At 27.4% G+C, this 131,096-nt stretch overlaps 3 protein-coding genes across 3 annotated transcripts; 1 reads left to right on the top strand and 2 right to left on the bottom strand.

Moving 5' to 3' along the window:
- Positions 1-11,272: 11,272 nt before the first annotated feature.
- Positions 11,273-113,915, bottom strand: LOC111036564 (B-cell receptor CD22-like). Its single transcript, XM_022318628.1, has 6 exons — positions 113,577-113,915; positions 27,664-27,872; positions 27,352-27,487; positions 26,582-26,715; positions 22,926-23,145; positions 11,273-11,797 (listed from the first exon to the last, which is right to left on the bottom strand). The coding sequence occupies exons 1-6, from the start codon at positions 113,665-113,667 to the stop codon at positions 11,736-11,738; spliced, it is 852 nt and encodes a 283-aa protein (XP_022174320.1). The 5' UTR covers positions 113,668-113,915; the 3' UTR covers positions 11,273-11,735.
- On the bottom strand, positions 95,547-99,172 carry LOC111036563 (protein ALP1-like). Its single transcript, XM_022318627.1, has 3 exons — positions 99,005-99,172; positions 98,621-98,921; positions 95,547-96,507 (listed from the first exon to the last, which is right to left on the bottom strand). Exons 2-3 carry the CDS (start codon positions 98,917-98,919, stop codon positions 95,628-95,630), a joined length of 1,179 nt encoding a protein of 392 aa, XP_022174319.1. The 5' UTR covers positions 98,920-98,921; positions 99,005-99,172; the 3' UTR covers positions 95,547-95,627.
- Positions 113,916-124,174: 10,259 nt separating the features above from the next.
- On the top strand, positions 124,175-125,873 carry LOC111036550. The gene is made up of 5 exons (XM_022318606.1): positions 124,175-124,336; positions 124,429-124,608; positions 124,754-124,888; positions 125,049-125,193; positions 125,264-125,873. Exons 2-5 carry the CDS (start codon positions 124,436-124,438, stop codon positions 125,591-125,593), a joined length of 783 nt encoding a protein of 260 aa, XP_022174298.1. The 5' UTR covers positions 124,175-124,336; positions 124,429-124,435; the 3' UTR covers positions 125,594-125,873.
- The last annotated feature ends 5,223 nt before the right edge of the window (positions 125,874-131,096 follow it).

Here is a 131,096-nt window from a genome sequence, read left to right as displayed (position 1 = left end):
ACATAAAACATACTAAACCTGTACAAAAAACTTTCTACCGTACCACCCCACAACCAATGGCCTATGTTGTCACGAGTTCCATCTAGTAAAAAAAAAAGTTATTCACGTGCTTTTAAGTCTTAACAGAACTTTATTTTGCATTTCAAAAATATACATCAGTAAACACGATTATATTTTGTAAACAAAAACTACGATAAAAACATTGGAAAACCGTTGCACAGGTAATAATGCCTATCGAACAATACAAATTATTGGCTGAGAAAAGTGCAATGTAGGTATTTCATTTTCCCAGACGTTTGCACAAGGAGGTGTACCGTTAATAAAGACTCCACTGAAGAATGCGAACAATATAAATAACTACCCAAACTACCATTACCAAGTTAATATTAAATATTTTTTCGCAGGTCTTTTCCGCAAAATGTGTGTTCATTATTATTTGTAGATACTGCATGTCTTAACGTTATTGAACGACCAAATAATTGTTATAATTTAATACGATAAATTCTACTAAACTATTCAAGTATAAATTCGTTTTAAAATCATAGATTTTTAGGGGTTATTGATTGAGTTCTATACAGAAAAAATAACATGAACAAACTTTGTTCGTAGAAAAGCCACTAAAGTCTGCTACAAGTATAGATCAAATAACGTAGAAAAAAATGCAGGGATTGGAGATTTATTCATGATTGTTATTTAATACAGAAATAAGTGAAGTAAATTAATTCAATTTAAAAAGTGTATTTATTTATATTGTTTATTGAATTTATTTAGGCAAATAGGGATTACATAAAAACATACAAACAAAATGATTCAATTAAAATTTTATATTTTATGGTATAATGCTTTATAATACTACAAGCTTAACAAATAATATATAATGTAATAATATTAATTAGGTATTATAGTAGTTCATACACTGATTAAATTTATTGGCATACAAAATATTAGGTATGCAATTTAAAACGCATACGATTTACTAAATTGTTGTTTAAGCTTTAAAGCAAGTACCTATTGCAAATCAGCACCATATTTTATATTATTGTAACACACATTTTTTAGAAGGAAAAATAATATATATGTATATCCTTTAAATGCAAAAAATTATGATGGTACTTGGTGACCAATTAATGTACTTATGAGTTACGAGTAGTAAGTATATTTATGATTATTAGGTTTAAAGTTATGGTAGGATTAAGCACTGTTAATTCCACGCACAACGTTAAAATGTTTTCAGCGAACAATTTCACATTCTTGTTAAAATTACACACTCAATAAAACGAATCCAACTTTATATATTGGCTGTGGAATAGAATATTATCATCGTCCATCAAAGCGGTCAATTGTGGCCCGTGTGTTCAAATATTGGATTATTAGTATATTAGAAAATGTCTTAATTTGATTTAATAATTAAATCTGTTTTCAAAACTCATAGACAAATTATTATTATTCATACGATCATAGTAAATCGATATAAATCAAACAGGGCGATATGTTTATCATAATCCACTATTCAAATATCTATATAAGATAGTTTAACAAATTTAAAATAAAATTTAAAAATATTTTTTTTTTATTAATTAAATGATACAGCTGATGGTGCTCTACCAACACAGTTTATTTAATAAAACATTAAGTTTAATTAAGTGCTAATTTTTTAATCATGAAAAATATATTCTAGAGCTCTATAATATTTTCTTTTTTTTCCTCAGTAATAAAAACATATTCATATTTTTTTTTTTAAACAACTATAACCCATAATTTGTGGTATATTATAAAAAGTGTATTAATTTATATAAGAGGTTTATTATATTTAATACTAGCTATATTGCCCAACGTTGCCCTGTGATAAATATAACAGAGATGAGCAATCTATTTGAGGCGAATAATAATGAATAACTATTTTTATTATTAATAGCACGAACGCCACCCTAAAATGACTTCCTCAATGTATATTATCTAAACCTTCGTTGAGTCGTCAAAATTCGTCGAGTTTCTTTTTTATTTTTTAAACTTTGCCTTTTATAACAATAGCTTTACCCGTGGCTCCCATTCTAATACGCCTACAAACCATACAATTTGGTACCAATTGGTCAAAAACTGTATTTTTGCAGATGCGTCATTTAGATATAACCCAACTAATAATATTTGTATTATTCGACCATCCACATAATATTATAATCTATATATTTATCGTTTCCGTTTTGCTTCAGTTGAAATGTTTTCAATTTTTTTTGTCTAAACTAGCCGAGTATTTTTTTAGTATATAAACCTCCACTTTACACTTCGTGTCCTTTTATTTTTTATTTTTTCTTTATTAGTTGAGCATCAACTTCAAAGGTTAATAGCTTTACAAGAGTATCTATTATATTTTTACATTATATTATAATATGTTATTGTACTGTTCAATATTTTTAGATATAAAATTATGTCTCGATAGTTTTAAAATGGATCAATTGCTTAGTACAGGTTCATTCATTTTTTTTTGTTATAAAATAGTTGTTACTCAATTTTACATTTATATAAATTATAGCTTTATTACAAAATATAATTCAACATAGAAAATTATATTCAATCATAAGAACATTAATAACTATTTTATTATCCGTAGATAACCATCAAGGTTAATCATGTATATAATCAAAAAAATATTCGATTTTCGTGAACTTAAATGAAATTTATGTGTGACTGTGTGAGCTACCTAACCGATATATGGGTTGAAAAACAAAGTTACGAGCCCTGCCAGAGTCTCCAGTATCTAATCTATTGACGTAACTCTTATTGAAAACGGCCCAGTAACTTGTTGGTCTATTAACTTCGGTTGGACCAACATCCATTTTTATTCACATAGATTAATACATAATATATAAATATTATATTCGGTATGTACATACTTATTTATGATTTGTGATAATTTTTTAACAATTATGCTTTTACCACATAAAAAACAAGTTTTGTTTATTGATATTTTACTCGGTGTACATTGGCTGGAGTATTTAAATATTATCATAATTATTATAAACGGTCAAAATCATAATTTTAAATTTGGATCCACAAAAATAATCGGATATAAAAGTGGGAAACAAATTAACAAAATTACAATACATTTGCGTTTATATTATGACATAATGCTGATTGGGAGTGTAAAAAACACGATCACGAACTACTCATTCGAAACTATTGGCAGGCTCGATTTATCTCAATTAACATCAATGACATTGTGATGAATTATTTATAATTCAAATACGTTTAAACAAATACATAAATATAGAATCGAAATTACAGTTTGTTTCCGTTAGAACCGTAATTTGCATTTCAAAAAATTAACATTTATCATCTTTAGTTGAACGGAATATTATGTATAACATCATGAAATCATCGATTTGATGAAATTGCAGTGGTACATTGCATGGTATATTATGATATAATGTAAGTGTATTCATTCCAAAAATAATCGAATATATTTTTACTATTATTCTTGTATTATTTTTTTTAATATGATGTATTATTGTTTTTTTAAATGTTTATTGTTCATGTCATTATAGTATCGTGCATAATACTTTTTGATTAAATAAAATCTACCGGAAAAATTATATCCAAAAAAGTAAAAACGGGTTGTATTAAAAAAAACCTTAAGTGTTGTAACGAAAATAGAAATAAATTTAATTGTGCATATGTCGGTTAGTCAACTAAAATGTATTTATTTCATATTATTAACGGACGATTAATTAATGAATCATTCCATATGGAAATAAAGATGTGAGTACTAATAACTAATGTAATAAAGAAAATTAAATTTCATCTTCAAGTATAAAAACAATGTCAAGTAGGCCTATTTTCAGATTCCAAACAAAGCAATGGATGTATTGATTTTACAATGATGTGCGTTTTTATGTGCCTGTTATCATCTTTTGGAGCAGTAAAATGAGTCGATTTTCTATTCTTTTAGTAAATTAACGAATTGAATGATTTTCATATTTTGTTGTAATTATTACACGAATGACTCCACTACCGTAGATAATTTAAATTGTCACCAAATATTTATATTTTATTATTTCCTATAGGTATTTACATGATCATATGTTCAAAATTTTTTGTCTCTTTTTAAGCTATTTATAGATATTTTTACTCGTAGTTAAAATTGTAATTTTTTTCATCTATAAATATCAATAAAATGGTTTTAAAATCGAATACAAGATTTTTCATAATTTTTTAATAATAGCAGTTGAAAATTATCAAAGATATATGAGCACGATTTTTTTTATAAGTATTTAAAGTTCAAATGTTGACAAAAATCATTAAAATCTCGAAAGTTTGAAAATTATTTTGCAAATAAATATTTATAGAAATTGCTGTTAAATTTGTATAGCTATGGTTTTAAAATTAAAAATAAGTTTTTTCATAAACACACTAACACTGTTTTGTTTTTTAGATATTTTAAGTTTAAATTTTGGCTGAATTAGATATTCAAATGAAGAATAATGATTTAAGTTATTTTGTTGTTATTTAAAATTATTATTCGTAAGTAGGTACTTGAAACTTTTATGGGATATTATTATATTGTATCCACACAACAACTTTTTCAAGTGCAATTTCTTTGATGACAATTAATTCTACTTAATGTATTAGTGTACGTAATAATAAAATAAATTACTTAAATAACAAAAATATCATCAAATATACCTACTTTGTAATACTATAGGCTGACTGGCCGTTTTCGCCTTAATTGAATTTAAATTTAACCCATCCATTACAGCGACTCCTTTAGACACCACCCGCTGTACAGCATATCGGTACCCATTTGCCCGATTTTGTTCTCAAATCCACCGGATGGTAAACAAATAATAATTGTCACTTCTCAATATCGTCTGCATGTACAGCAGTTTGTGGGTATCAACGTGTGGGTTCAAACAAAAATAAGTCGGATATAATTTCATCGTCCTAGTAGCAAATCGTATACGCTTCGATTCGTTGAAAAATTGAAACGAAAACGAAGCACTATAACAACAGACTACTAGGTACCATTGAACCTGCACGGGTATCGGATACGATTTTATTATGTAGATCGTATAGGTGTTGTCCGTTTTCAACAATTTCACGAATTATGCAGCGTATAAATATTATAATTCTCCCGCTCTCGTGCACGGACGTGGCAGCCCTCGTATAATGCTGGCCGCTACTTACACCCCCATCGCAACGCTCGCCCACACGCACACGCGCCCACCCACGCACACTCACTTGTCGAAAATAAGCGCAACCTCTTTCCGGTGTTAATGTAATATTTAGTCGCTCAGTGTTGTGTGTTGTACAGCAGTTGTAGTCGTGTGCATGTCGGCGGCCGTACGGTAATTAATTGAAGACGCGCCAGCCGCTGCCCGGGGGAGTGTAGTAGTAGTGTTTCGGGCTCTGTTGCTGAGGGGGAATTGATTAAGCTTGACGGAACGGACCAAACCCTTTTTATCATATTAATGGGTTTTCTTAAAAGCACCTCCCCCCCACGTATCCCCGCACACTTTCGGATGCCACTTATCGCTACTCACGTTTATCTGTTGACTGCGATGCCTGCATCTCGCGCGTATCCTCCGAACGGCTATAATATTATGTGACGACGGCACTGCTGTTACACTTTATGATATTAATTCAGAGTGTAACCAATTAGGTAATATCGTAGTATGTTTTGCCGAGTGAGTAGGTTTATCTTAGTCATGTTGCATCTATACGTTTGTAATTTTATCACACAACATTTCTACGACTTTCTAGTTTATTTTGATCGATATGTAGGTATATGTACTACTAAACTAGCACTACTAGCTATACCATGTAATGTTAATAGGTAGCTAAGTTAGAAATACAGAAGGTGCCTATAATGGCGAATATTTGTTTTTAACAGTTTAATTAAGTATGGTATATTATATATCTACTTAAAAACAAGTCGGGAAAGCTGACTATGCCAGCGTGCTATACTCCCGGTTTTCTAATTCACCTAAATGTATTTTAATTTTAAACAACACAATAAACTACAATGCCATACACGGTTGTTTAACAGTGTTTTTTATTTTATTACTATTTTTAATTATATTTTTCTATATTTTTAATACTAGCTACATGCATTTACTTAAAATAGAACCGTTTTTAACTATTATTCGTTCAACTGTTGTATTAAAATATTTCTACAAATTAATTTATAAGTGTATACTTCTAGTTCTTTGTTTTGATTTATGAATACTAATAGAAAAATGGAAAAATTAGTGTAGACAATCTAAACTAAATGTGCCTATTGCAGGTACCTAGTGTTAACTAACTAACGGGCGGACACGACGGGGGTTTAAGCGGTCTTCTAAACATATGTTTGGAAACCTAAAACCAAGTTTGATATATAATAATATGTTGTTTTAGAATCATTGGATTTCCGCAATGGTTTTATTTTTAAAATACGGTTAACAATTACATAAGTAGAACAACAAAAATCTTAAGATTCATATAGTACCTATGATCTCTATGAAATCTAGACTCTATTGACTACAGAATGTACCTAATCATATACCTACTTATCTATTAATAAGTGACCTCATTTTCGAATTTTTGAAATATAATGATAAATTGACGTATTCATATTTTTATCCACGGGAACTTAATGTATACTAGAGTAGGAAAGCTATAGTTCAACTTTTAAGTTCCAGAGATAATTAGGCGTATGATTACTCAATAAATGTGGAATCTAGACGAAGATTAAGACAATTAACACTTTTAAATAAAGTAATTAATTTATCTGTTCGAAAAAATAATTTAAAAAAAAATACCAATAAGTATTTTTCTTTTTTTGCCTTCTCAAAATAAAAATTGGTCAACGATTACGATTAACAGGCGAAAAATCACTTTCGAATTGAATAAATAGTTATACCTTGTTATAAATTGTATTATGATAAGATTTTCTTAAATATTTGTAGCCGGATATACCAATTCTGTGAATAATGCATAGAATATATTAAAAAGTAAAGTAAATAATGCTCATGAATATAATAATTATGACCTATGGGACTTAAACTTTTTGAAACTACGTATATTTTAGTATTTTACATATGTGCAATGTAAAATTTAAAAGTTAAATAGCAACTCTATTTTTAAAAAGAAAGTTAATTTAAATGTATGATTATTTAAATTGTATGCACCAATTATGTAACTCAAATTAAACTGAATTCGAAAAATAGTTATTATACAATTTAATCGCTGTACAATTATTGGTGTACAAATAATTAATTATTTAGAGTATATTTTTCTAAAGTAAGATTTTTCTTTTGATTGTCTACATGCTTGTTTTTATTAAAATAAATTTTAATCGATGATGCCTCTATTTCTTATAAGTTATAGTCTACTCAAATGTATATATATGTTTTAGTTTAAATAAATCATTTATATTTTTGTAAAATTAATGTTGATTTGGGAATTAAATTTGGTTTAATTTATAAAAATTGAATTCATAAACATGGTAAACACATTTAAAATGTAATCGAACTAATAATATGCAAAATATTGTAGGCATTATTTTTTAAAAACATTTTTGTTATTGCATACAATATTTATTGTGGTGTTGTATAACATTATAGAATATTATTTTTTTATTTTTTTGTATCATTAGGATAACATAGCGTGTTTATCGATGACTATTTTACTACCATAGATCAGATTATAAATGTCCCTATTATTGGTGTGAACTCTTAAATTTTTAACGGTTCTTAACTTAAATTACACTGATAATGTTCAAAATACCTTATGGCTTATGTGCTTAATTTATAAGTATTGATTTGATATTGGTTTAAAATTTTGCATTGTTTATGTGTTTTTATTTATCTGTTATATGCTAAACGTAAATTATTATCGTTGTTTTGTTTGAAGAATTTAGTGTAAAACGGTAATTTATGAATATTATATATGAAAATGTAAATAGAAATGGTCCAGTGGGATGTGTTAATTAACAATTAACTCAATTAAGTACATGAATTAAGTTAATATATAGGTACTTTTATAATTAGTTTTTATTATGATGTATATTTTAATATATTGTTCAAAGTATTTTAATTTTTTTTAATTGGATAAAATGACCTACAAAATGTTTGTACAATGAGGTAACATAATAATTAGGTTTAACATGTAAACTTGATTGGAGAAACCACTTACTGACAACATTCCTAGGTTGTGTTTTATGGTTATAGATCAACGAGTGTGTTTCTAGTGCTGTATTAATTTCCAGATCTAAGTATAGTGTTTGATTAGATAATAGATTTATAGAAATGAGTTTTCGTTATTAAACGAAATATTTTGTTTTGGTTTATTTGTATTTTGTTTAGGTTTGATTTTTTTGTGGAGTCCGAATTTGGATGCAGCACATCAACATTTTAGAAAAGTTTAGTGAAGATTTATTTTAGCGTGGAGTGTGAATTTTGATTTGGCGTTAAGGAAATATTTAAGGATATAAACACGAAGGTTAGGTTAGAGTCAGCATGAGTTTGAGGTTGTGGATATTTTGGATCAGGTCAATTTATTTTTCGATATTCTAAGTTTGATTTAATTTTCTAAGTTCGATTACCATTAATTTGGTGATTTTATCAAATGTTATTTGATATTTACAATACCTAATATAATAGATCCAAAAAATCATTAAATTCTAGAATATATTATGTATTATAACTGTTTAGATACTTACTCTTACTAACAATTTAAATAGTGACAATTACAGTTGATTGCAAAATAACCAATAGGAATGTCCAATTAAAATAATATACAATATTGGATTTAAACATTAGTGGTGAATGTAAGTTTGTTTTGGACCTTTCAAACATAAGATTGTACAATATATTTAATTAAACTCAAAGACTAATGGTTATTTATTATTTTATTTTTAATACCTAAATTACTAAATACTTCAATATTCTTGTGTACCAATTATTTTGTTCGAACTCTAAACTTTATACAGTTAAAATGCGTAGTTCATAAATTGATTGTATTTGTAAAATTTTCAAACTATTTATTGTTATTGTATTTATTGCATGTCAACATTTTTTTAAATCCATGCCATTTTGAATGTATTATGAAATTGATCAATTGTGGAAATTGAATATTGTTGGGCTAGCTAAGTAACTGAAATATTAAGGACTGTCATGATACGTAGGAAATTAAAAAAAAATTAATATTTACTAAATATCATAAAAAATGTATTATTATTATTATTCATGATATTTGATAAATATCGGATTAGTATATATCACTACACATGTATAAACAATTAAAAAATATTGTCATAATAACTAAAATATATTTAGGATATTATGTTATATGACTATCGACAGCCGTGCATAATACGTTACGTCAATTATATAGATTGATTTAATTGTTGCAATTATCAACAATTTAACATTTTGCTGTGGGTAAATTTTACTCACTTACCTGAATACAGACAAATGGTAATAGTATACTATGACATGATTATATTATAATAATTCCTACGTTAAAGTCGATCATGTCTTTCAACTTAAACAACTGTTGAAAAACCACGGAGAAATGTCATGAAGCGTTTATACTGAACTCCAATCTGAATAATTTATCGTATGCGCTGGTTTTCGTGACTTTTAAATTAATAACACATCACATCTATGCCTTACACCAGTCGATCAGCGAAGTGAGACAAGTTCCCAAGATTCTGTCCAGATTTTTTATGCTTGGTTTTATTTTCATAATATAACAATGTCATAAATGTTAAATTGTAAAATGTTTTATCGTTATCGAGGAACCGAAATTCTGAAAAAGTGTAAGTTAATATTTTAGACATTAAATCAACAACTTTTTAGTTTTTAGTTTTGACTTTTATTGAGTTTTTTTTTTTTTATTGAACAAAACGCTTCAACGGCAATGGTTATTAACGTACAGTTATTTAATTACATTTTTTTATTTTATTTTTTTGGTATTTTGCTACATTGAATTAAGTTATATAATTTTGACATTTTGAAAAATTCAAAACTTGAGTGTTTGCTTCTTTGCTGGGTCTCAGAATTTCGAATAGTTTTTTAGGTAAGTCATTTTCTTTTCTAATGACTTCGTATTTTAAACATTCTGTTAATATATGTTTAACTGTTAAATGTGTTCCACTTTATTGAGTTTATTATTAAATAAATAATGATTTTCTTTAAATAATTTTTTTTAAATGTATATTAAATATACATTCTGTATTTGCAGAATGCAGATACAATACGAGTTTGAGCTGAGTGAAATTGTACATCATTAAACAGCTTGAAGAAAGAATCTTTTTTATTTATTTATATATTTTCTTTTAGTTACTTTCAATTATACTAATTGATTTGTGAAGAGCTGTGTTGATATCTCATTTTTTTTTAGTCTTTAATAAAGTTACTTACTTATTTCTCAACTTATAATATTGAATAAAAATATGATATATCGTAGAGTAATTATATGAATATTTTGTTATGTAGATTTATCATAAATATGACTTTCAAAACCATTTTTATTATTTTGAGAATGTTTTATTTTCTTATAAAATAGGTATACTATCTTACTAAAAATATTTAATATTGATACATTATTTAAGTAAGTTTATGTTGTCATGAAGTGGCATTCTGTAGAACAAGAGTTTCCAAACTGGATGACGCACCGCCCTTGGGAGACTTGAACATTTTTTAAACCGAATGACTATGGACATTTTGTTACCTCACTGATTAATATAATAATAATATTGTAAGCTCTTAATGAGGAAGGAGGTTGACCTACATACACACAAAAGTTTAAAAGTGGGCATGGGCCTCAAAAGCTTGAAAACCAATAACGCTGTAAACAGAATAATAATTCAAAATTTTACTTACAACACAACTTTATTTTCTAAATATAAATGTTATAATTAACACTTTAGACATCATAGACATCTTAGACACATACAGAGACATCTTATACAAATTAAAAACTTGAATAACATTCAACATAAATTGTTAACACAATATAATATTAATAGTATTTTATAATATTATAATAACTTTAATGTAATAAAATGTCGGTATTCAATTATTTAATACTACCCTAAATATTATATACATTATACAGAAAGAGTAGAACTACGTAGGTAGGTATGTATTTTTTGGTTTAATGTTGTATTTGTCTTTAACAAAAATAATAACATGTAATGATATTTTTAGAAGATTAAATATTAACAGATATATAAGTTATAAAACATTTGATACATAAAAATTATGTACCTACCTACAGGTATCTGAAATTATGTAAAATACTTACAGTTTTTAAAAAATAGTTGTCAAAAACATGGCGTCGTTAATTACATAAATATTAGATTCTTATGAATGCACGAAGAGTTAAAACTATTGCTTTTACATTTTTATAATATTTTGTAACCAAACTAATAAATATAGTCAAAACTATTTCCAAGTTGAAATATTCATAATATGCACATTAAATATACATATAAATCTGTAGCTAAATCGGTAAGAGTTTAATAATGATGTATTTTTTTTTTATGTAGATAGTTATAAACATATTGTTCAGTTATTTATGGCAGAAATGTAGCTTCACTGTTTATCATATATTTTCGGCAAAATACCCATTTAAATATTAGAGGTTTATTTTGACCGACATTTTATACTTTATCAACGCATTATAATAATTTACACTATATTTTTACATGGTAACGGATGGAAACATTTTCCCATTTTAAGTTGGACTCGTTACCTTATAACCACACATGTGATCAATAAGATTATGTTGAACGAAGGAGATGACATCAATCCTAAAAAAAAAAATCAAAAATAAATTAGTTTATTTAATACAATAAATATTATTGTTGTATTCAACCTTGTAAAGGAGAAAGATAATCGAAAATGTTACTTAATAATAATATGTGTATTTGTGTCTTTTTCGATTAATAAAAAAAAAAAAAAAAATTCAGTTCAAAATGTTTGTGGTGACTATTATAACATTACTGGTCATTATTGATTATCCAATAATTTTTATTAAGTAATATAGTACAATTATTTCATTTTATGTATCAATTATTGTTTAATCAGTTCTGATTTACTATTTTCAAATGTATTACTAGTTTGTATTCTACCAATTTTTATAATGTAATATAATCAAAATTATTTTTTGTTATCATTTTCAATAGGTATTTGATGTTTATTAATCAACATTTAAAAAATAGTATTTTGCTTGAGGTTCTTACACTAAGAATATAGCAAATTTAATATCAAAAGTTCATTGTGGGTTCATCGACATTAACAAGGTTGAAAAAAAAATAAGAGCAATAAAACATTTTGGAATTGTATTAAATTTTTAAAAATGAAAATACTATCCATAAAAGTTAATACTTTCTGAAATAATGTGAGTTTGTTGTTAAAAGAATCATATTTTACACATTAAATAAAAATGTTTAGTATAAGTGAGTGTTTTGTTCATAATTTAGAGTGTCTCCATTTAAAAGAGGGTTTTATTAGATATCAACATGTTATTAATAGCTTTGACAACCTGATGATTGTCACGATTGTAATCGATATTTGTGAGGGTATCTAAGTATTTATAATGATGACCAAACACTGTATAGCATTTACAAAACCATCACTAACACAGGAATAATGATTATAAATTATAATATCACCACAATGTATATTAGTATAATTAATCAAAGTGTTCGATTTCAAAGAATTTATTCTTTGGGTATATAAAAGAATAACCATTCTAATTCCTCGTTTATATTTAATTTAGTATTCTGTTTGTTCTAATAAATACAATACCACTTTTAAATACAATTTACCATTACAAGAATTAATAAAAACAATTATTTTTATTATACCAAAAAATTTAGCTAAGTAGTTAATTTTTTCTCTAATAATATGTTATTTCTTTACAGGCTGCTTGACTATTTCATAACTGTGTAATTTCGAATTTGAATTTAAAAAGATAAATATATAAAAAGGAAAATTATAATCTGATGTATTTAAATTATAGATCTTAACTAAAAATAATTATTTATTATATAAACGACAACAACATCAGTACCTATTTAAATCAATTACAAACTTTCATATCTATAAGAAATGTATGGTCGAGTAGTAGCTTCGCTTTTAGATACACGTTTAAAAGATACAAATTATAATCATGTCTAAAAAATGTTACGACGAAAATGCTATATACTTATATTTTATTTTGTGGAAGGGTATGAGAATAATTTAAGTGAAAGCAGTACCTACCTACTTGTTTACATATCTATAGTTGACTGCGCACTGAAGCAGGGGTGTAAACAAGATGGGGAATAGACTTTTTTTTAAAGAAATTTTAAGAAATAATGTTTTTTATTTTAAAATATTATATTACCGAATGTTGTTTATATTCATAAAACTGAAAGTAGCTACAATTTTGAATATTTCACATACACGAATAGATACCTATATAACATATAGTAGGTATGCCACTACAACCATGATACTTTAAGATGTAGTTTTTTATAATACACATGAAACTTTGAAAAATAATCAATTAATAATATCTCATAAACTTAAAATAATCATAGAAAAAAAACTATCAATTATTAACACCTTCATATGATATTTATATGGACTATTTAGCATAACACTTAATTATACATATTATCATGTTGTTATTTATTTAGGGTTTAATATCAAATTATTATGATTTAAGAATTGAACTACTTAATATCATTGATACTTCATACATGGTAGGTAATCAATGAAACAAATTAGTTAAATTACATTTTAATATTATCTAAATATTGAAATACGTTTTTTTTGGTTATGTACCCATCACAATAAGGATAAAATAGGTATTATATAAAAACAAAGATAAGGTAATAACTATTGTTACTAAATTAAGTATATAAACTATTAATACACTGATATTTATTTATTCTTTATTTATTTTAAACTATGTTTTGAATAATTTTTGAAAACACGTGGATGGCTCAAGAATTACATTTTTTTTTCTATTTAAAAATAGGCTAGCTTAAATAAATGTTCATATCGGTACATTCAGGTTGGAAGGGAAAAAGGATTTCAAAGGACCCATGAGGTTTTATACGAAAAAGAGATCTATTAGACTTTACGACTAAGCAATGACCTGCAACCTAGTGCTATCATTCCCTAAGGGTAGATATGGTTTACTCAGCTTCTGCTTTATTTTTTTTTACAGTAAATACACATTTTGCCCTTTCTATCCTTTTTTGTGACCAATAATGCACTAATTATAACACCCGTCCACCTTAGTTTAGTATAAATTATATTTTATTATGTGCCTTTTATGTATGTTGAATTTTTATGTATTAATATAAATGTCACTGTTAGTATAATGCTATTTATTATGTATGTATATATATTTTTTAAATTAAAAACAAATTAGTGAGAAAAATAATTTTTCCCTTAAATTATATTACAATACATAATGTACACAGTCACTTAAATAAATAAGTTTCATATTTAATAAAAACGGAGAAAGACGGTATATGTTGTTAAGTAGTTTCGAGTGTATATTATCATTGAGTAGTTTACTCTGATTTATGTGTTGAATTAAATTTTAATCATAAACTATTACACATAATAAATTATTGACTAAAGATGTATTATAAGACTATATTTCCTTAGAAATTTTTTGATTTCTTCATATCACTAATAATTACTATAAATAATTTATTTTTAATTGCTAATTAGTAGGTAGTCGGTATGTTGAATTAATTTCAATCAAAATTAACGGATAGTATATTAAAGTTACCAGATTATACAGGTATACTTAAATATTGTGTACCAGAAAATCGTACAAAAAGGCCTGTGATATAAAGCTTAAAATTAGTCTAAATATTTTTAAACATTTATTGTGAGTATAGAAAATAATAATATACGAATTGACTTAAAAGTTTCATATTTCGATGATAAATAGTTTTTGAAATACAACATAACAACTAATTGCTATATGAAAATAATAATTAAGTTTAAATAAACAAACTGTGAACCATAACTAAAATTATTTGAGGGGGAGGGAGGGGGGGGCTTTTTTTGAAAAGATAAAAAGATAATGAAAGTAAATTATTAACTAAAATTAGAACTTCATTATAATTATTATTGTTGTTTTATAAAATTGAATGACAAAGTTTAATCTTCTTTGTTTTGTTTTTCCGAATCTAGAAATAATGTCATAAACATTTATAGCTATACCTATTATTGTGAATATTGAGTAAAGGAAGACCAGTAAGGCGTTCTTCTCCCATGTTTTTTATGGAGTTAAGTCTTAATGTTAAGTTATATTATATCCTTATACCTACATTATAATATTACGGGTTGAAATTAATCATATATTTCCGTCTAATACCGAAGAATTCTACCGATTTATTATAATATTTATATTTATTCGTCAAGACTATTAACGTCAATTAGTTTATACTAAATATTGAAATCAGTATGTTTCAATATTCTCAAAAGTAAGATTGGCATAATATAATTTTGTATAAAAAAACATATTTACCATTCATTTCAAACAACTTTTAAATATTAATTGTTTTAAACATTTTTAGTGCAAAATCTTAACGAAAAAATTATACTCAATTTATGCATACATTAGTTTTCAAATAAACATATTATTTATGTTACATAGACCCTTTATGTTTGTGCTTAACTATATTCAAAACGCATAGAAAGAATAAACTCCACAGAATAAAATCATTCCAAATATATATTCTAAATCATCAATTTGGATTCAAATTGTTTCACTAAACAATTATTAATTACAACGGATTTAAAAATAACAAATTTACAATTGTAGCTTTGCTCTGTAGTTCACAGTCCTTTAATGGGGTGGCATGAAAGACTTAAAAAAAAATTAAAAACCATACAATTCTCCCAAAATACCTCAACAACATGCACTTATAAATTTTTTTAATTTGACCTCTCAAAGCACTCCAAATAAAAGCGAGCTTTAACGATTTGTCCTAGATGGTCAACTCTGCTTAACATATACTGCCATAACATACTAACACCAAATTACTGCCAGATGGGAATATTTTCAAGTCTGAAGACATCACAATTATAACACAAATCAAATTCCTTGAATTGTTAATAAAATATCTACGAAACTCAATTGACAAATAATCGCTATGTACATATGGTACTCAAAATAGAAAATCTGCATCCAGAAAATCAGGCATTTTATAATTGACGTCTTTATTTTATATATGAATAATGGATATATTGTAAAATAATATTATTGGTAAATTTGGTTAATTTGTGTGGGATTTATTAAAATAGATTTTGAATTTAAATATAATTCTGATCAAAAAAAATATTGCACTAAAAATCAAATATTTCACTATAGGTTGTATTTTATAATGAGTTTTTAATTTATAAAACGTTTTAAGAAACTGGATTGTCTGTTAATGAAATATTTATGAAGAAAATAAATCCCTACCAAAATGTTGACAATTTTCTAAATGTAAATAAATGTTATGTTTCAGAATGTATTTATCGATTTTTGGAACATCGAGCCTATTTTTAGTTTTAAAGAGCGTTAAAAATTGGCAGCGATCAACTATTGGGCAAAATAAATTATCATTATTGTCGTTACGCTTGCAATTGAACATGAATTGCTCGAAGAAATCAATACTGAAAAAATCATTGATACATTGATCCAACAAAAATGTCGTTAAAAAGTTTTGTATTTATACAATAATATTGGCAGTAATATATGCTAAGCAATTGTCAATCATCTATGGTTTTATGTATACATTTAGATATTATTAAAGTATTATATTACATGAAGTTACCATATAATTTAATTTGTATATATTTGTAAGTAATTATCGCAATGTATATGAATATCCAATCTATACATTATATAAAAGCCAATTAATACCACCCCTTCACAACTAAAAAAAAACGTAGGGACATGAAATTTGGAATAGTGATTATTCTAATGATCAATAGAAAACGATTTTTCCGATTTTCAGGTTCTAATTTTCTGGTCAAACTGGGATCTTCAGATTCACGGTGGAAATTGAAAATTTGTTTTCCTTATAAATGGTTGCCATTGCTTACAAATAAGTAATTGTAGAAATTATTTTAAATTTAGAATCTAAGCTTAGCAATGTACTGTGTTTAGTTGGTACTTTTGCGGTCAAAATTAAGGTCAATAATTTTAGAAAGCGGCGGAGGAAAAAAATGTGAAAATAAATGAAAAAGTGGTAATTTTTACGTAAAACCAGTTAGTGAAAAAATTGATTAATTTTTTTGGTGTGTTTCAAAAACTAATTACTTTTCGCCGAATATTTACATAATAATTGTCCATATATGGTTACATTTTTCAATTTTTTTGCAATGGAAGTTCAAAATAAATTATTAAAGATATATTGGCACGACTATTCTTTAGGGGCTTTAAAAGTTCAAATTTTAACAAAATTGATCAAAATCTCGAAAATTTTCAAATTATTTTTCAGTTCGAAATTCATAAATGTTTTCTTTAAATAGATAATATTAGAAACACAGATAGAAGTTTCCCCACAAGTTTACTGGAATAGATATCATTTGTTTATGGGCATTTAAATTTAACAATATTGGATTTTCGCCGGTAAATTAACGATTTCCTTCAACAGATTTATTTTTGATATTTTTTTGTAATTCAAAAAAGGATAACTGCTGATACTCTATATTTCCACTCAATGTTAAAATGTCTATTTACCACACATGGTTTAAATATTTTGACTCTTTTTGGGCTACTCATAGGCATCAGTATTTTTTCAAATTTTGTAAATTATTTTTCAGCAAGAAATTATCCATGAAGTGTTTTCTTTTCATAACTAATATGCGATATTTTAACAGTAGATTTCCCACAAACTGTGTGTTGCCTTTAACAAAAAAAAAAAGTATAAGTTTCCCGGAAAGATACGCTGTTTATATCCATAAGATATTTTAGATTTTTGTTAATTTAATTCAAATGTTCAAATGTGATTGTTCAACAAGTATTCTAGGATGACACAAACGTCTCATAATAAAACCGTTTCTCGTGTGCAATGGTACATTATTGAGTTCAAATATAATACATTAATTACATTTACATACTCGAAAACTACTGTACATCACAGGTGTAGAAACTATATCTGAAAACCAAATGTATGTGTGTAATTAACTACTCAATTTAATTTGACAAAAATCTCAGAATTTGTTTTTAGAGTTATCAGAAAAGTTTTGGGAGTAATTAGTTTAAACCGCGGTGAAAATATACAATTCATAACTTTCGGTTGCTCATCTAAGTAGAATTATTTTAAAAAACTAGGTACACTAACGCCGATTTTTCTGAAACTGAGGTATGTACACTTGAACTTATACACTCTTTTTTAGTGTGTATACTACATAGGATTCGCCACAAAATAAAAATCTCACACTGGTGAAACGCGCAGGGATATTCAGCTAGTGAAGTGTACAGTGTGTCTGTGGAAATAGTGTATACACTTTATAACTCATTGCCTTGGAATTTATGATACGTCAGTCTAGTATAATGTCCCACAGACAGAATTGAAAAATATTGACAGGGTAATGAGTGATAAAGTGTACCCTGTTTGGACGATATATATTTTTTTATGAAAAAAATGTGCATTGGACCTACTATATTTTGTTAAGTGTTAGCCATTGCTTACTTATACAGCTCGTTAAACCACATTTAACCTTACGATGAAATGTCCTCTATTGATATTATGGCAATGCTAAGACTACTATTAACTTGCACATCTACAGTATGGACTGCGACTTAACAAACAATAATTAAAAACCATCAATTCTCCAAAACAAATTCCTGTGAATAGCACTCAAAGCCCATTAGGTTGTGTATAATAATGATACGATCTCAGTATTTCACAATGACACGGGATTGCTCTACCTATCAATACATGAATAATTAACTAAAACAAAAACGTCCACAATAACCTAAATGAAACCAGAGAAACTCAGCATTACAAAATCGGCTTAAAAATATCTAAAGCCTGCTAAAACCGTGTCTACCACAAGACGTCTTCCTATAGAAGGCCGACAAACCAGATATCTAATAAAAAACATAATACTTCCTTATGTTGATTTGTATTTATTGTAAATCTATTACATTGTAAATATTTAGTATGTCAAACCAGTCAATAATTGGATAAAAAGAAAAAAAGTTTATTACATTTTATTGAAATTTTATTTTCAGACGCTCATAAAAAAGATGTGGCTTTTCGCTACATTTTTTGTTGTAAGGAAAACCTATGATGAAGAATCTTGCATTTACACCTTAGGTCTTAAATTTCAAAGTTGTATACATTTCATACCACAAAAAATTTGCAAAATGTTCGTGGATTTGACGAAATTAAAAAAAAAAGTAGGGAGTATTGGTTTTGATATTTTTTTAAATGTTGCAAAAACAATTTAGAGAGAATTGTACTTAATTTGTTAAGCTTTTTTTTTTAACTAAAACCAAAAATGTTATTTATACAAACAGAAAAAAAGCTAAAAATAATTGAACATTTTTAATGCCTATAAATATCAAAATAAGTAACAATAGTAAGATATTGTATAGAAAATACTTTTGTGAATGTCAGGTTTATTATTTTTAAATAACAAAAAAAAATGTTCTCTTTAGTTTTGAAAATTACTTTTTTTTTTACTTTTGACCCAGTAGAGTACAAACTATATTATTTAATTTTGAAATCAACAAATTGTAAATATCAATGAAATTTGTTCTGCTATTATAAGTGTCTTTGGGTGTAAACATTTTTAAAATAAAAGCACACTTAATTAGTAAAGAAAAAAATATATAATAAAATACAAAAAGCAATCTAATTTTTGAGAACTACTGTTATTATTTTGTACAACGTTTTTGTAGGATTTAGAAGTTGTTTTTGTGTAGTTGTTAAGTGTACTGATATTTTGCTACATCTCATTTATTAAAAAAAACATCAATTTGACAGCTGTACCAAATATAACGCTTGCACGTAAAATATACTAAATTCGTAAGTGTAAATTATAATTTTAAATGCTGTAAATCGTAATATATTTAAAACAGATGAAACATTTGAATAGAGGTTGCGTGGAAGAAACTTTTATAGTATTATGGCACATTACTAATCTAATAATATTATAAAACTATTACCTATTTCATCATAATATATATTTATAATTAACACATGATATTATATTTATTATTACTATTGTTTTCACACGATAGCTTTCGTGTTTTGAGTTTTACATTTTTTGGGGTAGCAATACCTATTGGATATCCTTGATACCTGATAAACTTATATACATATATTTTTTTTTAATTTTTAAAATAAACTCACCCAATGGCTTTAATTTTAGTCGGAACTACGCATTCAAAAACCCTGGATAAGATAATAATGAAGAGTTTTCACTAACAAGTTTACTTTAATCATCCAACTTACATATATTAATGGCAAAGACAAATTATACGGGGAATAACTTGTTAACAAGTAAACTCCACGAGGGTTGGTTTGAAAAACTGCCATGTGCGTTGGTTATACAGACGCGTGCGCGCGCACACACACACACACACACACACACACACACACACACACACACATATTATTACGCGTACATGCATAATACTAAAGTAATAATAATAATAATCATCGTAATGTAAGTATAATAACGGTTCTCCCCCCATACATCTGTCATATCGTTAACTGCGGGGCCCATCTACCTATCGTAGGTACCTACACATATCATCCTGGTCATGTCGATGTTTGATTTCCCGAGGGATAGCAGTTATCCCACTCACGTCAGCGTTCCGAACAAGTTTCATTTCGCGCGGGTTTGTCTATTGAAGAGAGGTGTCACCAATGTCATTTCCTTTTTTCACCCCGTTGTTTTTTTTATTTATTTCAAAATTTTTTGTTCCAATCTTTCCGTAACAGTTAATGTCCGCCCCGGCCCACCGGTGCGCGGTCAGTTCCACCGGGGAACTTATTGTACCGAAATGTCCCCGTTAACGTAGCCCCAGATTAAACCACATTCTCCATTGTTGGCTGTCAAAACCAACAATGACTTTTGAAAACACGCAATTTACCCACATCGATTGTGCTCTTGTTAGCCCACGGTCCGGACCAGTCGACCTCCGTATTATAGGCCACTATTATTTTAATGTTCGCATATGATCGGAAATGTTTGAAAGTTGCCTCCCGTTCATCATGAACAAAGGGTACGGAAATATGTACACACGATATTTGGCTTCCATTTACAGTCCAGCTGTAGGTCAGAAAATTAATCATAATTCACTAATTCTGAAACGTTAACATTTTTTTCAAGGTTTTATTTTTCTTTACTTTTATTTTTGTTCATAAGGAAAATACAATAAATTTATAATAAATATTTATATAATGTATTATAGTGATTTACTTTTGAGTCAATATACCTCTATAATGTAAAACGGTGTGAATAGGACATAGGTTCGAGGTATAACCAGACAGTAGTAAACAGTTCATTTAAATGTTTTAAAAATATCATTGTGTGCACAAAATATAATAGCATACGTGAAAGTTCCATATGAACACAATTTTAACTGTAGCAAAACAGTTAAAATTATTATTATTCGTTTAAATATCTTTTTTATTCTAAATTTAAATTTCAAAATATTAAATTTTTAAGCTTAAGCTATAACAATTGTGCATATTATAAGTTTTCAACTGTAAAATAATTTGTTAATTTTAGTGACATTGACGAATTTTATTGAAATTTTATCTTCAAATGATAATAAAAATAATAGTTCCTATGTATCTATAATACTTGAAAAAAGTTTTAGTAAAAACTTATGCAAAACCTAGTATTACTTATTTTTAAAATTTTTGTCAGAGCGAAACATTTTTCATCGACATTTGTAGAACATTTTTTTAAACATTTTTATCTTCTTCTGATCCAAGTAGATGGCTAGATGCTGATCTATATCTATTTCTAAGGGTAGGTAATTTGTGTTGTTTAATTTTTTTTCTCAATTCAGTACCTAGGTATAACTAGTGTCTGCAAAAATATTTCATATGAATTATAAGTCAATATCAAATTATACCTGCAATTTGAATGGTGTATAATGTGAATAGATTTGTGATATAATAGCTTAAAATTAGCCTAATATTTTAAAAATTGTATGGTGTATAGAAAATATGTAATAATATACGTAATGGTGACAAGATTTAAAGTCTCTATGATTAATATGGTTAGAATTACAACAATGTAACTAAAATCGTTCGAGTTAAAATCATAATTTTTAGTTTAAATATCCAGTTTCGTAAAAATTGATATTGTAACTCAATACCTATCTGTAAATTCACCACTAGATTATATGTAGCTTATAATTTTCAAATGCTGCCATCTAACATGTGCTGCTACATATTATATTACATGTATATGTATGAATAGTATATAGTTAAAAGTCGTGATGGTTATTTCAGCTCAATTAATTGAAGTGGTATTGGTGCATTTATCTTTATTTTTAACATTAATAGATTTGAATTTATAACATTAATCATAAAAATAGTTACTAAAGTGTATTTCAAACTTCAGACTACAGTCTGGTTGAATTACAATCTATTTTATTATTATTTTTTATATTTTTTATTTATACGATGCCTTCGGTGACATGGGCCATTGGGTTTACAAACAATTTAAATTTATAACATATTATCATATGTACTCAATCTAAAAATTAATTTTTAATTTTGGTTTGAAGATTGTCGGCTTTGATGAAATGGATGATGTTGGCTGTTGGCTAATTTTGTTATTATGGCCGTGTTAGTATTAAATATTCGCTGGCAGTCATTTTCATCAAGTTGCGCACATGATTTTGTTATTCAATCGAAATAAATATCAACATAATATACTACAAGTATTTACCTGCCGAATGACCATGTGGTTGTAGAATAGACGCAAGTCTTGGTTTATCTTCGTCCAGCATCACTTCAGTTTCCGACCAAATGACGTGGTATATGTCACTTTGGCATTTCACCTTCAGCTTACCAGCAATTAAAACGTCGTATTCAATTGACGAGATAGTCTTAAATAATTCACCGGATGGCCTGACTGATGGTATTCTGATCATGTGACCATTTCCCAGCTAAAACAAAATTAGTGATTATGCTTTTTCGACTCGACCTTACATTTGATATAATTCAGATAAAATATAATGTATGAACTATTCATACATACAAATCTAAACCATATTTTTCAAATTAAATTCTACACAGATATTATTGCTTAGAGATATTATTAGGTACCTAAGTAGATGTAAAACTAACTGAATGATTTCGTACAATATTAAAATGTTTGATCACTATACCTCACCAAAATATGAATATCAACATTACAGTCATAGCCAAAAGTCATCATTCAAATAGCATATTTAAATAGTATCAGATAATTCTAAGGTAACTAAATGTGAATAATTATGTTTATCGACCCAATTGATAATTTAAAAGTGGTATAAATAGACGGCAGCCATATTTGTTTATATTCAACGATCCAATTAATATTTTGTTACACAACTTATTCCGTGAACTGAACGCTCGACGCTCTATGTCCTAAAATAATATAATTTGACGATATAACTAAATTAAATAAATTTACTTTGAAGTAGTCTAGAAAATTGCAATCATCTTTTATTGCTTATATCGCATCTGAAAATATTAAGCTCCTTAACATTATGTGACTAGTGAGTAGCGATTAGTATATTATATTATATTCTTTTGTCTAATACTCCAATGTTATAGATCCAAACATGGTTTTGTCCAAAAACTTTTGACCAAACATATTAAGACCAATATAACATGTTGTTCAAATAAATTGTGTCCAATTTATATTTTAAATTCACATTAAACTTGTATAGTACAAACAATTAAAAATTAATCAAAGAGGGAGAGATAGTTAGAAACTATGAGCACTATAAATAATATAATTAAATTAGAGTAATATGATAGCTTTACATAGAAGACCTTATAAATTAAAAATACACAGTAGCTTACACCAAATTAATAAAAAAATTAGAATAAAAATTGTATTATGTTGATAAATATTATGTTTTAGTTGTAGAGTGCAACTTCACACTTAAATATATAACATAAAAACTACCACACAAAATAAAAGATAAAAAACAATATCCTTAATTTAAAAATGTTGAAGATAATAACAGATATACATAACTACATAAACTCTAAAATTTTATTACAGCCAATATAAATGACGAGTCACTAAAACTATAAGTATTGCATTGGTATAAATGTAATAATGTAATAACATAATGCTAATTAAAAAATTCAACTTTTAAATTCGTTTCCAATTATTGTTGAGTTAAAATAATAAACAATTATAATTTCTGGTTTAATGTACACAATATTACGAGTCGATAATATCTATTCACTAATCGACCTAGCGTTTAAAAAAATTAATCTAATGATCAAGAGAAATTTCATTTAATATTTACTATTATACACAGTAAGATTTTATTACTTACTATGCTTAACAAGAACATTTTTTTACTAGAACAAGAAATTATGACTTTTTATAATTATTTTTTACCTTGTCTTAAAAATGATTTCTTTCAGAATTCTAAGTTTTGGTTGAAATTTATATCGAGATATAGCGAATCATATATAATATCACATCCATTATTTTGTAGTTCTACTTGGAGGAATATTGTTTCTTTTTCTATTAACTTGCAGTGAAAATAATGTCAAGATCATTAAAAAAATCATAAATATAGATGGCTTTGAATATACGAGAACAATAAACAAAAAAATCATGTTCTAGAAGAATCTTAGTATTTAAATATGCACATCTTGATTCAATACTGTTCGTGAAGGAATAAAGTCGATGAATCAACTTTGTACAACATGCAACCTGCATTCTTCTCTCAGGGGCTTACAGACATATAAATGATAATTACCATATAGGTATGTTATCCCATTCAATCTTTTCGACAGATGAATACTACGGTAACCTAACATAAAATTGTAATTTATTTCCTTAACAACTGATAAAATATATTATCAATCATCTAAGAGTCTGAGCAGAGCAATGAATGTACCTACCTGTGGCTACACAATTATGCACGTATATTTATTTATTTTTTTTACGAGTGTCATTAACTTTTGAATCGGTAAAATTGCTTTAATCATCAACTAAGCTGAAAAATAGTGGTGTTCTTTGAGGGTGAGTAATTCTAATCATTTTCAAAATAGTTAAGGAAAAATATTACTAAATAACGGGAGTATAAAAGCAACACCCATAAACTATTTTGTTTATTTTTTTTGTAAAGAAAATTAATTTTTGAATTAATTTAAAATTTTTTGGACACGATTTGATATGTTTCAAAGTATTACTTATGCTAAGAACAACTGGTGAGAAATCTTGAATCAAATTTTCAAGTGTTAAATACTTAAGTAAATGTATGTGGTTTGGAAAAAAATGTAAAAATTTGAACTTCAGACGTTTTTAAATAAATATTGTGGCTCTGTATTTTTGATATTTATTTATTTCTATAAGAGCTACTTAGGTACAATGAAAGTTTTATTACGTTTTTTAAAGAGCGACATTCACAGAAAAACATAGAATAATAAAAATTCTTAAAATATTGATATACGAATAAAAGTAAAAAAAGTAAAAATATCTCGTTAGCCTTAATAAGATAGTATTATAAGAAGTAAAAAACATAGTACTTATATTAAATGCGAAATGTTTTTCAATACCCACCCGAAAATGTATCATACAAAATACGCACATGAATATTAGTAAATATATTTCGTTAAGAAAGATTGTACTGAGGTAAAATTGTTACATGAAAAATACAATGGGGTTGATTATTAAATACAATTATTGATATATTGTTGTTGGATAATATTAGTATTTTCTTTTTTATTTATGACTCGTATCTTTTTTAACGATTTATATTTATGTTTTATTAGTATACCTTGTGTTATATATAATCGAAAAATAAATTAAATCGTTTAACCTTATATAAATATAGTATAGTTAAAACACAAATCACAACAGAATTAATAAAAAAGTTAAAATTTGTTTTATCTGATTATATTATCAAACAGATTTAAGACCATTGGGTATTGCCCGTGGGAAAGAATAGGTTAAAAAGTACCCAATTTACATAAAAATAATAGGTTTTAATTAAAATATTATTCTTTTGAATACGTTTTGGAAAAACAATTAACGTACTAAAAAACGTCTGTATAGTTTGTTTAATTATTTAACCATGCTGGGAGTTGTGCGATAAGATGACATTCCCTTATGTCGACCTAATCAAAGCTATATATTATATAGTAAGTGTTGTAGTCTTAAAAAAGTTATAAAATCGGACAATAGCAATGAAAAAAAAAACTTTGTATAAAACTATTTATTTTTATTTTAAATTTTGTGTTTTTATAAAAGATTAAGTTTACAAGATTTATAATATACTTTAGGGTATATTATAGTAACCTTTGACTTGGTATAAGTATTATTTTTGCAACATAATTTTCATTATCATAAAATGTTATTGTACGCACCCCTTTATCATTTATGAACCAAGTGATATTTGCAGGTGGATTTGAGGGCGGAGATGAACAATTTGCTCTCAACTTTTCACCAAGAGAATACTGTGGCTTTTCAAGATGTAACTCTGGTTTGCCGTCCATTGTCCCTAAAAGATAAATAATACAACCCTCGTGTTATTTTATTTTTATAATAACTGAAAATTGATATATATATCTATTTGCTTATAGTAGGACAACAAATGGTGTTTATACGTACAATATTTATGAATTAAAAAAAAAATTGAAAACTAATTAAATATTTTTAATTGTATTAAATTTTATTATATCAGTTAGTTAGCTTGATTTTATATGGAAATTCTTTTATATATTCATTCTTCTAGTTTTTTTTTTCTAGAATGTTTTGGAACAATTTTAGTTTTACACATTAATGTCATGAAAAAAAATCAACGTTACAATAATTAAAGGACATGTATTATTAAAAAATTTCAATAATTATTTTACATAATTTTGTTTGTAAATTTCATCTGTACAGTTAATTAAAACTGCTAGAATTTTAAAATTGAAAAACATAAGTTAATTTACCAACCATAATATAAGAAATAAATAAGTTATATGTAATTTGAATTTACAACTTCATACATTTTAACATTTTATAATATTCAAAATAATAATTTAAATAAATTAAACAATTTATTTGAAATATATAAAAAGGTTCAATATTTGTTTTAAGTTTGTTACGAGTTTTCCATGGTATAAATCTACGAGATTATAATAATACGTACGGACAACGTGCATCCAAGCAGCTACAATTTGTGTGTGAAATGTTGGCGCGTCTGCACTAACTTCACATCTGTACTTGCCATCCAATTCGGGCGTCACTTGTCTCAGCACCACTTGGTTTGGCCCTGATTCGCTGACCTTAAAAAAAAATCGAAATATTTTTTACATTTTTGCAGTTTAATTAATTCACCCGAAAAAAAGGGTAGGTGTGTGAAAACTTGTGATGGCAACGAGCCACGTGAAGTTTATCAGTTATTCCATTTGGCTGATTCTGGAAATGACTACAGTACACTAATTACATATGCTAAACTTACGTCTACGTTTATAGAGGGCAAAGGGAACACTCTTGTGTGCGGCAACTCTTTAGGCACATAACGGAAAAATTCACGACGGCCTTTATACCATTTGACTGTGTACAAGGCTTCTTGTTTTAAGTCATAGTCACATCGCAGGATGGCAGTATTACCTTCTCTTATCGCTATGGGGACTTCTATGAACACGTCCTTGAGACATGTCGCCATACCTGTAACAGATTTAGAATGTAGATAATTAGTTACTTTTTAATGTAAAATATTATGGGTTAGGTTAAATTCTTGTTGCATAATATTTTTAATAATAAGAGTTTGATATCAAATACAGTTCATGCTAAGGTTAGGTTAACACTAAGGGGTACCACTAAATATTTCATGTTCTCTGGCTGAAATAGTATTCGTAAAGTTAAAAAAAAATATCAAAGAACTTATTTTGAGAAAAATTAAAATTCTAAACACTTTCAATACGGGAATACACACTACAATATATTTTTTTTAATAATCAGCAACGTCAATTTATTTTTAACAAATTCGTATGGACATTTTGAATTTTAGTTTTTTTTCTATTACAGGATGGACAAAGTCAGAGCAAGATGAAATTTACAAATAATCTAATAATCTGTTATCAACACTGTTTATTTTGGTAATTTAATAATATTTTACTTATTCATTCTAATGAAGATTATTAATATAGAAATTATTTCATAATCACACAAGTGTTGTAAATAAATATATATTTACTATGATTTTCAGTTACGATATATTATATTCATTGTACAGGATTTTAGTATTTGTTTTTTTGATGTACAGTTATTGAAAATATTTCTTGTAAATATTTGCATTGAGTTTCAGACGTATCCACAAGTATGTAATAAATCGAAATAACCGCAATAATAGAAACCGACTTAAAACCTTTACCGACATTCGCAAAGGGTAAAGTTATATTAGCTGAAGGTTGCTAATACTATTGTCCCCCGAGAGTATTGTGAATGTGCAAATATGTAAAACCGACAACAGTTTTGGCGAGATGCCCTAGCGTGTAGCAGTTCGCCGATTGACTGGGTTGCCAATTTTAGAGGAGAACCGTATGCTGCTTTGGGACTAGCAGTATTTTTGTTTTTTTAAAGTCTGTTTTCAAAATTGTTGTTTATCACTTCGTATTTATTAGAATTGTTTTCGTTTACTGTCGTGAAGTTATTTGGTAATTTTTCAGCAAATCGGAAACAATGATCAACCGTGTTTTAATTTAAACATTTAACATTTTCAGCCAAGCCAGTTAAAATAACCTAACATTCTAAATTTGGTAAAATATATGTTTTTAATTAAACATTTTTGTATTACCTTCATTACAAAAAGATACTATCAATTTTAATGAACGTAAACTTTTTTTATTAAGTAAAACTCAATTTTAATTTCATGTGAAGGGTTATGATCATAAAATTATTATTTTTACTATACATTTTTGTAATTAGTAATTAACGGGGTTAAAAGGGTTCATATAAGAACTAAATAAGTTTATATAAGTACCTACTGACTACCATGGAAGAATTTTAAAACTTATTATAATATCTATAGTTGGAAAAACTAGAATTCCTTTTATACAAGAAGAAATGCTAAATAATCGTAATAACTAGGTACTTATAGTTCAATGTTATTTTTTTATAGTTGATTTTTTTATCGATCTGGAAATGAAACTTGGCAGCAAGAGTCATTAGTTATAGTTAAATAAAATTTCTCTAAACACACAAGATGATTATTCAGATTTATCTAGACTCTGATAATTTTTTTTCTAAACTCTACTTTGATTTGCTTTTCTATGCTACTCTCCATGGTATCTCGTAAATTTCCACCATACAATCTAGAATTCGTCAAGACTCAGTAACAACTCCTATACGATTCGATATAACGGTAGCAGATCAATACACTAATACTTACAATTTTCTGACTAAATACGCCGATGATTAGGTGATTCTTTCAATTCATGAAAATTAATTCATCGTATCCAACCAATAACAATCAATCGTACATCGTATTAAAATCGGAAAGTTAAAATTATCAAAAATAAGTCCATCCACTATTGCTCCCAGATTAAATTTACTAATATCTTAATTCCAACCTTAGTTTACACAAAATATCTCGGAATATATTTTGACAAAAAATTACCCTGGCCACAAAAGAACAAATTGAATCTTAATTCTCGTATTCGTACCCTTAAATATTTTCTTAACGTAAAATCAAAACTTTCAGCCACACTAAATTACCTAAAATCAAACCTAGACAAAATACAAAATCTTTCGATTAGGTAATAGCAAAAGCCCCAACTACAATCGAACCAAATACTATAATCAGATCTAAAAATGAACACAATTTTAAAACCGATATCGAATCCTACATATTTTATCACATTTAACTCCTCAATTACCAAAAATCTTGGTAAAAATGTAACCAAACCAATGACCTTCAACCCACCCATAAGACCGAAAAGAAATTAATATTGCCAGGAGTCACAACCTACTCATCTAACCTAACAATAAAACTACAGCCCAGTAAAGTCAGTTCACGAATTCTAATTTAATACTCCAAATAAGTAATATAAGTATTATTTGATCTTTAAATTAATCAATGTATCGTCAGGAAATCAGTCCCTGAAAAGGCGTGTAAAGTGTATCTACAATGATTTGGTGAAATAATTTTCATTATTTGTGTGTGTGTGTTTAGTATTACATTAAAAACCATAATATTTAATAATATTAGTTTTTATTATTGAAGAGTTGAAAATCCTTAATTTTTTTAATGTAAATCTCTTCAAAAGTAATATTTTTAATATGCTAGTTTATATGAAAAAATATATACATCATGTACATAATTTTTTTCAAACAGATATTTCTAACTGAATGTTTATTATTCATAATTATAAGCATTTCAAATTCAAATTATTTAACGACGTATTGGTTAGGTAAGGTTAAGTATAGTGGTGTACCTACCCTTGCTCGTTGCTGGAACTTGCGTCTTCAAATATCTCAGGTTAATGTTTTAATCGATACAATATTCCATTATTTTACTATACTAATTAAATTTATTAGTAGGTAGGTAATTGTAACTGTTTCATTCAAAGTATTAAAAATCATTGATATTAACAAATTGTTTCATTAGTTAGTAATTTCATTAATTTTTAGTATTTTTACTGTGTATAAATTACTATTTTAAATGATCTATTTTTATTTTAATAATAATTTTCTCAATAAAAATCTATAGATAAATATTTATATTTGAGAAATTATATAGGTAGGTATGTGTTTTAATAATTAAGTATGTTACGAGACAACGAAAGTATGGAAAGAATCGTCTTGTGTAGGGTAAATACTTTGACATAAAATAGGTCGCTTTTGAGAATTTTTCTCAAGTGTATTGTTTAAACAGTTGTTAAAAGATGTATATTTTAAAAAGGAAATGTATTATTATTAAAAAAACTGAGTGGGGCTCATTTACTGATGAATAAATCACTTTTCTTTGTTGTTAAAATCTTTTACAACATTTTGTTGACATAAATATTTATAACGAAAATAATAATTTACTTTAGTAATTGCAAGTATTAAAGTTGTAAAATACTTCTATTTTATAAGAAAAATGTCTTAATTAAGTTTGCAAGATGAGGCTAAAAATTATACCGAAAATTGATTTAAGGATTATATCCGAAAGTATGATGTTGGTAATTATTGGATTTAGGTGTAAGATAAGGGTTATCAGTTTCCGCCACTGTATCAGATCCTTATATATTATTATATTTTTATATTATTAATTATTAGTTACCTATGAATAAATAAATAAAATAAAATATGTTATAGAAATTATTTATATAACTGAAAATGTATTTCTTATAATAATTGATCCATAAAAAAGTTAAGTACACAAATATTATATAATCGAAAAACTTCCATTGTGACGTTTAGCTAACTAAAAAATGGTCATCATTTTATTATAAACAAACGTTGGTTTATTTTTATCGATTCTATTGTTTGGAATTTAACACGATATTATCTCAATTTACTGGAAAATTAAAAGGTATATTTTTGAAGTACAATATTCAAATCTTGAAAACTGTTGCGTGGAAATTTTTTAATTAAATTTTCATTTGTGTTGAAAAAAAACAAAACAAATTATTTTAAAATCGTAAGCTTCACTAAGATCCTTAAAATACGTATAACAAACAATCATATTTTTTCCATTTATATAATTTATTGGATTTTTATATAAATTAATTTTATTGTTAATATTAATAATTTGTCATAGTTAATATTTTTAATAATTATAATTTGTAGTTGTTGTTATTTGCATCATAGAATATAATCAAGTATAACCCTTTTTTATTTCAATTGATGAGTGTTCTTTAGACAAAACAATGAATAAAATAAATAAAAGCTTGTTAGCTCGTCGTGCACAATACTTAATGTTTCTGAAAGGACCAGAATCCAGATTACATTTTTAATTAGCATCGTAAAAACATATCTTCTTATAAGATAATAGCAATATTTTTTTTTTTTTTTTTATTTATTTGAAGAAATCTACAATCTATACATGGTTTTTGTACAATAAGTAGGTTTGGTGAATGACAAGTAAAAAAAAATATAATATGGGTAATTAGATTAGGGAAGATACCCAGTGGTAGCACCCTATGAAAATAGCAATATTAAAACAATTTTTTGGTCTGACTTCTTACTCCACAGCAATACTATTATATATAATGGCCGCATCCGAGTTGGGTCTAGAATTTCCTGAGACAATTATCTACCACACTAGTTGGGTCTCAGATTATTTTACGTATTACTCTAGTTGGGCGGATTAGTTTCAGTAATAAATATATAATTATAGGTGCCTACTATTACATATTTTTAAAAATTATTTTAACGGAGCAGCTGTTGACGTACTCAACGGTAATATTGATCGGACTAGTTATTTTATTTTGATGCCAAAAAAAAAATGTCGTATAGGTACGACATCTCGAAGCACGCAGATTTTTTTTTATTAGGCTGAAATGTAAATGCGTCAAATTTAAGTCAGTCAAAATAACCTACCTATGAGTGTTGCGTCGAACTGAAGACATTCATTAGTCTAGAGACCGAATTGCAGCGTTTAAATGACACGACACCGTGTAGTATTTACCGAAAAACATTTGGACCCAACTAGCATACTGCCTGTAATCATCCCTAGTCTCGAGGACCCGACTTGGATTCTCTGATATTAAAAAATACCCGACTATAAATGTACGCTGAAATCGTCTTTTAATTTACGGTTAGTTAACGATCTAACAATAAATTTAAATTAATTTCCCCTTCAGTTACTGATGTGCTTGTATACAGACGTAAATTAGTTAAACAAAACTGGCAACTAGTCATTTTATTTTAAATAACAATTGATCGAACAATTGTTATGGAAAAAAAGTGCTAGGTTAGAAAAAACTCACTGATTTACCCTGTTTAGTTATTTTAAAATTTTTTAAGAGGTTTGTGAACTTAATGATAACTTTATAACATTATTAAATACAAATTATAACATGGATAAATATAATAAATGTTATAATACCCAGTTTTTAAAATTAAATTTGAAGTTAAAAATTAAATGCAAATAGAACTGATGGTAAGTATCCAATAATTTTTAGTGGGATTGGCGTTCTCATATATTGTTTCACGTACCGAATCTGATAAGCTATTGTCAAAGATTAGATTGATTATGATATAATTTTTGTAGATTTATTTTTAGATTTTTTACTATCGTGAAACGGTTTGAAGACATTTTAGCCAACTAGTTCTGAACCAGCATAATTTAACAATTTTTATGACTAATGGCTTTGTCAACATGTAACTTGAAGTAGCGAATTTTTCGTCGTTAGCTATGAAAGAAACTATAACTATAGTTGTAGAGTTACTATAATAGCTAACAATGGGGGATACCGTTCGTGAGGCACACTCACGTTGATGAACCGAATTTGCCTATACGACGCGCCGTCCAACGAATATTAAATTACCAATAATATAATGTAATATAATATAATATAATATCATTATACTACATAAACACTACAATACTACATGGACAATACATATCATAAACACACCAAAACGACGTGACAATATTAAACTGTAAACACGGCGATGAGTATATGAAGTGAAAAAACTATTTATGTGATACGTAACATCATATATCTTATTATTCGTATTTGTAATTATATTATATTATAATAGCATTATTATACTTGTACTATGTAGATAGACTTAAAAAAAATAGTTAAAGGGTAAGTTTAAAAGTGTATTAATTAAGAATTGTAAACACTAAATTGTTTATAATACCCGTCTCACTAATGCCCAAACCGAACAAGTTATTGCAATAGCTGAATAATTGATTTTGAAATGCTATAATTTGAAATGTACATAATTAATAGATGAATTTCTAATGTAAGTTCATTATCCCATCCTTATCATTTTATTTTGCTTAAGCTTAACTGGGTTTGATGGCATCTATTATTCCTGAAATGTTGTAAAATATTTATTTATTAAATATACAATCTGTACCTTGATGCAAAAATAAGCATGTATTAACAAAAAACATACACAAACACAATTTTGAAATATTATTCATCCGACGAAGACGCTTGAATTATTATATAAATTATTTTATTGAATAACTGCATTTAAAAAAAAAATAAATTGAATGCACGTGTTAGATCTTAAGATCATTATTTCTGAATGAAATAAAAACGTATTTCTTGTACGGTGTTCAATTTACATAACATTTAATACATTTTAAAAACTTATAGATAATAATAATATTTGAACATTCACTAAGTACTATACATCCTACCGAATTTCTTGTAGAATAAAGTTAATATTTTCTTTTAATATTATAATACTGCATATTATCATATTATCGTAGTATTGATACGTAACAAAAATAATGTTTAGCACTTGTTGATTTTCATTTACGATATGATATCAAGCATACCATAACAATAAAATAATTTATGTAAATGCAGTATTTATATCATGTAGTAAATCTTTCAACAAGTAAGTTTTTATATCCTTACAAACTAGATTACTTAATATTGACAATTTTCCATTCATACATTTTTGATATTGTACCTATTTTATAATTTTTCTTTAATAAAGGTAATTTTTTTTAAGTTATAGGTAAGATAATCAAATTTGATTGTTTTTAAGTTTTTATTATAATTGTCTATATAGAGGAACTTTAAAATAATGTAATTAAAAATATAGACTCATAAATAAATATTTTACTAATGCTATCGTGTATGCTATTTATAAATTATCATGAAATATTGTCTGCATTTGTGTATGCATTATGTGATTATCTAGCTGTTCAAGCTAGTACTGGAAGCTATATTAAAAAAAAACAATAATAATAAATATTTGGTAAAAATTAAAGGTTTTATTAATTGTAAATTTCTATTTTAACTCCACAGTACAATTTATTTTAGGTATTTCTCATTAACCATGTCAACACTTATTATTATTTATGTTATTTGTTGGTTGATTAGGTTACATTTTCAAAGCAAAGATTTATAGAATATTTACTATACATAACGCCTCATGATGTTCATAAAAATAAACACATTTTTAAATCGCCAAAAACGAATACCCTGACCCATATTCATCACATTAAATGATGGTACGGTATTAAAAAGTTTGCCTGGTAAGAGTTCTTTTATGAAAAATGATAAAACCGAAGGCGGTGAACGCTGACACTAAAAAGTCTTCAAACGACAATTCGGCTGTTGATAAGTTGACAATTTCTTAATTAGCCTCTACAGATGATTTATGACATTGGTTTTCATATTTATACATATTAAGTATAGTTTTTTTTTAAACTCTAACAAAATGTTTAAAACGATTTTCAAACATGATTTTCATTTTTAAAACTAAAGAAAACTTAAAGCGATATTTCTATAAAGTAGTATATATTTTAGTATATTTTGGTGTACTATATATTAAATATTATAATACAAAATGATGTGAACACTAAGCGATTTGATCTATAAACAATGTTTATTACATTGTATAAACTTCTGTATTCAAAATGTCTTGTTAACTGTTGGTATGAATTGTGAGTTAGACATTTACTGAATTTGTATTTTATACCTGTCTTTGTTCTGATTACATACTCAAACAGTCAAATATATTGTATAAATCAAATAGTGTACTATATCGTTTGTTTTAGGACTATTGGCCAAGTTTCGTTTACATAATTCAGTTATCGTGCTCACTGAATTCGTATTTTGAAATAGTCAAGAAGGTATTTCTTAATTGGAATGGAAATCCTTGTGACAATTAACTATTAAACCATTTTAATAGATGACAAATTTAATTTATAAAATCTTGGCAGTATAATCAGTTATTGTTTAAAGATGATTTAAATTGTGTTTCTTCTTTCCGTAACCCCTATCTGAATAATTTCATAATAATATGATAGAATATTAAATTTTTAGCTGTTACTTGCAAACTTGCAAATATTTAATAATATCTTTGAAAATATGTATATGCATTGTGTATATCTTAATTTTACATAACGAATGTACTTTGTAATAATGTGAAAATTGTCTATTCTTTTATAGAAACGATGATGTATACGTATTTTGGTGAATTTTATTTAAATTTGAATCATGATTTTTCAGAGTTAAATTATACAATCCTATGTCTGCCAATCTTAATTTAGGTTTGATGTAAATTTATATATATGAAACACCTAGTTACACTCGTATTTTCAAGATTAATATTGTTCCAAACCTGTTTAATATTTATATTAGTAAATACTGATTGCTATATTCCTATACCTACAATACAAAGTGGTTACTTACGCGGAGTCATGATATTGGCTGTATCTGATATTCTCTTGCTATCTACATGAACGTTAACTTCAAAGGATGCTCTAAACATAGGAAACTCAAATTCGACACACAACCACAACAATACTTCAATTCAGATCTCAACCCAATCCGTCAACTTCTAATGTCAATGGCCAAATCTGAGTTCAATAAATATAAATCACTTAAATACATCTTTCTCACAAGCTACAAAAAAAAGAAAAACAATATTCCATGCATTACACGATCCTCTAGCGGCTAGCAACATCGACAACGACATTTCAAAAAAATGTGTTTCCTTCTTAGACGAGATAAAATCTCTTATAAATCTTTCTTTTAACCTTAGTTATCAACAAGTTAATCCTTAATAATACTAACAACATATCGTCCTTTTCCAACCATTTGACACAAACCTCTGGAATGCTACTCATTCTACACACTCCCTCAGTTTCCAATAATCGGTTATCCAAGCATTGGTTGGTGTTTTAATATCATGGCCCAACTTAATATATTGCATACATTTCACACGTTCGTTTAAACAACAATTTAAAGTATCAACATAAAATTAAGATGTAAGACGTCTTACAGCTTATGGAAATAATACATAATAAAGTTGAGCAGTAAATTCGTTTATAAAGCTCTACCCAATATAAATAACATTTCGTAAACATAAAAAAAAAAATAAGGCTTAATCAACAGCGAAACAAAAAAAACGCCACAAAAGCGTACGTATCACGTAGTAGTTGTACGTGTGCATTTATGTGTATACAATAATTTACTTGTATGAAAATCAACATAAAACTGTAGTAGAATATCCGAATATCCAAAATTTATACATGGACTATAATATAGGCACCTCGTACCAACTAACTTGGATTGTATATAGATTGCAAACAAAATTGCAGAGTTGTTAGGGTTCGTGTTTTTTTTTTGTTTTAAACTGTTTATTTTGTTTATTTCTTTTTAAAATGCAATGTTTTTATTCAATTGTTGTAAACGTGTTTAAAACGTTTTTATCAAATGAAAAATAGCAAACAAATGGTCTAGACTCTAGTTGTGGTCTTATAGACTCCATGAAAATTGTCACTTAATAGACATCACACGGGATTCGACTTTCAATACCTAATAAAACGTGAACCAGCAAGAACGTCAAAACACCGGATTGGACACGACCCTCGACAGCGCATTGGGACCCAATGCTGTGGAGAACAATAAGATGATCCTTTTTTTGAAGTCAACAGGTCTTTATAATTTAATTTAATGATTCACATTTGTTTTATTTCTTTCTTATATAAATACTTAGAAACCATACTGTTATAACTTATCTTTAATATTGTAATCCCCTACAAAAAAAAAAAAAAATGATGTAAAAATCTTAAACCATGTAAACATACCATAACTGTAACTAATGGCCATGCAGTTGCCGAGTTTTTTTATTTGATCAATAANAAAAAAAAAAAAAAAAAAAAAACGTGAACTCGTACTCAACATAAATCATTTCATTTATTTATAATAATATAAAAATAGTAGTAATTGGTTACATTTTAACATTCATGAGTCAACTTAATAATTTCAAACCCCTTTGGCGTTTCATTGCATTTTTTGTGGAATTTAATGACGCCACCCCCCTAATCATCTAATTGAATTAATTATTTTTATCTATAATTTACAATAAAAAATACTGTGTAAGCAGGCGTAGTACAGCATAGGTAACGTTCAAGTTACAACATGGGAAGTATTTTTTAATTGCTATCACCAAGTGTGTATTGTATAATCATAACTTTAATGAAGATTCAGTAATACTTATAGTATTCAAAGTATTTCGTGTAACTACGTCACATAGCTTGATGTGTACAAATTATATAATTTTAAGCTGGCATTCATAGTGTGCAACTATATAGAACAAAATCGACTGTGATTAGAAACTTTTTAATGAGTATAATGACTATATCGTAATATCTTTGATCAATAAGATTATTATATTATAACAATTAATATCGAATTATATTTACACAAATTACTAATATAGTTGTATTATCATATATAGATAAAACAAAATGTTATGCACAGTCGATGTTAATTACATTAATTTTTCAAACAATTATTTTGCTGAAAAAAAATTAATTTATGTGTTTCACAGTTTAGTTGTTGAAATTACAATAAATAACAGCATTTAAAAATTTTAATAAACCAAAATAATAGTTACCTATGGAGTTTGTTAAGTGTGTACGAGTGATGCTTAAAACTGATACTAACATTATGTTTATTAATATTGTATAATACTGTATTAATGTATACTTATCAATTGTTTGTTTATTAACAGATTATTCAAATATAAATAACGAAGAATACAAGAAAATCATTTTGAGAATATTGGTTAAGAAGATAATTGTAATAATCAAGCTAAAAAGGATTACAGCAGATGAATTAAAAATAAATTAGATATTAAATTATAACACTTGTAGCCTGTAGTTGATAGATGATAATATTTTGGTTTTACAAAAAGGACGTTGAGAGAATGGTTTTATCGTTTTTGAAATTATAGGGAGCTTAAAGCTTTATATCAGTGAATTTTTGTCGAGAAACCATTTTGTTGATAATAAATTTTCTATACGATAAAAACCCATTATTTTTGGTGTTTGCTATAAAACTTTAAAAGTCAATACAGTGTGGTTGAACTATATAGTTGTATAATATTCTAAAAAATTAAAAGTGTTTCGCATGCATAAGGCATATTTTAGGGAATTTCTTTCAATTTTAGACACAAGATAAAATATTATTTTGAAAATGACATAATATGTAACTTAAACATTATATTTGGTATTACAGAACTTAAAATTTACATAACACAAAATGTTACTTGATTACTGACTACTGAGTACCTTTGTTTCATTTCTTCTAACTTGTTTTGATCAGAATTTATTAATTTCGTTTCTATTACAGTAATGTATAATATACATATTAATGTAGTTTTGCTTTTTATTTAAACACTTCAGATTGAGAAGGTATAAATAATAATAACTTTAATGGTTTGACCCATGGATTTGTTAATTGTTACTCGTATTCGGTACAGTTACATATAATACAATTTTTCCACTTAAAAATCGATAAAAACGCTTACATCAATTGTAACAAAAAATAAAACAGAAAGTTACTATTTTATTATTTTATTTTAATTTTGGAAAACGTGGGAATATTATTCAGATTTACAGTGTATAATATTATATGACAGACGTGAGGGAATAGATGTTGTAATGGTACGAATCTAGTAAAATTTATTGATTTATTTCACTAAAAAAATACGGAAAATTCCACTTACAAATTTAAAAAATAACAATTTTTCATAATAAATAATATTAATTTATTGTTACTAACTCAGAAAAAATATAAGATGAATATTATTTCACAACTATTTTTATCCTCATCTTAATTAAATAATATTTAAATTCTACAACAACAAAATATTGTACATGTTGTTTTAACAATCTAAACATCAATGACTTAGACTATAAGTTTTTACATTTTCATACTTAAAAGTTTTTCGATTTGGAGCCAATAAGTAAAAATCAAAGTAAAATTACGTGAATAAAATTGAAAAATAGTCAAATAAATGAGTAAAATCAAAATTGATGCAATAGTTGCACTTAAAATGTTTAGATTTTAATTCTCACTTGCATGAAACGTATTCAAAATGTATTTATCAATAAATTATAACATTGGAAGATATTGCATTACTAATAATATAGATTATAGGCGGTGAAAGTTTCTTACATAAAAAAAATGAAAAATTGTTACTTATAAAAACTGATTATAAAATTAAAACTGATTATAAACAATTTTTAAAATAAAAGGCTTGTCTAATTGACGTGAAGTTACCTATACCTTTGTATGGTATTAGGAATTTTTCAATTTTCATTTTTAAAATAAAAGTCCAGTTGGTTTAAAATATGGTAAAAAGTTTAATGTATGATTTTAAAGTAAGTACCTTTACGATAACATACGACTTATTTTCTTTTATAACAAATTGTGTACCGATATACAAACAATAAATTCAATTTGACTTGCTTAAAAAAGTCGGGTAATAGCCGTGTTGACATGTATAAAACGTGATTTAAACTAATAAAAGAAAATAAATTCTTTATTGGTTTAAACGAGAAAAAAAAAATCATTCAGTTAAAACATTTTTGAAACTAAATAATAAAACTTATAAAAATTAAATTTACCGTCAAGGGAATTGATTTTTTTTTAAATAATTGGTGCGGTAGGTAAATGGTTAACCATTAAACATTATGTTATAATATATAAATAAATCTTCACCGTGCATTCAATCTAAATTAAAATTAAAAACACAGATCTTAATTTAAAAAAACTTAATTATTATAATATTCTTTTGGTAAGAAATAATAACAAAATAACAATTTAATATTTAGATTTTAAAATAAAAAAATTTAAAGATTTAAGTATTGCATTTACAAAAAACAGTCTCTTTAATTTTGTCTTAATAGACTATGTAACAATAAATACATTGAAAATGTTAAAACATCAACAATTGAAAATAAACATTAGTCCACCGGTAACACTTTTGAAATAACAAGTTTAATATTATATTTTATGTTTTAAGTATGACATTTAAAAACAGTCTTAGGTAATATATAGGTAACACTGTAATAAGTAAAAACATTAACATTTTAAAATTAAAATAATAAATGGCAATTATTATTTCGGGCTTAATGATTTAAAAACTGTAACTAGTTTTGAGGACATTTCCACACTTTGTTTATTTCTTAATGTGGTGTATACAATTCTAAATGAAGAAAAATTCTTTCAATTCCAGAAGATGAGGAAACTATTGAATATAATTTTTAGCTACCTATGGTTTGAATTTCCTTTGATACATTTTTTCTAGACTTGACTCCTAAGTATGTGGTGTTAATTTATGTTCTCTGATAACAAATTACCTTTAAATGGAAATACTTGGTTAGTATTTGCCTCTAAAACTATATTTGAATGATAATAGTTAATATAATTTATTGCAGTAAATCGGTTATTTAAAACGACGAGATTCAATTATTCTGATATTTCCATATCGTATACTTGAGTTTCAAAAACTCTTTAAGTGTTAACCAAATATCACATACCACACCAACGGTACAGTTATCTTCCAGAACTTGATCCAATGAAAAAGAAATTTTTTTAAAATTGTATTAAATACCTAGACACCAGAATTAAGTTTTTATATTGACATAATTTACTTTTGAAAATATGGTTTTATCTACTGCTGTTCGATTTTCATCATTAAGTTTAAATAGTACCTATAGTATGCCAAATTTCAAAGTAACACTGTGTTGTATCTTTATAAGTTTTCCACCTTACATCTTGATGAAGTACCAAAGCTTCCACTCCTTCCATTTTGTATCTTGCAGAAATTAAATGTCAATTACTGATGTATTTAATTGTTTGCATTGTATGGCTTTTCAATCCGGGTATTTCTATACCACGTGATAGTAGATTAAGTGTATGAGCATTCGTAGGTCACAATATCTTGACATCGGAGTAGGCACATGTTTGATGTTACTGTGATATAAAATATATTATTAGATGGTTCTGTACTTTCAAAGATTACAAAAATAATGTATTGGTTGATTAGATGTAAAAACAGTTTTAATTAATGATTAAATGACCAAAGATTAAGACAGTTTGAAACACAACACAAAATATTTAACAATGAATATGTTTGATTATAAAAACCGTTTTTTCTTTTATTAAAAAAAAACGATTTTTAAAAACTCTGGCCACCCGCACTTATAGAGGTAGTTACTTGGGATCATTGATTATCTATGATATTTATAGTAAATGATAATATTGATATTACGATAGAGTAATAATGATATCGTATTCATATTATATGTTTTTATGTACTACTATAGTAAATAATAAGAATATACAGTAGGTACCACTCAATTATCGACATCGTGACCGTAATTATATCAGACATATTTAAAATAAAATATACCTATATCATGGCAAATTATACCTAATATACTCACGGTGGCGCGGGGTTGCCATACGAAGTCGTGTGTGTTTACAGCGGCAGGCCGCATCTTACTAAATGGGTTGTAGGCACTATAATAATACTGTTATGGAATATCAACGTCAAACGGTTTGAGTAGGTACGTAATAGAGGAATATTAATATGGTTTATGCGAATATTGTTACTGTACTGTACTGTATTATTATTATTATATTATATTATGCACGGAGCTGTGACATGACTTATTATTGTATGCATTTAATATTTAATATTTTAGGTTTATTAATTATGACTTGTATTGATTGCAAGCGCATCGATCCACTTGCAGCGAATCCGCCAGAACAATACTATTCATTAGATTATATTTTTTCGTCCGGGCAAACACAGTTGTTTTTCTCAAACACATAACGAGTGTTCGGAGGTAGGTAAATCATATTATGGAACGCCACTTTACATGAAGAGGTTGTCCGAATATTTAAGAGCATACAATATTTTACCTTAATAATAATTATTACTGTTGAGTTGAGCAGGAAAAAAAAATTAAACGAATTAAAGTTAATTATTAAGTACATACGTTTTTGGAATATCGATCAAAAATTAATTAATTAAAACCAGAGGTACATCATTTTTTATAACTTACGAACGGTTTAAGTTTATTTTTTTTTAATTACACAAAAATTGCTACTCACTATATACGACAGGACCGTTGAAAATATTGTCTGGAGCGTTGACATCAGTTCAAAAAAAAAACAGGAAAAGCACTCTGGTATATATATATATATTAGGTATCGAGTGTACCTCAAAATTGAGTGGGTCTAAGTCTAATGGATGTGTTAAGGTTGAATTCAATGATAAATTATTGCATGCAATGAAAAATAAATCAACTTCAGCGGAGCACTCGGCTTATACCTTTATGGTTTTTGGTCTATAATATAGATATGTACGTAATCATAATATTCGATTTTGAAATTAGCCATGAATATTTTATATTTATTAATTTCTGTAAATATAAGCTTATGAGAAACCTTGAATACAATTTTTAAACTCGTTAATTCAAAAACATAAATGTTATCATACATACCTTAGTCAAATAAAAACTAAAGAAAGTATAACATTTAAAATATCATTAAATAGCTCAAAAAGAGCCAAAATGTTTTTGATATTTTGCCTTTTAAGTTTAAAAAATATCAATCTTAGTTTTTCAGGTGACAATTTTTTTTAAGCCCCCACGAATATTCATCTCACAAAATCTATTTTGCCGAAAACTGTGTCTTTTAAATATTATATTTCATTTTTTGGCAATATTATTTTATGTATCTCAATTATTTTGCAAAGTGCTGAATATTATCTACTTTTTACCGTTCAAAGTACAAACTAGATCCAATTTGCTAAAAGAAACCTTCATCCGAGTTGAAGATCAGAGCATTTTTTTAACTGTAAACAGTTTCTCCAGACAAAAAAAAATCATCATTGTAAAACAAATACTTTACTTGCTTTGCTCACATCTAGTTTATTATTTTATTATACTATTATACAATATACTTTACTGTACTAAAATATTATTGATGGTTTTTGTCTATAGACACTTCAAATATCGTTAAATCCTATTTGAAAAGAAAAATGAATTTTTTATTTATTTATTTGTAATCTTTTAGTAATTATTTTCTGAATAACATTAAAGGTTTAAACAAAATTGTATTTTTGTTCACAAAGTAAAATAAAACCTTGACAATTTGAGTAAATCGTGTTATATTATTTAAGTGATACAATCATACTAAAATCAATTCGACAATACTATTAAGTAAGTCAATTAAATCAAATAAACTAAAAATTAAATAATTTGTGACTTAATATGCTATGTCTTAGAATAGAAATTAGAGCATTGTGAGAAAATTCATTATTATTATCTATTTAATTTTTTCCCCGCCATCAAATTTCCCTCTCATTTTTGTTAAATATTATGCTGTTTATATTTCATAAACATGTGTTGTTCGATTGGAGACTATTTTTTTTTTATGTTTCGCTGACTTTAAGTCACTTCTGCAATTGACAATTCTACTAGCTACTCAAGTATTATACCTAGGTACCCGTATAATATGGATTCCCATTTAACATACTCGTATGAAGTTACCCACCAACAACTGTCAATAATCTCTGTCGTAATATATGTCAGTCAAAAAGCGGTAACACATTCAAATATCCCTCAGAAGAGTAAAAACTATACCAATCATGATGGTTTTGGGTTTGTACTTTGTACCAAAAAAAAAAATTATAAAAAACTATAAATTGTTAATCATTTTAAAGCTTTTTAGCTTTATATTTAAAATGTATACTATAATAATATAAAAAAGTGTTCATAACTACTGAAATGGTTATAGATTGGTCATTTGTATAGAATTTTATATTATTATTATATTTCATAAAAAAATACTCAAATATTATTTTTATATTATTATGTCTTTGAACGTGAGGTGAGAATGTTAAATTCATGCTTCGTAAATAAGAAAAAAAAAATAAGATAGTATCTCGAAGTACCTATCAATTAATATTTACTACCATTTTAAAGCTTTTCAAAGAGATAAAACACATATAGATAATCGTAAAAGCGAATGACCTGTGAAATTAACTGTAAGATACGTTGACGTGATAGGATCTTCGATTTTGGACGGAGCATAAGAATCTACTGGTGTTGCTATCAATATATTTTTATATATTGGATTTTTCGTTTCTTTTTTTTATTGAATTGTTAAATTCCAATACATCTGACCGTTTGTTTTGTATTAAATATACACCGCAGTATAATGGTTTCAAATATTAAGCTCAGATTACATTTTATCTGTGAAACAATTTGAGTTGTAACTTATGAGCCATAATTATAACCTCTTAAAGTAGATTTTATTGACGGTTTAGAATATATAATATAATATATTATAATAGTTCGTCAAGACTCTCAAGAAACATTTTATTAAATATATTAAAATGTTATTAAAAAATAATGTTTAATTTTAAAACAAAATAAACAGTTCACATAAGCTCAATACCGTGAATAAAATATAAATGAATTTTAGTCACAAAAATACATTGATTTTAAGAAAAATTATATGATATTTAACAAATATAAATTATTAAGTGTAGAATACTTTTTCAATAACTAAAACATTCACTTGACTCTTTAACGATTAATCATCAAAACACACTACAAACTATTTATTTATACAATTTATTGAATATCATTTTTAAAAAAATTCTGTAATAACAAAAATAAATAAGGTATAGAAGTGCATCAAACTAAAACAGTTGTTGTTTACACTGATACATTATAAATAATCGATTATTGCATAGTATATAGATATTTTTTCAGTATACTCATTTAAAATATCCAATGATGCCAGAAGAGCTAAAGATAAATGTCCATGTTTTGGATTTTTTTGCAAATTCAATTGTGTTAAGCCTTGTGATCATTTTTTCATATTTTTCTAAAAACTTGCTTTATTTATAGTGGCTATCGTTCTACACAGTAGTTCAACGAGTAGTGCCTACTTGTTCGTACACAGTTTTATATCTTTTATTATTTATTATTTTTTATAGAATATAGTGTACCTACCTACTTATATTAACTTATTTCATTATTCCTTTATTAGAAAGTACCAATTTTTTAGTATTAAAAAAGATATTTATGTAATTAACATTTATTTATGTATTGCAAAATGATTGTAAAATATTTTAAGTTCATTCACTAAAGAAATACAGGTAAATGTATTTTGTTATTTGGTCAAACACAATATTTATATACTATTTCGATCCAGTTTTTAAATGATACTTTTTTTTATGTACTAGGGACTCAAAATAGCAAAATATATTTCGCCTAAAGATATTCGAGCTTTCTCTTAGATGGATAAAATATGAATTTTACAACCTTTGATCAATGTTGGGTTTTTACGTATTTGTCCTTTCACTTGTAAATTTGACTATAACACTTCCACTCCAGTGGCACGATGACATAGAGCCTACACCCATATCAGAGATTATTAGTCCCCCAGACAAGTACCTATCTACTTTTTACATGTTTGCACTTTACCTAAACATTTTATCTCAATAACTTTCATATAAGTGACAGTAGCAATTTTATTTCAAATAAATTATGCTCATCATTTAATTTAAACAATTATGTTATTTTATAAATGCAAACATTACTTTTTATATGGTTTTTAATCTGAATACTAATATTTGACAGCCTCATCAAATGTTTGGATCATGAAGACACTAAGACAGGTGGCAGTATCTCAAGGAGGGTGGGATCTGGAAAAAAGTTAAAATATACAATATTTTTATAATTAGCTTTATGAGTTTTTTTTAAAATAGTTATCACAAAAGAACATTTATTAGATACATTGTAATTTAAATTATAGATGCTAAATATTTTTCATGGCTATATTTTAATGCGATACGCGAGTAAAGGAACATATTAAATTGAATAAGGAATTAAAACAAAAAATTGGAAGTGGCAGAATCGAGAAACAATATATTAGTAGTATGGCTGAATTAAATAAATATAATATACAATGTCTAATTATTGTTTTAAAATGTATCTATAAGCATTGAATTCTAAAATTTTGTTATTTGTTTCGAAAACGATGACAAAATAATATAGGTGATAGTTATTTTACAATTATTTAGTGCAAACATTGGTCCTTTTGCTATGTATAAAAATTGTATTCAAAAGATTTTTTGGAATTATTAATACTTAAAATATAATATAAATTTTGGTTTTAAACTTAATGCGCAAGTTTAATCACCCAAAAATGTTTATTTCATAATTTATAGTAAATTGTAGTGCACATTATTGTAAATGAATGTTTAATCTACATAGCATAATATGTGGTTTTTAAAAACTACAGTTATTATAATAACATTTTGGACAGCACTTTAAAAGGTTGCGAAAAGGGTACGAAACAGCTAAATCGTTGCCAAAACGGTCCCTTATTAAGGAGAAAGAAAAAAATTAGCGGCCCCCCGGGGAAAGCAATAAAAATGGAGAAAACCACCAGGTATACATTAGTAACGAAAATAAAACATATTTATCGGTTCGTTACTTCCATACGGTTGAGTTGAACATTTTTGAATATTTAATGTGTATTTATGACGGAATAAAAATATATTACATACCTAGTCATTTATTAATCTGCATTCCGCGATCAAAATTATATTATATTCACGTGAATATTTTTTTAATAATAAATTCCTAATAAAAATGTGTAAAATCTTTTCTTTTTTTTTTTTTAAATGATTTATCACTATAAGGATAAATTTTGTATCCGTAATATGATTTGTGTGTACATAATATATGAATGGTACTTTTGTACCACTAGTTGCATTAAGTTAATACCATAGAAGCTTTAATTTATTTTTTTAGGGTTAAGTATATAAAATACCCCTATTCAGAAACAAGTAATTACAATTATTAAAAATATTAATGAAACATTATTTTAACTATAACGACCAAAATAGACTATAGAATGTCATGTATATTTATGTTTAGTTATTTATTCAGAAGATTATTCTAATACGAACAGCAATACACTAACGTAAGTCAATAACAGTATGTAAACTTAAAAATAAAAGTAAAATAAAATGTTACTTAACTTAATTGAATAATATCAATAGTAATTAAACTAAATGTAACACGAAAAAGGTTTTAAGAAGAAAATTAACAAACATCAATTTTTAAGATGTAAGATTGATACTTTTCATCTCCAACCAAACACTTTGCCATTGATTTGAATTCAGTATTTTTCATCTTAATAGTCAATATTATTTAGTTTATATTATAAATAATTAAAGTTTACTACATGATACTTGGTTAGTGATGGACCGAAACGATAAATAAAAACTGAGTCAAAAGCTATCAGAACATGCCAAAAACTCGGTCAAGTGAAATCGTGTCAATTTATATGCATTGGGCCGAGAAGTCTTTGATAAGTTTTTCAAAATAACGATTTCAAAAACATTGTACATCGATCTATCACAGAAGTCGTCAAGTTTATCTGGCAACCAAAAATTTAATGTAATATATTATTGTCGAAATCGGTTTCAGATGTTTCTCGCACTCGTCAAATTTGGTGATTTTGTTTGGTGCCCATATAATATAAGTATATTTATTCCTGTTTATCTTTCACTCGAAGTGTATCAAAGTATAACACATTGGAGGTGGGTATACGGGTTATAAATCAAAATATATATTAACCCTTAGAAGCTATATAGTCGTACCTATATATCGGTGTAAAGCTCAAAATCAGATTAATTCTGAGAGAATCGAGTAAAAATTAAATAGTGGAATCCTGCAGGCCTGCAGCAAAACGTATTATATATATTATATAATTGAATCTTTTTTCGTTTTGTGTACCGTAGAAAATCTAATCGAACAGATTAACAGACATTCGGAAACTAATCAAGGGCTTTGGAGGCTAAGTGAGCCAATATACACATTAAATGCAACCGCCGCCGCAGCCGAAGATTTATGTAGTTCGAGTAACATACACGTTTGTCCGTGTTCGTTTGCCGAGAGATACTGACTGATGAACCTTTCCGACTGTCGGCCCGAAGAGCACATAATACATAGTATATATACTGGCTTGGTGCCTATACTGTATATATATATATAATTGTGCTGATGACAATTGTCAAAGAAAATATAAATCCGTCAAGGCGGAAGGTTAATTTGAAATTGAACACACGCTTCGCCAATCCGATTTGCACCTAAAACGCGATCGATGGCGATTTGTGCGTCACCCAAATAATAGTATTATGCTCGTGTATAAACAGGGTGATCCAACAGGTATGCTCAACCCCCCTTTTTTCTTTAATAATGAAGTTTTTCAAAATATGATTTTTGAAATCCTTAAATATACTCAAAGATCATGTATTCATATTCTTGAGATTTTTTTGTGTCACTTAAGGAGTGTCCTGTGGCGATACGAACCTTTGTTTTTCAAATGAGAACCCCACTTTTTTTCTTTAAATTATTTAGCGGGTAATTTTTTTGAGAATTTTGATGTATCGAAATAAAAATTCGAACGAGTGGTTTCCTAGTTATTGGACAATTTGTACTAAGGACAAAAGAGGGGACAAAAGTCCATAATAGGGATATGCTTAAACAGTTCTATACATGGAATAAGAAAAATAACGAAATAAATCAAGAAGGATCTTACTTGCTATTTATCCCGAAGTGTTTGACTAAATAAATATAAAATTACGTATTATTTTATACTATGTGTATAGACTATTATAGATAACAACGTATACTGTAAAGCATATAATTCTTCCCTATTATATACTATATTATCCTTAGCACAAAATGTGTAATAACTAGAAAACTAAAAGTTCGAATTTTTATTTCGATACATCAAAATTCTCAAAAAAATTCTCAGCTAAATAATTTAAAGAAAAAAAGTGGGGTTCCCATTCGAAAAACAAAAGTTTGTACCGTCACAGGACACTCCTTAAGTGGTACAAAAAATCTCAAGACTACGAAAATATGGTCTTTGAATATATTTAAGGATTTCAAAAATGAGATTTTGAAAAACTTCATTATTAAAGAAAAAAAAGGGTATTGAGCATACTTGTTGGATCACCCTGTATACAAGGTGTTACAGATAGACCTGACAAAAAAAATTATATTGCTTTAACGTAGGACAAATTTTTTTAACATTATATGAACAATAAATAATTTAAGAAATATAATACTCATGTCAGCAAATGTCCTAAAATTATATTATGGAAAAAGTTAATACGTTCCAAATGAATTTGATCAAAAATATATTAATAAAAAAAATTTAAAAAATTCTAAAAAATAAACCACTTAACTTAGATGAATTTTTTTACCATAAAAATTGATCTTATAATCAGATTCACAAATTGGCTGTTTTTAACTTGTTAAAAATAAAATAATTTTTTTTTATTTTACATGTAGCGCAAGTGACTATAAATAAATTATGTATAAAAAAAAAAATTCAAAATATTATTTATAATAAATTAAGTTATTGCATTAGTCAGTTCTTTCTGTAACACCCTGTATACATACATGAGATATTTTAATATGTGTACAAACTATGATTGTTTTGATCGCTATTCAACAACAGTACAACGTGAATTGGTCGACGGCCGGCCATATACGGTTTCTATTTATAGAGATGACTTTAAACAAAAAAAAAATATTTATATGATATTATTGTGGTCTGGACCCCGAAGACCGTGTTATTATATATATATAGCATAATATTATAAAAGCGTAATAGGGTATTCGTAAATAATTAATAATGACGTACGTTGCGAACGTGCCGTGTATGACTTACGTGTGGCTGTTGCTGTCAGTAAACACAAATGTCCGCGGCGGCGTTGGCCGACCACATTGTTTAATTTTTAATTGTATTATTGTTTTCCACCTGTCTTTTACACTGCTGCGGGACACTTGAAACACAGGACGTTTTCATTCGTACCGAAATCACCATACATTTTTCCCACGAAATCAATATATTAATATATTTTGTCATTAAACATCCGTGGTGTCCGGCGGCCGACAGTGTTTGATTAACAATAATATTTAAAAATAAAAACGCACATGCACCAAATAAAAATAACATGATTAATTGATAAGATAATTTTTAACTATTGAATTGCACTATCTAAATTAAATAATGTAAATATTACTGCAGTTTTTTTAACACATACAGCACATTTATAGTCGAAATATACGTAAAATGTATATTATATTTAAATTATAAATTTACCTTAAAAAAAGATTTTGACCGTACTAATGTTATCGTCATCATTTTATTAAAGTAACTTAAATCTATAATTGTATATAGATTGCATACCCTCAAAAGTAAAAATATTCGTTTACAAGTTTTTGGTACTGGCTAGTGACTACCAATGATTTTTACTCGTTCATAAAATATCTGATAGATTTTAATTGATTAATATTATTTATTTTGAACCCAATTTTATATTAGAGTATTTCCCGTTACACTATTTTAAAAAGTAACATCACGATTGGCCAGATATTATATTATGTTCACAATAAAACACATTTTAAATTTACAAACCGTATTGGAATAATGATTGATTATTTTCATGTTCACTATCAAATGAAATATATTTTGTCCAGTCTTAATTTACACGTGTAAATATTTATGAACTTCAATCATATCAATCAATATTTTTTAATATCAACTATAGGTACATAATGTACAATTAATATATATACTAGTTTCTCTATAATATGTGATTTTTGTACACGTTTACATTATTATTTTAATGATTCTTTTTTTTTTTTTAAATCAACATACAAATGCGATTTTTCTCTTAGAAATATACCTCTAATAGTACATATTATTGTTCGTGTAATGGTATTACAACGGTAACGATAAGTATATTCATATAAAGTTACCCTATTAGGTTATCAATCGTCTGTACACGGTTTGTAATTAAATAAAAAGTAGTTATAACCCTCCTGTTTACGCTCTGGGTTTATTTAGTATAGTGTGTTTGTATATGCATAACGTGTGCTTGGTACATTTTTTTACTCGATATTCAATGATGCAAAAAATAAACATTCTACAAAGCTATTGGTTCAAAAAGGTATTATAATGATGGGAATCCCGAGGGATCGAGCCATGAAATGTATTATGAAACAAAAGTGGATTTTTAACCTAGACTGCGAAACCATTAAAACCTATTTTATATGGCGAGCCGTATTATTCAAGAGCCACAGCGATAGTAATAGACGCGCTAATGTCAATGTTGTTCTTTATCATCTCTGATGCTCCAAAACATGGTTATTATTTTCACCATACATTCACCATACGAATAGATCAATGGGAATCAATGTGCGGTTTTATCCACGATGACGGGACCTTTACATATCAATTACCCATCATAATCACATTATTCAGACGGTTTAATCAAAATATGAATCGTTAGAAACTAGTAACTACAATATTAATACGAATATTACGGTTGTTTAGTTAACCAGAATAATAAATTGGCACCAAATTATTCATTTTCATTGATAGAATTATAAAAATAAGTACCTAACTAGACCACTTTCCGCGTAGGTACCATTAAAACTGTTCTAGAATACGAATCCCATTCGACGGTGTAATGCCATCTTACAAATTAAATCATCGTTTCCGGTGAATATCAAACTTCATTGACGCAACTTTGTGTGCTTTCGATTCACGTCAGAGTGATTGACTAAGTAACTAAACCATTGTTGTAGTTACTTGTACACTCATGAGTACCTAATATAATTATTAAGACGTGGAGAGTAAATAGAACTGTGTTAAAGATAAGATGTATACTTTACACTCCGAATAAATTTGGTAGAGATACAAAAGATAAATACTGAGGAGAGCTATAGGTAACATATTATATTTATATGAGTATATATTTGAGTTTATTAAAGATTCCAAAAATCTGATTTTGAAAAACTTCATTATTAAAGAAAAAAAGGGGGTGATAAACTTGTTAGATCCCCCTGTATACAATAAGTATATTAACCTGTTGAACTGTCAAAATTATGTTTAACATTTTATATAAATTCAATTTATAATAACATATTATAATTATTAGAAGTCATTCTATTTGTATTACCACAAACATTTATCAATAATAATACATAAACTATATGTATTAAATCCTAATTGATTCCAAAAATCTCTAATACCTAAAAAAATCCTAAAATATAGTATTTGTTCATTTGGGTTTTCGTATTTTTTTTTATCCTCTCTAAAACAAATGATATAACCCACCTAATTTTTCAATGCAAATTATTATTGAAAATACCAAGTAATAGATTGACCAAAAAAAAAAAACAACAACAACTCAAAATCAAGATTTCAATTTCAATTTCTTGCAACTAGAACATAAATAAGTTCATATTTAAATTTCAATATCAATTTAGGGAAACACTTAAATCATTTTTTAAATAAATGTAAATTGCATAATATTTTCAAACATTCTCTTTGGAATTCCACTTATAAAATAATGACAATCTTAGAACTTAATTATACTCAAAGTTAAATTTAAGAGTAATTTCCGATGAGTTACATAGGTATACTTGGTAAGGCTTTGAACAAAAAATATTGTTTGTACCTACAATAACAAAGATAAATAACTGACACAAAAAACCAAAACTAAATTCAAAACTTTAAACAGGTATACCTAACAGGGCTATAATAATTTTCAAGATAAAAATGTCGATATTTTACTGATTTACCAATAACTTTATATTTGTGCGTTTTGAAAACAAATAAATGATTTTTTTTTCTCTACATTTTACTTAATCTTATAAAAATAGATTTTTTTAATCTTTTTATAATATTGTTTCTAGAGACAATGTCGTATCCATTGCCTATTGGAATAATAATATAATTAAATTTACATTAAATAAATGTTCTACATGCAAAATTAGACGAAATAAAAATAATACATCTTAAACTCGCAGACACATCATCATGTTATTCAGACGGAAATTATATCTGACAATATAATTTTATGACTATACATTTTTTTCTTATCATCATCATCATTTCTAAATTAGATTTTCGTATACGTCTGAGCCGAAGTACTGAAGGTGGGTGGCTGAATCTGTATAATTGCGTACTGATGTCTGATCCTGATAGCATATAATTTATAAGTGGTTGAACAAATTCTTTGTTAATTTCTTTGATGTACTCAGTAATTGTGGATAACCGGAAGTCTTTATGAAGTGCTTTAGTCGAAATAAACCATGAAACATTTGATATTGCCCTTGGAATTTTAGTCTTATAAACGTTTCTTTACCAGATCAGAAATCCACCAACATCCATTGATAAACGGCTTACATATCCATAATTCGCTTCCTGGAAGTCCTCGTCTTTGAATTAAAAGAAAACGATGTAGTGATTTTCTAATTCGATTCTCTAGCTTTTCAATCCCAAGCTAAGTGTCACTAATGGGGTGCTTCTTAATCACCCAAGCCCAATAATGTTTTATTCTTACCTCACATAAACTCATTGCGCCGGTTGTGTAGACCGTATAATTCTTGTTAAAATAAAAAAAACAATTTTATTCAAAAAACTTGGATTTTGTTTATGTGAGTTATAGCACAATTATCGTCCCGTATTATATTAACTGCAATAATAATTATTATTATAATGAGTGTGGGATTTATTTATATAGCATGAGCAAACGTCTCCGGCTTAATGATGTTTGCCGGTTCATTAAATTGATATAATGTTTTCAGCCTTTCGTAGTCTTGTTGTAATTTGGTGGTGATATTATCACAGATTACACGTGAAATATATTAAACATATTTTCATATTATAGTGTGTGATGGTGTGTGTGTGAATTCCAAGTTAGTTTTCTATCCTACGTTGTGACAACGATATATTTGATGTCGGGTACAATAGTGTTGTAGCTACTAATTACTATGATCTTTTAATAAAATAACTACATAAATCCATTAACATTTTGTTAAGTAGATACATGTTTTCTATGAGCAGCCAGGAGAGGTTCGAGTCGTAATTTGAAAATTAAAAAAAAAATCAACAGCAAAATAATTATATTTTTAACGTACAATGTAGTTTATTACATAAAATGTATAGTTTTCTGATATTTGTAGTAGAATTGCACTTGTAAATAAACAATAGTGGCATCGGAAAAGTGGAAAGTAATAGGAAACTAGTTCCACGCTCCCCTCCCCGGAGTCATCAGTTCAAAAAAGGTACTTGTTATCTATATTTTAATGCAATGTAAAACAATACTATTGTCATTTTAGCTACCCCAGTGGAAATTCTTTCCACTGATGATTTTTTTTTACGAAACCTCAGTATCAAATGTTTGAGTTCAGTTAAAAGGCTATTGTTCTTCGAATACATTCATTTATAAGTTTATTTGACTCAATTTAATTGAATAAAAGCTGTAGGTGTTAATCATTGTGTGTTTGTGTACACCCACATGGTTTCCTCTCGAAAAAAAACAATGGTTGTGCTACTACAATTATTTGTTTACTGAAATTAGATTTTCGATTTAAAAATATTTTTATAGAGCTAGGAATTACAACGAAGAAGCTTAGAACATGTAAACAATTAACATTTAAATAGTATTTGTCTTACCTAATACTTTTAATCAATGCGCCTATTATGTTTAAAACATTCACATTTTTTAAGCTATTACATTAACTTATAGGTAGGTATAATTAATGTATAATTTAAGTGTGCAACAAAATTGTATAAAATAAGTTATTACAAGGTCTTTATAATTTATTTATGACTTTGATTTTTATTAGTCTACGATTATTATTTTTTTTTTTATCTTAGAGTTTGAAAAATTAATTTGTTTGATGAATAGGTTAGTTTGTATATTTTGATTCTGTGAGTATTTTTGATTTATGTGTTATGTGGTTATGTTTTTATGTTATCTTATATATATATTATTTTATCTGAGAAAAGGAATCTTGTTTATTAGGAATGGGCGAATGAAATGCTAATATCTGATTGGATATTTTTACTTGAAAATTGTCATTGCCAAGCTTCCTGTCACCTGTTGGCAAATTTGCATTTTTTTTTATGCAATTTAACCCTTTTCTTTAAATTTTCGAGGTAGAAAATATCCTAACAATTTTAACATAAATATTGTATTTATTTTTTGATTGATGAAAGCTTTAACGTCACTGGCCACTGGCCAATGTGTTGATCATTGTTAGATACGGGATTTTAGTTCTGGTCATAAGGTTTGCTGTCTTATGACTTATTGCCCGTTTTGTTATCGGTCTTACCTACATGTAATGGCATATTGATGAGTTGAATTAATTTATTTCAGTTCGGATATTTTGAGCAACTTCATTAGCCCAGAAATTATTTTGAAGTTCCTACAAAGCACTGAGTGAGTCACTTAGAATGTATGTGTTAATAATTAACACATCAATTGAGATAATCGCGTTGCCAATATGATTGCTTCATAGATGGGGAGTTTGAGTTGTTTCCTTGTGAAAATATAATGGTTTCTGTAGGAAGTTAGGGTTGGATAATGGATATAGTGATTTCGTCGTGATTTCATCGTGAATTACTGAATTTAGCCTAATCCTATTGTATGGAATTTGAAACAAGAGTTTTGGTGAAATCAGAAATTTTTCTTATAATAATTTTTATAAAAGTGAAAAGTGATATTTTTTAAATCTGTTTCATGTTTGTTAACTGTCATGCATTTAATAATAGTGTGGTTTATAAGCATATCGAATGTTGTTTTTTCTTTGTAATCAGATGGGTTGATTAAAATGAATTGGCCAGGAAAACGAAACAAGTTTTCCCTTTTGTTGGTTCATTTTCCCAATTTGAATGCAAGTATGCAACTTGCTCAGTTTATTTTGTAAAGTAAATAATATGATGTTTGTTGCAATAATAAATTGATGCCTGAATTGAAAGCATTTTGGCAAGAAACCCAACTTAAAGCTGCTAATTAATATGACGTTTTGAGCATTGGGAATATTTGAAAAACATTTTACTAATAAAGGTTTTTATCAAATACTACAAGAGTTAGTTGAGATGTATTATACTATTATGTGATACCGAATTTGCTCTTATATCTTAAAATGCAAACATTTGTTTTCAAGTTTGCGTTGAGTCGTTGTTTACACACATAATGAATTATAAAATGGATTTGTATAATCTAAATATCCTTAAAAAATTATCATAGTTCATAAATATTTTGCCTTCACATACATCATCTTTGTATTACATGTTGTCTATAATATTAGAATAGGTTATAAGTAACATAGCGTATCTACACGTTGGTAGAAATACGTACTGTATACTGATCCATGTAACCTACTATATTATATACATGTAATATTAGTTATTCCGTTATAGTTGATATGCCAACGGCATTTAACTATCCATGACCAGCGCCCAGTGTTGTTATTTATTAGGCAAAAAATACTTAAACGACTATTTTTTTGTAAACTAGTTTGTTGTTCAAACTAATGAAACAATTTTTGAATGGACTTATCGATGTATGCTTCAGAATATAAGCTATATTGTCGTACCACATGGGATGTAGCCTCAGTAATATGCGGGTTTGTTTCTTTGTAGAAAAGCATGTTCATACTTCATGCAGAGCATTAACTTACCCAAAACTGTTGATATCAATACAATTCATTTTTATGTGTGTATTGTATGAATGATTACAGCAGTTGTTAAAAAAATGATTGTATATTTTCTCTTTCTAATAGTTGTTCGTGATTATACATAATTTAAGCACATCTAAATAATTAGCGTTTTAAAATTAAGTACAAAACAAAATTGCCCCTTTAATGTTTTACACTCAATATTTACCGTGCAATAGCGCATTAATCGTTTTAAACGGAATAACGTCTTTATATTAATGACAAAATATGTGCTAACTCTGTTTAGTATTTAGGTTCACTTGGCAATTGTATGGGTTACTTACATTCCATCACTTTATTTGATACTGATGGTTATTTCATTATCAATATCAAAATTACTTTTACAATTTTAAATCATTTGCTGTTCGTGTGAGCAATAAATTTCAGTTGGTTCAAATAAAACAGAATAACATTTTTCAAATTAAACATTATTTATTATAATTGCACAAACACACGCTATTATAAAAATACATAACGATTTAGGAATGTATATAGTATAATTAAAGTTTTACACAATACACTGTATAGTGTATATTATAAGACAAACGTTTAGATAATTCATTTCATTTTGATGGCTTAACATTTGTATAGTATATATGTAAAAAGTAAATTATGTGGATTATAACTATGCATTTAATAAGTTAAAATCATAACTATTTATTTGTAATTTTATTTTTTATTTTGTTTCAATATTTATTCAACAATGAAATATGCAATAAATATTTGATCAAGCATCTGAATGTTTCATAAAATTGTTAGAATTATTAAGATAATTCGTTAGAAAAATAAAATTATTGGTATGTGAGTTTTAAATAAAAATTGTAAGAGAATATTGTAACAATGTCATACAAATTATAAAGAAAAAAATAATTGTATTACAATAGAAGGTAATTATTGTTTCAATAATACAAATAATTTTATCATAAGTTAAGAAATAATGTTTTTTATAAATATCAATAAATAGGTATTTATTTTAAAATAATTGAAGTTTTTTTCTATTAAAAAAAAAAGGTGGAGAAGTGGGTACAGTACAGTAGTTAGTTGTCGAGCATGTCAATATAATGAATATGTTACATTAGTATTCAATGATAAATCATTTCATACAAAAAAAAACGATTCTGCCCTAAGATGCTGTGTCATAATAGCATAATTGTATAGATAATCAAATTTAATAATTAAAAAAAAAAATAATAATAATAATAGAATATCTCATGGATATAAATAGCGTAACTTTCCAATGAACTTTTCACTGAAGACTTTTTGGGAATCTTCTATTAAAATATCTATGTTAGCTAAAAAAATAAAAACTTTAATGAATTTCTAATTGAAAACTATTCTGCAAACTGTCGGGATTTTGATGATTTTTGTTGAAATTGAAAACTAATTAGAAATAATAGTCGTGACTATGTGTACCTAACTTAAATATTTTTGAACTGCCATTAAAGCTTCTTAAAGAGTATCCTTGCATTCAATTTCCAAGCTATTTTACTAAGTGAAAAGTGAAAAAATTTACATTCAAAAAATTTCTGAAGGCCATAAATAGTCTCCAAAACAGTCGAAATATTTTTAGAATGTAACCATAGACGGAATATAATTATATATATATTTGGAGAAAATTTCAAGTGTCTGCAGTTATTCGCTTTTGAATTACAATAAAAATAAAATTCATTTTGATAAAAATTAGCGTTTGTTTTTCCAAAGGATTTCAAAAACTAGTGTGAATTTTTAATTTTAAAACTAACTAGATTCCTAATCATATTATTAATAAAATGATTCAGTAAGAGCTGTTAATGGTATAATGTTATATTAAAACAGAACATGATAATAATTTTTAAGGCCAATACCTAATTGAATATATTGTAAAATTAATAACTTCCAACTTGTCTCATAATTTACTAAACAGAAATGATCTCTGATTTTTACTTGTGGTAGCCTTTGTATAGTGTATATTATATTCAAGTATTAATTGATAAAAACAATTTTTATAATTAATTATTTCAAGGTAAATGATAAATAGGTGTAGTAGTTCAACTAGTATTTTTGTTTTTCATGAATTTTTGCTTTTGGGTAACATAATATGTACCTACAATATGTGCGTTTTTATGTATTAAGTTGTGCAATTAAAACCTATTGTACCTACCTATGTTCGATACATTTAAAGACATGTTTTGTTTACTAAAAAGTTAATTCATATGTTATAAGTGATATAAACACTTTGTAAAAAAATGTAAGAGATATTCTAAAATATTTTAAAATATTCACTTTGTTTTTTAGTTTATAGTAGTATAATATAGATATTTTGAAGTAGAACACAAGTAATTTATTTTTCCAACCAGATTATTGCAGCTTATTGTGGTAAAGTTATAATTAATGTAAAAAAAAACATATCGTGGAAAAAACAAGTCAAAATTAAATACTTTTATGTTTATGTGGTTATAATATGCTGTTTAATTATATTTATATACTTCTCATTTTGTGATATAACTCTGAAAAGAAAATTAAAATATTATGTTTTATACTAATTGTTGTTTTTCATTTGTTATTTGAAATAAAATAACATTATATAATTCAATTTTATTGTATATATTAATTTTGGCATTAGTGTATTTTTATATCAATTTTTATCTGAACAACTCAATGAGCGACTGTAAAAACTCAATAAAAATGTAAAACAGTAAAATATCAATCTATTTATGAAAATAAATATAAATGTTTATGTTCACCTACCTACAGTTATAATTTCATATCGAATAAAACCATTCAAAAAACAAAAACCAATAAAATGTATTTAATATTATTGTTGACTTCCATTAAATTATTGAGTGACTCGTTACTTCCGTTTTTCGGTAACATACATTTATGATAATTATTATCGACTACCAAAATAATATTTGAATTTTGTACAACATACCTATTTTTTCGTAAAATGCCTGTATTAGATTTAAATGATAATCATGATTGAATGTCCGAACGATATTGTTTGTGTTATCGAATCGCTTTAAAATATGTCATGCAGAACTAATTTCGTATTAATAATTTTCACATATTACGTGTATTTTGTCGTTGAAGAATATAAGAAATTTACTTTGACATTTAACTGAATATATGCCGAGGAGAAATTGAATAAACATTTAAAACAGTGTATGAACATGATTAATTTGGGATTTTCTTTAGAATCCAATTTTCAATTCAGTTAATGGACTGCAAAAACGTAGCCAATGTTTATGGCTTTTTCGTGTTTTCTAGTGAATTCAAATCAAAGGCAGACATGCAATTTTAAACTGATCAAGCGCCCATCATGTTTATAGATATCTAATAGGAGTGGAATGTTTTATAATTTATATAAAAGCTAAACGCCTTATTAACTTGGATGAGAATGATTAAGCAAATTAATCTCAAACGTAATTCAAAATGCCATCAATATACAAAATACAATCTGCCTAATAAGAAATCACTAATAAACATTACAGATAGATACTTAAATAATAAATTACATTTAAGTTACATTTTTAAGGATCCTTTATTATACTTTAAATTAATTTAGTCAATTGACAAAGGTTTGTCAAATAATTAGTAAAAGAAAAAATTTCCCAACCTACACCATTCTTGCCAAAATATATTAAATTTTAAATGAATAACATAATTGTATGTTGGTTACAAATAGAAACATTTTTTATAAAATATATACTTACATTTTACAGTTTATTTTTATTTTGCCACTCACCATAAACATATTGTACAATGGAAACTCATAAATAATGAAATGTGAAAAACCCAACGAGTTATATTATATATTGCTCAATAGTACAATATTATTGTTTAGTTTTCTATTGTAAATATAATTACCTAGGCATACCAACATTTTGAGCTGAGCGATGAACGTATTGATTTTACATTATGTTTTTTGTATTTGTACACACGGTATAATATAAGTAGTAGAAAAAAATTCTTCGATTTTCAACTTTGAAGGTGACAGAATATTCGATCTAGTATATAGATATTTAAGATGTCCAAATACAAAATCCTCAGTATTATTATAAAAAACTGAAAGTTCAGCTTAAATATAGTTTTCGACATACCTACTCTATTTTGTTTTTTTTTTTGTGTAACTTAAAAACGTGAAGATACCTCTATATAGATACATGAAGTTTTCACTAAGTATTTGTAATTCAAATTTTATATATTATAAGATACAATTTTCAACAAATGTTGTGTTATTTATATTTATATTTTATCATTTTGAGTTACCTCCAGAATGACGATTTTAATAATTTTGCTTGTAATTCATAAATATCATTCTGGGAATTTGAAACTTTTATGTAGGTATATAATATGTTATACATAAAATTACATTTTAAAAACGTTTTGATTAGTTCTATGGTATTGCCTATTAAATACGTATAGTTTATGCCGTATTACTATAAATAGTAAAATAAATTAATCACTAACAGCAATATATTTATATGAATATAATATGATGATATGCTAACACACAGTCCACTCTCATAATATGTTTTTGTTTGCAATGGTTTATCATTGAATTCAAATTTAACATATTCATTACAGTGACCCATTCAATGACCAGGTACGATCTACTATACATCAGAGTGGTTACTTACTTTCAGCTTTTTAGTTTTAATCTCTACATTATTTAAATTGAAATATCCAATTCATTTAATTCATTTATTTATACTTATTAGAATAGTCTAGTATGCAATTACTGGTTAATAAATAAAAGATTTCATTTAAACGATACATTGCATAAACGCAAGTGTAGGATACAAGAAATATTGTTTTTAATAATTAAATAATTTAGTTACTTGTTTGAAAAATCTTTAATTACAATCTTACATAGTAATATATCACCTGTTTATTTTACTCTAGAATCAAGACCAAAATGCAACACCAATAAGCCAACCCGTCTCATCTCCCAACTTCATAACAAAACTCTATCGGACAATCCAAGTCCGTGCTTAAGTAGCACATGACCTGAAATATACTCAGAGCTAAAAAATCTATTCTAATTCCAACATAGTATGTAAATATAATTCACAATAATTCATGTTCAGAAAACATTTTTTCGGGCTCTCTTTTTTAGTAATATCTAGTCTTATATAAATTGTATTAATTTTATGAAATGCACTTTATTTAAATATTTAGGTAATATCTATAGATTGGAAAAAAAATATTAAACGAACAAAAATGTATATTTATAAAAGATAAGAAGCTGATAAAAAGGTTAAATCAAATAATAACTCAAATTTGTGTTATAAGGAAGAATTAATTAAATATAAAGGTGGTTGAAATATAATTTTTAAAGAAAGATTAGAATTTTTAATAATTAAGTTTTCCCGCTATGAGAATGGAAAAATCACACTATTTTAAAAGCATTCAAATCAAACAAAAGTTGCAACTCAAATCCAAGTCCATCAGAATATCCAATCATATTCTTTTGTATTCATTTTTTTTAAATTTAATTATTTTTCATTAATTATCTATGAGTATAGTATGATATATAAATTTTAAAATTTTAAACAGGTGTAATTTTTGCTGAAAAAGGTTTACATTTGGAATGTTTAATGGTTGTAAACTTGAGAATAATTGATCCAACACACATTTTAAACACAATTCATAAACGCATTATCAATGTGGAAGTGAAAAATATTTAGATTGGCAAGTAGGTAGCCCGAGTTCTTTTAAAAATTATAGTTATTTCATTGGGGGTTTTCAGTTTGAACGTAGATACCATTTTACCAGAAAATGACCATAGGTTATTTGAGCTTGATTTGTATAGTCGATCTTAGCGGTCGCCATCTGGTGGCCCGCGAGATAATTTAGGTGGTCCGTAGAAAAATAGCAAGAAATCAGCTAGAAATAAGTAAAAGCTCTACGACTTGCAGTGACTAAATTGGAGCAAAAATTGTACGAAATTCTTCAAAACAAACAGGAACAAATATCACATTAAAATTTAAAACTTAAATCTTTCGTCATAAATACAAATAAAACCTTTTTATTATTTTACGTATGTATTTTTATATATTAATTTGGTGTAAAATGTATCAGTAGTGGAACGGTATTTATGGAAAAAGCTATTATAAGCTATACGTGGTCGGTAGAATTTAGAGTATAGTTTTAGTGGTCCGCAAGGTCCAAAAGTTTGGCGACCGCTGGTCCATTAAACTATTTAACTGTAAGACGAGTATTGTTTTATAGAGGAAAAATGAAAAAGTCAATAATTTTCTTCACTGATTTTCTACGCCTACCTATTTATTTTACGGATAATATTTTTTTTTTAGTACATTTTTTCAATCTACTTAGGAATTCTATATTATTGATACTTGAACCCATCATCAATTACACATTTTTGCTCGTTGATACTAACTATTACTATTTCCTTCAAAAACTTAATAAATACTTATGAATAAAATACGATTTAACCACAGTTAAAATGCTTAAGTTGAACGAATTAGGTAAGTATGCATCTACAGTGTAGATTCTACACACTATGTCACTGTACAATATAAATAATATGTAAACCGATAAAGTATTATAAATAAAAGGCTAAACAAATAATCGAATTCTGACATTTTACAATTGCACTCATTCGATCTGTAGAACTTATATCTACCTGAATAAAAACAACTACCCGACATAGCGAGCTCATATTGGTCATCGAAATCGAAATCACATGACCCACAATTTCACCGAAACACGCTCAAACGTCCCACTCTCATTTATAATCCTCAGATGTCATCTATAATAATATGCTATAAGCCGGTATTTATATTTATATTCACTAATCATAATACATAAAACATAATGTGGTAGAATAAAAATACAGCGAAAGAAATGGAGGAGTTAAAAATTATAGGGAGTAGTATGTGAAATGAGGAATGAAATTATGACTATTTGTACATTGAGAGAAGGAAACGACCGCAATTCAATATGTTTTTTTTTATATGACTTAATGACAATGGACCAGTCTTTGGATGTAGTACTTATGAAGATAGTAGCACAACCGAGTATTTTCCTTACTTCTTCGCATATTTATCGGTCACTATTCCGAATCGTTATTGTTATACTGCGAGTGCATTATACGACTATATTTATATTGTTTATATACTATATATACATACAAATTTGTTTATACCTATATGAGTTCAATATTATGTATATTGTATGTATACTTAAAACTTACGAATGTGATGTCCGCTCTCTACTGCTCGTTCGAAGACCTCGTGAGTTTGTTGGTGTACATATATGTTAGTGTGGAGAATTCGATTCTCAATATAATATTGCTATGCGTATTGGTATACTGTATTTATTTCTTCCTTAATGATAAAAAAAAACGTGTAACGTATACGTTTTATATTTATATGAATTATAAATTCCACACACGTATTTTATTGCATCCTATACTGTGTTTCCATAATTTGGCAGCCCTCAGCCATATTAAAGTACCGTCGTGTTTGAATCTATAACTCGGAGTCTCTGTGACCTGTGTTGAAATAAATTAAAACACCTTATTCTTAAACAGACAATATTATAATATTATAATAACCTATATAAGGACGAGATGAGAGTTGTATTTAAATAGTTTAGAATAGGTATAGCGACTTTTAATTGAAATAAATACAGAACAGCTACAAAAATGGCTTACTATATACAACTTTACTTTGAGTAATTCAAATCACTAAAACAGAACCATAAGAGAATATAAAAGAAACTGTATAAGATGCAGGTATTTTTGTTAATTAGTTCATTAGATTAGGATATGTCAAGAACGCACTGATAGAGATAGTCTTTAATCTTTTAGTAGTTCGTCCGGCCTATGATATATACGCTTATGGGGCCCTAAAGTTATCCTTAATCGTAAAGTTGGGTTATTTACTTATTTAGACAATGTTTGGGATGTAACATGTGAATCTAGCGATCGTGAGTACGTATGGTAGGTTTATACCTATGTGATTTTATATTTTTAATTTTTTAATATTAGGTATTTTTTTTATATGGTGTCGACTGTCATTGTTTCAATTGGTGTTATTATACATATATATTATTACATAGTGTCTCATAATTGGTTGTTGGAATGTGTCTAAGTCGCTAACTGTGTAACTACTAAGGGTGTATAATTTTTATATTATTATTCGGTCGTATTGGTTTTTGGTTACTCTGTGACTTTTATTATTTCGTAACATATCAAAATACAAAATTAAATAAAATAGTACGCTTATATACTCGACTCGGAATAGCGTAGTATCTAGGTACCTATGATATTGTGGAATTAAATTTTAAAGCTTTGCAACATCATCTCTTACAATTTAAAAAAACCAATTACAATTAGAACTTAGTTAAATCATGACGCCTCTCTTCATTTCTGAATTATTTTTTGACTACCTAGTAACGTCATTTGTTGAGTGAGTTTTTATTATCTATTGAGAAAATTTAAACGCGACCAATTCAAAGGCTCCGTGAAGTTGGCCGTTAAATGTGAATAATTTCATTACACATTTTATCGAACATTTTCAAGTTATTTGTATGATTATGTCAGCACAAATTGGGACTTTGTAAGTTCAGCCGTTTTAAATTATCATCAAAAGCTTAAATTACATATAACTTCTGAAAAATTTGGGCGTTCTACCATTTCAAAATTATCGAACCAGTCAAAAAGCAAGAATTTAAAATTTGTGAGTCATCCCTAATTTAACTATCCCTAAAAAGAAGTTGGCCATGCTTCATCGAGCTTCCTCAACAAATGTATTCTTGCTTACAAATACTTACAAATTGCACAGAATATTTTGGCATAGTCTAAATTGAAAATGCTATTCCTATACATAAATATTTAACTCTAAATACTATTTATATATCTTATTCCATACGATATTTTATTCTATAATATTGTTCTCTTATTTATATTTTTAAGGACTGATCTCCCAGACGAGTTTTGCTTACCTAGTTTTGCTACACATAAAAAAAATTTCTATGTTAAAAATTGTTGCTGCTCTAATGCTCCATTGACCATTATACTAATTATTATAAAAATCGCAGCTGGCGTAATAGGTACTCTGCAGTTTTATGACGAACTATACCTATGACAACCACAGTGAAAAATAACAATTTAATGTAAAATTAACATTTTTCTTGATTAAAAATTAATCCTTAAATAGACGATCTTAGGTAGACATCATTGGTTGGCCGCGGGATCTCATAGATAGGCCATAGCATCTCCTTGTCAGACACAGCACCTCTTCGTCGGCCACAGCATCTCATAGATTTGCCGTAGCGTCTCCTTGTCAGCTGCGGTACCATTGATCGGCCGCGGCATCTCCTCTTCGGTAGGACCTATAACGCCACAGCTGACAAGGAGATGCCACGGCCGACAAGTAGATGCCGTGGCTGACCTGAGACGTCGTGGCCAACCAATGATGCAGCGGCTGACAAGGAGACGCCACGGCTGACGAGGAGATGCTGTGGCCAATAAGGAAAGTCACGGCTCACGAATAGATACCCCAGCCGACCTCAGACGCCGTGGCTGACGAGGAATCTGCCACGATCGATCTGAGATGCCGTGGCCAACTAATGATGCCACAGCTGACAAGGAGATGCCGTGACAAATCTATGAGATACCACGGCCGACCTAAGATGCCGTGGCCAACCAATGATGCCGTGGTCAACCAATGATGCTGCGGGCAGATAAGGAGCCGCCGTGGCAAACTTATAAGATGCCGTGGCCAACGAGAAGATGCCGCGGCTAATACGGAATGTCACGGCTGAAAAGGAGACGCCGTGGTAAATCTATGAGATGCTGCGGCTGACGAGGAATGTCACGGCTGACGAGGAGTTGCTGTGGCTGACAAGGAGACCCCATGGCCTATCTATGAGATGCCGCAGGGAATAAGGAAGGTCACGGCCGACCAACGATGCTGTGGCTGACGAGGAGATGACACGGCCAACGAGGAGATGCCGCGGCTAATACGGAATGTCACGGCTCACGAATAGATACCCCAGCCGACCTCAGACGCCGTGGCTGACGAGGAGATGCCACGGCCTACCTATGAGATGCCGTGGCCATCGAGGAGATGACACGGCCAACGAGGAGATGCCGCGGCCGATGAGGAATGTCACGGCTTAAAAGGAAACCCCGGGCCAAACCTATGAGATGCTGTGGCTGACGAGGAATGTCACGGCCGACCAGGAGATACCGCTGTTGTCAAGGAGACGCCTCGTCAAATGTATGAGATTCCGTGGCCGACGAGAATGTGCCGCGGCCGACAAGGAGACGCCAGACGCCTCAGCAAACCTATGAGATGCCGCGGCTGATAAGGAATGTCAGGGCCGACTAGGAGATGCCGTGGCCAACCCATGATGCTGCTGTGGACGATAAGGAAGTTAAAATAATGAATACTAGAAAATGCCGAAACTTAATTTAAGTGCTTAATAATATTACGTCTATAATAATATCGAATCGAATGTAGATGTTGCGTTTTAAATGGTAGTTTTATTTTTAAATAAACCTAATTTAATATTTACAAAAATATTTAATGGTTAATATTCATAAGTTAAAGAAAATACCTATAGGCTATAATACAATGTAAATTAAAATTTTACAACTACAAATATATGATTCTCGTTATTGAAATTTTCTAAAATATAGTACTTTGAGCTTTACTGCACATATTAATATATATTTTGGCATATGAGTATATACGTCCTTGATTTCATATATACCTGGAAACTTTTTTTTGCTACAATCCAAGAATTGACATATAATATATATGTAGCTTATCACTTATTATTTACTAACTCATTATTATTTTTGTAGCCATATTTTTATGGGATTATAATAACTATAATTTATAATAATTACTGAGCATTTTTATCATACATTTTATTTATATTTATACATTTATTATAATTTATTTTAACAAAATAAATTAGTACTTTTTGTTAGACTTAAATTTTCACTTGAAAAAAACTCAAAGTGATGAATCGTTCGGTAGCCACCTAAACATCTTACATTTATTTTTTGTTTTTATTTAATAGTTAAAGACAAAAAAACATCATTAAAAAATCCAAACATTCTAAGATGCATGAGTCGAATTCACAAAATGCATCTTATTAAAATACATTTTGAACAGTTTCCATATACCTAAACATAATAATGTTCTTATATCTCATTAAAAAATACAAAATTCAACTTTCTATAGTTTTTATGTTTATTGAATAAAGGCATAAAACGGGATTTTATTGAAATTAGTAAAATCCTGCAGTAAAAACGAAGTCAACATGCATCAAATAGTCTGCCATACTTACAACAAATTGTGTCATCTAAATATCATTATAAAATGAACACACAATGGTTGTTAATGTAGTTTTCCACTTAGGGTAATCGCCCTTGTAATGTTAACGCTGTGTTGACTACTGGGAAGGTAATAAGCCCAGTGTCAGTATTCCAGAAGAGGTACACAGTATTCTGCTTTATAGTAGATACAATATTAGTGTTTGGGTTTGTACGTAATAATAATTATAAAATATAAATATATACATCTGTGCAAAATACTACAAATTGTCACAAAGCGTTTATCGTAGTTAATAAACCAGAATATAATTTACAAGTCTTGTGATCTTTACCTATGTAAAACGTATGCATTTATGAAAAATGCAACATTATTACATTTAATATTTACGAACTGTAGGTATACTTTAATAAAATGATAATGCCTATGACAATAATACGAAGAATTTTTTTCAATCGTCTGAAAATATGTTTGTAAAAAAGTTCAAAAAATAAACATAATTGTGACACAAAAACATGAATTTATTGAACACAAATATGGTTCAATTTTTGTTGTACGTACCCATTGTATTGCAGTGCCGGCGAGCCAATAAAAATACGATTACTATTTATGCGATGAAGTGAACAGATATTTACTATAAATCAAAGGCCGAATGGAATACAGCGAGTAAAGCAAAAAAATCAACACCATTAAAATATCAATGAGAACGGCGGTCGGATCGGAACGTGTTGGTCGTAAATCATCGGCGCCACATAAAATATTCTTCGACTAGTACCGGTGATCGTCTGCGCCGTGCAAACGAGTGAAAGAAATTTGGTTTACGTGAATGTGTGCGAAACCCGCGTCGAGTCTGGACACATTATTCATAATACTCTAAAATGTTATTTATTAGTTTGAAAGGGTAGAGCATTTTGCTTTTGCATTAACATTTGCGTACGCCATTTATGTAAATTCGCCTCGTGGTTTATATTTTACGGCGTTTCGATTATATAAATATATAAACATAAAAAAACCCATTATTATTATATATTTCGAATGTAAATACGATTGCTTTACCTATTTTTTTTTTTTTTTTTGCAATTGAAATATATAATATTGTGATTTACAATTATTGGCATTATAAAATTGATATTTACATTTATTGCGATAATATTTCGTATTCTACGAGGCTAAAACAATTGATGGTTTATGTGTATAGAGTTAATTGCTAAACGATACCACTCAATAGGCGTTTCCAATTAAAATAATCCAACGAAATTCATAATCGCGATGAAAGAAATATTTTAAAACAAAACTATTCTGTGTATGTACCCGATGTACATTATTTATTTTAACAAAATAAAGACGTGTAATGGAGTTAAACGAGAAACAATAATATTATTCTGAAAAAAAAGACTTTTAATGCATATCTGTAATAGTTAAACTATATATTTCATTAATGAAATTCCAAATACTTTTTTTCATGTTATTAACTGTACCGGTGTTTATTTTTTCTGCTCTAGAATCAGTAGAATCAAGCATAGTATTAAATGAAAAATTAACAAACACAAGAACCCATTAGTAAATTTAAATTCTAAGTAATTTAAGAACCACAGATTTCCCAGAAACGCAGATTTGTATTAGTGTCAAAAGTTTACGCTATTACAATATGCTAATTTAATCAATAACCATACTCGAGGAATTATTATAGCCTAACAAGTGATATTTATAGTACGCGCTTGTTTCCTTTTATTTTATCATCAACACAAAAAGATAATTTTAGACTAATTACCTTTTGTTTATTTACACTAGTTTATATGTTGAAAATATAAAAACTAAGTAGATGAGAAGTCAATTTTTTTTATTATTGGTCTAAAACCCGGCAACTATAGATATTAGCTGTTTATTTTGGGAAACGGTTGTTTTGAAACACTATTGTATGTGTTGCAAAGATTTTGTTACTAAAAATCCCGGATGGGTGACCACCCGGGAGGTAACAACGCCAGTCGTTGTGTACACTCAGAGTGCGTTGATACTCAACTGAGTGTAGAAACCACGCCACACTGCGCCACGAAATTAGTTTTGCAATATAATATCGGGTTACAAATTATAATTAACAATAATCATCTCGAAAGTTTAAATATTTGAATCTCAAAATATGTTAAATGCTAATCAAGTTGTAAAAAATATGTAGCTATAGCTGGTATAAAAATCAAATTTGACATTGATTTCTATGATTTAGTTAATTGTATTTGTCTATTGAACTGAAATACTTATGTCTTTTTAAGAGCTGAATTTGTGATAAGATTTAATTTTTGTTTTGTTTTTTCAATTTAGTTAAGTTGTTTGCTTGAGTATAAAATTTCTGGCTCATTCTTCTAGGATTGGAAATATTTTATATCTGTAATATTATAAGTTCTGACAATATGTACATGATTGTTTAAGTTTGAATATTATGTTAGGTAGTATAAAAATTGTTAAAAAAAGATTCTTTCCAACAAATATAAATAACACATATTGTGAGAGGCTTTGCGATTTTATAACATTCAAAATGGTTGGCATTTGGTCGAATCACCAACCACGAGTTGAAACTTCGTAGAGTCGAATCATTGTCGATTTACTTGAATATTGTAATTTTTTTCTGATTTGAAGGTTTTGAGATATTAGAAAAGAAAAAAATATTTGTAGGCATTGATTTGGGTAAAACTAGAGAGGGTTTTTCTTAATTGAAATTAGTGCCAAGCAATTCGAACGGCATAGAACTTGGTGTAAAATGTACCAGGTGATAAAGAATATAAAGATATTAATAAAAACAATAAAGGAAATGGTAGCTTGTTGTGGACAATTTTCATCCAGAAATTGAGTAGGTAAGGATGATTTACCAAATATACTCACCCCTTTTTTCATCAATAATGCAGTTGTTTGAAATCTGATTACTGGAATTAGTAAATCTAGTATCTACTTAAAGACCATACTTTCAAATTCTTGAGATTTTTTGTACTACTTAATAACATTACATTAAGTGAATATAGACACCTCAAACACTTTCTAGAGACACCGTAGCACATTAGAAATCATTTACAGTTTATTGAAATTATGGTTTAATTTTTCAAATGCGAGTCAACATTTTCGGCTTACTCAGCAACTAATACCAAATACCGCAACCACCTCAACGCAGAAACTGACTACAACTCCGCAGTTGTCAAAATTTAAACCTGACATTATAAACTTTTCAAACATAATCAGCCAAAAATAGCCACAATTGTCACATACATCTCATTAGTTACAATGTTACAATATTGAATATTCAAGTTAATAATACATTTTCTCTTTTTAATATTTTTTTTAATTTGTTACAAGTTATAAGTAGGGCAGAGGACTTTTAACTATATGAAGTCGCTAAATATTCATTTGAATAACCAAAATAAAAAGTAATTGTTGAGGTATTTAATTGTATGTACTAATGATAATGGCCAATAAAAGTCTATCATAATAAGTTTGAAAGATATGGTGGCTAAGAAGAATTAAACATTATTGTAATATTAATGTAAATCTATCAGCATTTATATTTTGTAAAAATGATCTAATTATAATTAAAGTATAAATATTAGATCCAATATTACGTATGTTTTATACCATTGTACAACCATTTGTATGGACTATAATTATCCTTAGTATAAACAATAAACATTTTAATAACTGAGAAACTTCTCATTTGAATTTTGAATTAGGTAGGTAGAAAATGGAGGAAAATGATTAATCCCTAGATAGGCACATGAACGTTTTCGAAAAAGATTATCCACCAAATATAGTATAGGTATATATATATTATACAATGAATTAATAATATTATTCATATGGGACTATGGGAATAACAATTATGTACTTATATAAGCATTTCCATTGGATATCAAAATTTTTCGAATTATGTTTAATATTAAGCATGTTGATACTTTAATACTGGTACATTGTTTGTCCACACGAACATACATATTACATCTTGAAATTGTTTCAATTTTTTAAGATCTCACACTGGTGCAACGAATGCAGGTTAATTGTATATTATTAATTCAAATTTTCTCGAAACTATCATCGAGTATGAATAACGATTTTGATTACCTAAGTAAACTAAGACATACAAAAAAAAAAAATTAACATACTCGATTTGTTTGCATTTTATTGAAAATATTAATTTCTACAATAAATTCTATATTCAATAAATATTCTATTGAGATTTTGCACGAAACTTTTTGAGTTTTTAATTTTTCCCCCCTATAAATTGTAAACCGAAAAACGGAACACACAAATTAGATTTACGAGAAATCTAAAAAAAAGCGGTTTATTTTGATACTTTGCAGCTAATTAAATTTCTTCATTTAAATTTATGCAATCAGTAGTTTTAGTTATGGGTAAACATGGAATTATAATGGCTAGTTTGACTCTAGGAAAATTGTATATTGGTAAATATATTACGTGTTTATTAATATACAATATACCTACATTATACATATGTATAACATCACTACCTTATGTACATGATATAAATAACAGACGTCGTTTCCTATTTTCAACCACAAACTACGAGAAGTAAAAGTGGCTAATTAAATGAAACTATTTTATTATTTTATTTTTTGAATTCTAACCGAGATAATCATTATTATTTTATGTTAACTCAAGTTTTCAGTTGATAATACCAACCTAAATTTATAAAATTAGTTATCCACCTATGAATAATATAATAATTATTGTCAAGAATCGCTAAAAAAATGTATAAAAATATATAATTTTATACAATATCGAGTTAGTTTACAATTATAAATATAAGCTATTCGTTTTATAATCAAAGTTATAAATTCAAATGGGGCCTTTTTTAATTTTTTATATTAATACATATCTAGATTTGTTGCTATGTTCAATGTTAAATAATCTCTTAGTACCACAAATGATACATCATACTATCTATATTCTTTTATTTATGATAATAGTAAAGAATATATTAAGATACATCCTTTTTTACATATATATATGATATGAATAATTTTTGGTTGTTGTTAATTTAGACATGTAGTCTTGAGAAAAATGTCAATAGTTAGCGACATTTTAATTAATGCCATTTTCATATACGTTTAAATGTAGGTGCTTAATTTATGTGAACTATATCAATTCGAATTTAGAAATAATAAATAGGTATACAAGATTTGAAAAAAAATAATACATTACACATATTGTTACACCATTTATTATTATTATTTTGTGTGTGTGTGTNGGGGGTTGCAAAATATAAATGGGTATTAAATATTAAGATCGCATTAACTATATATATATTACTTTTATTTAAATAAAAATAAATAGAAAAGACTATACCCACAAGGATTTATGTTATTTCAAAAATTAACCTTACATTTTACAGATTTTGATGATATTAATATTTAATTTTATAAAAATTGGTTTTTGTGCTTTTAATCTTATTTGTGATTGACTTTCAAGTGATATAATAGCTCAAAATTCTTTAAATATTAACAAACATTTTAAATAAATGACATTTGCAAAATACGGTTTAATTAATTTTGCATTCAAAATATCAAATACAAGTCAAAGTTTTTAAAATGTATATCAACAACATTAAAATACTTAGAAATAGGTATTAACAAAAGTCCACAAAATATGATATTAATGTAGTTCTTCATTTTAAGATTTCCAATATAATTTATAATACATATTTTTATACTTACTTAATGTTTTACAATTTAAAAATATTTTTTTATTGCAAAACTAAATGAACTAGGAAACTAAAATGATAGTAATAATAGTGAAATATTAAAGTTAAAGTATATGATTAAAGTTGACACTATACTTCAGAGCTCGGGACGTAGGGACGGAACGCTCAATAAAGTAAACACCTAAGACAATATGACTTGAATTTTATTACATTAATATCTAAATGGTTGAATGTGACTCTGAACGATGTAGTCAGCTAGGAAGGATAAACTTTTAATAATATTTACTTCACACTCCGCTGAGAAATTGTTTCAACCTACAATAATCGTGACAGCTAGGTCGGTTGACAACGCGATCATCAACGTCCTTGCCCACGTCGCCATTGGTCCTACACCGTGTGAGTCGTAAAAAAAAAAATCACATTCGATATTCGAATATTCACTAACATACCGACCACGAAAAGACCATACTTATAATATTTTAACACAACACCTCAAGTTTAATAATTTATTTCTGTATGAAACATAAAATTATTTTAAATAGAAACCCTAAATTGACGATTTTAAATTTAAAAAATAATATTTAATTATGATATTCAATTACAGTAATTAAAGATGATAAATAATCATTTTTAATTTTGTAATTACATAAAATAAGCTTGCATCCTACCTACCATTTACATCTTCACATGTATTTTAGTTAAGACGCTTCACAGCTACGTCGTGTGCTGTGTCGTGTAGATCAAATCGCATTGTGATTGTCACTTGTTCGGTAACATGAAATAACCACGTTGAAACTGTGTATACCAAAAATTTACTACCTACGAGGAAATTCTATAGCAGAAAACGTTTTGCAAAACAAATGCCAACGTTTCAAACGTTTGTGAGGTTGAAATTCGTAAGCACTTGGTACGGCATGTAAATTAACCATAAATATTCATACCATTGGTACTCTGTGATAGATCAACAAATAAGAATAAGCAAACTCAACCACGGTAATGGTTATTGGAACTGAACAGACAAAACGCTGGATCATGGCGTTTACAATGTTTGTAAACGTTTACATCACTGTTCAGCAAACAGAAAGTCTAATTTTACTGTTATCAAACGTTTCAACGATAACTGCCACAGAATTTCCTCTACATCCCAACTTTTAAACTAATATGGTTAATGGTTGTTACCGTAGTTAACACGCCTTCACACGGCACGTCACCACACGAAGTAGCTGAGAATTCGCCATTCGGCTTTATATTAATTTATTGTAATCGTAGTTGGTTTTTAATATAGAGAATGTTAAATACCTGCACATGGGTAATATTAACATGCACCTACTTACTTCATTACAAAGCTACGTACTTTGCTTTGTCACATTATCCATTTAAGTCAATAAACATCGAATCCTCAGATTCGCAACAAAATATTTACAACAAAACATATTGAATAATACACGTGGGTTGGAGGCTTTTGCTAGATACATAATAATTATCTTCAAGCAGCTTAAACAAAGCCAATTATTTTGAGAGTTGAATCATGACGTTTACAAGTTGTATTTTTGACTATTGTCTAGCATGTTAAATTTTATTAGAGTAAGTGTTAAATTCAAATATTATTTTAATTATAAAAGAAAATATGATAATAATATATTGTGTACATTTTTTTTTTTTGTACAAAATGAATCACATTGAGGTCATTCGATTAATTATTAATTATTATTAATTATTAATCTATATTTTATGTAAAAGCATTAAAGAATGATCTGGATTTTCATCTAATAACTCTTTAGAAGAACTTTTTTATTTACATTCAACTTCTGGAAGTTTAAAGTGTACCTTTTAAATTTGTAATTCATGACTTCAATGAAGCATATTGATTGTATTGGCACATAATCCAGTGAGCTTAAAAAAATGCTTAATTTTATAATCTTCTCAAGAACTAATTTATTTTTTATTATTTTTAAATTCCTGCAAATTGACTTTTAAAAGTATTTATTTGGTCACCTAATTGTATACAAACTTAATAAAATCATGTATTTAATATTTAATTATAAGCATCATTGTAAGACAATAGTGTTAAAAATTAAATAAATTCATATTTAAATAATAAAACAATTATCAGTGCCACATTTAGGAATTTTGGGCACGGGTGTAAAAAAAATTTGACAATCTCTTTGGGGGTTACCCACAAGGAGTATGAGAGATAAATCCTCATGAACTTTTTGGTTTTAAGAAAAGAAAGGAATCTATTGGTTTTTTGAATCAGGTGTGCTTTTTAAAAATATTGCTTAATAATTTATTTATTTCGTGAACCCTCTCCTCCCATCCTAAAGATATTATAATTGAGTGCATGTCAATGTATGCCTGCTTATAATTCACCATAAAAGTTGTTTTTGTTTAAACATATTTAGGTACTTACTATGGATCATATTAATATATTGTTATGAACAAAATAAAAATAAATTTAATACAACTATATAAACTATGCAAATTAATATTACATTTTTTTCAAACACATAACTGTTTTCAAACGCATAACTGTTTTCAAACAATTTTAATAAAATCAATTATTATTTAGAATCTTAATAGTTACATTGCTCATAAAGTTATGTATTTAGGTTATTTTTATTTTATTTATTATTAAAAATGTTATATATTATTTTATCAAGTCTTGATAGGTGCAGAGTCAAATGGTTTAACATATTTTAGACTGTAAATGCATATTTTGTCATTTTGAGCTGTGTCTATTGAATCATAACAAATTTTGGAAAATTCACTATTATTAAACATTAGGTTATATTAATAATCGCTGGTAGCTATAAATACATCAATTTCAAACAACATAATATTATATTATTTATGACCTAGTCAGGAACACTTTAGAATTAATAAAAAAAACAAAAAATATTATTATTTATATAAGTTATTAAAATAAATTTCAATTTTAAAAGTTGTAATAATTCACAAGTGAACAATTTTTTGACCACAAAATGTTGGTGCATCCGCGGGTATCGTCAAAATTGTCCCATCTAAATGCAGACTTGAAAATAGATTATAGTATTGGTTAATGTAATCGACTTTGAATAAATTTAAGTTTTCACTAAGTTGGCTATAAAACGTAAATTTGAATGATGACCGAAATAGAATATGGCTGTGATGAGCTCTTCCAATATAAACTTAAGACCATATGTCCATACCTATATTAAGTGAACGACTAATGTATTAAGTAAATTAAACATAATAATAAATGACTTCATCAGGTAAGTACCTAATACATTTCTATCATTAGATTAACAATTAAAATAGGAATACAATTTCAAATTATATATTTTATTGAGAAAAATAATAGAGTGATAGGTAACCTAATAGGTATATACTCAATATTGTAACATTATAATATCTCCAACGACTATTTAATACATCCTTATAAAAATGTTTGGATATTTTGTTACAATTATCATAACCCGTAAATTGACAAATCCTCATACAAAGATTTCTTATTTTGTTGTAATTTAAAAACTTATAATCTTATGTACTTGAAATTTTCATCAAACTCTTATTTTATCATTTTCTAATTTTCTATACATGGTAAAATGTCCAAAATATTTTGACTCGTTTTGAGTTATTTATAAACATTTGATATTTTCAGTTTTTTTTAGTTTTTTTTTCTATGCATGTCAATAAAATTATTTCTTTTGGGTAGAAATAATTGAAAATTTAGAATCGTTGTTCGTATATGTACAAAGGTATATATCATTGAATATAAATTTAACATACCCATTACATCGATTCTTTAGAAAATTAATATACAGCAGAGCTTTACCCACTTACCCGCTTTTTTAATTTTTAATTGTTAATTGTTAATCTAATGTTTATTTAAAATCATAATCATTTAAAAGTGTTAATAGAAAAAATGATATATTTTATAATTTATAACATCAAATATGATAATTTCCATCTTATATTTTTGACAATTGTTCGTTTGCTAAACATTTTTAGCATTAATTTACACTTTTAAACATTAAAATAATATTTATTTAACATTCAAATAATATCAGTTACATTTTTAAAATAATGTATACAATTATACAACGGTTTGTTACATATTAACACAATTTTTTATATTAAAACAAAAATTATGTATAGGTACTTTTTTCTTGGATATGTTTCTTGTATATGTAATATAATTTATTGTATGATCTAAAATTATATTTTATAAGAGTAATATTATTTTTTAAATAAAATAAAGAAATTGTGTTGGTATTGTTGAGAATCGGAGAATTGCCCTGGACGTACAATTGAGTTAAAATTGTAGTAAGCAACCTACCTATACATACAACTCTTGGAATTATTATTTTGATGTATTGTCGTTCAACTTAAACTAAATTTAAAATAAATACAATTTTATCGTCTAATAAATACCGTAAATACTGATGTCTTTTGTACAACTTCATTAAATTCCAATCGAACGAATCTGGCATACAAGATACATAAAAGTTATGACTTATATTTTTTTTATATTATAAGCTATCTAGTTAAATATAATATTAATATTTGAAAAAACTGTATCCTTTTATTTTGTATACACGTTCAAATTGTATGAAAACACCGTATTAAAAAATCGCATGTAAAATGATGTTACCTATGTAGGTCCTTATGTAGTTTATATTCTAATATTACAATCGAAACATATTTTCTGGATGGATATATTTTATCCTAGCTGACCCCGTACACTTCGTTGTCCGTAAAAAATGACAACTCATATATAACTCAAACTATTCGTATGATATTATGATATTAAACATTTTTTTTTTTAAATAGAAATAATAAAAGATTATTTAGATCATTTTAAATTGTTGGATAGTAATAATAATACCAATATTATAACCGATATTGTTAGCAGACATAAAAAAATATACGGTTGTAATTTTAATCAATGAGAGTAAAAATGTAGTATCCAAATATTAAATACAGATAAAATTAATGATGTCCTGTAATTATTAGAATAACAATTTTATTTTATGTAACCAGCGGCATTCATTTATGGACGATTTCCATCGTGAATCTAAAATTGTTTGTGTGAACACATCTTCAAAATGTGAATTTTGAAAAATACTTTCTTAATGCACCACTATATTATGGTGGTAGGAAGGTACTGTCAAAGTGTCAAGTCCTCAACTAACATAGTTTAGGCTATGATCAGTCAGTCAGTTAGTTTGGGCACATTCGATTGCATATATAAATAGGGTACCTACTTTTTTGTGTATTGTATTGCAAATGTTCATTCATTATGGCAATTTCAATTATGTACCTACCAAAAAATACTTATTTTTACCTATAGGTACCTAACCTAATCTTGCGTGTGTGGTATTGTTTTTCGATAAAGCAGATATTCGCATACCAGAAACTATTGACGAATCTCGAGTAAACTGGATAAAAAAAAAACCACCTTACTAAACGCATCGAAATGTCATATTATTATTATAATATTATAATAATACTGTATGCGGTAAGTATAACATTACAATATTATAATATATAATAATATGTAGATTGTAGGTGTATAATGACATGGGACATTGCAGTACGTACGTATATAATATGCATGTATGTACGCACTCGGCGGGACAGAAAGTGTCAAAGTCAGACACGATTGTAAATATTATAATTTCGGCCGACGAACCATCTCGGCTGGGTACCATACAATACGAATACCACGTGTACACCACACAAATATATTCGTATATACTGTGGGACGTATATAACGATATTAATGCGAACGATGATGGCGCCAACACGTATATACTCACGAACACACTACACACACACACACACAAATACACAAGTACGTGAGATATAAATATGTGTATGTGTGTGTGTGCGTATATGTGTGTATATGATAATATAATATATATAATATTATGTATAGCACATATCATTATTATTTTCCGAACGCCATTATATTGTTTAAGAGTTTCGCACATGCACGGCGCGCCGTCGTTAATGGTTTTAACGATTTGGATGCAAATTAGTGAAAGAAAACCGCCGAAGGGGTTGGGCGCAGCGGTATTATAATTTCGTCCCTCGCACGAGACGGCGGCGGCGGCGGTGGCGGACGGCCGGTCGGCTCTCCGGATTTATGCGAATTTCGACGATATTTTCCGTTTTCCCGAACAATTATTATTGTCTTAGACCGCGCGGACAAATCCGATGCCGGAAAGTTACGACAGGCTAACGCGGCCTGTGCGTATTATAATATTGTTTATATTCGAGCGAAACCGAGGTTGGCGAGGGCAGTATCGCCGTATAATTGAGTTACGGTACAGTGCCGCTGAATATGTTAATCAAATTACCTACGACGAGTTTGGTGTACGGTGCTCGGTTTATATACTTTGCTTGCAGACGTGTATTTATGTTTATTATTATGCGCACAGTGAGCTGCGAGATAACTTTTTGTGTCGACACAACTTTGGCTTTTATCGCCGGACAGAAGAGGCGTAGGCGGAGGCGTCTTTGACGTACGATTGCATCCCGTCGCCGTACTTGTATCGGAGATAAGGACTCCGAAACACCTTTCGTAGTGCGTGGCACGGTGTCTTATCATAACACAATGTCACATGCGATTATTATGTATTTATTTTATTTTCAAACGCGTTTATTATTTACTGGAGATAAGCTCATATGGATCAAAATGAAAAATTTAATACATTTCAGTTATTGAAGTTAACCACTACTATTCAATATGCATTTAATAAATACATAAACAAATAAACATTTAGCACATCAGCTACCACTATTTTTTTGGATACTTCATACTAAAAGTACTAACCAGGAAAAATATTAAATTTAATTAAATTGGGCAATCATTTAAAAAAAAATTTTAAAGACGATTTTACTCAAGAGTAGAGTACTTTCAACTATTTGTTGATATAATCACCAAACAAGTTACTATATTTTTTATATTTCTGCAAAAGAAGTCTGGAAACGCCGTTTTCAGTTGAAATTGAAGTGCGATACTCATCGGTGACATCAGTGCGGCTATTCTTGAACACATCGCACATTCGCACCGCTCATTGACCGCCTGCCTAGAAGTTACTTTTTCACCATACACTTCCCACACTTCGCTTTGAATTTGCACTGGCTTGCAGTTTTTAACCCTACAAATCTGATAACATTTCAATTTTGAGCCACATAACTGCAGCGGTAGCCATGATTTTCTAGGTTCAACTTTATTATCAATACTTTAAGAGAACTAATCAAACAGTATTGCAATAAAATGTCATCGAAAAATATTCACTCAGAAAAAATGTATAGCCCAATGCAACTTATTTTTGATTATCCTTCGCACTATCAGTAATTTATTTTTCCGTCCGTTACACCTGTTGTATTTTGAACTAATTGTTGACAAAAAAAACATCTAATATAATACGATAGTATATTTTAACCTAACCTATCTATATAAAAATGATTGTGAGTTTGTTAGTAGGTACTCGGTAATCTTAAAAATCATAAAAGCTTTCTATGACATATCCTCAACATTCAGTTTGTACTCTCGTTGGTTTTTACTTTGGTCAGATCCCCCCAAAAAAAGAAGAATACTTTATACAATGTTTGTCAGGACAGATAGTTATATTATTATGGTACAAGAACATATTATTATATTATTGTTATTAATTAATGAGTCTGTAGCTCTATACGTACCTCAGAATGGGATCGTGTAGCATAAATATTTTGAAAATGATAATGTGTATAGTACATAACAAATATTACAGAATGGTGAAAACTGAAAATTTAAGTTCAATATACTACCAGAGGATCAGAGACCACACACAATTGGTAATTGAAGCATTTTTACCGCTCCAAAAGGCAATAACAGGCCCAAAAATTAATCTTAAAGAAAACATACACATTATTGTTAAGCTAATACGTTCACTGTTCAGCTCAAAATCTCAAACTAATGAGACTATTCAAAAAAATAATAGGACTTACGATTTTTTTGCTTGATCACTATTAATTGTACATTACTGTAAACTAATTTCATATTTTCATCATGCATGAGTGCAGTATACCAAAGTGATAACTCGGTGTTGCAATAAATTAGCTATTGCCAACAGCGTGATATTTACATTGGGGCTAACATCGTATTATGGAATAAACTCTGTTAGGTTATTTTGATCTGGTCTTTATTATGCGATGGGCATAACTTAAAAATCCATATCCATTGTATTAGTCTCATTAAAATTATTCATATATTCAAGTTCAAAAATGTTAAATGGAAACAGATATGCTATTACCCTGAAACTGTTTATCCTGAAATTCTGAAATGCCTACACTGTGTAAACATTATTTATATTCAAATGTTTTTCTCGTTATTTTTATTTTAGCTGTCATTACAAACACTTTAGATTCTCGACGTTTGTGTTTATTTGTAAAAGCATATTTCTTTAATCCTAATGTCAATCAATCGTCATTCTCTTAGACCTTATTAGGTAGGACAGATAAGCATCAAATCTATGAATAATCATATTTTTCTTCAACGTATGAAACATAATTATAAATGTATTATCATAACATAATGTGTATGTTTACTGTCGCAAACAATATTTATACTATGACTTATCATGTGTTTGAAAAATTGATTATTCAGGGTAAATATGTAGTCTTATTTAATAAAATGTTTAAACAGTTACAAACTTACAAATTTAAAATATAAACACAATAATTAAAAGTAAATTGAAGCTATTAATGAAAATGACAAATATTATACACACAATTAATATACAAGCCATTAATCAGAAATAATTTTGATTTGGTCTAGTTGACATTTAATACAATTTTAGGGTAATGCAATTTGTAAACTTTTATAAACTATGTAATATTGTTTTAATGATTTTTTAATGATTTTTTGTAATGGAACAATGCGGTGTAGTTACTTGTTTATTCAATTGCATGTGATGTATTCAATATTGTCTGATTCTCAACTTTACTTTCCATTAATACTCAATTAGTAAACAAGTTTTGAACAAAATTAACTTAAAAAATATACCAGGAAAATAATATTTCTTATTAAAACAATTAACATACTTTTTTACGACTTGTTTCAAATTATAGTTATTTGTGTTTTAGTAAAACTTTGTGACCTTAACATAAACCAATGAAAAACAACGTAATGTGTATTATTTACGAAAATATTACATTAAAATACGATTATGTACCTTCAGGTTCCAATAGTTAGTTCGTAACGCATCTTATAAACTATACGCCATACTTGTGAGAAGTTAAGGGATAATGGAAATAGCAATTTAAATATATATACTGTCACTATTTAGTTAAACTTATCATTTTGGTGAAACTACTGTGAACCGAAATATTATGTAGTATTTTTCGTGAAATCTAAAATTTAATAATTCATCATCAATTGAATTGAATTTTTTTTAATGATTACATGCATATTATATTAACATGAATTATAATATTCCAAACATAGTCTTAGCTTTAGCAACAACCAGATAAATATTTGTATTAAAATTAACATAGGTTAATATTTCTAAATATATGTTTTTTAAGATAGAAAGTGAAAATGTGGTATCTGTCAATATTGTATTAATATTTGTTGCTATTTGTCTTATACATTTGTCAATATAATTTATAATCCCAAGTTTGTATAAAAACAATTGTCTATTATCGTAATGATGCTAAACATATAAATGTTTCACATTTTTGTAATACAGTTTGGATAATATTATTTTAATTGGATGAATTGGATGACAGTAAATCAATGAGTTCTTTTTATTCTGTTTATTTAAGCTCTGTATAACAATTAGTCCAAACAATTAAAATATTAAATTTTCATAATTAATTATACATAATATTTACAAGGTTTTTTTTTTATTTTATTTTTTCAGTGGATTTGGCCAAAGCCAAATTATTTACAAAGTTAAAACATCAATTTAAAAATATAAATTCTATACAAAACAAAGATACATAACAAAAAAGAAAAACATTTAGCGTGACGTGTTGATGAAAAATTATCAATTAGGGAATAATCATAATATTTTTATTGCTAGCACAATATATATAATATTGAAAGCTATTAGTTGACTTGACTTGTATTCTTAAGGCATGTTATTCTTATTCTGTATTCACTCTGTGTTTTGTATAAACATCAAATTAAAATTATTTATTTGTATTTTAATATTTATTTAACCACAAATATTTTCATAAGTGATGTTTCACTGCTTGAGTTTACCGGAACATTGTACTTTACAACTAAACTCACCCTGCCACTTTAGTAGTACGTGGACGTGAACCCAAATCAGTGGAAGCGGGATTTTAAATAAATATTTATAATTTACAGTAGTGACTTAAACTGAGATTTAGCTTAATACTTTGTTAACATAAATTTGAATTTTGTATTAGAGTAATTATTAATTATTACATTTACAATTTACTTATTATATAAATGATAGTTGAAGGAAATTACTTATATTTAATAAAGATAATAATATTACCTATAAATCATGCTAGTTTTCACAAAAGTTTTTAATTATAATCACTTAAAATTATGAATACGTTAAAGAGGTAAGAACAAATTTAAAAAAATTGTGATCAAAACTTTGGGATTGAACATTTTCTAGTTCGTCAGAAAAATCGTCAGTAGTATCAGGCATCAGCTTTAGTTTTATCAGAACTTATGTTCAAGCCGAAGTAATCTTGAAAGCACATTGCAAGTTGTTATCCATCTTGACTGTTAAAGTCTCCACTCAGTGTCAATGGTAATAGATTAAAATCTTTTTTCAAAACAGCTGAAGCTCACTGACAATATTTCGGTAGAAGTGCATAATAAGCTAAAATCAACAATTTTTTGAATGAGCAAGGTCGGCGAAATGTAATATATAACCTCTGAAAAAAATATTTTCGGCCCATTTTAAAATATACAAGAAACCGAGCAGATATCCCCAAATCTTGTATTGCAATGCCCAAACTGTTTATTTGACGGTAGTTTATGATCATGTATAATAACATGTGAGCCGTTTTTATAGATAACTACTCCAACAGCGCACACATTTTCGGCCTCTCAAAATGAACGACACGGTCAGTATTTAATATAGAACTCCCATATTGCCTTACTCAAATGCGTAATTGTCAATTAGATAAAATTTACAGTGTAGTATAGTTTTAATCTAGTACCTTCCAAATTATTATGGTGTCTAATTATTTTGCTGTATCTTATTTCATCTTACCAAACTTTTCTAGTGAAAACTCTTAACGTCCCACGGGAATGTACCAATTCATTAAACAACGAATCCGTGTTAAATTAAACGTACGTGCCAATTTCGATGTATCAAAATGTAAGAAAATCTAGATTTATAAAGGTATAAATTCTATATTTAAGACGAAAAACCAATAACAGAGTAAAAATGAGTACCTATAGCTAATAATTATAAATTAAAAAATCAATAATGAAACTTTTAGTAGTATTTTATTTTGTGTATTCTGAAATGTGATGATTGTAGTTGTATCCAAAATGACACAAATAATTTACGATGATTTGTCATTAGTTAAATACATCCTAAGATATATAAACCTAAGACTTACTTAGCTTGTTGTAGTACATTTATATTAAAACATTAAAAAAAATAATAATAAGTAATTGAAATTTCGTTAATTCTATAAAACAAAATATATAAAAACCACATAATTATTACCAACTTACTAAATATTATTTCAGTTACGATGTCTGTAAAAAACATACGCCACATAAATTATACCTTACCAAGTAGTAGTTAATACTTTTACATGTAATATGTATGCTCTGCCCTAAAACAATTAACATACAATTAGTAGCTGATATTTTTGTAATTGATGCATTTTAATATTGGTTTAAGCTATTCCTTTTTGTAGATTTAAATCCACTATCTAGAGTATACTGATTTATGTTGTAATTACTAATTGTGTGGTATTATGTAAAATAATATTGAACTAATATCATATTGTATATTGTATTTACTCGTATATTTGCAATTTTTGTGTATACTTTTCCTTTTTGTATTAATAGAATCTTAATCGCTCTCGTATATAAAAAAAAAATGTTGTACATTTAAATCTTACATATATTATGAACAATTTATAATTACAATAATTATTACATAATAATAATACAAATTATAATAATTATAATACCTGAAAATTACATTAAATAAAAAAGAAAGAAAAGAAAAATGAAAAATAAGAGAAAAAGAAGCATTCATTACAGATGGCAAAGCTTAAATGAAAAAAAAATAGAGCTGCTTGATTTCATTAAGTCACTTAGTTTTGAAGGGTTACTAAACCAATAATCTAAAAAAAATAAAAATTGCAACAAAAAACATAATTCAAAACCTAATTTTAAAAATTGTGACTGAATGAACTTGAAAAAAATATATTAATGCAAAAGACTCTGTTGAACTTCTCTCTGTATCTCCTGGGTAACGCCAATAAGCTGATAGGAAGAAGTGGACAAGTGGTAATTATAACGTGACTGCATTTCGTACGTCCTTCTTATAATTAATAAGGGCTGCAATTCATATGTCCCGCATTATATACCTACATACGTGGGTCGCAATTTGTAGGCACCTCAATTTAGGAATTGGACGAAAACTCGCCAAAAAAGCACTCAGATATCTATTAAATTAACTATTATATTTCAGCATATTTATTCTTTAACATTTTAGATTTAAAGTTTTTTTTTAGCGCACCTCGGTGAGTTCAGAAATTCTTACTTTTTTCATTCTTAAGACCTATTATAGGCTATAAATGTTCTGAATAAGTCACTATTCCGAGTTTACTCTTCTAATTTAATCTAACCTTTTCATCAGATTTGAAAAAAAAACATAATAGATGTCTAGTACAGTAAAGTGTCATATAATAATGTATATTCTTTCGAGTTGTGAAACTTATCTATAATAGAATTGTTGTATTATCACAATTAAAAAGTCTAATGATATGGTCGTGTCAAAAAAAATATTAAGTTTTAAATACTTTTTTCTATTTTATTTTAGTAATTAAAACTTAATAAAACCATTTCAGTAGATACATTTGATTATAAAAATTTATAGGGAATTTCAGTAATGAATTTAAAAAAAAGTAAGTACAGTAAAATCTCATTAAAATGGACTCTGTAAAATCGAAAATTTGTGTCAACCGAACTTTTTTTATGTTCGCTTAAACAAGATATTTATTAGAATTTTAAATTATAGATACTAAATGCATAATAATATAAATTAAAAAAATTGTTAAACGATGTAAGGTTGAAGGTGGAGCAGTATTCGCAGACTATTTAGCTCTTGCTAAAACCGAAATATTTTAATTTTACTGCATAAAAAATATTGAATACTTACTGAAACTTTTCCTTATAATTATTATTATTTATGTAGTTGAAAAAAATGTTTTCACTACAATTTTGATGCTTTTATCAACACTGGATCTTCAACAACATTGATTTCAAACTGATAACCCTTGTCGGCCTCATATGCCATGAACATGATAACAACAATTTGGGTTAAAATAGTTACACTGCCGTTGGTCTCGAAAAAGGTATTTATATTATAACGTAAGTCAGTCAACATTCAGTTTGAACAAATACTCATAAATATAATGAATTGCATGGGAGTATTCTAAAACGTATGAAGTGGTCTATAATTCATAAGACGTCTACAAATTGCAAATTAACTCGCATTTTAACTACTGAAGGGAAAATAATCTTTTTTAACTGGTAATAAATACGTTTAATACATTCTTTTACTTTTTACCAAAAATTTAACTGAAAAAATGAATGAAGTATTTAAATATTTTTTGGAAAATTAAAAAATGTTGTATGAATATTTTAGATTCTTACCATTGAAAAGTATCGTATTATAATGTTTTTGAACGTCTTGAAAAAGGCTGACATTCAGAACAAAATAAAAATTCTTATCTATATACCTACCTAATACAAATTCTTTAGAGACCAATTCCCACTATATATTTTATTTAAATTGTTCTACTTTAAATAATTGTATATTATAGAACGTGTCAAAATACAAAATACATTAGTGTTAGTTTAAATAATTAACGCCTTAAATTACAGTCGGGTCAATAAACTTGCCGATAATTTTTTTGAATTCGTGTTATATTTGTATACCAATATTATATTCATAATGAGGCATCATTAATTTAAAATGTCAAGTGTATAGTTTTTAATTACTGCCATCGTATTATTTGTGTACCACGCCACTATGGTATTGTATGTAATTTTCTCGGAAAATGCCGTTGCATTGTCTTCTCTATATTCCATTAACAGAATCCGTTTTGTATCAGTAATCCGAGTTATAGACTGTGCTCGCCCGTTGTTTAGCCCCCTCGTAATAGTAGCTAGTTCAAAGTACTTAAACTTCACAGTTTACTTATATAAGTGACCAGATTAAAAGTCATGCGTGTTATTGATTCAGAAATTTTCAACGGGGTCCGTTTGTGCTCATACATTTTGTAGATAAAATATCGAATAAAATTTAAGTAAGTATTATTAAGTATATGGTGTGCAAAATATTAAACATGAGAAACTACACAATTCCAAATTTCCAATCTCGGAACAAAACAATTACCAAAAAGTAAAATGGAACACTGAGGGCGACTCAGTGGAATACTTATGAGTAGGTAAACCTATATAGGCTATAATAGACAAAAAATAAAAAATATGAATATTATTCATAGAGACATGATTACTTCAAACTTTCTGACATTACTTATATTTTCAACGTTTAAAACTTTAAACATAATGATATTTTCATAATATTTAAACTAATATTATACCCAATTTATAGACCAATTGAAATTATCATATTTATTGAGTTTTTTTCTGATTATGTTCGATGATATTTCACTTTAAGTGCTAAGGCTTAAACAGATCATAACAAGATTCCGTTCCTACATTTTTATTTGTACAATAATTAAAAATATTTCATATACGTTTGTGCAATATTTTTTGATCAGTAATTAAAGTAAAAATGTGTCGTCTCTTTTATTCAAAATCGTTTTCAAAATTGTTCTGTTTATGTATTCAAATGTATAATAAAATTACTTAACCACTCAATATTCAATGACTCTGTTCATACCTACTTTAAAAATAAGATGTATTTCTAACTGTTAACCGTCTGTGGTTTGTTACGTTAAGAGATACTTGTACACTATAATATTGGTTTTATTTAATGCAGATACCTTGGTAAATATTATTTTACGCAATAAATAATGTTCTTATCTAACCAAAAGTTAATTTTTTATTTAAGTACGGAGGCGGTGACTTGAGCGGTATTATTTGCCAATGTTTTAATGATTTTCACGAGTCAATGGTCTTACTTGTGCAAACGGAAAGTTTACGAACAGAAAATCGTTTTCACATTGGTTTTCATTTCACTAAACACGAGTACAATTCAATTACCCAAATAAACTTATTTCACACACACACGAGGTTTTTCGTTTCTGCATACAAGCATGCAGCTGGCGGCGGATGTTCGTTCGATTTGAACGCAATCCGGAAACGTTTTGGGCTCTAGGTATTATATACACCCCTCTCTTCGCCGAATACGTCCCGAAATCCGATCTCAAAACGATAGCGCGTGTAGGAGGGAGACGGTGAGTGGGCACCACCCAAAACAAGTTTTCCCGTCTCGAAAACTTTGACCCGTTTAAATTTTCAGACCTTGGCCATTTAAGATTTTCCGCAACAAAACTCAACACAAAACAATGAAACTTTCACTGTTCATTATATTTTAGAAAAATATAAAGCTTCATGTTGTTCGACGAGAATGGTGTTCACATTAAGTGATAAAAATGAAAAACTACCCACGAAATTTTCAATTATGCATTTCATGGTTAAAAGTGGTATGTATATTTTTGAGTGTGCACTGAATGATTCATTCGCGAATGGTGGAGTAATTACATTACTTTCCTTAATAGAACTTTATCTTTCTATCTTTCTATAGAACGGAAAAAAAATTTAATTTTAGTCTAAATAAAATGAAAAGATTAAAATAATAAGCTACAAACAGAACGAACAAATCAATGTATACATTGTAAAAAAACAAATATTATTCTATTAAATTATTATTTCTAAATTATAAGGTATATAACTACGGACATGAGTTTTAGTGATTACGTATTTGTAAGCTAAACCTTTATATAACGAGTCTAGTAATAGAGTTTAGTAATAAACTTAGGTGATTTTTAATTTATACAAAATGTAATTAATTTAGAACAAAACACATTAAAGTGAATGGAATAAAGCTTAATATCTCTAACTGAATTAAGAAGAAATTCTGCAGATTCTAAATTACTATTTTAAAACTTGACAATCATTTTTTAACAACTTTTTACGCAAGTTCGGTTATTTAAAAATGTTATACTTAGACCAACGTAGTGACAAAACTTTAAGGATTATACATGATATTATGTTAACATTTAAAATGTTTACTTGAAACACAATATTACCACGTGTATACATGATCCATAAACATTTGAAGCCTGACATTATTTTCATTAAAAAAAAAAATTAATCTACACCTATCTATATCATTTATGACTTTATGAGTAGACATTTTGGTGTTACATAATTTTTTTTAAGACTTTAAATCCAATGAAATATGTACTACATAATCGTATTATAATACATATTTTAAAAAGTATTATTTTTTATTGTGTATACTTTTTTCTGCAGTTCTCAAAGGAAAGAGTATATTATATCATTAAATTGTTTAGTTTACATTCAAAAAAAAAACTGAAGCTATTATAATTATTAAAGCCAAGTGTTTAAATTTTGGTCGGTTAAAATACAACCGCAAAAAAATTTTTTGTACGATTAATTTTACGTATTAGTTTTATTTACAATTGATAAAAGAAAATAAAACTATTTTCTGTTGATCATACATTTCGTTGTTAAAATAAAAATAAAATATATTGCATTTGTATTATGTTATACTCTAAGGTTTTAAATCTAGAGACTCAGTGTCTACAAACTTGTTCACGAAAATGTATGCAAACAACAATTAAAAATGAATACCAAAGGTTGTAACTAAAAAGAAATAATTATCTAGATTACCTACCCATATTATCTGAAAATTATTATATTTTAAAACACAATACAAACAAAATGTTGGCACCTATTATTGCTTTTATTCTCTTTCGTATGGATGTTTTGTGATTTACAGTTATACTTATTATAGTAATAACTAATATTATAAATTTAGAAAGAGTAATAGTAAAAAAGGATTTTTACAAAAACATTATTTTAAATGAAATACTTGAGCGTTCTCAATTGAAATCAATAATACAATTATTAAATAGTTACTAGACTACACCTGTTACAATATATTTTAAAATCTAAACTTTTATCAAAAATAAACTCTTTATTTTTATTTAAAGGTTACCGATAAGGGCAAGTTAGGCTATGTTGGCCAACTATATGGGGTTGTGCCAAACTATCCAAATTAGAAATAATAGAGGATTTCCAACCACTATCAATATGTAAATTATAACTGTCAATAGAAGTACCTACATTTTTAGACAGTCCACTTTTAAAGAAAAACCTTCTACAAACAAAGTAATTACACATAAGCATATTATGAGTTATTTAGTTGTAGTTATAAGTTTATAACATATTATCACCACCGCTTGAATCCACTAATTTCATATTAATACCCTCGACTCTCTTTCAATTCCTGAAGACCCCCCCCTCCTCTCATCACCCACCACAACACACAAGCACACACACAGCCAATAAAGACGTTGGCGTCGTGGTCTTATTGATTCTGCATCTTGAAAAAAAAAATCAAGTATCTATTTAGTATCCACACTAATTAGGTCAATTAGAATATAACCTACCTATTATTATAACTGAAAATCGATCATTGTCGTTATTTGTGTCGTTAGTTATGTTTGTCAAAAAATTTGCTTATTTATTAGTTATACAATATTTATATTTGTTGCATAATATACAAATTATAAATGTTATACCTGTTAAACCTAACCTATTTTATATTAGATTCTCGGAGAGATGAATGTATTGACTTCACAATGAAATGTGTTTTTTTTTCTTTTTATTTGTGTCTTTGTCTAAGAAGTCGAAATAATACTTCAATTTTCAACTGAAGTATCTTTTCCGGTGGTAAAGTGAAACTAATTTATGCATTCGGGAGGTCAACATTTAAAATTCCCAGTAGTTTCAAAAGCACCGTGTAAAACAAACAAAACATTAAGGAAAAATCGGAATTTTTACACGAAATTGGTTTTTGACAAAATCGATTTTGATTTTTGGTGTAACTTTAAAAAAATAATCTTAGATGAATGAAAATCTCACTGAATGTCTATATTGGCATTCCCTATATACCATACATTTTTTTAAATATTTTTTACACACGATGACTTCTCAAATGTAATTTTTTTGGCGAAGAATATTTTAACCTACTGACTGTAGTATTAATAGTAAAATAAATATTACATTAATCACAATAATATCATAAAATATACTAAAATACTACGTAATATTATAGACTGACAGACCGTCTTCGCTCAGAATCGTTTTTTGTATATAATGATTTTATATCATTGAATTAAAATTTAACACCATCTATTACAGAGACTCACTTGCAACCTACTGTACAGCAGAGTGACATCCACTTACCTACCAGCTTTTTAATAATGAAAATAACATGACAAGAGAGTACTGAAAAACTTTTAGGACTCTTCTTCCCCTTTGGAAAATTTAATCTTTTACATTTTTTTTAGATTAGTAGGCATAGTATAAATTATTATTATCTATATATTCTTAACTCTGTGGAATATATAAGCAAATACATTTATATAATGTAAACATCAATTTTTATATTTACGAGTATGACACTGTCTTACGTAAATATTTCAGTGAATTGCAATAAAACCTATTTTTCAAAAAAAAACTGTCAAACAATTTCATGCAATTTTAATCTCTAGTCCTCTGGACATTTGAATGTATTTGCTTAGCTACATAATAATATACAAATCTAATTTTACGAGAAAAATATTAATATTTTTAAATTTTTCACTGCATTACAATATAATCATCTTTGATTAACGCAAATGATTATAACACTGTCCATAATCGTAAGACGTACAAATTTCACAACCGCCTCGTTCACTCAAAATTTAAAAGTGGCCCAGATGACTAAATACATGTTTTTTCCACAATAATGTCAAGATTAAACAAATATTCCTATTCATCAAATACGTCAAAATTATAGTTTACTATACCATCATTTTTTCTATATGACTTCGAAGTAGGTACTTTATTTTTTAATGTGTTCAATGTGGATTTAACGATACATTGAAAATGCAATAATAAAGCGAACTCCCTTAATCAATACCTATTACACTTTTTACGAATCTTCGTTGTGTTCATGTCTTTTATTTTGGTAACCGGTATAATTATCAATTAAAAAAAATGTATGATATTTTAAATAACACAAATATCACCCCCATCACATTTCAATTTGTAAGTACTTACTTAAATAATTAAATAAAAAAAGTTCATGTTCTAAAACACCTACACAATGCTTCTACAATATATATGTATTTTATGAAAATATTATGTTATCAATCCATCATGTAAAAGACAGGTGTGGCAACGTTATTGTAAAATTTAGAAATCACATAAATTCAGTGAGTTTTGATGCTGTTGTAAGGTTTATGTGGCATACAAACCATGGAATAATACGTTAGATCGATGTGATTAATGGTCAACGGGAGGTCCACTAGCATATATTATATTGTATTGAAAATTGGGTTCACTACATTAAGTTATCATAAAGAATGAAATATACAATATCGAATATCATATCAATAATAATAGTGACTTTACATAGAATCTGAAAATGTTATTGACGTTGTTTGACAACGAATGTCAATAATCAATATAGAATTATAATATGACAGCTTCGGAGACTACGAATGCCTATATTATTTAATATTTATTGTTCAATCTAAATCAAAAGATAATATATATTCAAATATAAATTTTTGATTGAGTGCCGGATCAGACTAGCGGTTTTTCGGCTGCCGATAATACGCAACCGATCGGTAAACGACCGAGACACCTATAATTAACATATAAACCGCGTTGTTGTGTCTAGACTAGACCGTTTCTCCGAACCGTCCGAAATCGGTCTGGAATAATCCGCGCGCTGTTGCGGTTTGGTTGTGACGATGCGTTTCCGCCGTACTCAAAATTACATTCATTCATTACAGGGCCGTCTACACTGAGCGTTTTTCGGTTACCGTTATTTTTTGAATAGTGCACTTTGCAGTTTTTTTTAAATATTTAAATATTTAAATATTTTTTTATTTTAACAATAAACATGTATTCAACCGAAAAACTAATAACCGAGGTTCAAAACTATCCGTGTATTTGGGATATGAGCTCAAATGAGTATATGAATAGGGACCTAAAAAGCTCATCTTGGTTGAAAGTAGCCGAAGCAGTATACAATTTGGAATGGGATAATTTGGAAGCTGCTGAAAAAGAAGAAAGAGGTAAGAAAATTAATCATATGATTATAATAATAGGTATAAATAAATAAATAAAACAATACTATTGAACAAAATAGTAAAGGTAAGTATTACTATACTATACCTACTTATGTTATAATGTATTATGTACTGTATAATATGACATTTTATTAAACAAAATAATAACATTATTTAATGCATATAATTTATACAATTAAATTCAAATACATGGTGATATCATAGGTACAAAAAAAAAAAAAAATTTTAAATAATATAATTTATAATATAAAATAAAATATACCTATCATTCATAACCTATCATTCTTCTAAAGCATTCCGTATTGGAAAGGTACCGATCCATCAGCCATAAAATAATCAGCAAAATTATCTCTTACGTCTATTCCACTTCTATTAATATTTCTTCCACGAGATGTCAAATTATCCAAATTATGCACATCAGTTTCTTCATCGTAATTATACCCATCTCTCTTTCGGATAAAATTATGGAGAACACAACATGCTTTAACAATATCATCGCAAAAATCTGGTTCCACTAAAATGGTCGTGTGCAAAACTCGCCATTTATTGGCCAAAACTCCGAAAGCACATTCCACGGTACGTCTTGCTCTCGATAACCTGTAGTTAAATACCCGACGAGTGTTATTAAGTCCACGGCCTGGAAATGGCCTCAATAAAATTGCGTGAAGACCAAACGCTTCATCAGCGACAAAAACATATGGCTGAATATTGTTTTCGGTTAAAGGCAATGCAACTGGGTCCGGAATTTGAAGTTGTTGCGAGTATAACATTTTTCCAAACGCACTTTGTCGGAAAACGCTAGAATCGGCTTCGTGACCATATGCGCCTACGTCGATATATATGAAATTTAAATTAGCATCGACCACTGCCATTAATACTATTGAAAAGTATTTTTTATAGTTGAAGAACAGAGAACCCGAGTTTTCTGGATTTTTGCATCTGATGTGCTTACCATCAATTGCTCCAAGACAGTTCGGAAAATTTGTTTTCGAATAAAACGTTTTTGAAATATCTATCCACTTTTCTTTATTTGGTTTTGGTATTTCTGTGGGTTGTAGGACTGACCATAGAACCTGACATGTTTCTCTTACAATTCCGTTTATCGTACTTTTTCCAATACGAAAGTCAAAATGCAACGCAGCGAAATGTGTCCCAGTTGCCAGGTATCTGTTAACGTTTAACAAAAACCTATTTTTAATAAATAAGGTAATTATTTGATGTGCATTATACAATAATTATTGTAATGGTTGTATTAAGATTTTAAGGTATTTTTTATTTCATTTTAATTATATAAAATAAATTGTTAATTAATAAGTCATTTTACCTAAGTGCGTTTGAATTTTAATTTTTTTTCGAAATAGCGTAACGATAACGATTTATCCTCAAACGGTTTTAAATATTTGTTATTATTCAAAAAGTATAAGTCGTAGATACTTGAAAATTTCACCAGTTATTTAGATTGATATTTTCGTTAAAACATTTTTTTAAATTTTTTTAATTTTGGTATTAAAATCAGAATCTAAAAATTACATTATAAGTATAACTCATGATAGCGTTAATACGTAATATAAAATTTAAATCACAATAATTACTGAATATAATTTTTAATTTAGTAAAAGAGTTAAAGAATAAAAAATGGAAACATGTTCGTGATGCATATTTAAAATATATGTCTGAAGAAAAAAGTATAAGAAGCGGATCAGAAGCAACACAAAAAAAACCGTACGCATACGCACAAATCATGTCATTTTTAAATACAACTACTAAAAAAAGGAAGTAAGTGAATTAATTACTTTTATTTTTTTATTATAATTGCTTACTTATAATAATTAGAAATTAAATAGAGTATAGGTGCTAATAATCGTATATTATATAATAATGATATTTTAAAAATATTTTTTAAATTTTTTGGCAATGTTTATGTCTCTATCTTAATTCTTTATCTGAAAATCAAACAATATTAATTTAATAAATAATTTTAAACATAAATTTATATTTAATTTTTAGAACGACCGATAATTTTGACAGTTTAGAAGACGATACAGGACGTCACTGTTTAAGCGATCTAGATGATGATTCCTCCGAGACACCAGCAAACGTTTCATCTAACCTTATTAACTATAATAAAACACAAAAAAAAACCAAAAAAAATCAAATTACTCCATTTCAAAGTAATTTACTTGATCAACTAAAAAAAAATCAAGAAATGACATCAAGTCCAGACATGAGTATTGTAATGTCGTTTCTTCCTTACTTAAAATTATTAAATGACGAGCAAAAATTAGAATTTCACCTAAACAGCCTTCAATATTTAAAAAATATTTTAAAATATCCATATCCACCCGTACAGCAAAATATACTCCATGAACAACAACGTCAGTATCCCGTTCCAACTGCTCCTATACATCTTAATAATTATAATACAATGAACCAAAACCCATCGTCTAATATACATTATAATTCCAGTTCTTATTCAAATGCTCAGATTTACCCATATTCATATCCAGCATATACCCAACTTAACTATACTCATTCATCATCCTCTAATTCAGACCACCACATTCCAACCACACTTACACCCACGTCATAACCATTACCATCAAATCAGAAACGATAAAATTTATTTTGATTGACTGTTTATAATAAATAATAATTATAAGGTATAAAACACAACCAGGTAGGTTATAATATATACATGATTTTATTTTTTCTTATTGTTAATTTTTTGCATATTGAAAGTCATGCTTTATGCAATAATGTTTTCCTTTATTATTTTTTGTTTTATGTTTTTGTTATTATTTTATAAATTTAATGATATTGTGATTTGAAGAAAAGGAGATATTCTAAACTTTGTAATGATATTTAAAATAAATGATAAACTTTTATTTCAAATAATTGTTTTAATATATTAAGTACCTACTTTATAGTAATAACTAATAAGTATCGCTATCCATTATTATATTATGACATCGTTTTGGGTGTATATCGTCACCGAGCGAAGCAAAGATGTATTAATTTTACAACTGAGTGTTTTTAAAAAAAACATTTGTTTCTGAAAAACTTATTTTTTTTATAAAAAAAATGCTACGAACATACATGTAGAGAGATGTTTTTTGTAGCAAAAGAAAAAATTTTCCATTTATTTATTGTACCAGGCACCAACTAATATTAAATAAGCAATAATGTGATGTGTTTTAGTCATCACATATTATACGTTTTATATAGATAACGTAGATAAAAAAATAAAACTAAATTTAAAATTTTTTTTTAAAAATGTTACCTCAAAGTCACTGTCAACCGTTCTTCCGGACTTATAGGATTTCGGAGGTGCGTAATTTGTTTTGTTATATTTAGTCGAACCTTTTCGAGTAGTTCTTCAAACGATTGAATGGACATACGATAGTAGTCGAAAAACTTGTCAGGATATTTTTTTAAATTGTCATAAAATATTTGAAATTTCATGTCGTATTCTTTACTTCTGTGTAATGGATGGACCCAATACCTTCTATGCTTCTGTGCTGGTTCTTGAAGTTCACCAGCAGCTTCGGCCGCACAAATAATTTCCAAAAGTGAGCTCATTTCTATGTATATAGTTATAATTGTAATTACTATATATTGTACTTGTAAATCAAAACAATTATATTTTCAATTTATAAACACTTACCTGATTTAAAATGCCTTTCTCAAATAATGGAAATTATAAAAAAACTATTTTATTTTTAAGATTTAATTTGTATGTATAAGATACAGTACAAGTGAATACGTTTGTTGCACAGACAGACTGAACAGACTGAACCGTCGAACAACATGTTGGCAAGTTTGATTTTCATGAATTCATGATAATTATAAATAATATTATAACCATTTCATTATAATTATTTTAGAGATATTATGAGCGAATGAAGGTTTTTTCTTGGAAAATATACCTAGGTACGTATAAGGCCAATTTTTAATATGAGAAGCCATTTGACCATGGAAAAGATAAGGCTTAACTATGCGTAGTATATGGCTTAAGTTACCCTCACAAGGCACGTTTCTAAATATAATCAGTGCTAAGAATAAAATGATATATGATCTTAAGTATAATGTTATATTATAAATATTATTATTATTATTATTATTATTGATTAGAAAAAATATTAAATTCATATAATACTCTCATTAAAGTTACATCGGAATTCATTGACTCCGTCTTACAAATGCGAAATATTTGAAATTATTAATTAATAATCAACGCAGTTCATATATACAATTTTTCGTTATTTTTAGTATAAGATATAATTAAAAAAAAATCTATCAGAAAAAAAAAACCTTGTCAACAAAGTACAAACCATCTGTCACCTTCAGGTTCGATAATTGGACAATTAATATTATATTGAAATTAAACGTGAATATTTTCGATCGAAAATTTGCCAAATTAGGTACGTACTCACTAGCAATAAGTGAGAGACTACAAATACGTATTTGGATTCTGGAATGGTCTTCTTGAATGTGTAAATATGATAGGTAAATTTATTCTTCTTAAACTCTTACCAGATTTGTAAATGTATTACATTCAAATTGTCTATTGAGAAAATTATTACCGAAAAGTCGAAAAACAATACAGTTAACAGAAAAATAATGTCGAAAATAAATCGATTTAAGTTAGGTACATGCTTCTTAAACAGTAAAATACTTAAAAACTTATTACATTTTAAAATATATTTAATTTAAATATTAATTGATTGTTACTTATAACTTATAAGTGTTCTCATTTCATAATTTAATAGTTTAATGATAGGAAATATATTTACGAAAAACGTGACTTTCCATTATTAGGAAGAACTCTTAAGAATTTTGAAATTTTGAAATTTTGAAATTTTTTTTTTTATTTTTAATTATTTTTATGACCAAGGATAATGGAATTTTTTCTATATTTGGTAAAAAACTTCTACAAAAAAAGTGTTTAGCCTACAGTAACTTATTTACAAAAAAAATATATTGACACATTTTATTATATAACTCACTTAACAGTAGAGAGATATTTACAGTTTTTGGTTTAGATTAATTGTGAGGAAAAATGAACAGTTAGTTGGCATGTCAATAATAAGGTGAATCATGCAAAAGTCTTCGAGTGTTAAAATGCTTAAATGTATGAGTACCAATTGTTTTTGTGTTATTAATTACATAACTAGGTACTTAGGTTTGATTTTTATATTAATTAAAAAATGCGATTGCCACAGAGACAAACACACAGTTTTAATATCAGTGAATCACGTCGTTTAAATAATAACTAGAAAATATTAGTTTGGCGTGCTACGCATACTTATTTATATCAAAAAATAAATCCATACGTGTATTTGAAGGAAACTTATTAAAAAAATGAAAAAAGTAAAACAAACAACTAGGAGAATAATAACGAGTTTTTGTTAAAATAAAACAAATGATTTTCCAGTATCTTATAAAAACTATTTTTGATTCAAGTGGTTACCATTTACCAATTTGATTGCTCCAAATGTTATATACTCATGTGGTCTGTTAGTTTATTTCTACTATTTTTCAGATATCATAGTATGCAGTTCTGTTTTTACGGTTATACTAAAAATAATTCAATCATAGTTTGTTAAATAATTTAGATATAATGTAGGTACTTTTTTAAAAGTACCTAATGGAAACCATAGTAATTATATTATTAGAATTTAGAATACTGGAATTAGTTTTAAATGATTATAATATTATTTTAAGTACAAAAATAAACGGGTTAATTGTATTTCAAACGAAATTCTATGGGATAAGAATATTAGATGCATTAGAATATCTTGTATTCATTGATGAATTAATTTTAAAAGAAGTTATTGTCCTAGAATCCAAGGAGCAGTTTATAGGCAACTTCATATGCATTCGTCCGTGGGCCATATTATTTCAGTGACCATTTGTACGCACTCACTTATTACAACACATGTCAAATATCTTTTTCGTGAGTACGAAAAAAAAATGTCTTGATTTCACTCAAACGACGGTTTCCATTTTAATACACGATGCTCGATTAAATTTCATACTGAATAAAATGTTCGAACTCCCAATATTATTTACAAGGGATTGACCTTAAAGCACATTTCTAAAACTATTTCTAGTTGATTAAATATTTAAGTGTGATTTTTTTTAACTACGTTTATTACAACTCAAATTAAGATACTTAAAATGTAGTTTGGTCAATCTCTCGTACACATGATAATATGAGGTTTTCATTTTTTTCCAGGTTTGACATAGGCATCGGCATTGCGACGTTCTGTTGGAATTAGAATGAATAGTTTTTGATTAAAAATATGACAGTCCCGAGGCTCCTTAATCACGACACTTGTGCAAAGTAATTAATAATTGTTTGAATTTTTAATTTCAATGTAATTACATAATAATTCCAAAATAATTATGTGAACTCTTCTTTCACTTGAATTACAAAAAAATTCTACATTTTTTAATTATATTAAAAGCATATTTCTTATATTTATCTGAATGATACATAGATATTATAGGGATTATTGGAAATGAAACACTTTAAAATATTATATTGAGATATTTATACAAATTCTGATTAATTATTATTATTTTATATTCGACATACAAATTAATAAATTAAATACAAATCGTAATAATTTACTCTTTCTAACATCAATATGATCATATTCTTTCATTAAAGTGTAATTCAAATGTTCATAAAATGTTAAATATGGAAGAGTGGATTAAAAAATTGGGGTAATTTAACAGTCTACAACAGAAAACTTTTTCAAATAAAATCATTTTAAATAACAAAAAATAAATATATTAAATTTAATATTAGAATTATATATAATATAAAAATTATCTAAAAACGTTCATAGGTACAGTATATTAATTAAATTACATTTTATAATTCCATCTATAAATCAAAACTACAAAACAATTTATATTTATCTAATTTAAAATGTCTGTCAAATCACTTATCATTTCCTATCACTAATTTAATCACTTTTATATTTTAAATTAAATCCCTGAAATGAAATGCTTTGGACATACTATATATATATATACATTTTTTTCATCTTCTTTTTGACAAATATTTAAAAAAAATTGTCAAATCTACTCTAAAATGAATTACATACAAATTAAATTTAAAATAAATAAACTAATATAAAACATAGAAGTACACAGAGTTAAACGTGTGACCTACCGAAAGTACGAGTGGTGTGTATAGAAATTATTTTCTGTAAGGCTCGACGGATTAAAATTATGACAAAACCTGAAATTTCAACATTGGCTCCTCTCCTATACGCCACTGGATACAACTAAATAACCATTATGTCAATAATTAAGATCAATAAGCTAAGATATGTCAGATTGAAGTTATTCCTCGTTAATGGTCAATATAGATGGGTATATAGGTAATTTTTAAATGGACGTCCCAGCATAGAGATTGAAAGTTAATATTGTAAGTAAATATACCTACAAATCTTCAGCTTTTTTTTCTAGGAAATAGGTATGCAGCCATACCCAAAATCATATAGGAAATCAGTTTTAGAATTTTTCTGGTAAAAAAGTCAAAAACAATATTATTATATTAACCAATGCATCACCGTAACTAAAAAGACAGTAACATTAAGTAGTACATTAAGTTTCCATATAATGTTTCTATTTTCGATAGGGTAAATGTATAATCGAAAACTTTGAAGATCTTTGCTAAATAACTAACTGAATTGTTTTCTTTTAATACATTATAAACGACTGAACCATATAGTGACTGAGCCATCCAACTAGAATCTTTAATTGCAGTATTATTACAATAACAGTAATCAAAATACAATCACACACTTCGTATAGCAGAAATAGCATTTGTATTAAAATTGTTAAACAAAAATTAATTTATACGGATAATATATGATGTGTGCTATCTACTAATACGTTGAATTTGTTTACTGGAGCACAAATAAAAAATATGACAAAATAATGGAATATACATAGATAGAAAAACACTATGGTGTATGTTGATAAAAATGGGATATGGTGGGATTAAGTAAAAATATTGTACGAAGTAACGTAAAGAAAATGTAAAAAATAATTTCAGTTTAGTACAATCATGAATAGAAGCGTGCACAGAATGATTGATTGATTATTATTTCAATATCAAGTCGATAGAAAAAAAATCATGAAGATTGATGTAAAATGATGGTTAGGTTAGGTAAGGTAAGGCGTATTTTTTTTTTTTTTGAATGAAAATGTGTAAATATATTCAACATTTTCGAGTTAAAGAAAAGTGCAATGAGATTCACAAAAAGTATTATGAAATATAATACTTCGAAAATTATGTCAATTATAAAGAGGAAATTAATACATTATTTGACATTTTAAACAAATATGTCTAATACATTCTTTATTCATCGAATATACGTTGCACACATATTTAAATTAACTTCCATACCTTGAATTTTTGTTTTTAATATTAAGAATTATTTACACTTTTTAGTGATTAATAAATTATTATAACGATGTAAAATAATATAAACGCAAACTAGTTAAATAGGAAAAGAAAACTAATTGAAAATTTGCATCTTGTACAATTTTGGATAGCCATGTCAATGTGCTTGGATACGGGATAATTCGGATTTCTATATATTAATACAACTCGCTGTATATATTAGTAATAGTAAAATAAATTACTTTAATATCAATAATATCACAAAATATACTTAAGAATATAGGTTGACCGTATTTACTTTGAAGTGTTTTTCGTAAACAATGATTTTATATTATTGAATTCAAACCTCACACTCCAATTACAGTATTACACTGTAATGATTACAGTGACCCACACAACATGAAATGTACAGCAGAGCGGCCAACTTTTTTATATGTGTACTCCTTAGAATATGATCAATAGAATAAAACAAAATAAAAACTTATTCCATTTAACTCAAATGATTTAATTTTCAGGAAATGATAGGAGTGAACCATTTTTTGTCAAGCCATACTTTTGCATCAAAGTAAAATGTTTTGAAAAATCATAAAACGTGACTAACTCTGATCAAAATATTGGTTATTTCAGTTATATTTGAGACAGTCACTCGGATGATCATAAAATTGAAAATAATTCTGATAGCGCGTCAAGCTGAATACTTAAATGGTCCATCGTAATAAAAAAATCAATTCAGATATAATTCGTGCATTTACAGTATTATATTATATTAAGATTTCAAAGTGCCGAAAGTTATGGCCTAAAGAATAATAATTATTACAAATGGTTAGCTGAAAAGAAACTCGTCTGAAATGTGTCAAGTCTTGCAGTGTTTCTGATGTTTCTATAGGCTTCTGCATATTTGACTGTCTAGACTCTAGACAAATAAGTAATATAATCCTCCTTTGAAACAACTGATTCTTTGATCTACTTTGAAACAACTTATATTAATAGTTTTATATATGAATATTAGGACTACTGAAACTAATATAATTATTCAAAAAACTTTTTTTTCCTAGACAAGCCACATCATTACATAATTATGTAAATCGTTTATGTTAATATGACTTACCCCATGATTTATAACAATATCGAAGTATAAGTACATTCTTCAAAGTAAATACTAATTACTTTCTAATTAGTACTAATCTTAAAACCACAATATAATATATTTAAATATAAGGTTCTCCAAAAGTTGTTATTATATAGTTATTTAACATTATTAAAGAAACAAAGTCAGAATTTTTTTGTAAGCATTTGAAATTGACAACATTTGTCAAAATAACAATCATTTAAAATCATTTTGCAGCTGGCATAAAATGTATACAATTTTCTATTTTTATAGCTTCAACTTGATATTTTAATCAATGTCCCTCATAATAAATTTAGTTCTAAATCAAAACATTTCAAAAATATTTAACCCCGATTTTTTTTTAAATTTTTATAGTCGTTTCAAGTTCAAATTTGGACAAAATTAGATATTTAGACGAACCTTTTAAATAACTTTGTCGTAATTCAAAAATATTATTTATGGGGACTTGAAACTTTTAAGTATATTATTATATTTTATATACACATTGGAATTTTTAAAACTTTTACACTTTTTAATTTTTATACAATTACCTATATTATATTGTATTATTTTGTACCATGAACCTATTCACACCGTTCTACGGTAAGTCAGTATTGACGCAAAAGATAATAACAGCAATATATTATATGGCCATATGAGTAACTAATTAATACTATAATAATTCAATATTAATAAATAATAATATAATAAATACAATGTTTTCATAGAAAATTAATTCAACTTCCGTATTACTAATAGTATAATAAATTACCATTATAGCAATATAAATATCTCATAAAATATACTTAGTAATATAGGCTGACAGACCGTCTTCGCTCAGAATCGTTTATCGTGTGCAATGATTTATCATTGAGTTCAAATTTAACACATACATTACAGTGACTTATTCAATGACGAGGTATCCTTGACACCTACTGTAGAGAAGTAAGTTTATGTATTTTCCTTTCTTTTTTTTTGTGTATCATGTATCTTGTATATTTTTATAATTTAGGATAACAAATACAGATGAAGTTACATTTTTCTTTCGATTTTTTTTATTTTACCATTGTTAATTCCATTGTTGAATGTTGATTCATAGAATTAATGTAAAATTATTAATTTAACGAGTTAAAAGATATCCTGTATACCTAAAAGGCAGTAATAATTAATTTTTTACTTGTAATCAAAAAAAAATTTCAAAATTATTATTGAACGCAGATAATGACGTATGCGTGGGGCACTTTGAGATTGTTTTCATTATCTCAATCTTTTGGCAAAATTATATTATGCTTATGTTGAAGTTATAAGTATACGTACATACAAATATACAATACATCTACACTGAGTTAAATTAATATTGATTTTATTTACATGAAAAAACAAACGAATAATCTAGTAGGCATCTAGTATCTTTTCAAAATTGTTGAACATATCTTTTTGTCGATTTATCTTTATGCTCATCCCAAACTTGTATTTTTGTATTACTAATTGTAGGTACTGACATGTAATTGTAGTAACTAATCGAATCTTCACACTCAAAAAATATCAGATTTGACAATATGAATGATGGAATATGTGTTTACAAAAAATTTTTAATTCATATATGTATAAGAAGGTACCCAATATTATTTTAACTCTAGATTAAAATTTACACCATTTAAATCATGCACAATACGAGTATATGAGGAAAATTGATTTATAATTATTTTCTCACAGTAAATTGATAGAAAATAAATCAAAAAAATTGTAACAAGAGATTTTGTACCTATCTTGGGTTTATAAAATATTATAAGTTTTTTGATTACATTTAGGCAACTAAATAAAATATGTACGTAATTGTATATACTTTCAGAACTATAACTCGTGTAGCCGGCCTTTAGGTAATACCAAAAGCTTAGTTTCTTGGCGGATAAAATCGACGAAGACCCATAAATTGTTATTCTCAAAATGTAATAGCTGTCATCTTCAGCACCTTAGTGTTAGCGACAAAATAACGTTTCTCTTAATATTATTTTCAAACTCGGTATCGTACAGTTGGTAACCCAAAACGGTTACATTCTGCGTTCGTAATATATATTATGTGTAATGTGTGTGTGTATATATTTATACTGCCAACACGATCGGTTTAATCGTCAATCGTCGAAATAGCTTTACCATTGTGTATTTTATCTTGTTTTATAAATTTACAAATCATCACTACTACTCGGGATGTAGATGTTTTTCATATAAAATAACCAAAAGTGTAGAGAAACTTTATAATATATCATATATGTGCACACCTGTAGTCTTCCGGGTTTATATGCAAATTGTCGTCCTATGTCTAAATTATTAGATTTTATAACAAACTAAGTATCTATCTGAATTATAGTGCAATACAAATGACGAAATAACTCAGCCAGAACGAGGGAAGCAATAACGTCCTATGAATGGTTTAGAGACAATTTTTTAATTTCAATTAAACTAAAACTATTTGTTGGATTTCAATAAAATACAAACTGCGTTTTTAAGTTGCGCTGTTTATTGCATGTTTAAATAACCAATAGGACGTATATCCCTAAAGGTACTTACTAAATAAAAATAGATTTTATTGTTTATAATGTATGTATATGTAATATATATAGACTTTTGTATCAGTGTCAACAGCACTTTTTACCAACCACTTTTATAAATTTATAATAATCGTATGTGCACTATAAGACAGTGTAAATACCTACATATTTTCCAAAAATAAAAATTATCACGTATTTTCAGATAAAAAGAAAAAATATATATTGTTAGTACACATTATATTTAATTAGATGACAACACGCCAGTTTATATTATTTTGTGTAAGTTATCATAAATATAAAAAAATGTTTTTAACCTAAATGCATTTGAACCTATTCCAGAAACTGTGAAACAAGACGATCTGAAGAAAATTATAGGCATTGGGAGGGCGTATCGCGTGCACTGTTATTGTCTAAACTGTATTAGGGGATTGTAGTCAAGAACGAGCTATAATTACATAGGTAATCATGATATACACAAATCAACAACGCAAATGTTAAACTCATAAATGTTTACTTTTCATCTTTTCACCTTTCTTAGATAAATACCTAAATTCTCTAATAATAAATAGTAAATGTGGAATAGAATGATTTTTAAATTGATTTGACATAATAATGTATGATATGGTATTTTAGTCCTGTCCAGAGTAAAGACATTACTCTGATTTCTTTTCAAACCTCCATTTTACATCGATAAAAATGAACAATATAGTAGTCATTAGGTATAAAGTATTTTTAAGTCTTTTTTCCGTAAAATATTGTTGCGAAGGTTGTAACGAAACGAATGATAGTTGATTAGGTAACAAAAATTGTATTTTATATAATTTTTATTGCATGTCGCGTAATATAGTTGTTCCTTGTTACTTCATAATATTGGATTTCTGTGACACTGAATTTAAAATATATTTTAATATTGACTCATGGAGTGTTTGTATATAAAATATAAAATGATGTTTAAAAACAACGAGGTAAGTATTAAAAACAAAAGGTGTATCTTTATATTTACATAAACTACAAATAATATTATTGTTTGGTGTTAACTTTTTATAAAAAAAAATCCCTAGGTCAATAAATAAAATAATATTAATATTATTAGAATATTAATTTATGTAAAAATATGAGTACAGTATACTGTTGGTACCTATTTGTGAGCGATTGCAGATTGTTCTTATATTTTTGATTATGATTAAATATTTAAATGTAGAACCCTAAATAATACATACATTTTTCTTCATTAGGTTGGTACTAAATATGTTATTAAAGCTTCATAATTTAGATGTTGAAAAAGGTATAGAAATATTTTACGGACGTTACACGGTTAGGTCACTCTTTTGGGCGGGTCTCAGGTAATTATATTATATTTACAAAAAGCTATTATTTATTTTGAAAGATGAATCCGAGCAACCTTCGATATAAACTATTGTAATTAAGTATATTAGAATTTTCAAACTATTAAATTACTAAAAATGTTTTTTTATATTCTTTATTAAAAATATATTTGTAATAAAATAAAGTTGTCCAACTTTGAAACTACATTTATATTATTTTAATATTAAGAAATACCAACCTACACGTTTATTTTAGTTATAGTTTAGTTCAAACATTTATATTTATGTTAAAAAAATATAAGTAAAAAGTAATTTTGGACAGAAGGTAGAAGAATATTTTGGGAAACTATTGAAGACAATAATTTATATAATTATGAGAAAAAAATCAATAATAGAAAACATGTTGTTCAGAGTAACCTATTTTCTTTGGAATCTGCCAAGTGGTTAGGCATCATTTATGAAACTTACACAAATACTGAATTAAAATTGTTGGGCATTTATTATTATGTTTAGAAGTATATTATTAAAACTTACATTATATTTATATTATCTATTTATATCTAAGACACAACGAAAAACGTTCAGAAATTTGATGCTTGAATATGTCGATGAATACAGAACAAAACTATGGATATGACGAAAATCGCAAATGATAAAGTACTTTAACGATTGCGAAAATATGTGGAAGTCGTTAGTAGTATGAATAAGCAGAAGATAAGTTATCTAGGCCACACTTTAAAGAAAAAATAAAATAAGAATATCTATAGCATATTTTATCGAAAAGTAAAAAGGAAACGATCCCTTAGCTTACTTATCAACAAAAGAATTTTTATAATTCATAAAATGTTAAAAACTATATTATGTTAATATCAACTCATCGACGGATATGCAGTTTATTTTACCAACTATTATTTCTTACATAAATTAACAAATCATACCATACAATATTCAGGAAAAATCACACAAAAACATATCTAGACGCAAATTATACCATTATAAATTTCCAATACAATACCTATAAACAATTATAATTTACTAATAAAAACACAGACCTAACCTTTATGACACTATTTGTTCTAGTTTTCCAAGTTGTATACCTAAAATTGTGCACACAATTAAAACAAAGTGAAAACAAAATGTTTGTTTTTGTGTACGAAAACCAAGATAAATAAAAATACATATATTTTGTATACCTATTTGAAAGTGTAAATAATTTTTGAATAAACTCAAAATAACGGACTGATATATTATAATTTATGTCCAGTTTGAAAGGTTTTTCATTTATGCAATTTCTAAAGAAATGTAAATATTAAATCCAAAAATATTCTTAAATATTAAACCTATTCAAATGACTATACAGTAAGTGTATTATATAAAAGTTCGCATTTTATAAAGAATGTTTGAACATATATTCATATATTTGAACTTACGTTGGTTCTAAGTTATGAGATTTGATGCGAAAGTTATCATAACACCATGATACGACGACTCTATAATAAAAAATATATTAGTGGTATAATCATTCCACTCAATAGAATAGAAGAATTCAAATTATGAGAAAAACTTAAATATACATTTACGTGACCATACCGTGTACTCAACAGCAGCTATATAGTCACTTTAAACTTATTCTTCAAAAAAGTTGGTACACATAACATTTATATAAATATTTAACACAAATGTAAATTTCATAAATGTTTGATAAACAAAATGTATTTTCACTGCAAGTATAATAGGTGCATGACGCATTCTGAACAACATGTTTGTGGTATGAAAACTCAATGGTAAGTAAGTACATTGGTACCTAATTGAAACAATTAAATTTATATTTATATACAGCCTATTCCACGAATTTTCACTTATTCGAAATACTAGAATTATTGTTATTTATATCCCTCCATAGTGCATACCACTTAGTATCTGTAAATATACATGAACAATTCTAGGTAGGTATACTTTACCTTCAATAGCTAATAATATAATTTGCAATAAAATCGGACTTAAAATTCAAACAGCATTGATATAATATTTGTTAACCCATTGGCAATTTTTAATGTGAAATAATTATCATATTATTTTCATCTACGAGCTTGTATTTTATAATAATTGATGTATCAATTCAACTCAAATCAATTCAAAACATTTTTTTCTGAAAACAATACCTTTTGTTTAATATACACATACAATTAATAATCTTGTTTGATAATATACGCAGACATATTTATAATATAATAACTCGATTTAATTAAACAATCAAAATTAGCGATCGTAAACAAAATTTTTTTAAAATTATTTATAATCAACATAATTTTCAATCATATTACACTGCTAAAATATTATGATAACGTCGAAAACATTTTTGTCAATTTCACTAAGTATCTATTTAAAATAATATGCAATATTGCAATAATACTTCATAATGAATAATATTTGAAATTTTGAACTTCGTATTATATAACTATAGCCTATAAAGGTATCTGTTATTTATAATATTGTTTATCATTTATGTTTGCTAAGTGCTAATCAAGGTTAGGTCAAATTATATATAATTATACTATTATACATAAATTATATTATATGTAGAATTATTAACTATTAATGATGGAGCTAATTTCAAATTTTCTCAAATAAAATGAAGTAGATATTATTGGTTTAATATTTAAAGCAAGAACTAAAAAGTATTTTAAAAGTATTTGGAATATTTTTGAAGTATTTTGATACATAGTACGGATACTATTTTTCATAATTATTCCAGTATTTATTTCAAATACTTTTTAAATGTATTTTACCCTAGTTGCCTTTTCTAGTATAAAATGAGTCCTTATAGTAACTGCATTTCTATATAAGCGAATATCGTTCACCGATTAAATAAATATATTGTATGTAAATGCTGAGAATTAAAATTTAAAACGATTAGTAGTTAATTATATGACACGAGTTAAATTATTAAGCATTAGACAATGCAAATGAAAGTTGACGTTAAAAATGACTTATTAGTATGTACCGACATGCCATTAAGTTACTTAGTTGAATATTTAGACCTTTTATTTTTTTTTTTGTTCTCCGAATTTTATAATTTTTAATTTAATCACTGACATGTCCAGTAATAATAATAATTAGACATAATTGCTGTAAATTGTACCAATGACTAAACAAGAGTTTTGTTTAATCAATAATCAAATCTAGACAAAAATTTAAAAATTTAAAAATATTTGAATACAATGAGTTTTTTTCATTTCATAGATCTTAATACATTTTCTTTTTTTTTGTAAGCTCAATATAATTATAAATAAAATCTCGGTAATCTATTGTTGTATTAACACCAAATGTATAATTTTCTCATTAAACCGTTAATTTTTTTTTTTTAAACTTTGTTTAACAAATAGTTTTGAGAATATTACAAAACTTATGCCTATTTACTTTAAACAAAAATTAATTATAATATTGTAACCATAACATTAAATTAAATTGTTGGTTTGTACACACTTTGTATATAATTGTGTTCAGATTTAAATATATTTTCTTTGATTATCGAGATTTAAATAGTTTACAATGCTACCTATTTATGTTGTTTACCATTCGTTAAGCATGTATTTTTCAATTATGCAATGAATTATAAATAGTTAAAAAATGAAAACAATTTAAATTATTTTACATATTATAACTTACATACCTTGAACTTATTATTTTACTGAATATTCATAATAAATTAAAGAAATTAATATAATATATTACCTGACTTTAAAAATATAATCTTAAGCAATTTTAATTCAATTTCACTTGGTACATTAGTACTAATGATTAAGAAGCTAACATGAAAATAGTAAATACATCAAATCGTGGCTACGATTAAACCCCCATGGAAAGAAAAATCTATTAAATAATTGCTTAGATTTTGACGTACGTAAATAAGTTGCATGTCTCTATAGTAAGCAAATAAATTGTGAGAGTAAATGGAAAACCTACCTAAATAAGTTGCATTTTATCCAGTAAGCAAACAAATTTTGATATTATTTCTAAAATTTCGATTAAAACATTGAATGATGTATTCATCTTATTTTATTTAGTTTAAATTGATTAATATCGAACTTGGTCTGTATTTTGTTTTTTTCATTTGTATAGTAAATTACTCTTTAATTTACTCATACAAACACAAAATGAACATGGTAGAAAGTTATAAAGATTTTTTTAATGTTCAAAAATATTTATAACTTCTACATACTAAGAGTTTACTACTATCTTGTACTCTACAAATATTAAAAAGCAAATAACCATAATGTAATTAATTAGTTTATAAGTATGAAAATCGAATTCAAAAATCCTACTTTAATTAGGTACAAATAATATTTTTAACAAAAAAAAAAAAGAGTAATTTCATACAGAGTAAGTGTTATGTTAGTATATTCAGATGTGCCTTATAATATATGGTTATGTCTTGGTATATAAGTAGGTTATTATGTATATAAACTAATTTGTAAAATATACTAAAAAGTAAAAGTATACTAATGTAAACTATACTTTCAATACTTTAAGTAACTTTTTAAAATATGGAGCATACTAATTATGACTAACAAATATTATGTGCTGGTATGATAATAAATAATTACAAAACCGACGATATATTATGTCATATACTCGGTGACATTTGAATTATGAGCTTTCGCGGACAGACAAGCCGTGACGAAACGTTAACACCGTGTGACCGGGTCGAATATAACTATAGTACCTATATACACTACTTATAATATAGTACCTAGGTATACTTGAAGATCTCTACACAATACGGTATCGATGAGAAGTGATCATATTATACTTGAGCTACTTACCGATGACGAACGGCACCAGAGCGGCTGTGCACCACCAACACCACCACGTCGTGATCGCCAGTCCACCGTGGCACGCGGTCGTCTTCGTCATCGTCGTCCGGCGAGCATCGGGAGATGGCGAGAAATAATGATTACGCGTTCAAAAATATCTGGGCAGGCGGCGGCCGGCGGGTCGGCAAAACGGGTTCAAACTTTGGCGGCGGACGGTCGGCCGGTCGGATGTGCGTAAGTCACGACCATGTGTGCCCGGCCGATTTGGTTCGCGAGACGTGGGTCAGGTGTGGGCTCTTCCACGACACTGCCGACCGACAGCTGCTACTACTGCTGCCGCTGCTGTCGACGACGACGACGACGACGGCGGCGGCCACGACGGCGACGACGGCGAAACTACGGGTGCGAATTGCCTACACCCTCACAACCCCGACATGCTGCCCCCGACACACAACCCCCGTGGGGATACCCGTACACATACAGGGAGATTTTCGCCGTTTACTTAGCGCCCGGCTCCAATTACTATACATATATGAGATAATACCCGTAAAGTATAAATGTAGATTAATAATATATCTAAGGTTTTAAAACTTAATACAAGATTAATATTATAAGTTTGTCTGCCTTTATCAAAAAAAAAAAATTCTACTGGAAAGTCGAATTAAATTTTTATAAGCATTTAAAATTGAAATTTTGACAACATTGGATATTCAATCCATTTCTCATATAGTGATTTTGGGTGTTTATCAGTTGCCCCCCAAGGCTATTATCGCGATTTTAAAAATATACCAGTTGCCCCCAATCAAATGTACCAGTTGCCCCCAATTGAATGTACCAGTTGCCCTCACATGTTAATATATACACAAATACATTATATATCTCTTAAAATATGGGAGGTAAATATACAAATCATAAATAAAATATAAAATTCAAAATTATAATAATTTGTTAATATAAAATAGTACAAAATCAAAATATNTGAATCCCTCTACGTACAATTTGAAGCCCAAAATACCGGTACCGACTTATTTCGCATTTATAACACGTTTGTTTATTGTATGTACATATTTTATTTATTTATCTAATTTTCAAATGACCCTATTAACCGGTGTGTGAGTCGAATAGACGAACTTTTTGCTGTGTGTTGGTATATGCACAAATCGGGACCAGCCGTTTTGAGTCTAATAGGCGAATGAGTCAATTAACCGTGAGTCCAATAAGCGGCGACCACTGTATATATACGATAATAATAATATACTGGAATAACAAGAAATACATCGCGTAGTTTGGTAGCAATCATTAATAAATAAATTCAGTATTCACCCGACTCGACTAATTTTATTTGTATACACTTCACAGCACACGTCGGATTTATATTCGTTCGGTCGGTCGCTCGAGCGAGATGAAAGTTTCGTCGGCGTAAAAAAAGTTTATGTTTTACACTCGCTATAGTCGCTGTGTACTCGTTTCCTCTCAAGTCCCCGCGACGTATTGTAATATAATATACATTTTATTGTTATTATATGGTAAAAACCCAACTATATTATTCGTTACTTTTATTATGTCGATTTAATAATATAATAATAATAATAATTTTACAATATTATCATACACTTTACCTAACTGCGCCGAAACGGGGTGATCCATTTAACAAAGACGGTATTATTATTGCTTCAAAAACTACAAAGGTTTTTGAGAATATTTATTTTACATAATTTTAAGTCGTTACTAAACCACATTTTTTCTTTTTTGTATTATGATTTTTTACTATCACTATGTAGTTTAATTTAATTCATTTACATTGTGACTCTCTACACCACCACAAGCTTTGCTTAAAAGTGTTGGTAATTTGTTTATTTTCTTAATTATTTTGTATCATTTCGTGTCAATCAAATAATACATTTTCTTCAAAATTAAAAAAAAAAGAATATTATTCGGAGTATTTTGATCGATAAAAATGAAATTTCGATCGAGTACCTAGTTAAAAGCATTTAATGTTACCTATCTCATAAACTATATGAATACCACCTCTGCTATATTAATATTAAAAAAAAATATTTTTTTGAAAATTTTGTTTTTAATGACTTGAAATTGTGTGGAAAAACATTTTTATGAACGTTAATAGTTTTTGAAATAATGAATGTCGTAAGTTAAATTCACGGAACTCCAGTAAATATAAGCAGTTAGCTCATATATATATGTGCATTATACACCTATATGGAACCGAATCCTGCAAGTCCTAAAATATTATTCCATCGTTGTTATACTCGTAATACGTGTCACGCATTCACGTGAATATATTAAAAATATTATTTCGAAGGAAATAAAATTTAAAAAAAAAAAATGGATATTGACGTACAGCGAATAAGAGTGGCTTGGAAAATTAAATGTATAAACGATGTTGTCGTTGGTTTCGACTTGCGAGCTGCAGGTAAGTATAGGTAACACACAAAGTGGGTCAACTTTTTGGACGCGTCTAGACATGTAATTATGGTTGACTACACACATAAGCATATATTATTATACTACAATATACTTATATACACATATAATACAGAGTAACTATTATATACCCTCAGTATCATAATACACATGACGCGTTTTTATGATTTTCACGGGAAATATAATATTTTATATAATATCAAGTATGCAATCATTTTTACTTGACCTCACTTGACAACGGTCGGTTGGTAGGTACATATAATATAAATAGGTATACAAATAATCAGTAGCAGATACTATTATGTTATATACTATAGTATTATATTTACATATTTTAATACATTCCAGAAAAAAAATTCAAGGGGTTGCTAGATTTCAACCCTGCGGGGCGCATAAAACAATATACCGTGAACTTGCACCTAGATTTTGAATATTTTGGATCGATTCGCCTTGGTACATTATAGGTCTGGAGTATAAATAATCGTGAATGGCGTACTCAGGTTAATCTTAAAATGTCTGGAATATAATTTTAGCCGATGTCTCAGCCATCTTATATAATGAACTAATGGGTGTGCTAAGTACTTATAATGTTCATGGTCAGGAAGTGGGTCCCTGTGGTGGTTCCGATTGTCATGTTTTGCACTGCCTCGATGCTTTTCCAATTTAAATCGCTAATGATTAGGCCTCATGCCGTAGCGGCGTATAGAAGGATGGATTTAAATAATGGTTTAATATACATTTTGAAGATGCAGAGTTTAGTTGTCATCGAAATGGGTTATTTACTATTCAGGATTGGGGTATAGTGCTGCTCTGCTTTTTGGACACAAATCTTTATGTGTTCGTTGATAGGTAATTCTAGTTTTCCAAACGATTACTGTATTCGGACTTGATGACGCTTTACGGTTTGTTCCAAAGAGTACATATAACATTGTGCGTTTAGCTTTAAGAGCTATGTTGAAATCCACCAAGTTGTAGTGGTTACATGTCGATGAATACTAATTATTGCTATGTTCTTTGATGTGTTGCTGGAATAGAACATAGTGTTGTCAGCGAATAACGACGAGGTAGATACATGATGACTGATGAGTCGTTAAAAGATCATTGATATAGGTAGTGAATGTATAGAATGGAAGTGGGATATGAGCCCTGTGGGACACTTGCTCCTATAGTTCTTAACGTTGATAGGCGGTCGGAAATTTGGATTCTATATACTAGTAGATTCTGTTTGATAAGAAGGATTGAATGATTTTTATTGGGCATGTACCAGTTGCCCACAAAAGTACCTTTTTTATACCAAATCCTCAAACTACCTAGAGGAAAAAGTACCAGTTGCCCTCACATGTTAATATATACATAAATACAATATATAGCTCGTAAAATAAGGGAGGTAAATATACAAATCATAAATAAAATATAAAATTCAAAATTATAATAATTTTTTAATATAAAATAGTACAAAATAAAAATATAATAATTTGTCAACATATAAATAGTGTAAAATTCAAAAGTATTATGTTTTGTTATAATAATTACTAACCGATTTTACAAAATCTAATCTGCTAATATTTTTGTTTTTATATTTATTTTATCGGATACAATAATTGACGGATTAAATTCAAGTTCAAAGCCAGAGCATTTTTCTTTTAACATACTAAATAACAATTCATACGTTTTCGATGATTATATCCACTCAGACGCATCTAAAATTACATGTTATGTTGACAAATTATTATAATTTTGAATTTTATATTTTATTTATGATTTGTATATTTACCTCCCCTTCACCCTCCCCTAAAACATTCGATTTAGAGAGAAAACTTTCACAAACGGTTTCGGTTTATATTTTATAAGCTTACGAAGAAGAACGTTTAGCCAATACTTCTGGCGGAAACATTATACAATTATCTGTGTTTATACTTTATAGGTAGGTACAACTCATAAACGATAAAATAACTTCGGGTCCACAGTTAATATGTTTAAATCAAAAGTCGAAAATTGTGTCTACAACTTAAATGAAAAAAATAATGGTTTGTAAAATGTTATCGCAACAAATACATTATATTGCTAAATGTCCAAATAAACACACTCAGCTTAAGAACTTTGGTAGCGTAGAATACTAAGTCATATCCATATTTCTTGTTTAGTATGTATTGTAATCGTTGAAAATTACTGAATAATAAATACCAATACAAGTTTGCACATAAAAACTACTTGGCTAAGAATATGATATAAGCTATTCTTGATGTACACATTTGCTAATAAAACAATACGTAAGACGACCGTTTTTTAAGCTATTATAGTTCTTTTAAATTTGAAAAAAAATTAGGATGAGACTGCAGTATAGAGTTGGAAAAGAAATAAAAAATACCAGCAGGGATAAAATTATTTCCAAGCAGATTTTTGTCCCCAATACCTTATTTATAGGTCCCTACTTATACATTTTAAAAAAGATTATAACTTGGAAGTGTTTTTTTTTTTTGTTATTACTTATTAGCCATAATTAAATCAGACTTAAATTTAAAACGAAAAAGAAAAAAATTGACGTTACAAATTTTACAATTTTAAAGTCCCACGTTTCTATAAACCGTATAAGTACCTTCCTTGGCCTAACATTTTTCTCATGTTTCGAGTGATTTGAAAAATAGCGACCAATGAAAAATAAATATTACAACGCCTTGTACCAAAAATGCGCCATGTCTTTTCAAAAGTTCGAATGTAACATTCCGTGTGTACTGTACAGTGTTCAGTTTGTACATGGTATGAACCTACAGTGGTATATTCCATAGGGATGCACACATTTCGCCACAAACAATTTCTCGTGGTGTCGAGCCACAGACACAGTAAGTACGCTTCTACGAAAACACCTGTCAGATTGGAGAAACCAAATTACGGTTTCTTGTCTTATCACACGTCATGGTTTTGGTCCTTTTAGTTGTGTTTAACTACATACTAAATACCAATCTCAACGTTATAATAATATGTTGATGGCTTTGCAAAACATGTGGCCCAAAGTGTTTAAAGTACGAAAATTACCATGAATCGTGATTGTTTAATGGTTACTGTACCTCCCTACAGTAATATATAGTATAGGAATGTATATTTATTTTGCACATAATACACCTATAGTGTAAAGTATGACACTGCGGCCATGACTTCAATGTCAACTTGATTATCTGCGGTGTCCAGATGTTCTAGAACAATTCATTTCAAGAAAATAATTGGATACATGATACACGTATGTAGCAGATACTTTTATTTTGAAATTTTAGTTTTTTTCAGTAATTTCGTTCATTTTTTAGTACATATTTATTTATAACTTTTTGAGTTGTAAGTAATTCAAAATATTATTTCAAAGAATTATATTATGTTCAATGCAATACTCACAATTTAACAGGTATACAAAAATTGAAAGTATAATTTAACATAATCTCAGTTTATATAGTCTTGTATACCTATATTAAAAATGAATAGCGTAAACCTAAGATCTGTAATGATGTTGCTCGCCGATAAAAATCATCTCCAATTAGTCATTCTCATTTAAGTTTTTAATCTTAAAATTATTAAACTTTCTTAAATATCAAAATATATATTAAATTGATTTTTTAAATAAAACTAAAATTTTAAAATGGTTATTGTGAGGTTACAAGTAAATGTTAGAAAATATTTTGAGCCCTTTTAGGCCCCTAATTTTTCAATAAATTTGATTAGTTCTGCAAGAAATTTGATGGGCTTTCGACAAATACGTGTAATGTAATTTATTTAGATAATATACTGTGTAGTGTGAATCTCAATGTATATACTTATGAGTTATGGTCAGTTACTTGACTTTATTTACAGTTCAATTTTAGAATTAATTCGTGAATTTCAACTTTACCTAGATAAAAACACGATAAATTTTTTTGTATTTTTAAATGATACTGCAAAACAATTTTAACCTTATGATTGTATGGTTGGCAGCAAAATACATTTTGATTATACATTTAACTTAAAAAAATATTATACCACCTATAAGCCATAACTTAATTGTTATGACACTACAATATTAGGATATTAATTAAGCCTGGATACGAATAAATCAAATCTAATTGAGTATATGAATGAACTACAAAAAATACCATTTATTGTGGAAAGATTTTTTATTTTAAATACTCTCCTCAGTTCGGTGTTGCAGGTCAACATGGTCACACGTATGTGTGATTGCCCACTCCGTTATCACTTGTTTTAATTATGCAAACAGTTTAAGGGTTTCACTCTATTGAACGCGTTTTCTCCAAAAATGGATAACATCACCTCTCCGAAAATGTCTAAACCGAAACGTTCGCAGCCATCATCTCCCAATTCACCTATCCAAACGGGACAAAAAAAAAACCAAGCCATTTGTTTCGCAAAATAAACTTGTTATCCTGGCGAACGATGTGGGTAGTGAAATCAAATGCTGACTCTTCTTGAGATACTTCTAATATAATCGACGAATCTACAACTCATCAACAACAGGGTTCCACCAATCTATGTCCAGAACATAATCAACTACTCCACTTTCAAAAAAAGTTGCTTCAAAGTTCAAATCGAAGGCCCTAACGAGTTTACGTGCAAGTCTAAATCTTCTTTTCTGATTGTTCGTCCTCAAGGTCGCCAAATATTTAACGTAATCACACAACACCTAATGGCCACCAGGCACCAGTGCCTATTTTCACACCTTCAAGCTGCCAACATATCGACCTTTCAAGTCCATTATCAGAATTCTACACCACTCAACACTTATCTCTGATATATCTGACGTACTTTCAGAGTTGGGTCACTCCACCAGGCGTGTCATGAATATCATAAAAACGACCAACAGTGCCCGTTGTTTCTCGTGGAATTACATCCCAATACCAACAATAAAGAAATTCTAAATCTTTTATCAATTTTGCGAACCAAAATCAAAGTCGATATAACCCCTATAGGACCAAAAATGGTCCACCTCAGGGTCGTAACTGCCATGGACACAACTGTGCTATGGACACACCGCAAACTATTGCAGCCAATATCCATCATGCTGTGTTAAATGTGGGGTGAACACTCCTCAGACATTTGCACTAAAGACAGAAAGTAGTCCAGCCAAATGTGCCTTTTGCATAGGCATCATACCTCCGGCTACAAAGGATGTCCAATATTCAAAGAACTTCTTAGACATCGCAAATCAACTCAAACAAAACCACCTAATTCGAATACAGTATTCACGTCCCCTCATCTCAAAACTCTTTTTCACATTCTCAGAGCTTTCTTCACCCCGTCGCCGATTTCAACAATATCCTTTACCTAATTGCCACTGCAGTAACAATAAGTCATTTACTAAATTTATCTCAGAACTATCCGCATTAATAAATCCATACTCACTGTGCTCCTTGCAGCTGTTCTAAATAAACAACGCTTATTCCATAGTCCAAACATTATTCATACCTCATTAACTATATGAATACAATATTTTTAACCACTGTATAGGTATTATGTTTTCTGTAACTCGTTCATTTCGTGGGTCTTCAATCCATAGTTATCTGTACACTATTTTATATTACCTATCTAATATCTTACGTTCACTATTATTATTTTTTAATGTTTTCTATTTATCTTATGTACCTATTTATATTGAATAATTGTTGAGTTATAAGAGCAGTTAACCAGTAATTAAAATCATTTTTAGTTATTGAGTAGAATAGTGAATATAAACATATTATAGTGAATATATTATACTCCCTAAAAGGATTTTATCTTCACAGTGATTTTGTGTTAGGACCGTGTCCTTAATAAACTGGACAGATAGTGTTCAAATGTAGTTTTAGTTTCGAATGGTGTTGAAATTGTGTCCTCGTAGAATTTTTCACTGTAGTTGTACAGTATCCTGTTAATGAAACTAGGCCATTGTTGGTGTTAATAGGTAGTGTTTAAGTGTCGATTGGTGCAGAAACTGTATTTTAATTAATTTGGAACCAAAGAAAATAGGTAAATTAGGTATACATTTATATACAGTAAAACCCCTGATTAGCTGCAAGCCCACTCAGTGCAGACACTTTGTCCGTTATTCGGAGGTGCCTCCTATTCAGAAGAGAGGTAATAAAATTTGAACATCTGTACCCGTTCCCGAAAAATTATTCTATTATTGGAAGGTTTCACTGTACTTACGAAGGACTATGATAAGTGATAAGTCTATAAATCACTAACTGATGTCAATGGTATTGCATGGAAAATAAATTTTAACGATTTTCATCACTATTCATCACCAGTCTGGCAGTCTGAGCATCAAGCAACCACAGTCAGTGACACAAATAGGGGAAGAAAAATTAGATAGAAATTAAAAAAATTTGTTCCAACTGAAAATGTATTAAGGTAAACACTTGCCCATGGTGGCTTTGCCATCTCATTCCCCCACCAATTATTACATCAATATTTTAAATGGATCAATTCCTATAAATATGTATCACTTTTATCTAAGTGGTTAATATTTGAACACTGCATTATTAGAAAATATTATTGATATCAAATAGTATTCGTTATCAATTTTTGGAATAAAATAAAATTTGTTATCAAACTAATAACAATCTCAATTATGAGTTATTTAATACAGTGAATGAGTGAACCTTCTAAATCCCAGACACTCCAGGTTGCTGTAATATTGTCCTTTATTCGGAGGTCTCTTCTACTCGGATTTTTCGAAAATTGTAAATATTTTGTAAAGTTTGTAAAGTTAGCTCTCAAGAAAACGTCCACGATTGGGAGGAGTCCGTTAGGGGAGATTCCACTGTATAAACAAAAATAATAATATTTAGTATACTTTTAATACCGCATATCCGTGAGTTCTTTTGGAAAAGTATGGGAACATTGGGAAAGCTAATTAAAATAAAAAACTAGAATTTAGGAGCCAAGTCCCTGCCAACCCCCCTCCCCAAAATTTTAGCTCTGCTAATGAAGCAGCTAAAAAGCGCTTTACCACGAAAAAGGTAGGTAGGTACCTTTTATGTTTGGCTTAATTTACTAACACCGATCTACATAATATTAAAGTATCTACCCATAGGTAACCATATAACAATTAGGTTTATTAGAATGTAATTCGAAATGTGAATGTGTCTAAGTCACAATTAATATAATTTTTTTTTAATATATTTACTACCAGAGCTTCTAGACATAGTATTCAAACAATAATAAACTGATAACAGATCGTTTAATTTAATTATTTACTCAATACGGCGACAATACCTAATGATAAAATATTTATGAAATACTTATATGTATGTCTTGTAGGTAAGTATAATTTTTCAAGCTATAAAATTAATAAAAGTTTGTGATTAATAGGGCAGTGAAGTTATTTCATTAAATAACATACTAAATTGATTGCATTATTGCATTAAAATATATTAAAAATTGCACTTATAAATTTAAAAATTGCATTGAAAAATTTTTAAAAAATTGAATTATAATTAATAAAATTAAATATATTAATACATATTAATAATACAAATTAAATATTAATATTGCTTACATTATTGTATTGTACTACAAATGATTTTTATAAATTTTCAAAAACCAAAGGTCGTCTGTTATCGCACAACAAATTTTTGTACCGGGAGAAACTTCTTTCTACATCAGTAGTTGTTATTGGCGCGTACTTGAAATAGATTAAATCGTTGGTGGTCAATTCTTCTGGCAAGCCCTCCATTGACTGTATTTCTCCACTTAGAATTTTTGATGCACGAAAAATTATTTGATATCCTTCATTTTTTTGTAAAATAGTTTTGAATTTCCGGTTTATTAATATTCCATTTTGTCCCGTAATTTTTTCTATTTTACGTTTTTAACTATAGATAAAGCTTCGATTAATGGAACATGTTGTGTTTCGAGTTTAGTGATTTCTGCTAGTATGAAACCATAATTGGAATGAATGAATGCCAAGTTGGTTTCCATAGAACTATCCGACAAAAGATGTTGAGCTTGTTCAATAGAAATAGCATCATTTAAATTTAATAATTGTATTACTTTTTTTACTTCTACAAAATGTTCACAATAAAAGGACGTGGCATTTATCCATATCCCTCATCGGGTTATTATGGGCTGAGGAGGTAAACTAATACCTGGAGCTTCTTCTTTAAACAATAAAATACGGCTAGGAACCTTTAAAAATATTTGTTTTAAGCCCTTTTCACACGATGATAATTATGGTACTATATCCAGCATACTATCTAGTCTAGTATATTGCGTGTACTACCTAGTATACTAGTACCTGTATGTATTCTATTCACACCATAATGTGCTATGCACTATAAAATGTACTAGCTGCAAAATGATAACGAAATGTACGAAAATATCTCTATTCTACTATTCTGTATTTTTGTATATTATTTTATTCTACAATAAAAACCTAACTCTTTACATTTTATTTTTATAGACTTAGTATGGATTCTCGTGAAAAAATGTTAGTTATTGCTGCTAGTATTATTGGGCATAACATAATATTAATACACAAGTTATTAAAAGCACCAAAAAAAAGAAATTTGTGGGTGAAAGAATGGATTTCTCGTCGAGAAAAAGGTCTAGGTTCTTTTAGTATGCTACAAAACGAATTATTGTAAGTTAATAAATCCATATTTTAATAGATAAAATGTAGATACTTAACTAGATATATATTGTTTAAATATAAAAATAAATATAAAAAATAATATATATTATATTATTTAATATATAAATTAAAAAACATATTTTTTACTCTGTAGAATAGAAGATGAAAAATCATACATGAACTATTTGAGAATGGATTCGGATATGTTCAACGAAATTTTAATTAAAATAACTCCAGCTATTGCCCGAATGGATACTGTAATGAGACAATGTATAAAACCACCAGAAAGGTTATAACTTTATAATATTATACTTTATTTGACCTATTATTATTATATTTTAATATATCTAACTTATATCTGCTTTAGTTATACTATTAATATGATAGGCATAACTAGGGAAATTGAATTAGCAACACAGACCCTGATAATTTATATATCAATATTACAGATTAATGGCAACATTAAGGTTTATAGCTACTGGTGAAAGCTATACAAATCTTCATTACTCTACTCGTATTGCAACCAATACATTGAGCATCCTTATACCAGACACTTTGAATGCAATTTATGAAGCTTTTAAAGATGAAATTAAGGTGTTTATAAAAATTAAATCCATCAATATGAATTTAATTAATTTATTTATTTATATGGGTTAATGTTTAGCTTCCATCTACAACAGAAGAGTGGGATGTTATTGCAGATCAATTTGTTTCCTTTTGGAATTTCCCTCACTGCATAGGTGCTCTCGATGGGAAGCATATTAATTTCATACCTCCCCGTTCAAGTGGTTCATACTATAGAAACTATAAAGGGACAGATAGCATTATTCTGCTTGCTTTAGTTGATGCCAATCACAAATTTATTTGGATAAATGTAGGTTCTAATGGAAGAAACCATGATGCTGCTGTGTATAGAGAAAGTAACTTAGCGATAAGCTTATCAATTTTTGGAAAATTACTTCTAATGGTTTCAGCGACTCTATGTATACCGTGAGCCAGGCAAGTTATGTGCACTATTTTAGAATATAAAACTTTAATTGTAGAAGCTGCTTTGACCATATAAGGGGCCGAGTCGGATAAAAATAACTGTTTTTAGATGTTGTGTCACAATATATCGTCTATCGGCACATACTTGCACTTCACACATTTTACAAAAGAGAATACTGCCATCAGAAGAAAATAATATAGCGTCACCAAATTCTGATACGTAATTTTTTAAAATGGCTGATTTAATCGGTTTGACTTTTGGCATTTTAACGGACGAAATAGACACGACAAAGTATAACGAACGACTACAGTACGTGCCACAAAACTTGTCTGTCAGTGATAGACGATAATGTATTATGTTATTGAGGTACAAGTTTTTATCTTAACGACTAAAATGCGATAATCGCTCTATAGAAATAATAAGTAGGTATTACAACAAATATAGAAATTTGTTCACTGCTACGTTTAGTTACTTTTATTTTAAGTTATATAATCTTAAATGTAAACGAAAATTATGAAAAATAGTTAAAATTGCAGTAAAATTAAAAAAATCGCCAAAATTGCATTTATTGAAATATAATTTTTTTTTGTTTAAATTAAGAGTTTAACAAAACATATTTTAAGCTCACTCAGCAATAAATATAACCATTTAAAAAAAACATGCAAATGCTTCAACTTCACTGCCTTAGTGATTAAAGATATTGCCTATAATTTCCAAAAAAACGTAAGTATACAAAACATGAATAATTCCTATTAAATATTATTACACGGGTTAAAAAGCAACTACCGTGTGACCGCTACGCAATCAATAAGTCGTTTGACTCTTTTCTGGACGTTTTTAGAAACTCGGACAAAAGAGAAAAAACAAATATAATGAATAAACCCTATGATGTGTGTATATATAGGTACATAAGGGAAACCAACGGCGCATTACCGAAAGTATTATACTGTTTATAATAAAAGTGCCTAAATAGGTACCTCTCAACCGGTCCTCTGGACGGTTCTCGGAAATAAATGATTATAATAATAGTAAATTATAAAAAATAAAGTTCGAGAATACCGGCCACGGTTTATTGAAAATATATTAATAAAAGGGGACATTACAGACCAAAAATACAGCAGCCCGATTGGAGAAACGGCAAACGAGGCTCTACTCCTCCAGCAGCATCAATGGGCTACAGCGGGGTGCCCAGTCCGGGCCTCCCTGTTTTCAAATAGTTACCAAAAAATAAATAATGCGTACCTATATAAAGGAAAAAAATGTATAACCTGTCCTGCGTTTTTATCCTTGGCACGCCTCTGTCAACAGAGACAGTAGGAGTAAGACAAAGAGAAAATTGCGGAGATTATTTAAATTAATAGACCAATATCCCCGATGCACACCGCGGTATTCGTTGAGTGTTCCTCGGACCATGGAGAGAACAGCAGGGGCGGCTCCGGACTAGTCCGGAGACATGGTTGAGGGGGGTCTAAGTCATGATTATCAGAAAACTTTCGGTATTATGATATGTTTCTTTTTAATAGTATATATAATTTTAAATCATTTTGAATTATTTAATTTTAAATTTAAATAATTTTGTATGAAAGCGTACCTATTTTATACAGACATCGTGTTTAGTAATTAAGCGCCTTTTAATAGTGTATAAACACTATAAGCTGATTTTTAAATAAAAATAAAAATGTATTTGTTCCTTGACATCAAAAAGGTGACCGACCCCCGATTTAAAGGAACATTTTTAGCAAAAAGGCTACAAATATTTGTCAACTCTAAAAATAAATAGTTATTAATTTATTTTATTTAAAAACAAGTGATTACTTTTGCAAATATGGAATTAAATAATTTTTTTAATTAATGACATAATTTATACGCTCTCTTTCAGTATTCAATATTCATAGTTTTGAACTCATCAATTACTTTTTCTATCAGAATGTCAGTTACATTTTCTTGTTCTATACCAACAATAATAAAAGGGATTCCAGTCTTTCTCACAACGCTGTAGATAGGTAGGTAAGTTTTGGTTTTTACGATAGTTAATCTAAAAAACTACCGTTTGACAGTTTCAGTTTGTGACAGCCGACCGGTATAGTAGCAAAATGTATTAAAACCTTTTTAAAATGTAGAAAAACGTTTTCTCTTTGATTTTCTTTTAAAAAATCTAGGTGTTAATTGTAAACTGATTTTGTTGATGAACCATTTGGAACAAAATTTAAAGATGAAGTACAAACTGTTTGAGTTTAACAATACCTGTACAACTAACTGTTCATCTATCTTTATCGATTTATACTACCATAAATTGTGGTATGTTATTCACCATTTTAATGAAGCATATTTTGCACTATAGTCCACAGGATAAATGATAGTGTCAAGACTACGAACTTATGCTGGGTTGTATGAACAATCACTAAACATTTATTGAATCAATAGTGAGCTAATATAGTCCCTTCAGTGGCGGTAAAATGATTTTGTCAAAGGGGGGGGGATGATATAGCTGATTTTTTAACATGCACTAGTTGACTATTAAAAATATAATTTATGGTTATCAGCTCTAAAAACATTGAAAAAGGTCATAGGGGGATCTATATGAGCCCCCTCTCCCCTTCCCGTTAGACCACCACTGGATCTATTAAACATGTGTTGCAACCGTGTGCACGACCCCGAAATGTTTTTAAACAATATTATTTCTTAACTTACTACTATAGGTAAAATATAATTTTAGATTGGTTTTAAATATTATTATTTTATATAAACTATTTCACCATATTGACATTCCTACATTTTATATTAACTACTTACCTATCCTTGTCGTATCCGCCGGTTGTATGCGTTATTTTTTGATTTATTTTAACAGTTTTCAATTTTAGTGTTTGATGGTTTAAAATTTTAAATATATTATCTTGGAACATAATATTATAATATTCAAGTAGGTACGTAGGTATAATAGCGTTAATACTGCAGGTTTAGACTCTAAACAGTTTAAACTATAAACGACTAACGAATCTTGCTAAAAATACCTATATGTCTAATCTAGTTTTTAGTCGTTCATTCTCTAACAAGTAATAATTGATTTATACACTTGACGATACCAAAAAAAGAAGAAACAATTATTTGAAAATAAAATATTCTTATTAAATAAACAAAAATGTATGAAAAAGGGGAAAATAATTTTGAAAAATGGAAACAATTTGTTTGAAAAAATTTTCCACTTGACTTCACTTGTCCATCTGTTTTTGTATCGATTGATGTTATGAAATCTGTACAAGTTTCAAAACAATTAAAAGCTAGATAATATTAACAAATCCTTGGAGTGTTCTCTCTTAGCTACTTATGAAAAATATGAAAAAACGAAACATTAAAATAGGTAGGTATTAAATTCTCCCATAAAAATGTTACCTACCTACTTAATGATTAGTATTTTTATTGAACTACAGTATATTACAAATTAATACCTACCTATGCACTGTATGTACCAACAGTGTTTTAATATCATAAATATTGAAATTCAACATATAACTTAAAAGTATAACTTCATAAGACATAGGTAGATAAGTGTTTTACTGTTTTTTATTTCGTATCCTGAAGTATAATATTTTTATGAATATATTGGCTATTGGCTATTAAAATAAAATGTTTTTTGTCCATACACATTACACATATTATTGGATTGGTTTATTTAAAAAGAGTAAAGTTGCAATAGGACAACTAGGTACCTACTCAATAAAATATATGGTGCTGTTGCATTACTTTTCCACTAACCTAACCAAATAAGTTTTAACAATAGCTTATCTCTTGAACAGTTAAACTTTGATAAAAGTACACAATTACTAGTGATAGTTTTAAGCTTTGGCATAAACTACCACCACAATTACACCACATCCCATTACAGTTCCAAAAATGGTAAAAACTATAAGTACAATACAAAATTAAAGGAAGCAGTTTAAGAGTTGGGCTGTAATTTGCTATTCATATTTTGATAAGTACATCCAACAGATGCTGAACAGGTGGAACTAATAACAACTAAGCATTTAAACAAGATTTTTTTTAAAAACATGTTTTGCGTATCAATTAAGAAGTACCTTCATTTTTCATCTTCTGATAATCCATAAAACTTTCTATGCCCCTACTAAGTCTACATAAGCATTACCTGGGTACTTTCTTGGTTCGAACCGCTGCAATTAGGTTCAAAAAGATTGCAATTAACCCAACAGTCAAAGTTCACACATTTTAGACCAATTTGTGAAATTTTAGTTATGGTTGTTCTTCACAATTAGAATTTTCATGTAATAACCATACAATTTACCATCTAAAAATGATATTTTTATCATTAATAAACCTCTGACAACCAAATAAAAACAGTCTATTAATACTGATGAATTATAAAATAAAATAATAAAATAGTATATTTCTATGTGCAGAACAAATCGCTGAGAAATCCACAGAAACAAAACCAACATAAAAAAAAATTCTCACTTAATTTAACAACTTGCCAGCTGTGTGGTATTATAGATGTATAATCACATAGTAAATTCATTAAAAAGTTAAGACATTCTAATTTTTAAAATAAAAATAATAACTCATTTAGTTACCAGTTATGCATAAAGATAATGATGTTGATTTAGAATACAGTACTTGCATGTGTTTATATTTTGTAGATATACATTTGTAAACACAGTATAAAGTTAACTACATTAAATTATATCTGATACAAAAAAAAAAAAATAGTAGGTACCATAAATTACCACTATAATTCTTGTTAGTATTTAAAGTTGAGAAAAAATAATTTAACACAACAGTCTATTATTTATAACTCCACTACAATTTTATTTCATACACATATAAAAAAACACAATTTTACTTAAAACTAAAAAATAACAAATCATTACTAATAACTTACTGTACAATCACAATACAATAATTGTTGAAGGCTACACTTAATTTATAAAGTTGGTTTTCTACCTTTAAGATAAAACACCACATTAAGCCCATAGTTTATTAGTTAAATAGTAGGATTTTTTTTCTTAACCTTTTATATAAAATTAATCACAATTTTTCAATAATGTAATTTTTCTATGTCTGTCTACATTGGAAGACTTAATCATTAAAAAATTATATTATAACAAATGAAAACAATTACATTATTTTTTATTTTATTGAAAAATAAATGTATTTAGATCAGATCAAACAATTATGATAAACATATAATTTTTTACAATATTTTTTATTTTTATAATATTTATTACAAATTACACTTATTGAACTTGTGACATGATATTTTGGGTACTATAACGATCTATTACAATCACAATAATTACAACAGACTAAAAGTTTATTTGGAAAAGCACTTTTATTAAGTGCATAAGAAATTCAATAAAAAAATATCAAAAATGTAATTGTTAATTTGATCTTATTTTTATTAGAGTAGTAAAAAAATTAAGATACTTTAGGCGCTGATTTGAAATATTTGAACTATGTTTTCTGTAAACAAAAATTATAATTTTAATAATTATAGACA

The sequence above is a fragment of the Myzus persicae genome, unplaced genomic scaffold, assembly GCF_001856785.1.
Source record: "Myzus persicae strain clone G006 unplaced genomic scaffold, MPER_G0061.0, whole genome shotgun sequence".
In the NCBI taxonomy this organism is placed as follows: Eukaryota; Metazoa; Arthropoda; class Insecta; order Hemiptera; family Aphididae; genus Myzus; species Myzus persicae.
Note: the sequence above shows the minus strand (reverse complement) of the source record. Positions and strands in the feature narration are given on the sequence as shown.

Bases quoted from the DNA above. Each gene is read 5' to 3' on its own strand.
- LOC111036563 (XM_022318627.1), bottom strand. From the start codon at position 98,919: ATGAGCTCACTTTTGGAAATTATTTGTGCGGCCGAAGCTGCTGGTGAA. The intron at 96,508-98,620 runs GTAACATTTTTA...AAACGTTAACAG, and splicing joins CGGTTGACAGTGACTTTGAG to ATACCTGGCAACTGGGACAC.
- LOC111036550 (XM_022318606.1), top strand. From the start codon at position 124,436: ATGGATTCTCGTGAAAAAATGTTAGTTATTGCTGCTAGTATTATTGGG. The intron at 124,889-125,048 runs GTTATAACTTTA...TCAATATTACAG, and splicing joins TGTATAAAACCACCAGAAAG to ATTAATGGCAACATTAAGGT. The intron at 125,194-125,263 runs GTGTTTATAAAA...GTTAATGTTTAG, and splicing joins CTTTTAAAGATGAAATTAAG to CTTCCATCTACAACAGAAGA.
- LOC111036564 (XM_022318628.1), bottom strand. From the start codon at position 113,667: ATGACGAAGACGACCGCGTGCCACGGTGGACTGGCGATCACGACGTGG. The intron at 26,716-27,351 runs GTACGTATTATT...TTTATCTTTTAG, and splicing joins TGCTTGGATGCACGTTGTCC to GGACAATGGACGGCAAACCA. The intron at 23,146-26,581 runs GTGCGTACAATA...ATTTTGTTTTAG, and splicing joins GGTTCATAAATGATAAAGGG to CTGGGAAATGGTCACATGAT.